Source organism: Lissotriton vulgaris, chromosome 7 (assembly GCF_964263255.1).
Source record: "Lissotriton vulgaris chromosome 7, aLisVul1.2, whole genome shotgun sequence".
Taxonomy (NCBI): Eukaryota; Metazoa; Chordata; class Amphibia; order Caudata; family Salamandridae; genus Lissotriton; species Lissotriton vulgaris.
This window is the reverse complement of record NC_141695.1, coordinates 1,125,206,725-1,125,350,903: the sequence shown is the minus strand read 5'-3', so window position 1 is coordinate 1,125,350,903 and position 144,179 is coordinate 1,125,206,725.

The window sequence follows — 144,179 nt, the reverse complement described above, 5'->3', positions numbered from 1 at the left end:
TATCCCGAACATTAGCAAGCCCGACGCTCAGAGTTCATTAACAACACTTTTGTACAGCTCTTGCATCAACACCAACTGGTAGTTAACACTACAGACTGCTGGGTGTGTGGCTTGATACCCCACACTATGGATAAAGGTATTCCTTATCTGGTTTTGCCTTTCAGCTACAATGGATCATTTCAGGCCCTTCAAACCATCTTTGCTTATGCCCTTGAAACCTATCCTCCACGTCCACCACGTTCCACTAAATATAACTCTGCCAACAAAGCTTTAGTCCAGGGAATTATTGACATGGTCAAGGACGTCAATAATACTCCATCATACCCTAGAGACGAATTGCGAGTGTATTTAAGTTGGAATACTTCAGAGTATCGCCTTAGTTTAGGAGAAAGCAAGCGTAAAAGCTCAACTCCAATCTGGGTTGTACCTCACCGAGGTCAGGTCTGTTTGCAAGGGAATGGGAGAAATCCGAGAGCTCAGCTAGGGAGGAGTGAGTACGTAGAGACTTATGTGTTTCCGGCTAACTCTTCCCCTGCTTTTCTTACTGCTAGGGGTACCTACTTCATCTGTCTAGATAGAGCTTATACATGGTTGCCTGCCGACTTTTCAGGATCATGCTATATTGCTCGATTGTTGCCTCCGACATACACTGCTTCATCTGATTACCACAGAACCAGAGTAGCGAGAGGTGTCTTCAGCAAGGAAGATACTGCTGGTCAGGAAGCTGGAGACTTCTTCAAAGGCTTCCTTCCGTTCTGGGGGCCTATGGTCAATAGTAGAAACATACGTCAGCTAACACGGGTAGTTGAATCTACTATTACCGAAACTGCTGGTGCCCTTAGCAATTTGACAGCTGAGCTTCAGGCGGATAGACTCATGACGTTGCAGAACCGTATGGTTCTAGACGTTATCCTTGCAGATCGAGGTGGGGTATGCAGAATGATCCAATCGAGCTGCTGTGTCTTTATTCCTAATAATGCTCCAACAGTCTATGAGGCGATCTCTAAGCTACACAAGATTTCCGACTCTATTCACGTAGACAAGGGAAACTGGTCCTTTATGGAGTGGTTTTGGACTCTGATCTCGGCGTGGGGATGGAAGGTTCTAATGGTCATTGGTGTCATCTTAGTATTCCTATTCTCATGTTGCCTGATTATCTAGTGTGGTCCTGCTCTGTGTAGTCTTTGTGCTGCAACTTGTTTTAGGAAACCACCTGCGTTTGGAGAAAAGGCACGAGAAAGGATGATGATACAACAACATGTCACTGACCTGATGAGCATAGAATTAGACTCTGACATAGACTGAGTAATTGCCTATGTAAGGGCAAAAGGAGGGTCTGAGGTTCCGTGACGATTTGAACCTGTGTTTTCAATATTGTCGGAAATACATAATATTGGTATCAGCGAACCGCAAATGATCCATTTAGTATATCCTGGTGTTTTCGCTACGCTACGAGCAAGAGCACTCCTTTTATAAACACATTTCTGATCTACCCACGGCATCCATCTTAGATCATGGCCGCCATTTTGTGTTTCTTGCCCTCACATACGCAATAACCTCTGATCACTTCATTTCGATTAAGGACACGTAGCCTTAGCCGGAGATTCACCCCTTACATGACACGTGCACCTTAAACCAGATCACGCTGTAGCTGCATGACTCGGCAAAGACTGCCTCCTCTGCCCGAGGCCAGTCCTGCCAAACTGGTCTTCGTGTCCATTGTCCTGATCACGATTAGGCGGCCGAAGCCGGTAGCCTTGCCCATTTACAACCCACAAACATCCCTTATCCTGCTTTTCTATCTTCTGCACCTGGCTCTGCTCCTTTCCTTCTGGGCCTTTATTAGGGGGAGGTAACGAAATTTACGATGAGGCGGTCCGGGTCTTGAATGAAAAGTTGACATGGGATTATGATGGAAAAGTGGGAACTCCTCGTTCGTAATGTTTTGACATCAGATATTGTCAACGATTCCTGTGTACGCCAAATATTTATTGTTTATGACACAAAGGTTTTGGGAATGTACCAACATGTAAAGAATTCGCCTGAAGGCCAAAATTTAGTATATAAGGAGCAACCCTCTTTGTACAATTCGAACAGGCTCCTAGTTACTGCCCATGCGTAGTTTCTGTGACTTCTGTGTCCCTGCAGTAATAAACCTTTGGTCTTTGACGCCACCATCGAGAAGCCCGTGTTTCTGTTCATTTGTGCACCAAGGCAGGTGGAACTCCGGGGTCTTTGGGTGTTGTTCCCTGACACCTCTGGACGGAACCAAAAAGTCCAGAACTCTAACACTTATACACTTCGGCTGAACTGCGTTTTTCCACTGTGGAGAAAGTTTTAACGGCGGTACAGATGGCAATTCTTAAGGAACGTGCCCTGTCACAGGGAAAACACATGTTGGTGGTTACCCCGTGTCCTGCCTTGGAGGCGGTCACGAAAGCCAGTGTACCGAATTCTAAAGCTTTGCACCCTCGGTGGATTCAGTGGGCTACTTCCTTGACATCCCAGGATGTCACGTTTATTTTTGACGCCGCTTTACGGTCGCAGGAGTATTTACAGTATGAATTTGTTCATCCTGCTCCTTTAGCGATGCGGCCGTTGGAGGATTTCCATTGTATCATATACACTGATGGTTCGGCGCAGGTTGCGCATGGCTCTAAACATGCCTACGTTTCCGCTTGCGCCATTGTGGTCGGTGCCATGGTGAACGATGAGTTCAAGTCCAGTGTCGTGCACACGCAAACACTAGGGGACTGCACCGCACAATTAGCAGAGCTTCGTGCTCTTATGCTCGCATTGGAGTACGCTGATCCTTGTGTGACGACTTTAATCGTAAGTGATTCTTATTACTGTGTCCAGTCTTACAATGAGAACTTGTTCTTTTGGATTCAGAATGATTTTCGTGATTCCAAAGGTAGCACAATAAAACATAAAATGATCTGGGTCCGAGTGGCGGAACTTAAAGAGAAGCTGCCGCTCGTGTTTGTGATTCATACTCTCAGCCATCAGCGCGTGGGGATCCACGCTGTTGGAAATTCGCTTGCTGATGAGGCAGCCAAGTCTGCGGTATCAAAATACTTAGTTGCAGCAGTCACAAGGTCCAAAAGCAAAATAGATGATGACATCTTGGCGGCTGTTGCTGCCACGGAGAAGGGAGGTAAATATCCTGCGGGGTTCCCTTCGAAGTACACATACCACTTAAGTCCCGATAAGGTTCCTTATGTGAAAATTCCTGAAGTTGGCGAATGTCTAGTTCCCAACTCGGATCGCAGGGCTTCTCTGATTACAGCGGCTCATGAAGGTGTGGCGTCTGCGCATGCGGGCGTCTCAGCCACTGTAACTCAGCTACAACAAAGGTTCTGGTGGCGGGGATTGTACAAACAGACGCCCGATTATGTCCTTATGTGTGACATCTGCCAGCAGATTAAGCCTTCTACTGCTGCGCGTCCGCCTCAGACACAGTTGTACATCTCTAATAAACCGCTTGGTTGCGTTTATTTGGATCACTGCGGTCCTTTTTCTTCCGATACTGCGTATAAATACATCTTAGTAGCAGTTGACTCATGCACACGCTTTGTGTGGGTATGGCCGCATCGAAGCGCTGATTCGCGGACTGTCATTAAGGATTTGTGTGTCTTTGTGGGAATCTTTGCCTGTGGTACTTTCCATTCGGACCAGGGTCCGGCTTTCGCCTCTAAGGCGTATAAGGATGCTATGGTTTCGTTGGGAGTCCAAGTCAAGTTTTCAAGTCCCTACAGGCCTGAGGGCAATAGTGTAGTAGAACGAATGGACCGCGACTTAAAGCAATCTTTGACAGCCCGAGTTATAGGCACTGGTAGAAACTGGCTGACCCACCTCTATGGCGTGCAGCGAGCGCTTAATAATCTCCCTAGAAGGTCTCCAGGTGGGCGGACCCCATACGAAATGCTCTTTGGTATCAAGATGTACGTCGCTGACCTCGATGGTGCAGACTGCCAGGCCCAGGCCGCGGCCTTTGACGTAGATGAACATTGCAATGTTTTACAGGATCTACAAAAGACCAGAGACAGTCTTGCTAAGGAACACTTGCCCTCCACGTCGGATGATGCGTTGCAGATCCCGGTAGTTGGCTGGCTACCCCAAGTTGGAGAACTGGTTCGAGAGAAGATCGATAACAAGAAAGAATTTGGTCCCTCATATCGAGCACCGGTTCGAGTTCTTGAAGTGAAGGGCACAAGAACAGTCATTTTACCACCACTTCCAGGTCGTAAAGAAAACAGATTTATTTCTATTGACAATGTCAAGACACACAGGGTGGCCGATTCTTCATAGCATGACACCGGCTGTATCCTGTCCTTCCATGGTGAGGCACTCTGTGCTGGCTATTACATCTGGTGCAGATCAGGAGGTGTCCCTCGAGATGCCTGCTATATCCGGACCTTTATTAAATACTATTCCTGTTACTAACATTGATGAATTGACCTATGCAGATCCTGCTGATTTATCTATGTCCGATTTACAAGCTCGTTTGGCTAACCAGTCCAGATTCTCTTTTGACTCTGATTCGGAACTTTCAAAGAAACCATCGACTATTGCAAAATATGCCACGTTGTTTAAAAAACATTTTCTAATTCCACCTTGGACATACGTTTGGCTGATACTATTTTCATTTTATCTTTTTATGTCAATTGGTTTTGTGTTTTATTTTTTCCGCCTGATCGATGGCCATTATGTGAAAGAAAGAACAGGAATTCGGTACCTTAATGGAACATTGGCCCCTCTTTCCTCCTCACATTCAGCACACAGACTAAAAAGAGACTTAAATACAGTAGAGATTACTGCTTGGCCTGTCCTTGATGGGATTGTGTGGGATGCGGTTAGGTTTCAGATACATGGCCCCACAGAAGTTATTAATGTTCCTAATGTGCTTAGAGTAAACATGGGAGATGTGATTAAGCAAGATATTCGTTCTGATGATTGGGATCTTCAGGCCGTAGAAGCATTGTTCTCTGATTTGAAATATTATGCGGCCTTTGATGCTGAGGATTTGTACTTAGATTCTGTCAATTATGGTGATTTGTTTTGTTATCAACATTATGGAAATCATTTCTTACACAAAACAAGTTCCAGGAGGGTTCCTGTGAACTACACACAGTGGGAACATTGTCCTGCTCCTTTACAGGGGAGCTCAAGTACATTTCTGGGAAAATTCTCTTATTTTACAGATTTTAATCAATCAAATCCTGAGTCGTTTTATTTTAAAGTGAAACAGAAATTCATGTCCAAAGTTAGACTTACCGATACAAAATTGCTGTACTCGATGTCCTTTCTAGACAGGTTAGCTATAGATGGCTATGAGTTATGGAAGGAGGCTATTGACCTTAAATCGGTTTGGGGTACCAAAGATTGGCAGGTACAAGGCGCTAAGGCTTTGCATCGTGCATGTCTCATCCCGAATCAAATGTTGTTTTTAAATTCTACTATTTCCCAAACAACATGCTTTGGATTGGCTACATCTAAAAAATTAAATACACCTACTATCCCTGATTTGGAAGAATATTCAGGTTGGAGTAATTTCACTAAATTGTCCATCAGTGGGATACAAGCACTTTTGCACAATTCCTCCTTTAATATTTCCAGTTTTGATCCGGAGGGGTGGCTTTTGTGGCAAAGAAGCTCTGATTCTTGCCAACGTCGTTTTTTGGGTTTGTCTGAAGGTTTTACACACATCAGGCCAGATCCCAGGTTTGAAACAGATCACACTGTTACTACTTATTCAGTAGGCAAATTGTGTCAGAACTGGCTACAACATTCCACTTTGGCTGCAATTAAACTGCACCTGTCCCAGTTGAATGAGAATATAGAGCTAAATGATTTTATAAAAGGCCCGGCTAGGGGTAGATCTAAACGCTGGCTTTATGCTGTGTACAATGAAATTTGGAAATTTTCACAGATTGAGGCAGCTAAACGCCTGAGAGCTATTGATCAAGCAAATCTGGAAAAAGTGCTTGCAGTGGTCGATAACAGTATTAACATGCTTTCTTCCAGGATTTACACGTTGGATAATATTGTTTCTTCTGTTGTTGATATTGTACATGATGAAGTGTCCACGTTATACCATGGTCAAAATCGATTACGTTCTGTAATGCAGTTTGCATGGACCCTACAGACACTTAAGGCTGGTCGAGTTCCCTGGAACTCAATGAACGTTTCGTCCCTTTTCGCCCCTTTTAATCTGACTGAAAAGCAACGCATGCTTTCAATGCGTGATGCGTCATTTTCAATGTTACATATTGAAAAACTAGAATCCTTACCTTTCTCTGTTGCTGAAACCACTACTGCCACGTGGCTTATTCATGGATTAATTACATTACCATTTCCCTTATACAAATTTACAAATTGTATGCGGTATATTGCTATAGGACGATATGAAATATGAACCACTAGGCAATGCATTCCTCCATGAGGCATGGTCATTACCATACACATACAGATGTCTAAAGGATGGAAAAGAAGTGAATCTTAATGGTGAGGAATGCACACAGTCACCTGACCATTCATTAATATGCAGACATGTTCAGTTACACGGTTCTTGTAATCAGGACCGGCCGAATTTAGCATGTGTTTTAAAAGGCACGCCAGTTCCAGCAGTAGTTCCCACATTTACATTATTGACTAATGGTAGTTATTTGCTTTTAAACAACGAAGTATGTTGTGGGTTATTAATTGGTGTGGCTTATGTGGTAACTGTATCAGAGCGTGTGGTGTGTTGCAAAAATGTTCTATACCCACCCACGCATGGGTCTTCAGATGTCTCCATCTGGCCACGGATTCCAACCTTGGAAGCGAAGTTCAATGGTTTAAGCAGAATAAGGGCCCTTTTGTCTCAAAAACAAGTGACCCTGAGTTCGGCCCGGGAAAATTATGTCCTTCACATAGCTAACACACGCACAGAGGTGCAGGCACTTTTAAATACTGACTTGCCGTTTCATTTCTGTGAGCTGGTGCACCAGATCTTTAATGCATCTTCCACGACTGGGCTCGCACATTTTTTTAAATTGGTTAGCAGTGGCCTCGTGACTACATTTGAAAAAGTTTTTGGTATCATTCCCACGTTTTTCCATTCTATTTTTTCGAGTTTGTTTGGTGGACTACCTGTTTTACTGGCTGTGGCTGCGGGCATTTTGTTGTTGTTTTTCTTTATAAAACATGGATGCCCATCCTGCGCAAGAAGCCGTTCAACGCCTCCTGACACTGTGCCGTAATCGGATGCTCAATTACTATGGAACATTGCCGCTTGCAGCATTAAGCACAGCTTATAGATTGTAATTTCGGTTCACCGACTTCGCGTGTGTCCAACCTGTGTTTCACTGCCTGAGCTGCGAGTTCGATTGGGCCATTGATTTGTGTCTATGCTTGAGGACTGCTCCTGACGTCGATTTTGATCAGCTAATGCGTCCCGTAGTGGCTCACGAGCTGATTTGTTCTGGCGAAAGGATACTTCGTTACATATATTGCATTAAGTTAGCATGAGTGTATTACATGTTTAAACAGCCATTTTTCCTTCGGCTTCAGTTTTGCACACGACACCTACTTGTTGTTGTCGCTTTCAACCTAGAAGCGGTGATGTGATTTATTTGAGAATAATATGTTATTACTATGCTATCAGCTTTGACTGGTACACTTGGTACAACTGTCTGCACACTGAGAGCTGCACACTCTAGGAATAACCTAACACAAGGTGCTGGGAGGCCTGATCCTCGCACCACATTAGACATAACACAAATAATGTTGATGCCAACATTTTGGGCTCTACGCGGGTTTAAGATAGAGTTACAGGGAATGAACGTAGACACTTGGTGCTGCGCATGAAGAGAGCTGGTAGCTGTTGATGTGATCTACTCCTACTGACATTTAGAGGTATGGGTCCGCCCTGCTAAAGCCCGAATGAGACCTTCTTAGATATAAAATAATATGCTAAATAGGGTGCGCGAAATATAGGTGATATAGATTTCTATAGATTTTGCATTGTAACATGCTATCACCTTTTGCTTACTATGGATTAGTGACTATGCTGCTGACTCTGATTTTTATAATCTGCATTTTGGTATTATACAAGATACTGCGTTTGAGAACCTTGCATTGAATAATAAATATTTCAAACTTGCACGTGTGTTCTTTGACTCTCAGTTTTGGTTTGAAATTATTATATAACGAAAGAGTGTTCATGTGTTCCACGATTCCTGAGGTATTCTAAAGATCATGTTCTGGTTTGTCTAAGACATGGATCATTTCATAATGATCCATGAGACACTGTAGCTAGCTAGGTAAGGGGATTTCTGACACTGAGATGAGTTTTGGATCATCCTAACTCACTGAGGTTCTAGATCTCTATGCACAGTTCTGTGGGAGAACGGAAACCCTGCTACATTACTGTAAGATGTTGGGTAATTGGTTGAAGGGGTTGGAAGCTGCACTCATTCAACAACCACAATCCTTGTAAGCAGTGGCGGCTGATGGATTTTGAAAGTGGTGAGGCGAAAAATGTTGCACCCTAATGTAATAAGCGAGTGCAGCGAGCGAGCCCGAACTGCAAAAGGGTGCTGGTGTGAGATTTGTGAGGGGTGTGTATGTATGACGCTTTATTGTGCGGTCTGTCTCTGAGGTAGGTTAGGTTGTGGCTGGAACATGTGTGAGTTATGCATAGATTTCTGGTGTCTGTGAGTGTGTGTGTTGCAGGTGGTGTGCATGGTATTTCTATGGGGCTGTGGCAGCCCGGGGCTTCGTTTGAAGTGTGTATGTTGATTGAGTGCATTTGTCGAGTACAGGTGATGCGTGTGGTATGTGAGGTGCATGAGGTGTGTACAGAGGTTGTCTGTGGGGTAGTGAAAGTGGTGTGTGTTGTCTTTGTAATTGCATTGGGTGATGCATGTGGTGAGGTTGTCAGAGGCATTTCATTTCCTTGATTGATGAACATATACAAGTGTCTAGTATTTAATGCGCTACCACAATTGCACTATAGCATGACTGGCAGGGATGTGCCTTCAGTAACTCCCACCCCAAGAAACGTAGCATGTGAAGCCCAGGTAGAAACCAAAACAGCTTCAGCAGCGGAATTATGCAAGTGTGAGGGACCCTGTCAGTTTTTTTTTTGCTTGTGGCTATGGTGTTATGGAGGTGGGGGAGAAACAGGAGGAGTATTCCTGAGCAGAAAGAATGACAGCAAGGCGCATGCAGAGAGCTGATGTCGCTTTTGGGAAATTCTCTGATGGAATTCACGGTCCCCAAAGCAAGCAGAGGGCGGAGTTATTCTGTGTAAAGCGGCGCACAAGGGCAGCAGGCATGGACTTACTGCAGAAGGCGATGACCAGGCTCGCCAGAATCATAATTGCCCAGAAAGTTGAAGACATGCCCGGCAAGGCGAATGCATTTTTGTGTTAACTGAAATATTACAGTTTCTATCAGGCCGCCTCCTCCCCAAAACTTCCCAATCAAATCAGATTACACTGCTTATCTTAATATTTCAAACAATCATTTGGGGTTTATCTTGGTAGTGGTTCAAATGTTAATAGATGAACTCTGCACAGAAAGTAGAAAGCTTTACATTAACAGCATCGACGTGGCTTTCACGATTGAACCGTAAGTAAAATGTCTTGGAGTCCTGCCATTGCAACAGCTTAAAAGAGAATAAAAAGACAATTCAGACAGAGACCGACTACCCAGCTGCAAAGTTCTATTGGTATTTTGAACAAACTCGGCACAGTCACATTCACAAACACAAAGGGAACAATAGTCTCGCCCAAGATGGGCAGTGTGGCTAGCACTCATAATGCATTCCTATTTTTAAAATAAATACCGATTGAGTACCGATTGGTCGGCCAACAGATGAAGAAGGAAGCGGCGGCATGCAATGGGCTAGTGACGAATTCGGAGCAGAGGAAAGGGAGGGAGATGGGTGGTGACAATAGGGCAGCAACTTTCCAGGAAGTAGGCATTGTATGAAAACATGGATGTATAGCAGAATATTAATTAAGGAACTGCCTGCTTAGACCAGTTCAAAAGATGTGCCTCAGCTCTTAAACAGAAATAAATGCGGCTTTGTGTTTATGAGGAAGTTTGAGTGGAATTGTTTTAAGTAAAGGCAGATGCAATATCGCGCGGATTTAGAGGAATAATTTAGATTATTTTGAAGAAGGAATGATGGGAGTTATATGGCTGACCAGGTAGCGGTAATTAGGGTTTAGGTGAATCAGGAAACAATAACATGCATATAATGAACTACTGTGATTCGGATGAGTTGTGTGCATTAAAATCACTAGGCCGGCATGATGGGCAGGTGGGGGGAGAGGGAGTGGAAATGGGGTCGCCCCCGGGGCGGATGGGGGGAGGCGGGAGGGGTTTGTTTAATTAACAAAATATAATTTAAAAAAACGTAACTTTCCATCCTGCGCTGCTGCCCTCAACTTCTGGAATGGGTCAGACTCCCGACTCCCGCCGTCCACCGTCCTGCCTTTTCCAATTCCTGCAGACAACTCTCATCGCGACATCATCAGCCAGGAAAGGCAGCCTCCCTCCCCTCCGCCAATCACAACACTGCAATGGCAGTGTTGTGATTGGTGAGGCGCATAGGAGCGCCCCCCCCCACCTGGGACATTTTCTGTATGCATAAAGAAAAAGAGAGAGTGGGCAGTCTTGCTCGAGGGCAGGGGGGAGTGGCTTGCCCACTGTTGTGCATACTGACTGTTTGGTCCGCCCAGCCGACCAAACAGTCAGTATGCACAACAGTGGGCAAGCCACTCCCCCCCTGCCCTAGAGCAGGACCGCCCACGCCTAACCAGGCACTTCTGCTTTCTTGCTGTGCGAGAAGGTAGAAACATAAAATGGTAGTTATTACCATTTATGTTTCTGCCTTCTCGCACTGGGAGAAAGCAGTGGGGCAACACCCCCACGCCCCAGTTGGGGAGCCACCACTGCTTGTAAGCATGAAACCCAAAGTCACTACATTACCCTCTTCTTAAGCCACTGGTAGCATGGCACAAAGCAGCCAGACTTCACTTAGAGGCAGAGGGCCTTATTTATGAGGCCTTGCGATAGTTTTGCGCTTCCGTTGCATCACTTTTTGTGATGCATTGGCTGCGTAAAACATGCCTCCTGTTGCGCCGTATTTACAAAATGACGCATCTAAGCAGATGCGTCACTTTGTAAACTCCTGCGCTACATTATACCTGCCTCAGGTATAATGTATGCAAGGTGGGTTTTCCCACGTGAGTAAGCCTCGTAGAAGTGACACTGTGAAATCTACGAGATTTCACTGCGCCACTTCTAGGGCGCAAATACGGCAATATCTTAAGCCTGCCTCACAGCAGGCGTAAAACTGATGTAGGCCCTTTCACATGGGGCTTGCCCCATGTGAAAGGACACATTGCTGGAGTTGCGTCACTTTTGTGACACACTCCAGCAATGCGTCACTTTTGCGCCTACAAATACATCAGAAATACTGACGTATCTGTAACTCCTTGCGACATGATGCGCCATACAATAAATATGACTCATCCATCACGTCGCAAGGAGGCCACACTTAGAAATGACACATTGCTGCTTTCACGCAGCGATGCGTCACTTCTCATAAATGAGGCCCAAATTATTTATGCAGCACACAAACAGTAATAAAGTGAAAACATGACACAAGAAAAATCCACACTAATTTAGCACCATAGACTACATTTTAATAAATAACATGAGACCAGAATGACAAAAATCCAATCATTAGAACTGGAGATTTGAAAGTTCAATATTTATAGCACCTAAAACAAAGAACTACTCACGGTCATCTGGTCATGCTCGACCAGGAGAAAGTCATTAGTTCAGGCTGGTTGCAATGTATCATTGGCTAGGTTAGTCAAACTGAAAAAGATACCTTCTCAAAGTCCGACGCGAAGAGTTCCATTTGAAGTGGATGAGGCCGGGAAGAGGAGGTATGGTCGCTACTGCAGCATACAGAGCAGGCCAGGTGGTGCAGGCTGTCTTCGCAGTAGCGTGAAGAGTCAGTCGGGCATCGCAAACAGTCATTGGTGGAGATTCGCATTGGCAATAACTGCGAGCTGACGTTGCTGTAGCACGAAATTCAGATGTAATGTTCCTGATTGTGGTTGGCAGTCACTGTAGCGCAAGGAGTTGAGTTCACCAGAACTTTCCATTAGCGATCATCCTGGGTGGCAGAGTCTCGCAACAAACAGGGCTGTTCATGGTCGTGAAGAACCCAAATCTTCAGGATTTCGCCGTTCCTCAGAGGAGGATCTCAACTGATGACAGCTGGGGGTCCAAAACCTGAAGAGGCACCTCCTGGGGATCAGGAACACACTTCAGCAGAGGCCAACATATTTCAGGCAGAACCAGTTGCAGTTCTAGGAAAGTCAAGTGCAGCGGGTCAGTTGGACAGTTGCAGGGAGGCCTCTGGAGCTTTTTGTGTTCCTGTAGCTCAGACAGGAGGTCGGCCAACTGACCCTAGCAGCCATTCAGGTTTTCCAGAGATGAAGAGAGCAGGTCTAGTCTCCCCTTTCAAAGAGCTAATTATCCCTCAAGCAGCAGTTAAGTCCTCTGGTAGTAGCAGGTCGTCCTCGGGGTGGTTCAAGGCTGTCCTTATTCTGTAATATTTATCAGATAAAAAGGAGGACCCCACAACAGCTGATTGGGGACTGGGGGGAATAATAACTCTTGAAAAGACTAGGGCGTCCCCTCAACAAAGAACCCACACAGGTTGAGTATTTTACCCAAAAACTAGCATGCCGTTCATTTCGGCGGGAAAGGTAAAGTTACAAAGTTCAAAATAATAATCTAAGAAAGCAACCTTCAATTGGTGAGACAAGGTCTATGTATCAACTAAATTCTATTGTTGCAGTGACCAGGTTTTCAGCGAATTATGTATATAGGGGAGTATTTTTTAACACATTTTGACCATAAATCTTTTCATTTCGTATCTCAGCATTAGTTTTTACCAAAAATAAATTTACATTTACATAGCTAACACAGTTAATAATGGTTCAAAAGAGATATTGAAAAGATATTTGCCACACAAAAGATTTCATTAAAACTCTGTTATGCATTTATTTTATATTCACAATACAATATACAAAATTTTTAAAAAAACATTATACATTTCATAAAAAGATTTTTTAAAAACCAAGAATCACAAGTCGACGCGGCGTTTCGGTATCCTGTATTTGAACCTTCTTCAGGACTGATTCTAGACAAATTTAAAAAGATTTAAAAAAAACAGAGTTACATTTTTTTGCAATGGTCTGGGCATCTCTTCAACCAATACCCTGTATAAACACAATTCATGGTCACTGTACTATGTTCTTCCCTCATAAAAAAGTTTTTTTACATCTCAACAAATCATGTTCTTTTCTGGCCCTTATCCATAAAACACATTTCTCTCTGTTAATATACATTTCTGTACTTTGACAAAACTAATAGTCTTTACCTTTCCCATTGGACCTGACGGTACAATACTTATGAACCCAGGACAAGATATCATAATCTATTATTTGTATATTTTTTGTATAGGTTAGGCATACCTTTAAATTTAGATAGGGCAAGGCGCCCACTGGACACAGTTTAATTGAATTCTGTACCATGTAGTCATTGGATTTTGATAATCTCCGGAAAAATTCTCAATTTTTGATCCCACTAGTTGCGGTGAATAAAGAAAAATGAGGATGGTATTACATTTGGAACCCCACTTTTGTTATGACCTTATTTTAACTTGAAGATCAACAAAAAGGTGTGTTTATTCAGTACCTGATATTTGGGTTGTATAAGCTTTGTCTTAGACTTCCAGGGGGAGCCACCGTCTTTCTACAAATGGGTTTCTTCAATGGCCCTGGGGAATTTTTTAACACACATTAGCCTCAATCTATTTCAGGAAAATCGATTTCCAATATTTTTTGAAGGATTTTACTGAGTCACTCACCATTCAAAATTTGATAACTGGCGCAATATTCAGGATGAGTTGCTACCAAGTTCCTTTTTGATCAACTCCAATTTCTTTCTGTTATTCAACAATAAAAGAGATACACTTTGTAGATTTATGTACACTCTCCATTTAGACTATTTTTATGGTCTTTTACTTTTAATAGTCCATAGGTTATATTAATAAATCCTCTATTGTAATTTGATAAAAGGATGAAGGGGTTGTCTCTTTACACTATGTTTGTATTAATGGCCCCTTTTACAAATTTTAGGAAATCATAAGGAGTTATATAGTTTCAGGTAAGAAAAGCTATCTAAATATTCCCCTCTGTTTTGTAGGATCCTGGTTTTCCATTACCTTAATTAACAGGTTCGGCCTCCCTGCTCCTGGTCTCTGGCAGTCAATCCACACGTCCCTCCACTGATCTGGTATGGGCCGTCTCGAGTTCTGAGGGTTTACTCATTCCTCGGCGTTTTTATAAGCAAGCCTCTGCATTGGCTTTCGTTCTCTCTATGTTAATTGGTTCACTATTGGCGAATGGATATACAGTTGCCATAGGAACGAAACGCTCCTTCAGCTCTCGTTATGGGAACTATCCCATTGGCGAATGTCTATTTCTGACTCCTTATGTGATTTGTTGAAAACGTGCCAAACAGCGAGCGGTTGTCATAGTAACCGAACGCGTTACAGCGCGTTACATTCTCTCCCATTCCTGTCCGCTCATATATTCCCCAACTTTCTTTTAGTTGATACATAGACCTTGTCTCACCAATTGAAGGTTGCTTTCTTAGATTATTATTTTGAACTTTGTAACTTTACCTTTCCCGCCGGAATGAACGGCATGCTAGTTTTTGGGTAAAATACTCAACCTGTGTGGGTTCTTTGTTGAGGGGACGCCCTAGTCTTTTCAAGACTTATTCTGTAATAACCACAGGTTCAGAAGTATAGTTATGAGTTGCTCTAGAGGTCCAATATGTATACCTGGTGTCAGCCTTTGAAGTAGGATTCCCTATACCACCCCCACATCTGGTTTTGGAAAGTTCTGCTCTTCCTCTGTCAAGGATCCAAGATGTCTTGGGTGTCAAAATAATAGTGTCAGGTTCTTTTGTGAGTGCTGAAGGCAAACCCGTTGAAGTGTAATTAAGGCCAGGTACAGTCTCATCCCTAGCAATCCTGGTAGGATAGCCAATCCTGTCCACCTTGAGTCCCCTTTGTGTGACTGCCTGGAAGAAATATACAACCCCAACAGCAGAGCCATTCACAGTCACGTGACCCAGGATGGTAAATACAAGAAAATTGCAACTTTCTAAAAGTGGCACTTTCAGAAATCTGACTGTGGCATTAAACAGGATTTTAAATTCCAATTCATTTAAGTATAAAAGCCATATCCCTATCTGCTCTCAATAAAAAGTTATCACTTAAGAAATGTAATAATGTAACACCATGTTCGTCAACGGGAAAGATAGGCCTCGCATTAATTAAAAAACATCCTTATGAGATTTTCACTACCAGGACAATTGAAACTTAAGGACACATGTCCTGCTTTTTAAATACAATGTACCCTGCCCTATGAGCCTTCAGGGCCTACCTTCGGGAAGACTTATTTGTATTAAAGGGGAAGATTTGTTTTTTGTCTGGTAAGAAAGGTTTATTTTGCCTGGTTGATATAGCAGTTCAAAATTGAACAACAGTCTGCAGTGGCGGGCCTGAGATATGTTTTAAAAAGCTACTTTAGTGGGTGGCACAATGAGTGCTGCAGGCCCACTAGCAGAACCATTTGCTAATGACTTACAACTCCAATTTGGTATATGCCAACCGTGCCATGTTTAAGGAAGGGAGAACAAACAAGTTACCACTGCTTTGTAGGCGAAAAGTGTGCAAGGTTTAAATGACAACAAAGGGGGTTCAGCTACAAAGGGCAAACATCTGGTGGAGACCCTGCAAAAAGGGCCAGTTTTCTTCTCTCATGCGTGAATACATAGGCCCATAACTGAATTCTGTATGAAAGCATGGGGAATTTCGTTATCTAGTCTTCCATTACTAGGTCTCTTATAAAAAACTTTACATAGGCAGAATAGGACTGATCAAGGCATCTGCCTACAATAGGGAGTCAAAACCACTACTGCTACAATTTGAAAAATAAGATCACATGCATCTAACAAAGGTATTTGCACTTTGTCCAGAAATATGGAAAATACCAGAGAGGCCAAGGCACAAACTGCCTGAGTACATTCAGGATAAAATATCTCATGTTTAGGGAACACTCATTAGTGTTCCTTACTTGAGCCCAGGAATTGTTATGTAGGGTTAAAATCATTTGTAGCAGCCTATGATCGGTCTCACATTTTTCTATCTTTTGCCAATGAAATATTATCGCCATATAATCTACCACTGTCTTTGCCCCCAAATAACAGAAACAAAACAGAAGGATTGTGTGAACATCAAATTTCACAAAATATTAAAATGTCGACCTTTACAGTGCTTCCATATTAAATTTGTTGTCACCTTTATAACACCTCGCCTACGGGTGAAACTTCTTCATCCCGTAATATTGCGGCTGAGATTCTTGCAAACAATAATTCCAGCTGTGGAATACTGGACCACTTAAAATCACCCGGGAGGTAAACCCTAGTGATGCACCTTCAGCTTACTCTTAATAACTGATAAAGCGTTTTCTTTTAAATGTCATGAGGTTTGTGGACGGAAATATCTGCAAATTCTCACACCTCTTTGTTGTTATAGACTTCTATGTTCCTTTAAGGTCTTTTGGGATCGGACGTTTTTCGTCTGTCCACTTAAAAATAAATAGAAAAAAGATCGGTCTGATTACCGCGTGTGGGGTCAATTCTGACTGAAGTTTGCGCACAGATCATTATTTTTAATTGTACAAATACCGCTGCATCCCACTCTTTCTCCAGACATATTTTGGCATGTTCAACCTACCAAAATGTATAGCTGAATAAGGCCTGAAAACGTCCAAATATGGGGAATTCAGTGGAAATATATAGACTTGTGACTAAAGGTGTCAATATGCCAATGTAGTAAAGAATATAGGTAGCAAAATAGCAATAACTTCAGAAATATGTTGTCAATAGTGTTCATAACGAAAGTGTACAAAAGAAAGACACCGAACATGTTATTAGTAATCTTATGTTTTCTACATAACCAAGCTATAACTAATAGTACCTAATACACTGTCATTAGGAGAGGTGAGATGCGGATGCCGAATGCCTATTACCAAGACTGGAGTCTGTCAGTGGGGACTTATTTGTCACAGTCACAGCAAATCATTTAACAAGCTTTAGAAAGATAATTTTCTTCCCATAAAAAGAATATTGTAAATTTGTTGTATGAGATCAAACATGGGATCTAGGCTCTTGCTTGAAACATTACCGGACAAATGTTTCTGTTATTGAGTTCAGAGCTAAGCTCCCAACAACTGATCCACATTCCTGATTTATAATAGCTGCTCCTACTACTCTGTTCATCAGCTCCTCCATCAAACTTCCTTTACCAGCTCTAAATTATAACTGTGTGGTTTGGCTCCTTGCAGGTATTTGTGGCTTGCTGACATTTTTCTGCAGTTCATGATAGTGATGGCGTGGATATGGGCCAAACTTAAATAATATGGTTCAACCTTTCAATTACCATTACTTACATGGTCAAGGCCCATTCCTGCGCTGGTTTCTTTATGCCTTAGGTGAGGGATCTTTGTCACCATATTTTGATTCAAAGAGCTATTTCATCATCATAAGCAAAATGTAAAACACAATTCAAAGTTTAGTCAATGATGAGAGTTTGGCTAATTTTAAAAGCTTTCTTGGCATTAAGAGATTAGTAAGTTTCTTTTTATTTAAAAGTAGTCATTAAATCTTCAGAAGGTTTACAGAAATCTTAGTAAATGTTTTGGCTAGAACAGATACTCAAATAATGCATTTAGCCCATTCCGTAAATGACTGAACACCCTAATCTAACGATCAGGATCAGAATTCAAAGTTAGTGGAACTCATGAAGAGTTCAAGTTCAAAAGGAAAAGAGTGAGATAAAGCTCAAAACCAAATTAAGGCAGTAGTACCGCCCATAAAGAGTAGCTCGTGAAACTCAGCTGAGGCTCTGTAATACGAGCAAGTAGCAATCTAAAAAAATAAAGCATCAAAATAAAATAAAGATGAACAGAAGCAGCAGTAGCAATGACTGTAAGCAAGGAAAAAGGGAATGGGTCTGTGAAAGAATTATGAGAAGCATTAAAACCTACTGGGAACATGCACACATATAAAAGACAAGAAAACATGTTACAGACAGTGCAGCAGGCTCATTCCTTTCTGGACCAGTCGAATGACAGCACTCGTCTGTAAGCAGGTTCAGCTCTTCCTTCCCACGAAATAAAGTGGTTTAGCTACAGACATTATTGTGCAGTTAAGCTCTGGAAAACATAAACCACAGTTTCTATAAGCATCGAACCCAGGTTGGCAGTCTAAATATTAAATATTTCACTGTGCGAAAAATGAACTATACTAAAGATGAAAAACATCAACTTGCAAAGTCACTGTCAGGTAATGTATTCCATTTAACACAAACACAAATTAATGTTTAAAATATACAACTATTCAATTCAAGCATTTTGTGAGGCATGAGAACCTAGTAATCGTTCTAAGCATTTGACTTTAAGATCAAGTTTCTAAATTATGTTGTGCACATTTCAGCAATTTTAGATTCACAAATAGTTAAAAGAAACTTGCGCCTTAACATTTCTATGGCCTATACAAATAGCTATGGCTGCCTATTGCAATTTGTACATTTTAAATGCATGTTTTTTCATCTTTGAATGTTACATTAATCATTGCCCATTTAGCTGCTAATCCAAATAATTAGCATTTTAATTAGTGGACCTTATCAATAGAGTAACCCAACTCCAATCAATTTCCTTCAACAGGCAGACATATTGGCTTCTTAATATTTCATTATATCATTGATGCCTTTATCAACTCAGGAACTACAGTCAGCTGCGGCTGTCTCAAGATCATTGTTCTAGGACAATTTAGTTCTCCAGGGAACAATGCAGTATCATTGAGTGTACATATCCATTTCTTGACCTTCTAGTGTTAAGCTTCTTCAAACATAGATGAGTCTGGAGGCAAAAACTGTCCTCCCAAAAGTTACCCTGTTAGTTTCATCAAAGGCTTGTGAATTAAATGCAGAGGCTAGTTGTATAAGGATAGAGTTATAGCAACTAGAAGATGTAGTACCTCTAAAATTATCTAAAATGTGACACTAATTGCTTGTGGAAAACACAAATGCATATATATTTTGTATAAAACTATGCCATATACTCGTACTATCAATCAGGAAGTTCATGTACATTCTTAGAGTCTTTCAAGCCTTCCATACATGTTGGATCTACTCAGTCTGTTCTTCATAAATATGTGTCATCATGTTGCCTCTGGCACTTTCCGGTATCGCTATTAGAACATATCGGAAAGGCACGCTGCTGAATGCTTTTGATTATGCCATGTTATATTATGGTATATCATGTTATGTTATGTTATTGTGAGACATTGGGTTGTTGGTTGAGGGGGTGTGAGCCATACTCAAAAAACAGCCAAAATCTTTGTCAGGGTGAACCACAATTGTCACTAAATTAACCTGTGGTTAACCCTTTTGGTAGCTTGGCACAAAAGCAGTCAGACGTAACGTAGAGATAATTTGTGGAAGAAAAATCCCACGCCAATTTATCAAATTATTTGACACCAAAATGACAATACTCCAATCAATAGAACCAGAGTCAGTATTTTTTTTCTTCAAGTTTATAATGCCTAACAGACCACTTTGCCAATCTTGGACATCTAGTTATGCAAGACTGGGTGGGGCAAAGTCGAAAGTTAAGGCTGACTGCGATATAACGCTCTATGAATACACAAAGTGGATTGGGCCCAGTCTCCTCTTATCTTGGGAAGTATAAATAATTTTAAGAGAAAAGTGTCTAAGAAGGTAAAGGCAGCTGGCGGTGTCTAAGGAGGAGGCACTGTCATCGGGGAGCAGCTGGGTGAAGTTGTGGGGAACATTCCTTTGTTTGGACTCATTTTTGGAAGTCGAAAATTTCTAACAGGATGAAGTTGTAGGCTGTAGTGGATGAGGGATCAACTAGGCCGAATACTCCTTCTGAAAAGGATTTGCTGCTGAGGAGAAGAAAGTAGTGGGAGGTGCTGCGAAGTCTAGCCAAAAGGAGATGCACCTTGTGCGGATTGACGAGCAGGGAGGTCCCATTCTACTCTTGATTTTTAGAGTGCATTTTGGGTAAAATGTTAACACATTTTGATTTGGGCTATATGGGCAACTGTAGCACCACTTTTAAGGGTCCAGGGTTGGAGAGGCACCATTTGGAGGGCCGGGACTCACTCAGGCAGGGTCCAGGTGCGGGTTTAGGATGGTTGGAGCCTTTTCTGTCCCTGAGGCTCTGATCAGGAGTCCAGCCAACTAGTCATTGGAGTCATTTCTGGAAGTCCTAGGTTCAATGAGAAGAGCAAAGCTCAAGTTGCAGGGCAGACCTCAGGTGCTCAGAACAGGCTTCAGGTAGTAAAGCAGTCCTTCTTGGTGCAGCAAAGCCATCCTTCTGAAGTACACATCAGGCCACCACAGCAGCCAGTCCTCTGGTAGCCCTTCCAGGAGGTCTAGGACTGAACTGAAGGATGGGACTGAGGGTTTCCTTTTTATGCATGGTACCTCCTTTGAAGTAGAAGAAATGCCTGGAGTCTTCTGACCACAGACGTGACTGGAATTTCCTACTACCTACCCTGGCTGCAGCCTGACTACAGGCATGAGAGGCTAGTGTGAAGTGTTTTGTCTGTGAGTAGTGCCCTGCCTATGTATGTATAAGTGGGGCTGTGCACAGCTCTGCCCACACAAGCTGCCATAGAGTGCCCATTCAGCCACACCTAGTCTATCTATTGTGTAGCCCGGGAGGATTATACACCACTCATACCTAGTCATGTGACCCAGGAACTGGCTGCAAGCACCAAAAGTTTAGGACAAGAAAATGTAAACTTTCAAAAAGTGTCATTTTCAGAAATGTGACTTAAAATCCAACTTTACCATTAAAGAGAATTTAAAATTACAATTCCTCTGAAACATGACTTTCCTACTTGCTTCCAATCAAACATTAGCACTTATTAAATGTAATAAGGTAACCCAATGTTAACCTCTGGCAGAGGTAGATCTCAAAGTAGTAAAAAAACAAATATGTGTGTTTTTCATTAACATGACATGTCCAACATTTTTTGGAACATTGCACCCTGCCCTGTTGGTTGTGTAGGGTCTTCTTTAGGGGGGAATGATATGTACTAAAACAAGAGTTTTCAGGCTTGGGAAGGTATTACTTTGCCAAGTCAAATTTATAGTTTAGAACTGTTGGCTGGATGCAGTGGCAGGCCTGAGCATGTTTTTAAGGGCTACTGAAGTGGGTGGCATACTAATTGATGTAGGCCTACTGCATTTACATTTATTTTACACACCCTAGGTACATGATATACCACTTTACAAGGGGTTTCTGAGTAAGTTAAATATGCCAATCAAGTGTATGTCAATTCTACCATGTTTAAAAAAGTGAGAGCAAGCTATTTCTCACTAGTCAGCAGTAGTAAAGTGCACACAGACTAAAGGGCATTACAAATTAAGTTAAATAAAATAGGAGGGTGAAGGTGAAGTCAAAATGTTTGGGGGAAGACCACCCTAAGGCTGAGAGGTCTAACAGTTATGTTATGTAGATTTGTAGAGTGCACTATCATAAGGAAGCGTATCCTGGCGCTGAGCAGGTGTGTGCCTTGCCAAACTTAGGGCCTAGTGGGACTAGTCAAACAGCCAGGTCTTCATCTTTTGCAGACTTCAAGAAGTGAAGAGGAGGCTCTTATTTGTAGTGGCAGCTTGAACAATGCTTTAGGAGTGATGTAGGAGAAGACTCAACTCCTGGACCTGGTTTGCACATATCCCACCTATGTGTGGGATATGTGCAAGTAAGACTCCAGCTGAGGGGAGGTGTCTGGAATGTTTGTGAAAAAAGATGTGATTGTTGATGTATGCAGGGCTAGGGTTATATAGTGTAGGAAAAGTGTGGTTGAGGAGTGTGAATTGTGCTTATTGGTGTAGGGAGAGCCAAGAAGCTTCTTCTAGTATAGTATGATGTGAGCAAGGCGTTCAAGGTTGAGAGTGGTTTTGGCTGCAGAGAGCTAAATGGTCATCAATCTTCTGGTGAGTTTTTTGGTTGCTCCCGGCATAGAGGGTGTTTTTAAAGTCCAGATTGCTTGCGAACAGATTTCCGGGTGTTGGTTGAGTGCCATTTGAAAAGCTCCCTCAGCATATTCAGTGTATGGAACCATGAGACAGTGACAGTGTTGACTTGGGTAGTCATGTTGAGTTTACAGTCTATGACGATCTAGAGGTTCTTGATGAGCATGGTAGGGGTGGGTGTCAGTGCAAGCTTTGTTGTTGACTAGGTGACGTCCTACGGTGAAGTGCCCTTCCTGAAATTCACATTGTTAATGAATCATCTTATAATGGCAACAATTCTGTCACAAAATTCTGACATTCATTAATGAAACATTTCAAATACTGCTCAAGTCTTTATTCTGTTTGTCTGGACAACCAATTTTGGATGGCATGCAGATGAATGATATATGTTTATCGTCAACAGTGGCCCAATGCATTATAGAATGTCCATGTGAATTAGGTTATTCTACTACTGAGATGGATCTTCTGTAAGAACATTTAGAGCAGTTTCAAAGAAGTCAGTATCTTTATTTGGTGAAAATATGACCATAAAATCACGTAAAAAAACATTATTATCACATCAACATAATAAAAAAGACAAAAAAAATTACAGTTTAAAAACATAGGAACATGCTCTAGTAATGAAAGAAAAATAAACATAGTAGAAAACCATCCTGTTAGTGCCCATGAGGAAAGAGCATTACATTTGGGTACATAAAATGTGGATAATTGAATACAAAAACAATTCATCTCAGGTAAGCAGTTATTAACCAAGTCATTTCATTTAAAAGTAAGATTATTCAATATAAGCATTACAGACATATAAGGATCAACTAGTAATCATAACCACAAAGCGTATTTCCTTCTCAATTTTAAGGCAGAGGAGATTAAATTCATGAGCGAAAAACATATTGAGTGGCAATCTAGGCATGGTAAAAAATGCAACCCTTCTTGATGTGTATTAAAATTCATGTCACATTGACTTGGGCATAAAAATCGAGATCCTAAAGTGCAATACAGTGTGTAAAAAAGCTTAAAGTGCTTCGTAGATTGGGAAGAGACTCCGTTACATGGTCAACATGGAAGTGAGGGGAACCAAGTGCCAGTCTGGGGAAGGCCACTAAAAGTGAATCACACTTATTCTTAAACGAGTGAGATAAAATCTTAGCTCAGAGTTCTCTATCCAAAATCGGTGCGATTTTGTAACTGAGGTAGTTGAAATTGGCTTGTATTGGAGGATAGAGACCTTGTCAAGAGATTTTAATATTATAGCATCCTCCATTTATGCAAGTAACATTTGTTTTACCAACTCCTTAGCATGGGGGCAAATACTACCTGGGGTGTCAAAAAGATGGTTCAAACCCAGATCTCGAAGGGAGTTCTTAACATATGCTAGCCAGGGAATAGCTGACATATTGCTTAAGTTAAGAAACTACTCAACTACCTTACGGGAGAAACACGCCTCAGGAGTGGCCCATACTTTCAGCTATAATAAAATAGGAGTTAGACTTACATCATCCTCCAGGTAGCCTAGGTCCAGTTCCTGGTGGGAAATACAACTGGGCTTGGTTTTGGGGATTGCCTGCAAAATAATTCCTTTTGGCTGCCTGCAAAGTCCCCAAAGCTGCGTAACCTCATACCCCTACCCCACATATGCCAGCTGAGAGGCATTTGCTCCTATATAACATGGACATCTCTTTGATTGGCTTATGGCCTAGCTTTTTCGCAAAGCTAAAGATCTATTCACAAGATGCCACCTTCTTCTGGGGTGTCTGAGTTACTAACCTATCCAAGGTCAGGTTGATATTGAACATAATGCCCAATTCGTTTCAATTCGATATCTTAGTGATATCTAACGATTTTTTGGACTGCAAGTCACAACGAAGAGCTTCTTATGGTTGAGCTTTAGATTAAAATCTCTCAGAAAATCATTAAAATCATCCAAGTGGGCCTGTAGTCGATTTGCTGTGCATGAAATAAAGACTGCATCATCTGCTTATCAAAGTATGGGGACTAGACGTGAACCCGAATTTGGGAAATTAAAACTGAATCAAAAGCATTAATGTAAAATGGAAATAAAAAGGTGTCAATATACAACCTTGTATTGCCCCTCGTGTTACCCGTATAGAATGAGTGCAATCACCAGTTTGGGTATAACTTACTTTCATAACTGTGTCTCAATGGAAGAACCTTAAGAGATCCAATAAAGGAAAATTGATACGTGCTTCTTCCATCAACTCTCACAATTTGCCTCTATCTACTAGGCCAAAGGCACAGGAGAGGCCCATAAAGGCCATGTAAATGGCCCCTCTCCTGGCCTTGATGTATTGTCCTAAAATCAGAGACTGCTTGTTCAACAATGCTGAGGCCGGGAGAAATCCACATTGGACTTCTGAAAGAAAAGAGTTAGCCTCAGCTCAAGCATTCAATTTTAGCCAAAAAAGACCCGTCCTAGTATTTTAGCAGAGGAGTCTAATAACTAAATATGGCGCTAGCTTGCAAGGAGGTTCCTATCGCCTTTCTTGTAGATTGGCACAGTTATTCATACCCTCCATGAGTCAAGAGGGCCCTGCCCTACTGACACATTTGTTATTACGGGAGGCCAAAAGGCGGGGTAATGCTTAAGCAAAACAACAGTGACCCCATCAGGGCCTGGTGCCATTTACAGCTTTCAGAAGTAAAAAAGGCTTTCACATCTGCCACGGAAATGGAATCACTTAATTATAGTTTGGCAAAGAGCAGCGTGGAAAGGCCTAACGGGTACTAAACTGCCGCGATCAAACATTTGAGAGAAGTGCTCAATCCAGTTGTGCTCTAGGATATGACATTCAATGACTGCATTTTGCCTTCAGTAAAAAAGAATTGATTTTCTATCTCCCAATAAGCCCTATTATCTCTGGATTGGGCAGCCCCTTCCAGATCTTCCCAGGCTTTAAGTCGGACTTCTTCTTTCTGCTTCTATGGCCTATTTATAATCTTTCCTAGCTGAATTAATGGCGTCTGGATAACATGGAATCATATTGTTAGCCCTTTTAAGGGCGTTATCAGCTATAATACAGTCTGATTTAAACCATAATGTTACAAAAGTTATAAAAAACATTCTGAGACTTTTGTACCAATAAGTCATGTTCACAAATTAACTATATTTTAACTTCTTACTAAAAAGTTAGAAGGAAATCATTTTTCGGTGGTAAATAGCCCTTGTCACAGAAACGTGAATTTTAAATGTGGGACCTGCCTTTGCAGTGTAAAGCTGTCACATGCCATGTAGTAACAACACTACGGTGTCTTTGTTGTCACTTAAACATTCATGCTAGCATAAGATATATATTGAAAAATTACTCCTTTAATGTCAGATATAGGCCTAAAAATGATAAAAATGAATTGATTTGACAACTTATTTTTGCACTTTGATCTCGCGCGAAATTGGCGTAAGGGCAAAATAGTGCTTTATGTGAGCAACCACATTACATAAGGTCAGATTATTTTCGTCTTTAGGCGTTAGAAGATTAAGGGATTTTCCCAGAATAACTGGATGTTGAGCCAACGCCAGGACTCAAACCAGGTTTTCCAGTGCCAAAGTCATAAACTTTGTCCGTTAAGCCACATCTCCTCCCTACTTTTGTCTGTACTGTAAGAGGTCTGTCTGGCAGCAGTCAATTTCACATTTTGTAACCTGCATGTGAGTAGCGTAAAGCGTGCTTCCTCCTACATTGAGTTTGCCAATCTGATGTAACATTCACAGCCATCAGACACGCTTACTATGAATTACCTAATAGCCAAAAATGCAGTTCAGTATTTTCCATTTAGTCACCATATTTTAAGAACAAAAGCACACGGAATAAGAAGCGTTCAATAAGCAACTACCGCACAGACGTTAAATAATGTCTTGCAATCTAGGACGGATGGGCGTAGTTCGCGTAGCCGCACTCCGCGAGCTACGCGAAGATGCACTTGCACTCCGCGAACTACGCATAGCTCCGCGAGCATGCGTAGTAGCTTGCTTGACCCGTTCGCAAGCCATTTTTCGTCTTCGGGAGCGCCGTGGAACTCTGGAACCTGCTCGACACCACATCTCCAGACGTCGCCTTCCTCACGGAAACATGGATGAACGCCTCCTCAGCGCCCGACATCGCCGTCGCCATCCCGGACGGATACAAGATCACCCGGCGAGACAGCGTCAACGAGACAGGAGGAGGCATCGCCATCGTCCACAAGAACACCATCCGCATCACGACCAACTCAGACGACACCCTCACAGCCGCTTAACATCTTCACTTCCAGATACACACCGACCCCGAAACCACACTCAGAGGCACCCTCATCTACAGACCCCCAGGACCTCGCACACAATTCAGCGAAGACATCGCAGACTTCATCAGCCCGCACACCCTCGCCTCCGCTGACTACATCCTCCTAGGGGACCTCAACTTCCACCTGGAGAACAACAACGACAACACCACCACCACCCTGCTGGACAACCTCGCCAACCTCGGACTTATGCAACTGGTGAACACCCCCACCCACTACGCCGGACACACGCTTGACCCAGTCTTCTCCTCCAGCAAGTACATCTCCTTCAGCCACTCCACCGGGCTCCACTGGACAGACCACAGCTGCGTCCACTTCAGCTTCAGAAAGACCACGACTCACCACCACCCGCAACAGGTTCCCCGCAGGAACTGGAACAAGATCACCACCGACCAGCTCACCACTTCACTGAGCCAGAACCCGCCCGCCAGCTCAACGAACCCCAACCAAGCAGCCAACAACCTCACACAGTGGATCACCAATTGCGCTCGCCCAACCAGCCTCGACCACTCGCAGTCCGGCTTCCGCATCAACCACAGCACCGAGACCGCCCTCATCGCAGCCACTGACGGCATCCGAGCCCTGCTCGACAACTGGGAAACAGCGGCCCTTATCCTCCTGGACCTCTCTGCAGCATTCGATACGGTCTGCCACCGCACCCTAGTGCAGCGCCTCAGCAACATCGGAATCCAAGAGAAGGCACTGGAGTGGATCATCTCGTTCCTCACCGGAAGAACCCAGAGTGTCCGCCTCCCCCCGTACAGATCCAAGGCCAACAAAGTCATATGTGGCGTACCACAAGGATCATCACTCAGCCCCACCCTCTTCAACGTCTACATGAGCCCCCTCGCAGCCATCGTATGCCAACACAACCTCAACATCATCTCCTACGCCGACGACACCCAGCTGATCCTCTCCCTCACCAACGACCCAGGAACCGCCAGAACCAACCTACACGAAGGGATGAAAGACGTAGTCGAGTGGATGAGGAACAGCCGCCTGAAACTGAACTCAGACAAGACGGAAGTCCTCATCCTTGGTTCATCACCCTCTGCCTGGGACGACTCCTGGTGGCCCCCTGCCCTGGGCAGCGCACCCAAACCAACGGACCACGCACGCAACCTGGGATTCATCCTGGACTCCTCCCTCACGATGACCAAACAAGTCAACGCCGTCTCATCATCATGCTTCAACATCCTATGCATGCTCCGAAAGATCTTCCCATGGCTCGCCACCGAAACCAGGAAGACGGTCACACAGGCACTCTTCACCAGCCGACTGGACTACGGAAACACCCTCTATACCAGAACCACAGCCAAACTCCAGAAAAGACTCTAACACATCCAGAACGCCTCCGCACGACTCATCTTGGACATCCCCGACACAGCCACATCTCCGGACACCTGAGAGACCTTCACTGGCTCCCCGTCAGCAAGAGAATCACGTTCCAACTCCTCACCCACGCACACAAGGCCCTCCACGACCTGGGCCCCAGGTACCTCAACAACCGCCTGACCTTCGACACTCCCACCCGCCAGCTACGATCGACCAGCCATGCCCTCGCCGCCGTGCCACGCATCTGAAGATCCACCATGGGAGGAAGATCCTTCTCCTACCTGGCAGCCAAGACTTGGAACTCCCTCCCCATCCACCTCCGCCTGACCCAAGACCACCTCTGCTTCAGGAAGCAACTCAAGCCATGGCTGTTCGAGCAGTAGCGGACCCCCCTCCCCCAAGTGCCTGGAGACCCTCTGGGTGAGTAGCGCGCTATACAAATATCCTGATTGATTGATTGATTGATTACCTGCATGCTTGGGATGTGAAGCGCGCAAAGTTACCCATGAGGTTTGTCCCGCCCGCTCGCGTCCCCTTATTTCCGGTCACTACTAACGTGTTCGCGAGTTATTCTGTGCCAGATTGCAGTTTCTGCATGTTCGGCAACTCGATCTTACCGACAAGCATCTTCGCGCACGCGAAAATGCTATTGAGCGCGCGAGAACTACGCTACGCAGCAGTTTGCGGAGTATTCAACAACTTCGCGTTCTCCGCGGAGCGCGGAGTTGCCGAAACTCCGCAAACTCCGCGAACGGAGCGTAGTTCTTCGCCCAGGGTTAACGGATATACACAAGAACTTGTGTTAAACATCACCAGAGTTTGCTAACGCAACTTTTCACATCGCAGCCTATTGCGGGAATATCACGCTGTGTCAACGTGGAATTCACAACACTGTGTTACCATGCGATAGTCCGCCGATAACGCAGCCAATTTCCGTAAGATTCACGATGGAGATAAAAAAATGAACCACAACACAGAAAAGCCTGCGATGCGCTCATTCACGTAAGTAAATGGTCTTCTGAAGACCTGTGAAGTACTCAGGTCGGCTGCGTATGTGCCCGGGAATCTGTCTCAGCCTGGGCTGACACACAGAACGTGGGGGGGCTCGGGTGTTTGCTGAGGACATTCGTTGCAGCAATGGTAAATGAAGACGGGGGAAGGTGAGTGGAGGATAAAAACCCTCCGTATGGTGTAACTTCAGAGTGATATTGGCCAGTCCTCCTTTGTCCACCGGAAATCCACATGGCCCCCACGTGAGGGCTGGAAGTCTTGCACTGCAGTCAGTTCCACCCCCAGGTTCAACTACAGAACGCGCACTTCAGCCATACACGTGGGGATGTGAAGTAGGCTGGCACCCCCGCCTCCATGCAGCTGTCCCCGGGCAAGGAACCCACCGGGGTCCTGCTCAGAAGCTGACCCCGGGGGTGGGGGGTGATAAGGAAGAAGAGGGGGCCGCTGAGGCCAAACAAAGCATGACTTTCCAAGTCATGGGGGGTTGTTTGGGCAGTAAAATGGGGCAGCCCCCTGCTCTAATGCCTGGAGTGATGCCAGCGTCCCCAGCTCCCGTGACCCCTAGGGCCAGGCCCCTCATCACCACTACTGGGATCTGCTGCTTATGGCAAGGCATGCTCCGCCTGGCTGATGGTGTCAACCACAAATCCGATGCTGCAGCTCATACATCTCCCAGGATCGCGCCTCCAGGTATCCCTGTGCCCCTGTTTACTTGCCCTGGTCTGCAGCCGATGTTAGCCAGCACTGCATGATACATCTCCCCTGGGACCCAGCCTCTGGCGCCCTCTTCAGGGGCCGCCATACCATGCAGGGCACACTCCGCTCGCCTACTGCAGCCAAGCCCTCAGCCCCCACTGCATATGGCACCTCAACCAGACATTGGTCTTGTGTCTCCATGAGCAGCCGTGGAAGAACGGGGGCACAAACCAGACACCTGTGGATCTTCTGGTGTGGTTCTTGGCTGTGTTCCCTTACATGCAGCGGGTAGTTGTCCTGCTTAACACCAACAAAAATCTGGTGTAAAATCCCTTGTGCTAGCGCTGCTTATCACCGGTTTTTGTTTCGCTTCACAGATCTGGCAGTTTGTAGTGAAAGTTGTGATGTGTTTTTTTGTGTGTTTTTGTACCGAAATGCCTACTCTGCATCTCAGAGTTATTTGGTGCTCTCTACCATGGAGATAAATTTGGGGGCAGTTATCACTGGAATACTGGTGTTGTCTGCAGTTTGCACCAGCTTCTGAATGGGGTGTTAATCCCATCACCACTTTTGAGGCGTTAATTCAGAGTTAATTCCTTGTGATTTTGCCACTTGGTCTATAAAAAGCAAAAAAATATGTTTAAGAACATTCACAGCGGAGATTTTCCAAATTTGTGACCTAACATTTTCTCAGTAAGCATTTTCTGCGATGTTCTCAGAGGGATAACTGTTGATCTTAATTCCGTGCTAATTTTAAAACTATTTCAACGTTGTCTGGCACAGAAGTAACCCTACTATAGTAGTTTCACTTCTTCCGTATAATGTACTTTTAAAAAAAGCCATTTAAAATTAGCCTCAGAGTCAATCACAAATCTGTCCACTGGATTGACTTTTAACCATTATGGTCTCTCAGTTGGGAGACATTGAAAATCCTTTAGTAACTGCTGAAAAGCTTTTTGAATGCTGTGGAATGTGTACTGCCGAAAATTTATATTTACCCACCCAGGTTAGCTTTACTGAAAGTGCCCCCTGAATGTTCTATTGAGAGCAATTTTGTTTGGATAAAAAAATGTGATGCTTTTGAGAAATCAAACATTTCCTTGATTATACACGGGGGTGTTTAGGAAGTAAACTGGAGCATTCAAGTTGTTTGCCATCTTCACAGAAAACTTGATTATCTTTAGGGACCATTTTTTTTGCTGGCTTCTGTACTAACCTGTTCTCAAAAAAGTATTTACTTCTTTCCTTTCTAACTTAAAGCCAGAATTCAAATCTTCATTGTCATTTCAACATCTGCCTGATTGAATGCAATGAGATGTCTCCATATGGGACAATATTGACAGTCTCTTTATCTTGGGCACTAACTATGTGGCCTTTGACCCAACTGATGCTGATGGTAATTCAACACTTGCTACTGTTTTGTGCAGAAATGGAGAGTTTGGGAATTAAAGATCAATATCCATGACAGGCTTGCATTAGATAGTGAATTACATAAATACATTGTTAGATTTTTGCGTAACAAACTATCTCAAATAATGAAATATAGCTAAGAAATAATGACTTTGACATGGATGGGAAGCCAGCCTGTCTTCCTACAGAAAGGAGCGGGCAAGTGAAGGTGTGATTGCCATTTGATTCACTTTGGCTATAACCTCTTCGAAACTGGTCATCTGCAGCCACTGCCTGGTAGGCTTCTAGTTAGAGGATGTCACACCTGCTCCCTCCAGAAATTCTCTTAGCTGCCTGTTTCTGGGAGAGCTTCACACTTTGATGGGCGTAGGGGGGGTTGTTACCATGTTGTTTTGTGTGCAACTAGAGGCTACAGGAGGTTTGGACACCCAACTGGTGAGTTTTTAAAGTCGTCTTTCTATTAAAAGTTACCTTAAATCTAATCTTAACAATGAGTCTGATTTAATGTAAAAATGATGAGCACACAGATTCAGCAGCTGTGGGGCAGAGAATAACCCAGCACACCCCAGATCGGATCACTGAAACAATATCAATGTCAACAATATCGAATTACAAAAATATCGAGGAAAAAATATAGAATACTAAAATATCGACCTCTTATCTCCAAACAGGTAAGTACAAAAATGTTGAATAAAAAATATCGATGTAAAAAATATAGGGGCCGATTATGATAGCGGACAATCCGCATCCTCCGGGCCGGAAAATCCACCGCCGGCCCGGAGGATGCGGATTATCCGCTGCGGACTGAGAAAAGACCCCCTGCCAGATTAGGATGGCTGGGGCATCTTTTTTCAGTCCGCCACTTTTCCGCCGCGGTCGGCTTCGGACCGCGTCGGAAAAGCTCTAACATGGCTGGCGGTGTCTATCAGACACTGCCAGCCATATTAGGATGGCGGCGCTCCTATGCCTTTCCACTGCGGCATTTCCGCCGTGGAAAGGCATACGGTGTTTTCTGCGGGGGCCCGTTGCGGGCCCCCAAGGGTGAAGGGGGGGTGAACATGAGGGGTACCTATGGTACCCCCCTACCTTTGCGTGCACAAAGCGGCAGGCACCACACGGTGCCTGCAGCTTCGTGCATGCAAAGGCAAACATGCATTTTTTTAACATTACGGTGTGTGCTGCTTCAAGCAGCACCCGCCGCAATGTTAAAAATACAGGATGTGACCGCCAGGGTGGCAGTCACATCCTAATTAGCACGGAGGGACCGCCGCTGCCCCTGCGGACGGTCCCTCCTCCTCTGGGGTGGCGGACGGACGCAGGTCCGTCCGCCATCCTAATAGGCCCCATAGTTAGTCAAAATATCAAATTTTTTTAAATGCAATAAATTAATTAAAAACTAATTAAATAATAAATATACTTAACTTAAACACACTTAAAAAACTTAAATAACCTTAAAAATAATAAAAAATTAATGTAAGTTAAAAAAAATACACATTTATTTGTTAATACATATATATATATATATATATATATATATATATATATATATATATATATATAAATATATATATATATATATATATATATAAACATAATATTAATAAAAAAATTACAATATTTTACCATAGGATAGCGGAAAGGGTAACATTTCCTAATACCACTCCAGTGAGTGCAACAGTAGGGAAAGCGTTGGATAGCGTAGGGGTAAAAAATACTATTCCCACTCCAGAGAGTGCAACAGTAGGGAGAGCGTTGGATAGCGTAGGGGTAAAAATTACTATTCCCACTCCAGAGAGTGCAACAGTAGGGAAAACATTGGATAGCGGCAGGGTAAAATTTGTAGGGTAAAATGTACTATTCCCACTCGAGAGAGTGCAACAGTAGGGAAAGCTTTGGATAGCGTAGGGGTAAAAATTACTATTCCCGCTCCAGAGAGTGCAACAGTAGGGAAAGCGTTGGATAGCGAAGGGCTGAAAATTACTATTCCCACTGTAGAGAGTGCAACAGTAGGGAAAGCGTTGGATAGCGTAGGTGTAAAAATTACTATTCCCACTCCAGTGAGTGCAACAGTAGGGAAAGCGTTGGATAGCGTAGGGGTAAAAATTACTATTCCAACTCCAGGGAGTGCAACAGTAGGGAACGCGTTGAATAGAGTAGAAGTAAAAATTACTCTTCCAACTCCAGAGAGTGCAACAGTAGGGAAAGTAAATACTTCTTATATAAATAAAAATAAATTACATTTTAATACCAATTACAAATTAATTAAAAGTATTTAACAATTGTATACACTATAGTAATTAAGCAATTAAAAATAGAAATACAAATTAATTATTAAAAAGTATTACCTATTAATACAAATTATTTACCAATTAACAAATAATTAATTAACATTTAAAAAATAATGAAAAATTTAAACAAAAAAACAATAAATAAATTAAAATATTTAATTAATTACAAATAAACTACTTCCCACCCTATTCCCCTACAAACCCACACCCCGCAACATAAAATAAATTAATAAAATTAACATAATTATCAATTAATCAATTAATTAAAACAAATTACCAATTATATTTTATTTAATTACCAAGTAAATATTTTAATAGCAATTAATTCAAAATAAATACTAATAAATATTTTTTTTAAATTAATTATAATTAAATGACTTCCCACCCTATTCCCCTACAAGCCCACAACCCGCAACAGAAAATAACATAATACAATTAACATAATTATCAATTAATCAATTAATTAAAATAAATTACAAATTCTATTTTATTTTAAATACCAATTAAATATTTAAATATCAATTAATTCAAAATAAATACCAATAAATAAATAAAAAAATTGAATTAATTATAATTAAATTATCACAAATTCAACCCTGGAATAAAATCCGGATTGAATGCTACTTGCCGGTGCGTGTTGGATATTTGTTCCGAGGGGGCTGAATTCAGTGATCGCGGTTTGTCTGACAGCGTTTGAAGCGCCGGTGATCTCGAGCGGCTGGATCCAAGCAAGGGGGCGGTGCGCTCTGAATCAGCTGAACAGCCAGGAAGAAAGACTTCGCCGGAGCGCCAGAGAGGTCGGCAGTCTTTGCATAGTCTACGTAGTCTGCCGAAAAAACGAAATCCGCGAAAGTGGCGGAAACGAGGAAAAATTACACAAAAAATGCCCCCAAAAGCAGGCGCAAAAACCGGATTGGCAGCCCGTAAGAAAACAGATACCGAGGGAGTGATTCCCGATGAAATGGGGAAGCCCCAAGGTCCGCAGATTTTGGTCGAGGAGCCTGAAAAAAGAACGAAGCTGAACACCACTAGAACCCGTCAAAAAAACACCTCCATTGCAGAGCTGTTCGCGAAAAGCGGTAAGGAGAGGGGAGCGAAATCCGTCCCCCACTTAGTGGTGGCGATGGAAGGGCTAGAGGTGACACAAGGGTGCTTTGTGGAGAAACAGGGGGATCAGACCGATGCAGGCGATGGTAACACCCCCCCTAGCTAAGAAGTCAGCCAAAGTGGATCTTGAAGCATGTCCTGTGCTGGGAACCTCCAAGAGAAATCGGAAACTGATTAAGGGCTCTCATGGTACTCCAGCAGTTAGCTGTGCAAGCGGGGCAGAGGGTGCAGCAGAGCAAGATGAGCATGACAAGGGTACCCCTCTCCAGACTCTCCAAGAACTTCCAAATGATCTACAGATTCAGCAGTCCAAGGGAGGGTCCTCAGTAATCTTCAGTAATGGTAACATGGCAGGCGGCAGCGGCAGTAGGGAATTAGATCTTCCAGAATCCAACAATGTAAAGAACCAGCAACATTATCAAGATATTCAATAGCCAGAGAAAGAAAAAGTTCCTAGCGAATGTTTCTTTTCTGTGTCTGAAAATGCAGAATGGTCAGAAGAGGATGACTATGATCACAGCTCTTTTTTGGAGGATAGCAACTTGGAGACAGAGAGCGATCCAGAACAAGAGTTGGCAGTTACAGCAGTAAAAGCAAACATATTGCCAAGAACACAGAAGATGCCGTGTAATTAATTGAGCTGGGACCATTCCTCCGCAATGCCGCTTCAGGGCAGTCCAATCCTGGAAATATCTCACCCTCCAATCTTGGAGGTAATTCATCAGGAAATCCTGGCGCACATAGAAGAAGATCGTCGGGATAATCGTAAAGCTCAGTCAGCCATGAGAAAAATGCAGAATGTGGTCAGGAAACTCTCCAAGGCATGTGTTAATGTGGGGAACAGAGTGTCCAACCTGGAGGAGAGGGTCGTTTCCACGGAGGCTGATGTAGCCGCGGCCACGAGTAAAGTTGAGTCCCAAGGTGCTCAAGTCACGGACATACAATGGAAGCTTGAAGATATGGCGAATCGTTTGAGACGCAATAATTTGAGGGTCCTGGGAATCCCTGAGGGGGTGGAAGGGGCCGATGTGAGAATCTATATCATAAAGGTATTTCAGTCTGGATTTCCTGAATTGAATAGCTGGAACTGGTCTGGGGAGATACAGAGGGCCCATAGAACACCTTTTAAAATAAGACAGAATGCGAAGGAGGGGGATAAACCAAGAGCAATTTTGATTTTTATTGGTAACTTTCTCTTGAGGCAAGCAATTGCTGAAAAAGCAAGACCGGATGCCAAACGGACCAGTGAAGGGATTTCATTTTTTGTGCGCCCAGACTTTTGTCATGTTACGGGGGAGCGGCGATGGAGATTGAGGATGTTGATTACACCTTTTCAAGACAAAAAGATGCAAGCATATTTGGTAAACCCAGCGCAACTAAAAATAATCAATGAGGGCCGAGTACAATATTTTCCTCCGAAATAAAAGCACAAGAATTTCTGGACTCGTGGGGCAAAAAATGAACGGTTAAGGATGTACTTACATTATTGTATGGCTTTGTTTGTGTTTTTACTAAAACTCAATAAAAATTTCTTAAACAAAAAAAAAAAGGTTGTACTATTCTGTATATTTTTTCCATAGTTGGTCTTTTTTTCTCTAAAATGTATTTCAGGAGCCTGGTTGTTAGCATATGGTATTAGGCCACATAATTAGAGAAGTGAGATCAAATTGTTTCATAAAAAAATATAATTTTTTTTTTGGGTGATTATGATGTTTCACAAGGTAGCCATCGGCATCATTGCAAATCCATCACATGCTCAGACCTATGCTGAGCGCTTTGATATGGGGGTGAAGGGGGTCTAGGGGGTGGAGGGGGGGTGGGCGGGCACAGAAGCTAGGGAGGGGATGGGGGTGGGGGAGGTGTAAGGGAGAAAACTTTAAAAAAGAGAGAGACTGGTACTTTGTAGCTAGGGTTTAGTTTGTGTCTAATTCTGGAAGCGGCATGGAAAAGATGTTACTGTCAATTTTGTCAATGTTGCTAATAGGGATAATGGAAGACATAGATATATGCCAAGATGTTGAACATTAAAATTTGTACGATTAATATTGGAGGATTGAATGATTTGAGGAAGCGTCAGAAGCTTACTCATTTCACTATGCACAATGGAATTCATGTGCTATGTCTCCAAGAGATGCATCTACCATGGGCTAAAAGAAATTTGATGGGAATAAAGGGGTATGAATTGTTGGCGTGCTCTTCGCAAACTTCTGCAATAAGGGGAGTAGCAATCTTGGCCAGATCTTTCCAGGGGGGGCTAAAAGATGTAAGGCAGACAGTCAAGGGAGGTGGGTTATAGCTGAACTTAACCTGGGTTGTACATTATGTGTGGTATATGGGTCTAACCAAGATGGCCCCGAAATTTTTGATGCTTTGGAACTGGACTTAGTAGGATGGGTAACCCCAATTATAGTTTGCGGGGATCTTACCATTGATGCAGATTGGTCTAATCTGAAGGGGTATACTGGACCTAAATCCAGAGTATTCCGAGCACTATTCTCACTTATATGTTCACAAGGGCTAAAAGATATATGGGGGTTAAAGAACCAGCTATCCCGGGTTTCACATATTTTTCAAATCCCTTTCAAAAGCATACAAAATTGGATTACATTTTGATATCAGAGTCAGAAATAGGGAAAGTTAATATTAGGAAACTACCGAAAGTTATCTCGGATCATAATCCGCTGGTGCTATCCTATGATGTGGAAACTATTGAAAGGGTTAAATCTAGCTGGACGTTTTTAAAGAAAGCTATTAGCTGATATTAGGTTTGTTGAGCATTTGAGAAAGTGGACTGTTGAGTTTTTTGATGCTAATCGTTATAGCACTTCAAGAAATGGAGTGTGGGATGCTTTTAAAGCTGCTTTGAGAGGGGTGTCTATAAGTTGCTCGGCAAGATTACGAAGAGAAGATAGAAGTGAGGGTGAGAGACTAATGGCTTTATTAACGGAAACAGAAGAACTACATATTAGAGATATTGTATCTGGAGGGGATGGGGTTGAGAGCCAACAGAGATTGATGGTTATAAAAGCAGACATGCAGAAATTAATGAGTCAATAAGCAATTGCTGAGTATCAAGCCTCCAGAGCCAAACTTTATGAAACCGGGAAACAAGATAGTAGGGCATTGGCTCTAAAAATTAGACAGGATAGGACGAAGAATAACATCTCTAGTATAAAGGAAGGAGGTACGGAGTATACTGAGCCGAAAGATATTCTACAAGTATTGATGAATTTCTATCAATCTCTTTATAATCAAGAAAGGGATGGTAGTAGTAGCTGGGAGGAGCCTTGGGACAGAGGTCCAAGTTTGGCGGAACGGAAAGTGCTGAACTGGAAAAGTAGTTAACGATAAGTGAGATTAAAGAGGCGCTACAAGATTTAGCAATAGGTAAGGCTGTTGGCCCCGACGGTATTCCATTAGAAGTATATAAGTGCATCGAAACTGAGATTGCCCCTTTGATTCTGGATCTCTTTAGTGGGATTGTATACACAGGTATAACACCTGAATCCTGGACTGAAAGAAATATAATTGTATTTCATAAAAAGGGGAAACCAATGGAAGACCCAGGGGCATAGAGGCCAATTTCGCTCATAAATACAGATGCAAAACTGTATTCGATGGAGTGGGCTAGAAGGCTGGGGAGGGTCATTGGGGGTCTCGTCTCTCCATGGCAGCATGGGTTCGTTCCAGGGCGAAGCACTACCGATCCCACTAGTCGGGCCATAACGCTATTCGATGCCCTTGCTGCTTTGGGGGGGGGGGCGGATGTCCATGATCCTCCTCGATGCTGAGAAAGCCTTCGATCGTGTGGTATGGGAGCATCTGTGGGGGATTTTGGTTAGTAGAGGTTTTGGCCCTAACATTATGAAGAAAGTAAAAGCAATGTACAAAGACCCAACGGCTAGAGTACAAGTAATGGGGGAGCGCTCAGACAAAATTATAATTAAGAGAGGGACGTGTCAAGGGTGCCCTTGCTCTCCATTCTTATTTTCCTTATGTATTGACCCCCTGATTCAGAGGATATTAGGATGTGCACAGATTACCCCGGTAATATTTAACGAATATGAAAATAAACTTTTGGCATGTGCCGATGATTTGGCAGTTCTAACCTCTGATCCTGACCAGGCGCTGCCAGTTCTAGTTCAACTAGCTAAAGAATTCAGAATTCTGAAGCCATGTCTTACTACTACAAAAACATCAGACTAGCTAGGAAAAACTGTCTGGCGTCACAGCTAGCAGAAGCAGGCAATTCCTCTAGAGAGCTATACAGGATCTTGCAGACCTTCGTGAAACCCTCGGCCTGTGAGAGTCCTGATGAATTCTCCCAAACCTTATGTAATGACATCTCCCTATTTTTTGAAAACAAAATAGAGGCTATCTATGAAAAAATTATTAATGCCAACAATTCTAAAGATACTGCTATCTGTACTCAGGCACATTCTAGCACACATAAGGGTACTCTGATGGCCTTTCCAGAAGCCACCCAAAATGACATTTTGTCCTTGATAAGCAATATAAAAACAGGCTCCCCTCTAGATTTCCTTCCAGCCAAAATAACTGCCTCATTGAGTAATCTACTCTGCCCAATGATCCAAACCATCATGAATCTCTCTCTTAAAGAGGGAAAAATACCACAAGACTGGAAAAAAGCAGTAGTAAATCCGATTCGGAAGAACTCGGCAATGCCATGAACAGATCTTTCCAACCTCCGCCCCATCTCCCTACTGCCATTCTTGAGCAAATTGACCGATAAACATGTGAACACTCATGTGTCCAATTTCATCGAGGGGGTCTGGACTATTCTCAATCTGGGTTCAGACCCAACTACAGCTTTGAATCCGCGCTCCTCTCCTTGGCCGATAACATCAAGATGGCACAGGATAGAGGAGGCTCTATGATTCAGGTGCTGTTAGACATGTCTGCAGCTTTCGACACTCTGTCACATGAGATCCTTCTCGATCGTCTGCAGAGAGTGGGGATTGGAGGTGTGGCACTGTCCTGGCTAGAGAGTTTTCTCTCTGGCCGCTCACAAAGCGTCAGCTTGGGCTCCTATCATTCCACTTCTAGGGAGCTCACTAAGGGGGTTCCACAGGGCTCATGCCTAAGCCCCACATTATTTAATGTGTATGTTGCCCCCCTTGCTGACATTGTGAGAATGCACAGATTTACCCCAGTGTCGTACGCTGATGACACCCAGCTCTTGTTCCCCTTCCAGACTCTCACCCCTGCCATTAGGAATGCTTTTGCCGAGGGCATGAGAGCAGTGTCCAACTGGATGGCCTCCAACTGCCTTCAGTGTAACTTTGGCAAGACCGAGGTGATGCTTTTTGGGAAAGCTAATCTCCTTTGGTCACCAGACTGGTGGCCTTTGGATTTAGGACTAAGCATGGGGGAATTTTGCAAATTTGCGATCCGCGAATTTGCGGATTTGCGAATTCGCGATCCGCAAAATTTGCAAATTTGTGCGAATTTGCGGATTTTTGTTTTTTTGCGTGTTCGCTGGTTTTTTTGCGTGTTTGCGGGGATTTTTGCGTCTTCGCAAGCCGCTTGTATAGCGAAGTTACCCATGCAGTCGTTTATGGGAGAGGGAGAGATAGATAGATAGATAGATAGATAGATAGATAGATAGATAGATAGATAGATAGATAGATAGATAGAGAGAAAGAGAGGGAAAGAGAGAGGGAGAGAAAGAATGAGAGAAAGAAAGAGAGGCCGGATCTCTGAAAGGCCAGATTCCTGAGTTGCCCCTACAGAACATACAGCTTTTTATTTTTAGCAAAATGCATATGAAAATTGTGCTATAAAGGTCTCTTTAGTTTAACCCCTCCTGACAATTCAAAATGGGTGTATTTGCCATCCTCTCCCTTCTTCCTGTTTTTTATATCTGTAAGTGCTTCCTGATGAGGTTTAATTCCTTGGACAGGTGCCTCGTTGCCTACTTGTAACTATTCTCTGAGCCTGCTTCAAGGGTCAGAGCAGGGTCAGAGAATAGTTGCAAGTAGGCAACGAGGCGCCAGGAAGCAATTAGCAGCAGGTGTCCAAGATGAAGTTAATTTGTTTGTAACCCTTTTGTAAAAGGTTACAAAGAAATTAGGTTCAACTTTTGCTCCTGCTGCTGTAACCCTTGCGTGGCTGAAAATTCGTCCCCGCTGATTCGCGGATTTTACCGCGATTTCGCGAGATTCGCGGATCGCGAAATCGCGGAAAATCCGCAAATTCGCCCGCGAAACGGATTTTACGCCCACCCTTACTTAGGACCTGTACCATGCCCAAAGCAATCTGTGAAGAATCTGGGAGTGCGTTTAGATCAGGGACTAGATCTAAAAGAACTTGTGAACTTGGTGACTGGATCATGTTTTCGGACAATTGGCCTTCTAAGACGAGTATTCCCTTTCATATCAGAAGTCTATAGAAAGACCCTTGTCCAGGCCCTTGTGATAAGTCGGTTAGATTACTGCAACGGTCTTCTCATCTCCGCCAATGAAAACGTCTTAACAGACTGCAAGTGGCCCAAAATACAGCGGCCAGGCTAGTCCTTAATGTCACATCGAGAACTTCATCTAGACCCCTTTTGGAAGAGCTTCACTGGTTGCCCATACGCCAGCGTATTAAGTTCAAGATCTGTTGCATCATACATAAAAGCCTCTTTGGCACAGGTCCGCAATATCTGGCCCAAAAATTTCAGCTTCATAAACCGGAACGCCTTTTGCCTTCCAGCAGCCAACTTCTACTAAAAGTTCCCTCTATTAGGAAGGCTAGGCAGGGTGGCCGAGCCCTCTCATACATAGGGCCCACCTTCTGGAATAAACTCCCTATCAGTATGAGGCAAAATTCCAATCTTCTCTCCTTCAGGAAAATACTAAAGACACACTTGTTTCTAGAAGCATAGTTCTATTGGCACCTCTGAAAGGCTTGGATTCTGACATTAGTGGCGAACCAAGCACGGAGATACCCCTTCGGGGGTCGAGTCCTGCGCCATATAAGCGAATAAATAAAATAAATAAAAATAAATTCGGTACATGCTCCGGGTATCTGTTAAATGAAGGCAAGACGCAAATAATTTGTACAAGAGGTATGAATAAAACCGATGACAGATTTGTAGATTCGGCTACATACCTAGGGGTCAAACTAAATGCGTATGTAGATAAAATTGGATGTGAAAATTATGTACCTCTGTTGAAGAGCATAAAAGATAACCTGAAGAGAATTGACGTATTACATCTATCCCTGATTGGTCGGGTTAACGTGCTAAAAATGACAATTTTTCCTAAGCTGCTATATCTGTTCAGGGCCATTCCCTTATTTGTAGAACAGAAGGTGATGGAAAGGATGGAGTTAGCATTCATAAAATTTATATGGCAGTATGGGAAGATCAGGAGGTCTTCGAAATTAATGTCACTACCCTGGGAGAGAGGAGGGTTGGCTATGCCCAACCTTAGACTATATCATTGGGCGTGCTTGCTAACAGAAATGACGACACTTTTTCAACCAAGGGAGAATTCGAACATGGGTAACATAGGTATTCTTTCCCCACCATCCATCTACGAGCTGTTACTCGGGAGAAAGGCTCTGGGGCTATTGCTGGTGAGGTGGACCGTCGCTTCTATAAAAGATCACGATACAAGGTAATTGACAGGGTTTGTAGTGTGGTTCGAAAGTTGTTACATATCCCGAAAATAAATCTGCACCTTCATCTCTGGAATTCTAGTCTTCTTCCCAACTGGGCATGGGAATAAATGCCCTTGTCTGGAGAGAGGGGGGAGTAAACACTCTGGCCGATATTATGGTAGGGGACACAATTTTGGCGTTTGAAGGTCTACAGCAGAAATTTGATATCCCTTCTAATCAGTGGTTTCTGTACGCCCAGTTGGGTAGAGCCTTAGTCGCGGCTAGGCCCCAGATTTTCTTGGGAAATAGTAATGAATTGATCAAGTATCTAATAAAAGGTGGTAGAAAGATTAGAACAGTATATAGTCTATTGTCATCAGGAATACAGGATGGTATGGAAAAGACAGAGGCATCTTTGGCAGAGAAATTGGGGGACCCCGACGTCGATTTGGATAAGGCCATACTACTAAATAAGAAGGTATTCCGCTCATCAAATCTGAGGGCGCAGCATTATAAGACCCTATTTAAACTTTTTTATACCCCAGCAAAGCTTCATTTGTGGGGGGTAAGAGAAGATGGAAATTGCCCAAGATGTAACCAGGCCCCTGCAGACCTGGCTCATATGTTTTATCTATGTGATAATCTGATCCCAATCCGTAGGGAAATTATGAAATTTTGGGAGGAGGTGTTTACTAAGAAATTTAATCTAACTCTTTCTCTGATGCTACTGGGTATGGATAATAATTTGTTTTTGACAAAGGACGAAGAAGCCTTGGTATTCATGTCAGTGGCGGTCCTTAGGATTCCTCTTTCGGCAGGGTGGAAAGATACCGTAGCTCCTTCATTCCAAATGTGGCTAGCAAGATTGCTTGGGAGACATAATATAGAATCTAGTCTGTATGATTCAAAAGGAAAGAAAACCCAAGACTGGGGAAGGAGGCTATGGGAACCGATTAAAAGGTGGCGAAATCTAAAAAGTTAATATTGATTAGTCACGATGCATGATGATGTAATGAAATATCCTATTTGAATTGATGAAATACTGTGAAATTGGTCTTATCATTTATTTTTTGCTTGTATAACATATAGTGGAATGTTTTGCAATCTGTTTGAATATTTGGAAGCAGGACAAAAATGTATGGAATATTTTGTACCAGAATCTCTCAATAAAAAAACAAAAAAATAAATTAGAAAATAAATATACACTTTTCACACATATACTAACATAAAAAATACTTAAAAAAATTAGATATTATTAAAAAATTAATATTAACTTACCTACCTCAAATTCGATATTTTTGTTGTCTATATTCTGTCCATTCTATATTTGTGTTGTCTATATTCTGTCCATTCTATATTTTTGTTTCTATATTCTGTCCATTCGATATTTTTGTAGTCTATATTCTGTCCATTCGATATTTTGTCCATTCTATATTTTGAATTCGATATTAATGCTATTCTATTTGATATTTTTGTAGTCTATATTCTGTCCATTCGATATTTTTAATTCAATATTAATGTAAATCGATATTAAAAACTCAATATTTTGACTGTATATCCCCAGATCTAGTCCATTACGTAGATGCCGTTTTCAGGTGCTTCTTCGCCCAGCATTCAGCTGCTTGCAATACAACTGCAATCTAATGCTGACAAACAACATTTATCCAACCGGGGAAAGGCACACTTGCATCAGTAGTTTTGTAGGAAGCTGGCTCTCTATATAGTGCAATAAGATGGAGTACACTGGGCAGAGTGCAGTTAGCCACAGATTGGTATACAGAAGCAAAAGTAGATAATAATAATGCTCTATTTGTGGTAAAGTGGGAGAGCAGTTAGGCTTACCAGAGGGTAGTGCTAAGCATTTGTTGCACTCACAGAGGCAATGCAAGAGATACACACACTCAAGAATAAATCAGAGACCAATTTGCAAAAATAACACTTATTTTATATAATTTTTCAGAAGAACAACTTCATTCACAGGTAAGTCCTTCGTTTGTTATGATTTATCAAAGTTTGCAAAGTAGTTCACTATTGTGTGCAATTACGCATAATGGGAGAAGATTAAAAAATGCATATCAAATCGTACATTCGGGTCTAGGTGTTCACCTTTGAGGTTTAGGGTAGCTGCAAGCCAGCAGATCATTGGGAGAGTCCCAGATTCAGCCGGGTTGCAGGGTGCTGGTGGCATTGGCAGATGGAGGGCACAAAAGGGAGCCACCTAAAATCAGGCTGCAAAGGGGAAACTGTAGGCAAGTGTGAGGAATCCCAAATGAGGGATAAGGTCAAAAAGGGCTTCAGGGGTATGGGAGCAAGCTGGATCATCACGACACAGGCTGGGTGAGCTGGGTACAGAGCAGGTTGGTCAGCCGGGTTCTGTGCGTCAAGCTGGTCTTTGCAGTCAGGGGTAAGCAGGTTGCAGAAACAATTCTGGACAGGTGGGCCACTCATGGGTCTCAGGGGTCTCGACGTCCCTCAATGGGTGCTTGATTCCTGGGCAATTGGAGTCCGGTTAGGATTCTTTGTTTCGGTGTAGGTTACAGGTTTCCGGTACCACAGGTATTACTTTGGCATGGCTCTGGCAGGTCCCGGTGTCTTCACACTCGGTGGGGAGACAGTTCTGACACTCAGGAGGGGATGTTCATCCAGACCAGCAGGAGAGGATGGAAAGACCTTTTCCACCACCAACAAGAGACGCAGAACCAAATTTCCTCCAATGCGTCACAAGCATTCTCTCTGTGGACTATTTTCTGGACACATTTACATTTTTGATGCCAGTTGTATTTTGTACATTGGATTTCAATCAATTTTGGCTTTTTAATGTTAGTTTCATTCACCATGATTGACTTTGTTTGCTTTTTTATCCTATTTTTTTTATTTTGTTTAGTTAAATTAATGTCATATTTTATCATGTGTTTAAAAAAATTTAATTACAAAGGTTGTTTATTCATAAATAAATTACATGTAGCTAATGCTTTTCAATTCTTTTTTAAATGACAACAAATAACAAGAATGACAAATCAAAAGGTATTTTGTTAAATTGAAATAAAGAATAGTTTTTCATATTTTTCGAGTACATTGGAACCCAAATACATCATGCTATATTTTCATTTATGATTCAAGACCTTGTCATCATGTAAGAAAGGGATATAATCAAAAAATTCTGACTGATTAAATAGATAAACTAATAATGATTTATCTCCTTCTCTATAGCAATCCCTCATCAATGACACCAATAGCGAAAATAATGGTGTGCTCCATTTTGTTGCCACAGGATCTTTTGGAATGTCACAACCAACTTTCACGGGTGTGCTTCAAGAAGATCTCTCTTCAATGATGAGGCTCATCAACAGATGAATAAAGTTACCACAAACTGAGGATTTTACCTATGAGAAGGGAGATTTTTATGCTATTAATTAAACACAGGCAGGACTGTCCCTTTTACGTTCCTAAGTGAAGTGTACTGATTGAAGTAAAGTTTCAGTTTATTTTTATCTACATAGAAAACTTTTATTGCGTATTTTTTAAACACATTTAAATTATACAACACCACAACATTAGTATGTTATGTGTTGGATGCCCTTTTTTATGGTGTGTATTTTGATATATATGTATATATATTCTCCTACCAACTGCCACAATTTGGTGCTGAACGCTTTTCTGATCAGGTGCCTCGTTAACTGTGTGTGTGGCTCCACAGATTAATATTCTCACCAACGATGCTCAACAGAACATCAGGAGCACTCAGTGAGGTTCAGATAAATCAGTTTCTTCTCTCAGGCAGATGTATTTCGGCGAGGATTCAGCAACAGTCACTTGGCGAGTTAATATGCCGGTTACACCCATGAATAAGGTCAGGTGACCGAAAAGCGTTGGGTAGGCACTCTTTGTGTTATGTCCTGATGAAAATAAACTGATTGTATGCTTGCAGTTGTGTGCCTCTCTTCTCCTCAGTGGGTACTGGAGAACTAAACTACATTTGATGACGTAGCCCGACGCCGGTAAGGGACGACACCACCTTGCTAATGTCAGAACTGTGTCGCCAGGAGGATTGGACTTGTGCTGCCACAGATTCTACTGCGTAGAGGGCCCATGTTTGCCTTTGGAGTAGGGCTATGCATAGGACAGTAAGCAAAGTGATTGTTTTATGGACCAAAGGGAATTGACTGAAATATTTTCAAGAACTGTGATATTTATTTCAAACGATATATATTCCAGTCGGATTACTAAAACATGATTGTTTCTGATTTTCAATTGTAGACTATAATAACCACAATGCATCACTGCAACTCTGATTGGCTGGCATATCAGAAGTGCAATTGGCATAAAGGACAACAGTCACATGACAAGTTGATTTGTCGGTTACACCCATGAATAAGGTCAGGTGACTGTAACACGTCGGGTAGGCACTTTTTGTGTAATGTCCTGGTGAAAATAAAGGGATTGGATGCTTGCCTCTCTTCTTCTCTGTGGGTACTGGAGAACGAAACTACATTTGACGGCATGGCCAGTACGGGACGGCACCACCTCATTAATGTCAGCACAGTGTCGCCTATAGGATTGGAGGTGACTTGTCCTGCCGCAGATTCTTCTGTGTAGAGGGCCCGAGTTGCCTTTGGAGTAAGGCTATACATAGAACAGCAGGCAAAGTGATTGTTTTATGAACATAACCAAAGAGAAATGACTGAAATTAATTATAAGATCTGTGTTATTTATACGAAAAGATATATTCCCGTCGGATTGCTAAACCATGATTGTTTCTGATTTTCTATTTTATCGTTTAACTCTTTTTATTGAAATCGGTACAGGGAAAGAAAAATTTCACAACATACACATTCTGAACATATGCTAATAGTAGGTGGCATAAAAGCAAATGGAGCCCGAGATAGGCGTGTTGCAACATACAAAATACAGCCTGATGAGGACATCCTTGATAATGCAGAGATAAGGTGAAACAACAATAAGAACCTCCCGTCCCTCCCCCCTCATCCAACCCCCCACCCACGCTCCCGTCCAGTGCTCGTCCCTGCCCCATCCTTCCCCGCCGCTCTCATCCACTATGTCCCCCCAGCTGTATCTGCTTTAGGGGTTAGTCTCCTTTGGCTCCGTGAGCCTCAACAGTCGAAGGTACCGAGGACAAGTGATTTCTCTGAATTCCGTGATCAGAAGTGATTGAAATGGTTGCCAGAGCTCCTCATATTTATCTCCTTCCCCAGTCATGATGAGCGATAACTTCTCCATGCCTGGTACATGTCACAACCTGTGCAGCCAGCCAGTGATGGAGGGAGTAGTAGAGGTGCGCCAATGTGCGAGGATGTTTTGCACCGCGGAACCCAGTGCAATGGCTATTTGACGTCCTCTGCGGGAGCGTAAGGGGTATGTTAGTGGGTTAGGAAGCTCTAATAAGACAAACGCTGAAAAGTGTGGGAGCTCTGATTGAAAGTGTTTGTCCACATCGTCAAGCACCTGTGTCCAGTAAGATCGGAGTTGGTCACAGTCCCACAACAAGTGCACAGGTTGCCAACTTGGCCACAACCCCGCCGGCAGAACTTCTCCTTACTACGGTCCATCTCGTGCAACCGTTCTGGGGTGTAATACCAGTATGTTGTTATTTTCGTTAGTGTCTCCTTGAGCCCCATGTGGTATGTGGAGTGACGTGCTCTATAGGAAATCTTCTCCCATTCTTTATGACTAAGGACCCTGCCTAGTTCCCTTTCCCACCGCTCCCTACCTGTGTTATAAATATGCATTTGTGTTGTCCGCAACATCTTGTAAAGGTCAGATATGAGTTTAGTGTCTGAGGTGCGGGATAGAAGCCATTGTTCATACGGCAGGAACCGTCTGTCTGCGCTCGTCCTCACCTGTGGTTGCAGTGCCCAGTGTCTGACTTGAAGATAACGCATCCGTTCCGTCTGTGGGAAGCCATACTCTTGTCTAAAATGTGGGAAGGGGATCACTCCTTCTGGGCAATAGATATTATATTAGAATTGGCAACCTGCCGATCTCCAAAGTGTGAAAGTTGATCTCCCTGCACCCGGAGTAAAGTCTGGGTTATCCACCAGCGGGGTAGGTGTGAAAAGGAAAGTTGTAAGGTCATGGGTAAGACAAGTGACATCCCACGTTTCTAAGGGAACCCGTGTGATATACGAGGCGTAGAGGATAGCAGGCCTGTGGATCTTCCGGTGAAAGGGGATTTCCTGCAATGGGCGGCCGGCCACAGCCTGGTCCTGGAAGAGCCAGTGTTTCTCCGACTCCCATTTACTCCATTCGACCAGGTTGCGCAATTGCCCAGCCTGGTAGTATTTATGCAAGTCAGGTATCCCCAGGCCTCCCGATTCCGGGGCTAACGTGACCAATGCCCTCCGCATTCTGGGTTTCCTGCCCTGCCAGATAAATTGGACAAGTTCAGCTTGTGTTTGTGGATTCATCCGGCGGGTGGTCTCAACGGCAGGGCTCGGAAAAGATAGAGAATTTGGGGTAAGATGGTAATTTCGACCTCCGCGATCCTGCCCAACCAGGAGAGCGGGTAATGCTTCCACCGGCCTATCTCCTCCTGCATCTTGCCATGGAGTTTCGGGTAGTTAGCCACAGCCATGTTGTTAAGGGAAGGGGCCAGTTGGATCCCTAAATACGGGACCGTGTCTGATGCCCACTGAATGGGAAAAAGACCTTGTAAATAAACTCTTGTGGGGGGGACAACAATATGTCTAAGGCAATCGACTTATTTGTATTCATTTGGAACCCGACCACTTTGGCGAAGGCGTCCAACTCTGCTATACATGCTGGTAGGGCGGTTCGTGGGTTTTCTACAGAGATCAGTATGTCATCTGCGTAGAGACTGATGGTATGTGTGAATCTGCCAAACCTTATCCCTGTAGCTGTCTGATCTTGACGTATTCTCCAGGCGAGTGGCTCCATATACAGGGCGAATAAGAGGGGTGAGAGTGGACATCCTTGCCTCGTGTCTCTCTCGATATTAAAACTGGCCGAACTGTAGCCATTCACCCGGACTACTGCAGTGGGGGACCTGTAACACTTAAAAATAAGGTTGCAAAATTTCTCTCCAATCCCCAACTTTGCCATAACCAGTTCTAAATAGGGCCAATGGACTCGGTCAAATGCCTTTTTGGCGTCTACTGCCAACATCATTCTTTCTCCCTGCACTCAGGTAGCTTTTTCTATCATGTGGACGATGCGTTTGGTATTATCTATCTTCTGGCGTTCGGGAATAAAGCCTGTGTGGTCCGGGTCTATGAGGCCGGGTAAATGGGGTGCAAGACGGGCTACTAGGATCCCCGTATACAGTTTGAGATCTACGTTTAACAACGAGATCGGCCAGTAGGCCTCGCACCTAGTCCTGTCATTCCCGGGCTTGGGGATGAACGGTATTGAAGCTTGTAGGAGGTCATGATTTTCTATTTTAGACTATAATAACAACAATGCATCATTGCAACTCAGATTGACTGGCATATCGGAAGTGTTCAAATATAAAACCAGGTTGGGTAAAAGGCATAAGCGGCACCACCGGTTCCTTCCCCAAATATTCAATGTGGCTCAGGCCCCCTGCTACTTCTCCTCCTGTGGTGCCGAGTGCAGAAACCCCTGCTTGTGCTGCAAATCCTTTAAGGGCAACCTTGTGGACAGAATACTAGCGGCCAGCCAGGTCGGGGATTTGCCCCACCGCAGTTCAGCGGATCTGGAGTGCTCGTAACCCTATGGGCAACATTGAAGAAGGCAGGGGACCTGAGCCACATTGGATATTTGAGGAAGCAACCAGTGGTGATACTGATGTCTTGTACCCAACCGTGTGTTACATTTGAACAGTGTGTGCGTAAACAGTGCACAGGCATAGAGGAACTTAATCAAAGTTATCAGGCATACCTTAGGACTACAACATCCAATATGCCTACGTAACGCCCATTTGGGTGAGACTTAAGATTGAATAAAATGAGTTCCAAACTTATCTGTTTTCGACATTCATTGAGCCAGTGATCAAGAGCTTTCCATTAGCTTGAAACGCGTATGGCAGTGTTTTAAGGCTGGGAGGCATGCTGCTACTTCTCCTCCTGTGGCGCGGAGTGGGGTAACCCCTGCTTGTGTGGCAAATTCTTCAAGGGCAAACTATATATATATAAATAGATGGCCAACTGGTGAACAGCTGAATAAAGAAGATTTGCTTGCACTGAATTGGGTCTGTGCTCCATGTTCTTTGTGTACGAGGACCGCTAGCAGTCTGCTCGTGGTAGTGGAGTTGCCTGGATATATACATACATACATATATATATATATATATATATATATATATATATATATATATATATATATATATATATATATATATATATATATATATATATATATATACATATTTATATATTTATTTTTTTATTTTTTATTTTTTTGGGTAGTTCTCAAGTTTAGGTGGAAAGCTGCTTCAGTATAGAGCACCCTCAACACCAGCAACACTCTAAATTTTCTCACCTCAAATATCTGCTTTTCTATCAAAGTCTTTAAGCATAGGATTAGACAGTGCCATCCATGCCGAGATAGAAAGGGACAAAGTCTTTTGCAATTTCTACAGAAAAGTTTTTAAACATGGGAGTAGCACAGTGCTATCCAAGCCGAGCCGTAAAATGACAAAAGCCTTTTACCACTTCAGGTACAGTATTACTGCTTTGAATTTGGTAAAAGACCAACCAAGCCAACCTGAAATGAATAAAAGCAACCCCTAAGTCAAAGGTGTAATACTGTGCCTGGAGTGGTAAAAGGCTTTTGCATATACATATTACCTTCTAGTGGTTCCAGTAGGTAATTATAGTTAGGACCATGTTCCCATAGGAAAATCATTTTTTGACTTGCTTACAACTTTGACCGTGTTTGAGCAATCTTTATGAACTTTTCCCCAAAAATTTCCAAGGTAGGTTCTGCTTCTAGGTGTTGGTTGTCATGAAAAGTTTGGGGGTGATCCGTTCAGTGGGGACAGAGAATTAGGGGCACAAAATAAAGGTGCTTTTGTAATATTAATTCCCATAGGAACCTTTAGTCACACCTGCAGCCTGAAACGCTGAACGGACTTACACCAAATTTTGCAGGGAGGTAGATGTTGGTTCAAGGAAGCGTCTTTTGTCTATTTGGTGTAAATCTGTTTAGCAGTTTTTGCAAAATTTAAGCTGAAAATTATAGTGATATCTCTGGCCGCGGATATTTCGTGAATGTTTCTAGATGAATCGTGAATGCACGAGCCAAAGGATAATGTTCTGATTGGTTGGACCCAACCTGAACAGAAAGTTGCGGCCATCATTTTATCTATCGGGAATGGTTCCTGGGACTGAAAATTTGTGTGAAAGCCCACATAAGGGGTCAGAGTAGAGGTACTCTGACACCTTGTTTGAGAAATGGGGGTGTTAATGCCACAAGTAATGTGTCTAAGTTGGATTTTTTAATTATGCAGAATATTCGCAACTGTGCTGTGGACACCAGCGCATCCACCACCGTGTACCATAGTGGGGACATCGCGACTATCGATGACGTTGCGAATATTGGTGAAAATATTAAAAATGTATATCAATGAATCATTAATACGCATTGTTATAGAGATATTGAGATTTTGATAAATGTTTTTATAGAATTATTTATATAGTGGGTATATACTGTGATGGTTAGAATTTATTATATACCTATAATTTTTTCATGTGGTGGTGGCTATTGAATTCCTGCTTTTGCTTCCTGCCTTCACAACGTAAACACGGGCGTTGTTCTAGAAATACACTACAAAAACATGAGTTTGAAGTGTACAGTAATAAACCCCTTGTCTGTAAAATACTGTAATATGTGTGCCTATATGTGTTTTCACTTTATGAAAACGGAGTGATCGTAGCGGTTAACGATGTCATCGCAATGTCCCAAATAACTACCAAAATGGAAAGTAGGCCTGAAAGATGGTTTTTAAAGAAATGTAGCAGAAAATATGAGTTTAAACATGCTTTGAAAGAAGTATGTATATAGTAATATGCATAGTGCAATGTTCAGGATGGATTTTTGTACAAATTATTTTTGGATATGTTGGTGGCCATTGAATGCCTGCTTTCGCGATGTGTCCATGGGCATCGCGTTTATCAAAGGCATCGCAATCTCCGGTGTTAAAAGCGAAAAGATAATAAAGGTTTTAGAGATTGTTTTTATAGAAACTCTCTAGAAAAACATGACTTTAGAGATTAGTGTAAGTAACCCTTAGTGTGTAAAATACTGCAAGATATGTGGATATATGTGTTTTACTTTATTGGAAAGGAATGATCGTTGTGGTTAACGACGTCATCTCAATACCCAGAATAGCCGCGAAAACTGAAAATAGGTCTGAAAGATGGTTTTTAAAGAAACTTAGTACAAAATATGAGTTTAACCATGCTTTAAAAAAATATGTATATAGTAATATGTGTAGTGCACTGTTCAGAATGGATTTTTTTACATATTATTTTTGGATCTGCTGGTGGTCATTGAATGTCTATTTTTGTTTTTCGTTTTCACGAATTATTTGCAGGGATCATGACATCATCGCAAGATCCCAAAAACTAAAGGAAAAAAAACCTTTGGAAATAAACTGCACAATATTTCGGGTACTAGGGAGGCTCTGACAAGAGCCATTGTGTTGGTTTTGTGTACAAGACAGCAGCACATAAGACCGAATGCAGAGTTTCAGGTTATTTAGAAACACCCTGTTGCCTTTGTCTGTAAAGTGCAGTCCATCATTTCTATAAATTCCACGCATGTCAAAATGTAGATTGTTGTTACAGATACATCCCATGCAATGGCTTCCAAGGAATTCTGAAACAGTTTTATTGACATGTTTCCTGGTTTTGTCAATCTCGGGACAGAATTGATTTGATCACTTCCATTTCTGTCTTTGGCATATATTAGAGCACACCAAAACAGTGTGGGGGAAAGCGACATCAGGTCTGCAAAGAGTTTTTTCATTAGGATTTCCAGACCTACCCCAGTCTATGTGCCTAGGTCATTGCAACACAGTGCACAATCATGAGGTGAGGAGCTTGGGAATACACAATGGATTCAACCAAAGCCAGCAACTGAATAAACTTTTACCTTCTCTGGCAAAACCAAGTAATCTGCACATTTGGCAAAGCCAAGTCCCCACCAACATCTTCTTTTTTTACAGCCCCTTTAGCCCGATGGATACAGCTGTGGCTCATTTTCCATACTTTAAGCATTTTTAGGTAAAGGAGCAATAGTAATCAGTAGAAGGCTAGAGCTGAATGAGGTAGCTTTCCAAAGGAAAAGCAGTTGAAATGGAGTTGTTTAAGAAAATATATATTTCATTGGATGCTGTCAGCATGAAAGTGAATAAAATTAGGTAGCCTGTTTGATGCCATAGCAAGAATTCTTATTAATGCCTGTTTAAAAAAAATGAATACTGACATTGATATGCTTTTGGATCTGTGGAGTTACCACACCTGCTGTATCTCATTTAGAAGTAGCATGTTCCTACTAGAATGTGCTGTGCACTTGTGACCTACTAATTCCACTGGGTTGATAGGTTCACTGAGCTAACAGTGTATCTGGGAAGGGTGTTATAGAGACAAAACATGTTTTTAAAAGTTGAGGAGTGATGACACAATTTATGTAATGGCAAGCTTTCATTTCCAAGTCAAGACTATGTATTTACATTTTTTTTTTAATGAAGCTAGATATAGGCTTGAACTCCCATTTATTTGTGTGATTTCCCCACGATCATTGCAAATACATAAAGAACACAGATAGATAGGACTCTCTTTTTGAAAGGTAGGGCAAGGGGTAACAGAGAACAACCGTTCCAAGTTGAGATAGTGCAGTCTAAAATGAAAGACATAATTTCATTTACTGCCTTTCTCATGATCACAGAGTACAAAGTTGAAGATGTTGCCATTTCATGGTTGCTTTGTATGAGACTGGTGTACCATTCTAGTGCTTAATTTTTACAAATCCTAACAGTGTCAAAACTACCTATAAAGTGCTAAAACAACAATTTAACCTACAAACTAAATTCACTGGAATGTACATAACTTTTTAATCCTTAGGTCGAGGACCGAGAAGGCTGCGCTTGCGCAGTCTCCAGGAGGAGAATTAATGCTTCTTAGTAGGGCTGTAGAACCCGCCTCCCTGCCCAGTCTCTCCTCCATTGGCTGGCTTCCTAAACGGAGGCCAGCCATTGGAGGAGAGAGCCGTCACTCCGATTTAGCTCCGTCTTTTTCGAATTTGGGGGCGTAAGTTTTGCTGTTCTTTAGACAGTGACGCCGTCCGTCACTCAGGACAGCAAAACCACGCCCCCAATCCGAAAATTTTCAGAAGCTTTTGGCCGCCATTGTTGCCTGTCCACCGCCGAGTCTTGAAGTGCAGAGAGGAGGGGGGAGTATCTACCATTTGCACCGCCAAACTTGCTATATTCTGGCTATCAGCCCTGGAGTAGAACCCTTGCGCTCACCCCCTTTTGCTGCCGTGAAGCTGTTCGTGATTAAAGGTTGCAAGGCATCAGTTTCTTTCACTCCTCGAGTAATGTTTTTTTTCACAGTGACCGGATTTATAATGTCTTTCTCCTGTGCGCTTTTATTCAGGAAATCAGTTTTCTCTCCACCACTTCTACCCTTAGCATTCAAGGCACCCATTATTTTTGGCGGGTGACTGTCAGCGCAACATTCGGCTGAGGCGCAATAGGCGCCGACTTTCCCTTGCAAGCCTTCACTCCCTTGCTGGTCATCCTTACTTGTGTGTAAAGCCTGTTGAAGTGCTTACAGCTGGATTTGCTGATACAATGTATCCGCCCTGGAATCCTGCTCCATACTCTTTCACCGGGACGAACACAGCGCTGCTGAGATGAACAAAGCTTTTTTGCTCGGAGAGGTAAACGTGCTGGTGCTGGCTCCCGCTTGATCTCATGCTTGTTGAGCTTCTGAATAGGTATTCTGTCCTATCAAAGCCTCATTGTTCAGCAGATCTTATACTTAAACAATGTGCTACTGTGAAGGCAGCAAGGACTAGGGCATAAAATACCCGTTTTTCGGGCTCTCCACCACTCACTCTCCTGGGTCGACGGTGCTGCTCGCGCTCTGTGCTGTTCCTACGTCAGTTCCTCCCGTGGATCCACCTGTCTCGGACCTGCTACCGGCGGTGGCGAGGGCTTGGGAGTGCTCCGGTGACAGGCGGCGGGGTGAGGCCGGCTTGGGAGCGGAGTGCCGCAGTGATAGGAGGCAGGGGTAAAGCATACCAGTGGATGAGTTTCACCGGTGCACGGATTTTTTCAAACCACCTGTTCCAAAGAAGACGGTTTCACAATGGCGGACCCTGGTCATGGCGTCACCTGCCAAGCAAAATTTACAAAGGAAAAGGCACGATGGACTCTCGAGCGCAGGCAGCTAGACCCCTTTAATGTTGCCGGCCCTGCCAGCTCAGGTGGGATTTTTGGCACTGTCTTTGGAGTTTGACGGGTGTGTGACCCCACGTGGGTGTGGCGTGTGACCCACAGAGCTCGTGCAGAGCCCCTCGAGCTGTGAGAGTGCAGGCGATGGATGTCAGGCCCTAAGCAGACCTGTCAGGAGAGACCCATTTCTTTCCCTGTGTGTACTCACCGAAATCTAAAAGTACATCTTTTTTTCAATAGCTTGTAAAAAAAAAGTGATGTACGTCCTGTCCCACTCCACTGATGGCTTCTCATTTCAATGGTCTCCTGTGAGAGGCTGAGTGAGCGGACATACTGGAACATTGCCTATGACCTTGGGATTACACTCTGAGAGCTTGCAGCCAGTGCACGAGCCACTGGGTTATCGTGGAATTTGTCCGGGCCGTGGCTTAATATTAAAAGAATAGGGCCGTGTGAGGTATATTAGCCGCTGCTTGTTTTCAGTGAAGGCTAAAAATGCACTTGAATCTATCTCTGAATTGTGTTTTTAATAACGCTCACTGTGACGAGGGCGTCTTTGTATTGAACAACTGTTTCCCCAACTACTTTCAACTGCTGTGCTGGGGGAGAGAACAAGAGGGGAATGACGTCATTGTAAACCTTGTGCTGTGTGGGGCTGGAAGTGTGCTTTATCGCTTACAGCCACGGCCCATGCAGGTAACATGGGGGGGGGTTAATTATTTATTTTATTTCCCTTTGTTGTCGTCTGTCAAAATACCCCCCACCCGGCCCACCGCTCGTACCTGCACGGGCCGCGCTGTTCGCTTGGGGAATGAGCTTCCTGGCAATACCTTCCTCATCTCAAAGTTCGCACCTTTACGTCAGGTTTTCACTCAAGAAGCATCTATTCTCGTTCATTTAGTACAGGTGTTTAAACTTCGAGACTCCACTTCCGGAGTGGAAATTCCAGACTGTTCTTCCTCTTCTTAGGTTCATGTTACTTTTTAGGTCGAGGACCGAGAAGGCAGCACTTGCGCAGTCTACGCAAGGTGAATTAATGCTTCTTAATAGGGCTGTAGAACCCGCCTCCCTGCCCAGTCTCTCCTCCATTGGCTGGCTTCCTAAACGGAACACAGCCATTGGAGGAGAGAGCCGTCACTCCGATTTAGCTCCGTCTTTTTCGGATTTGGGGGCATAAGTTTTGCTGTTCTTTAGACAGTGACGTCGTCCGTCACTCAGAACAGCAAAACCACGCCCCCAATCGGAAAATTTTCAGAAGCTTTTGGCCGCCATTGTTGCCTGTCCACCGCCAAGTCTTGAAGTGCAGAGAGCCTCCTCCTCGAGTCGCCCGCGAGCCTGAAGGCAGCAGGGCAGTGAAGGTGAGCCGTTTTCCTGCCTACCCCGGCCGTTGCAAACAGCGCTTGAGTCCGCGACGCGCAGAGCGCTCCTCGTGCTCCACCCCCCCCATTGTCAGCGCCGCACTCCAGCCGCCTCGCGCTGCTTTCCTCCCTCCTAATCCTCTGGCTGGTCTCTGATCGGCAGTTGTGAGTGTGGGGGGTGCCCCCCAAGAGCTGCTACGAGACTAAAATTGCGCAGGTGAGCGCCGGTCAGGTCCGCGTCGTGCGAAGCTACGCAAGCTCCGAGGCCTGCACGGCACAGCGTCTGGGGAGTCGCTGCTTCTAAGGTGAGCGGGCTTAGAGCTTTCAAAGTGTCTAAATACGTTTGTTTACTGTCGCAGGTCAGGTAACTGCTTTGCGTACTTTCCGCCCCCTGCTTGTGATGTTATAAGGAGGGCAGACTTTAGTGTAACATGATCCGGCGTTGCTCTTGATATCGGCGGGAAAAATAACTCAATTAAAGCACCCTCCGTGACGTAACAAAGCTGCATTCTGGCTCCGATGTCACACAAAAGTCAACCGCTAGGTAAGCGTCTGAAGCGGGACTTGAGTCATTTGAAAATGCTCTCTGACCCTTCGGTTAGATTTGGCATATATTTTGAAGATGTCTGTGGGTGGACGAGGTCTTTGAAGGGCAGAGCCATGAAAACCCTTCCATAGTCAGTTTAATTACATGAACTTCGCAGGACGAAGACATATGGCCAGTCTGTATGCCCCTATACTGTGAGGATTTCGGTTTATGAAGTATGCTTTTGACTGATGTGAATAATGTTTTTTTTTTAGACAAGATTGTTATTGTGAAAAGGCGTGTCGCGTTATTGAACTGTTATGACTGCCCTTTTATCTGTACATTTTGGGGAATACTGAAGTTGGGATGCCTTGGGGAGCTAGGTGGCTGGGCCAGCAATGCAAGTGTTTCTTTTTTGATCTCTGTATATGTTGCACCTTCTACAAATATAGCGAGTTTGCCTCTCTGCTGAGCTTACTGAGGAAGCTTTCATTGAAAAAATAGTAAAGTGGCCATTTTGTGTATTCACAACCGGGCTATCCCTCATCACTCAAGGTATAATGTAAGCTGCATATATGTTGCTAACTCATATGCTGCGTAGATTGTTACATTCGCTCCTTGCTTTTACCAATTAAGAGCCAGGCACCCGTTTTGACTACATGTTGCAGGTGACTCCTTTCTTGAGTGAAAAAAACTGCAGCCATTTTGAGTAGCTGCAGTCCAAGCCAACCCTTGATCCTTCTCTTGCCTTGTTTTAGATTACATTAGAAATGACGATTATAAGGGAGTTTGATCAAAATGAGTATCACAGTGATATGAAAAAATATATCAGAAGAACTGTATCTATTAGAGGGTATGTGTTTAAGAGGTTAGTGGTGAACATTTTGGGAAGAAAGAGAAAAATGAATTAGTGCCTCTTCATTATATTGTGTAACTTATTGAAAAATAATAGTATAGTATTGTGGAAAGTTGCAATGAGGAGCTAAGAATGTTTGAAATGTCTAAACATGATGTGCAGAAGAGATACATCTCTTATTTGTCTTCTGGAAGTTTTAGTGCTTTTAGTAACATTATTAAACAGGAGTAGCGTAGTCACAAATAACCCTGGGGGTAGTGTGCGTAGTGGCGCTATGCATAGTGCCACTGAGTTCAAAACAAACTCTGCACACTCTGCGTAGCTCCTCTACACACCAACCGCCTCCCACCCGCCCTATTACCAATTATGTACATTAAAAATGACATGATTTAAAGAGTAATAAAATGCCTTACCTTATCTGCGGCGTCCCCGGGCTGCCCTTTTCCTCCATCGTGAATTCTTCCTCAAAATTGCGCATGCGCCGGCGCTAGCGCATGCGCAGTTTTGAGAAAGAAGTCGCGATGGAGGAAGCGGGCAACACGGGGACACCGCAGATAAGGCATTTTAGTACTCTTTAAATCATTTTTTTAAAATGTACGTAATTGGTAATAGTACGGGTGGGAGGCCAACTCTGCTCGGCCGCGGCGTGTGTGGAGTTTTGCTTACTCCACCTACTTCGCGGAGCGCGGAGTAGGCAAAACTCTGCACACTCCGCGGGTGGAAAGGAGATCTCCTCCCACCCTTAGTCACAAATAAAAGATGAGAACATGTTGTCTGCCTGTATATGAATTAGAATGACGTAATAATTTTTAGGTATATATTTTCAAGTGTTTGTCAATGTGGTTTTTAACTTATATGACCGCTTTGCATATGCTTAAATGGTGAGATATTTTTCTTGTGGTTACGGATAGCTTTATATAAGGGTGGGACTTTTGAGTTCAAAAGAAAGCCTGAAGGTGTATATCTATTAAAAGATCATGTATTTGTTTACATGGTGATCTATGTTCAGTAAGGCTGATGAAAATGTAATATATATGGTGAGGGTGGTGTTTTTTCTTTAAAATTCAAGGAGATACGTGGGTGGGGGTGGGAAAAAAGAGTGACGGGGTGACTTCCTTCTGGGAAAAGATGGCATTTATACTTAAATTAAGTCCTAGTTGAACACATACCTGAAAATAGCATTTCTAGAAATCATAGAGAATGCACTTCAAAACAAATTGAGTATGAAAATGCATTACACATATTATTGATGAGGCACAAGAATATAAATGCATACAAATCACTGACATTGACCGGGAATTCATTTGTGACAATATTGTTACTTTAGCTTACTACTGTAGTTTTAAAAAGAAATATAAGATTTTTTTCTTTTATTTTTAAATAAATATCCCATAAGATGAACAATTCAGCCAATGTGGTGTGCATATTCTCACTAACACTAGTGGTTCATCCATCCATATCCTTGTTACATTAACTACTCCTATAGATTTTATGTAGACCTTTGCAATGATTGCATAAAAGTGTCTGCAAATATATAAACAACATCCATTCTACCTAACCCTGTGTTTTTTCCAAACATCTCAGTGGTATAACCAAGCACCAACATACATACCATAGATTCACTACATTTCATACAGTTTTATTTAATTGATATTTTACAATGCACTATGGGCTAGATGTATGAAAGTGATAAACAGTGATTTCCTAATTACAATTTCCTATTAATCGCAAATAGGAAATCGAGTTTAATTAGCGATTATTAGTGGGTCGCAAATTGATATTGTTGGAAATTGTCCTTTCCAGGGTTCTTACCCCAACTGTTTGCTTATCTTCTTATCTTCATCCTAGTCTTTTGCTGATCTAGATGCTAGCCTTAGGACTTTATGCACGTTTGACATTGCCATTCAGTGCCAAAGAGCAGTGCGTGTCATTTACATACTGATATTTAGTGTATACATAATTGGCTGATTTGCGTTACCTGTCAGTCCATTGTCTAGGGGTGAGAAACATACCCAGGGCATGTACTACGAATGCTCCTGCGAGGTCCTGCAGCACTGGTTGTGCCATCCATGGAGGTAGCTCAGTGATCATGCCACAGGTCGCCCTGGTGGTACCTGTGTGCAATGATTACTGTTACTCAAATTGGCAGTTAAAATGCTATGTGCCAAGGCTCTGCATGTCTCGTGCAATATGGGAGTTATCTAAGGTGACAGTGTGCTGGATCAGGAAGAGGTAGGGCATGCACATTACATGCAAGGGTCTTAATTGGCACTGGGCTGTGATTCTGGTATGATGGGGCCTGCTTCTGGCATTGGATTAGCTTGTGGGAATGTAGGGAAAGGTCATTCCACAGGATTCCCAACATACAGAAGAGTAACTGTATAGTGTTTGGTATTGTTGACTTCATAATGGTGAATCCTCTCCAGCAGTGAGAGTGGATTTATGTGTGTGGAAATGTCACTTTAGGAAAGTGGGCATTTCAATGCTCAGGGTCTGTGTGCCTGTAGGCTTGCCTATAATTCACATCTAGGTGCTTGGGGGGCAGCTAAATATGTTAATTCCTGATAGAAGGCCATAAACAAGGTGCTCATGTAAAACTGCAGACCTCTGACTCTGAGGGACGGTTAGGTGAGGGTGAAATTGCACCTGCATTCCAAGTGGCAGGGTCTTGAGCCCACTGAAGATAGTGATCAAACCTCCCAGGGTAGGATGGCACACAGGACAGATTTTAGAGACGACCTGTGCATTTGAAAGGTGGCATTTTGAACTGATTGAATCTGCAAAGGTCATAGTGGGTATAACTACTGGGGCTCTGGGCTCAGAAGCTAGAGATGCTTTTGGATTTGGAACCATAGTTCACTGATCCAATGCTGTGACATTGTCACAAGGAATCATTAGGACAGGAGGGACTGCAAGTGGGTTATCTGCAAACTTGTGGTGGCCTGGAGCTTGTCGTGCTCCAGGAACGGGATTATCACTTGGTGGATTTTGCCTCGGCTTTGCTGGCCTGCCGCTAATGCCAACTGTCCTGGCTTGGGCCCCTAAGTACTCTGCAAGGGCTGGTTATCTGGCCTCCTGTTCAAGAGATTCCAGGGACAAAAAGGATCTCCCTGTTTCCACGAGATCATAAGGACCATGCAGAGGTGCAGCGAAATGGGTGGAAGTGATCGTCGTTTGGGACAAGGACCATCCTGATGTACACCGCAATCACTCTGTGCAGAGTGGTGTGTTTATAAAGATCAGCAGGCCGCCTGAGGTGCTGGGACATGAGGAGTTTGATGAGTGTCAGGGAAGCTTGCAGAGTCTGAGGGACCCGTGCTTACAACCAGGAGACCAGTGCTAGCTTGGACTCCAGAGCATGCGGCGTTTGATGGCTGTTGGGGGACCAGAGCTTGGAGCTGAGACCGTCTCCGATCTCCAGATCAGGAGGATGATAGTGCCTGACATTGCAGCCTCGGTCCAAGGACGCTAGCTCCCTCTCCTTGTACCCACACCACAAGGTACTTTGTTGTGGAGAAGATTGTGACGGGGCCCAAGGGGTTTCGTTGTGCCTTGTGGGCACCCACGGCTGGCTGTCAGGACCTATGACAGCTCACATCTCTGCCTGAAAGGAAGAATTACTCCAGACTTGTAAGCACCAGCTTCCTAGGTCACAACCTTTTGGTTACGGGGATAGCGATCCCACACTAGTGCAGATGCCGACAGTAGTCTGGAGCGCCTGGAGGTCTAATTTGGATGAATGAAACTAAGTACCTGTTTCTGTCCATTTTAGTTGGTTACGTCAATCTAATCATTGTGGTGCCAGCAGGGGCAATGTGTGTTGACTGGAAGAAAAGAATCTGCAGGGCCTGCCAGGTTGGCAGTTAAGTTGCAAAAATGCAGTTTCACAATTGAATGCTTAGCAGGCTGGATAAATATACAAGCTGAGTGCCTTCTCATCTGCCTTTGGATTGGGAACATGAGGATAGGGAGGCAGTGGTTCCGAATGAGATGGAAGTAGCCTTGGCAAGGCTGAGTGATGTAGATAAGTTGAGTCAAGGTGCTATGAGTGACGTGGAGTGTGTGTGTGGAATGGGTAACAATAAGGTATTGAAAAGCAGAATTCAGGTGTTTGTGAAAGGTGGGAGAAGGGAGATTACTTTGCTCATTTTTCTGAGAACCTATGGTAAGATATTGGAGAAGCTTTCTGTGGTGGGGTAAAGCTGAGATGAAGAAAAATAAGATTCTATCAACTAATGATGTGCATAAAGTGAAGTTGCCCTTCGCTTTAGGGACATATAGGTAAGAAAGTCAATAGGAAACTGTTCATAAGGGTGTTTTGGTGGCAAAGAATGAATGACGTAGTATCTTGGTTGTAGTGGTGTGACCAGTGCAAGAGTGTGAAAAGAGGTATTTTGTCAAGTTGTTTTGAGCACATTATATGATCCTGGTCAGGTGTGGTATACTGTGTGTGTTGATTCTTTTACCCCATGCTAGGTGTTGAGCGTGAAAGGAGGTTTGCATTAGTAACGGTGGATGTGCATTCCAGATGGTTGGTGGTGAGGTTTACGTTAGCAATTTGTATCAGAACCACAATAGATGTTTTGCAAGAAGTTTTTAGTTTTGAGGTTTTTCCAGTTGTTCTTATCACTGATAATGGTACTCAACTGATATCTCTAGATATGAAAGAATTGTTGTCTTCTTCTGGGATTAAACATTCATGCACAGCTCTGCACAACATGCAGACCAACAGAATAGTGGAAAGGGTGAATTGTACCATCAAATGAGCAATACAATTGGCTTTTGCCAACAGATTGAATGCTGAGAAACTTGTTTTCGATTTGGTGTGGAATTTTTCTACGACTGAGAATTCTATCATGTCTTCCACACCTTTCAGTTTGATGAGAGGAAGAAAGCCTGGTATCAGGCTCATTTATTGAATGAAGAATTTGATTGAGGAGTTGAATCTTTCCAGTAGAGATGGCCAATTGGGTGATTTTTCATATGAAGATTACAAATGTGTCTTGTGTTTGGTTTAAAGTAAGGTCTGGAAGTGTGAGGAAAGGTTTGAGTAAGTTTGGTGGTCCATTTGAAGTGAAAGAAGTATATTGTTGGAATGTAGTTTTGGCCAGTGGTGAACAATGGAATCTTAGAACTGTTATGAAGTATGCATCACAAGTTTGTCTGAATAAAAGTAATGATAGAATTGAAGGGTGCATTGGGTGTATGGTGATGGAGGATGATGGAGCAGTAAGTGGTTTGAGAACCAATATCAGGTCAAGTGTGTCACACTCTGGCAATTCCGGGTCTGGTGATAATAATTCTGGTGTGGATGACAAGTCACTGTCACATGAAAATGGGAGCAGTCTTAACAGAATTAAAAGATTTCAGACAGTAAGAAGAACTCCTTAATATTTTCAAGAGTTCCTGAGGTAAGGGTACAGTCTTGGTTGTACTTGCAGGTCTATTATGTTTTAAATATTTTTGTTTTAGTTTTCATTTTATTTATTATATTTGGAACGTTATTTCTCTTGTTTGCTTCAATTTAAGATGTTCTGTAAGTATATATACAAAAATAGCTATATTTTTGCTTTGTGTTTGTTACGTGTCCGCTGCATATAAAAGTGTTTGTTTATAGCTTATGTTGAACTCACTGATTACAGCACCTTGCATTTCAAGTTTATGCAGAGCAAGAAACATTTCTCTACAGTTGTGTCTTCAGTGCAGCAGACATGGAAGGAGAAACAGCGTTTACAACTCTGTAAACACAACGCAGTAGTTTACAACGCAGTTGTTACAACGACCCCGTTGTTACTACGCATGCCATTACATCGCAAGTTGTTTCAACAACTTGCTGTAGGGGGCGTGCAACACCAGGGAATGTGTCGGATTTTTAATCCAACACCTTCCATGCTGTTGCACAAACTGGAGTAGGAATAGTAATTAATACTATTCCTAAGTCCAGCGCGCCCCCTACAGCAAGTTGTTGATATGACTTGCGATGTAATGGCATGCGTGGTAACAATGTGGTTGTTGCAACGACCGCGTTGTAAACTACTGCGATGTGAATGCACGCATTGTAACATGCTATATTCACATGGAAGCCTTCTTTCCTCTACAGGTCTAAGAAAGTTCTTGCTTTGGAGCGGGGATTGGAAATGATTTTTGAAAGTGTAAAACAGCAATCCATAGAAAAAGAGATTCTAAGATGCAGCCAATCCTAATATGTTTCCCATGTTTCCCATTTTTAGTTTTCAGAAAAGCCATGCAGTTAGTGCCTTGCCTACATTACTTTTGGTATCAAAACCATTCCACTGTTCAATCCACCAAAAAGTCCTCAACAGTGGATACTTGTCTAAGCTATGCCAATCCCTCCTCTGACTCTGAGAACCACCCTTAGCCAATAGATGACTGTGGACCGTGCATGGAGTGCGTCCACTGAACCTCTCTTATAAATGTGGGAGTCTGTTACAGTATCTTTTCAGTCAGAAATGTGCATTTGAAAACACCTACACTTTGATCAGAACTCATGTGGCTGAGTCTGCTCATTATTGTTGAATGTAGCCCCTGCAAAGTACAAAATACCAAATATTCACAGCATGGTATCATGAAGGAGGGTTCCTTCCAGAATCCATCATTTTGAGGCCAGCAGTAAATTTACTGTAATACCATATTCATCAATTGCCTCTCCACACACACATTATTTGGGGGTTTCTACAAATGTATCTGTAAATAGATTGTAAGTCAGATACATCTTTTTCTGTGTTTTTCTTCATTCCTAGGCCTGTTGAAAAAGTCAGATGTTCCTGAGGCTGATGGACATGTAGTGAAGGGGTACTACTGAGTAAAGAATTGCAGGAGAGTAGTACAATTAGCACAACTCCAGGGCCTAGGTATGTGAGCCCTCCGCTGCACCCCAAATATGGCTGTCCTTCAATATAAAACAAGTATGCAGGATATCTATGAGGTTTATAATATAAGAAATGATCTATAACGTTCACAGAAAATGTTCTCTTTCCCTCAATTGAGCAATACTTCTATTGCCTGTGGAACATAATTTCTATTTCGGGAAAACAAAACAAAAGGCAAGATGGTTCTGCAATCTAAAAATAACACATCAAAAAGAGCACATTCATATACATGAACACTGTCATTTCAAGCTGTGGACAGGCTCATCAATGGCCTGCAAGATATTTGCTTTATTGCAACAAGATTGAAAGTGCTCTCCGTGTAGGCAGAAGAACCTGCTCCTGAACATAAAATATGTTTTTTGAATGAAATGTAGTTAAGGTGAATACCCGAGCGTATGGTGCATGCAAGAGAGGAAGGAAAGAGCTACACAGGAAAATAAATGAACCAAAAAAAATAGACCCTTAAAAATAAGATCAAGGGTCCCAATAGCATCACGGGCGGATCGCCACCACCCGCCACCCATTTCCCCCGCCATATTACTTTGGGCGGACGGAAAGACCATCCGCCGCTTTTCCGCCCCTTCAACGAGTTGACTGGGCAGAAAAGGGTTTAATATGGTGGTGGTGTCTATTAGACACCGCCAGCCATATTAACATGGGTGCGGTAACATGCATTTCCATAGCGGTATTGCCGTCATGGAAATGCATGCAGGAATTGACTGCTGGGGCCCGTTGCGGGCCCCCAGCTACTCTGGGGGGTGCGAGGTGTACATGGGGGGTACCGTGCGGTGCCTGCGATGTTGTGCATGGAAGTGCACAACATGCCTTCCTGGCATTGTGGCGGGCGGTGCTGAATGCACTGCCCGCCACAATGCTAGGAATGCAGGATGTGCCCACCACCGTGGCAGGCGCATCCTAATTGCCCCCATGGGAACCCTGCCCTTATGGTGGGTGGTTCCTTCTACCATGAGGATGGCGGGCGGACAAAGTCCGCCCGCCATTCTAATGATGCCCCAAGTTTGTATATTGTTTTGGAATTATCTGTGGCAATCCGAATAAATGGATGTAGATTAGTATGTCATAGGCAGTGCTCAATCTGTTAAACAAAAAATAGGAATTTCAATTTGAGTATGATGGCCGGTCCATCCATATGCCAGAACAAAGGATGGAAGTACTCAGCTGTTGTGGCAGAGGATCGACCACCATACTTAAAGATCTTTGTCAGGCAAGTGGAGAACTCTGAGACTCCACTGAAGGCATACACCTTTCTCAGTGAGCATAATTTAACATTCATCCCCTCAAAGCTGAGGGCTTGATTACGATCTTGATGGAAGGCATACTCTGTCACAAACGTGTCAGATATCCTGTCCGCCCTATTACAAGCTCCATTATATCCTATGAATCTTGTAATCAGTGTTGTAACAAAAGCCCCCGCAGCCCCTGCGGAGTGGAGGGCCTGGGCTCCAGGGGAGGAGGGGCCTCAGGCAGTGGCAGGTTCCTGGCCTGAGGTCTCCAAACTGGAACCGTAGCATTGGGAGCCCCCTGCATGTAATTTGCAGGGGAGCCCTCTCAAGTTCTGTTACGCCACTGCTTGTAATACAGCACATGGGATCTCTGTCACATTTGTGTCAGAGTACCCCATCTTCCAAGATCGTTATCAGGCCATACATTTTTTGATTTTTTAAAAACAAACTCCCAAAGCAGGAGATTGAAACTGAAAAAACAGAATAGATATGTCACTCACAAGCCTGTAGTATTCTCTAGATATATATGAAGGTAATTTATTTGGTTTGCTGTTATAACTGCTAGGTTTTATCTAGCCGTACCATACAGGAAAAACATGCCCAAACATCTGTCCTAACTATGGAAGACTGTCTGTGGTACTCTGACCGATGGCCCTAGGCCTGCCAAAAGATTCCACCAACTGAGCCAGTGCTGGCTCCGTCGCTGGAAAAATTGTACTTTCCCAGACTTCATATAGAGTGGGTAAATCTCACTTTAGTAGGCAGAACAATAGCCCTGTTTTTGAATGAATACTCTGCCCACCAAACTTCGACTAAGGCCCATGTTCAGAGCCTAAAATGTTCTTGCGAGGCCAACACTGCCCACTGCCACTTCTGCTGTACACCTATCACTCTGGTACATTCCTCTTTTACAGTTCCTTTGTTAGCCCTATTTATATGCATGGCTCTCCATTGAGTCTAGATTTGCATAACACAGTTGAAAACAAAAACAGCAAATACATTACATTCTGTCATTTGTTTGCAAAATGCACTGATCAATATCTATTCCCCGATGGCTTGAACCTGAGTCTGGTGTGAGTAGTGTGGATTTTTCACAAGTAAAGTCATGCAATCATAAAAACACATTGCAGTGTTCTAAAATAATCATTAGTGCTGAACTGTGGCAAACACCTGCTCAAATTAGGCACAAGGCCTAGGTTTCATTCATAACCAGAGAGCTTATATGTAATGATTGCGGAGACATTAGGAACTAATGCAGATTAATGTGTGTGCCTTGGGAAATGAATTGGAATATTCTTGCTGAGAAATTTCTCTGCTTCTGCAAAAGGCCTAATGTGAGGATCCATTGCTGAAAAATGTGTTCATTTTTTGGAAATATGATTAATTTGCTGATTGAAAATGCAGACATTGACCACAGGAGTCACCTCTACTTTGTCTACTTTTTGTCCATTTAATCATCAATTCTGAAATGGAATTCTCTTTCAGTTTCCGTTCAAATTTTCCAATAACCTCCATGCACTCAATAAATTCCCGCCCAGCTTCTCTTCTGTGGTGGTTTTTTGCAGCCAACGAACTGGCTTGAATGAGTAAGGTCTGGTAAAGTAGTTCACCACCATTCAATACGTTTACTTAAGCCAAGGGCATGATTTACAATTGGGTGATAAAGAAACATTCTCAGACTTATGGACTAAAAACTATAATCCCCAACAGAAAGTCCTTCTGTCCATTATCCCTCTGTTTGAGGGATTCTTTTAGAGGTTTAATATTTCCCACAAAAATGTACATGTGGTCTTTTATCAACAAATCATAAATGTGACTTTTTGATCTCTGTGTATCAAATTCAATAGTATCTATTGCTGGAGCCTTTGATTGATGTTCCTTAATAGATTATTGTTCTTATGTTCTTTAAGTTGCATTATATGCAATTTCTCCTATGCAAAGAATTTCAGATAAATGTGTTCAATTAAATGAATAAACACAAAGGGTACACACCGCAGTTTAGCTGGCACAGTGATTGCAAAACGTACAGAGATGGGCTCAAAACCAGTGAAAACAATCCTGTGATGTATTCCAGCACATGTGTGTCTATTACTTCATATGGGGCAGGTATCAGAGGCAGGATTGACGCAAAGATGATCCGACAGGTAGAAAACATGTGTTGGCAGGTCCTCGAAGCTGTGCAAATGCTATCTGTCACGCTGAACTGGGATTCCCTTATATTGAGGACAGAATCCAAATTATTCCCTCTCTTTCTGTGACACACTATTTGAGAAAGGGAGGAGACCGCCTTCAAAAAGCCGATACTCAAGGTTCGTCTCCAGCTTCACTCTGCCTTGGGTAAACCATGACATGCATACGTGAAGTTGGCATCCAAGAGGATTGGTCTCTACCGGGTTATTTGCAACTCCCAAGTCCTGCAACCTACATGAAAAGTTTTTTTTTTTAAAGCAACGTTTTTATGATCTGGTTTAGTTGAAGAGAGTTTTTATTACCAATTTTTAAAGATTTTAAATTCGGACAATGTTGACCTGCTCTGTTTTTTCTACAACAGTTCCTTAGTAGAGGCGTGGCTTGGATGCCGAGGAAGTAGGCAGCGTGAGCTCGGAGCTCCGCGCCCGATCCCGGAAAATATCCTGAAAATCTGATCGGACCCCGGCGTAATTGGTATCATCCGACACTGGAAGATACCACGGAGGGTCCGGTGCCCACGGAGGACGACGCCGGGCCATTCCAAGCCCGTTATCCGACTTCGAAAGCTGGACTCAGGCGCAAAGTCTTCGACCTAAAATGGCGGCGGTGGCATGAGACACGGAGACGACGGAGTCGCCGGACCGGAGCCCCACCACGAGCTGCTACCTCTACAGTTAGGAGGTGTTAGCAGTTGCATCGCACCCCTCCCTGGGTGGTGGAGTGGACCTCGGGTGCACCTCGGGCGGTGGCTGGGATCCGCCCCTTGGTAGTGGCGGCGACAGCATGGCTATGGCCCTGTGATGATGGCCCCGGGCCTCTGAGCACGACTGGCGCCATCCGGACTAGCGGCCGATCGGAGACTCTGCTCCCTAGAGCCAGCCTTGGATCCGGAGGATCCGGAGTCCCGAGCGGCGCCCCAGGCGCGGAAGGGACAGGTTTTCCCGCTGCGGCTGCAGGGGACCTCCCTGAGGACGAAATCCGGCGACGTGCGGAGAGAGAGCAAGGACAGAGTTGGAGGCCATCGCTCGTGCCGACCCAGATGGGGAAGCCAAAGGGAAGGGAGATGGTGCGACCGATACAGAGGCTGCGGACGGAGCGGATCGAGACCAATCGGCATTACAGCGGATGCAAGACCGCATCCTGGAGGCCATCGCCACCACAAAGGACGCTTTGCAACAAGATATAGCTCAGGTGGCGACGGGCTTAGGCCTCCTGAAGGCCGACCATGATACACTTAAGGACAGAGTGAAGTCCGTGGAGATCACGGTTAAGGAATTAGCCCCGGGCCATGCAGCGGTGAAGGCGCAGATGACGGAGGTGATGGACCGCTTGAAGGTGCTGGAACGGAGGGCCGAAGATGCGGAAAACCGGAATAGGCGCAACAACGTACGCCTCGTGGGCCTGCCGGAAAAAATTGAAGGTGACGATATGGTGGGCTACCTCGATAACTGGTTGCGAACGGAGGTGGCACCGGAGGGACTGTCCCCCTTCTTCTCCCTGGAGCGAGCGCATAGGGTTCCGGCGCGCCCGCCGGCCTCAGGTCTCCCTCTTCGCCCAGTGGTGTTCAAGTTGCTCCATTATCGGGACAGGGACTGGCTTTTGCAGAGGGCGAGAGAGGCAGGGCCCTTTCAAGTGGACAACAGCAGGGTCACTATGTTCCCGGATTATACGTTTGAAACGCAGCGGCTCAGGGCGAACTTTCTGTCCCTTAAGCGGGAGCTCCGTGATGAAGGCATCAAGTACTCCCTGTTGTTCCCAGCGAAGCTGAGAGTGGTGGTGGATGAACAATCACTTTTCTTCACGTCCTCTGCGGACGCTTGGGCCTGGTGGGACACTTAGAAAGCGGGAACGGACGGTGCTAAGGCCAGGGAGGAGGAGGCTAAGGTGGCACAACCGGTCAGGAAATCCCAACGAATCAGGAGGAACCGCAGGAGGACCGGCAAACCTTCGGTGTCGCAGACGGAGGCGGAGAGACAGGCGGCTCTACAGGCGGTAGCGGACTTATCCAGGACCACCAGAAGTCAGTCTGGGAAGGGCACGGACTCAGGGGACCCGGGCACGGACTCGGAGACGGGACAATCGGAATTTGGTGGAGCCCGGGGCCCTATTGTGACGCCGCAGACCTCGGAGGAAATACTGGAGGCGTGCTGACCTGGACTAATGGAGTGGACTCGCTGGTTGGACACCGGGGCACTGGGCCCGTGGCAGTGGAATGCTGTTAATTGAGGTTTTGGGGCGCTATGATGTGGGGATTGTGGGGTGGAGTGCGCGGGGTTGATTTGCTTTGAGGATCTATCGCATCGAGCCACGCCTTACTGGCCCCTAAGGTCACCGCAGTGGAGACTGCGACCATTACTGCCTTTCTTTGAGGGGTGGTTGGGAGTGTTGGTTTGGATGGGGGTACTTCCAGTTGCGGGGGGCCTGTCCTGGGGGGGTGGGCGCTGCGAGCAGTTGGGGTTGCTCGGGGGGTAGGTGTTGTTGGAGGGGTTTGGCTTCCTGTTTGGAGTGGGTGCGTGGGTTGGCCCGTGGTCGCGGGACACGTGAGGACATTGTTCTTTATTGTCTGGTCCGGTTGTGTGGGAGGGGATGGCTAGTACCGGGGCATTGAAATGTGTGTCCTGGAATGTGCGGGGTATGCAGTCCATGACACGCAGGCATAAAGTTCAGGCATACCTCAAGCGTAGAGGGGTCCATATAGCGTTCCTGCAAGAAACACATCTAAATAAGCAAGAGGGGGCTGCTCTGCAGAGACGCTGGAGGGGACAGCTGTTTCACACGACGTTTTCGGCCTTTGCAAGGGGGACACTGATTTGGGTACGGGCGGGGGTCCCCTTCCAGGTAACAAAAACGTTGGTAGACCCGGAGGGCAGGTATGTGGCGGTGGAGGGGAGGCTGAGAGGCAGGGTGATATCGCTCTGCAATGTGTACGCTCCTAATGTAGATCTGCCCGCATTTTTGTCTACAATCTCGGGCAAATTGGCGGGTTATTTGGCAGGGCCGGTCCTTTTGGGGGGGATTTCAACTCGGTCGAGGATGTGTTATTGGATAGATCCCATCCCCCACTGCGCGCGTCCCCAGTGCATAGAGTCGCCAAGCGCAGGTTGGAATGGCAGGAGAGCTGGGCCCTCACAGACGCATGGAGGGCGTTACACCCCACTACTAGGGACTACTCCTTTCACTCACACTTGCATGATCTGCACGTGAGGCTAGATGCGTTTCTTTGTTCGCCATGCGTGCTCCCTGCGGTGGGAGGGGCGGAATACTTGGCTAAGACGATATCGGACCACAACCCATTGTTTATATCTCTGAACTGGATGGTGACTGCTAACTGCGTGCCAACATGGCGCCTACAACCCGACACCCTGGATGATCTGTTGTTCAGGGAGGCCCTGGGGGAACGCATTGAGAGTTACTTTGAGGAGAACAGTGGCACGGCCTCCACGAGGGCGGTAGAGTGGGATGCGTTTAAGGTGGTGGTGCGGGGACACTGTATTGGGCACACAGCTGGGGCCCGCAAGACTTTGCTGGACGACTTGGAAAAGGCTGAAACGCGGCTGAGGGAACTGGAGAAGAGGCGCCCGAATCGCCCTGAGTTGCAGGAGGGGCTTAGTGGGGCACGGGAGGGGCTGGCTGTAGAGCTGGAACGGCTGCGCAGCTTTGACCATAAGGCGTACATGACGAGGGCGCATGCGGAGGGCGATAAGGCGGGGTCTATGCTGGCGTGGCTCGCTAACCCAGTCAGGAGGGGCATGCCGATCATGATGATCCAAGAGATAGGGGAGGAGCCCTGCCATACTCAACACGGGATCCTGAATAAGTTTCGTACTTATTACGAGGGGCTCTATGAGCGTGGTGAAACAGGAGGGGCGGATGAACTAGGGGAGTTCTTGGACGGCCTCCAACTGCCAAGAGTGGAGGAATCGGAGGCAGAAGAGCTGGGTAGGCCCATCACTCTTGGAGAGATAGGGTGTGCAGTAAAGCAAATGGCCAGAAACAAGACCCCGGGACTTGACGGACTCCCGATCGAATTCTACAGTAAATATCTAGAGTACCTTGCGCCGCGGCTGCGCGAGGTGTACAATGAAGCGCAAACGAAGGGTCGGCTCCCGGGCTCCATGAGTGAGGCCCTCATGATCCCGCTCTTAAAACCGGGCAGAGAGGGTGCGGCTTTGTCCTCGTACCGTCCGTTGTCCATGTTGACGACGGACTACAAGATCCTGAGTAAAATTCTTGCCAACAGACTGCTGGTGCACATGACGGGCCTTGTTCACAAGGACCAGTGCGGTTTCATTCCGACACGCAACACTACCCATAATATTCGTAGGCTTACGAGACTGATGGGTGCGGACTGGCCGAGCGCCGTTTCCCCATTTGTCCTTTCCATTGATATAGAGAAGGCCTTTGACAGCCTTGAGTGGGGATACCTGTATGAGGTGATGCGACGCTTCGGATTGGGGGACGGATACATTAACTGGACCAAGGTCCTTTACACTGATGCGGTAGCGAGAGTCCGAGTGGGTACTCTGATCTCGAGGCAATACCCGGTCGGGCGTGGTACCAGACAGGGATGTTCCCTTTCTCCGCTCCTGTTCGCTTTGGCTATGGAACCCTTCGCTGTGGAGGCCAGGCTGGGCCGCCACTATGCCGGTCTATCGTTTAGGGGCAGGCCGCACTTCATTTCCTTGTACGCAGATGACCTGCTGATGTTTCTGGCCGACGCGGGCCCCGAGCTAGAGGGGGCACGGCGGCTACTGGGGCGGTTCGGCCGGTTGTCGGGCCTGAGGGTCAACTGGCCTAAATCCTGCCTGTTCCCCCTGAGAGCAGGAGAACCGTGTCCACTCACCGCGCAAGAACTTCGGTGGGAACCGCGCTGCCTGCATTATTTGGGGGTCTATATTTATCACACCCCGGCTGATTTGCTGGAAGGCAACATCACCCGCTGTATCAATGCCCTACGGGGGTCCATGGACTTCTGGTCGACCCTGCCGTTATCCCTGGCTGGTAGGGTCTCCCTGCTCAAAATGGTGGCCCTGCCCAGGCTTCTGTATTATTTTAGGACACTCCCGGTGTGGGTCCCGAGCTCTGTTTTTAAACGCCTGCGATCTCTGGTCATAGCGTTCTTATGGGGCACGGGAAGGAGGCGCATAGCGCTCGACACTCTGCTGCGCCCCAAGGATGAAGGAGGAATGGCGGTGCCAGATTTTGAGGGGTATTACCTGGCTGCGCAGCTGCAGATTTTTACTCAGGAGGTTGCGAGAGTGTATAGAGGCCCTGAGGACGCGAGAGTAGAAGGCACCCCGCGGCATGTTCTAGCGTACATCACGCTGCACCAGAAGCTCCGGGTGGGAGATTTGACGGTCGAGGAGCAGACGTTCCGACTCTGCTGGGACCGGGCCCGTAAGCGGGCGGGAGTCTGCCTTATGTATGCCCCTGAAATTCCGCTGGGTATGGTCACGGCCCTCCCGCATGGAGGTGACTGGTCGCGCTTGCTAGGTTGGGAGGAGGCGGGGATACAAATGTTGGGTGATCTATACGAGGATGAAGTATTGCTGCCGTTTCAGGATTTGCAAGAGCGTTTCGGCCTGCCGAGGGGCGACTACTTGTTGCATGCAGCGGTCACGGGTGCTATGCAAGCCCACTGGGGGGAAGGATTGCAGGAGCCGGGCACCTCCATGACCTGTCAATACACGATGATGGCTGCGGAGACCTTTAGGGCTGTCACTTGCTTGTACTCTAGGATGCAGCGGGAGGCCTTGCAACCATTGACGGCCCTAAAGGCCAAGTGGGAACTGGACCTTCAAGTGGAATTACCTGACACGACCTGGGGCCAGTTATTGAGGCGAGCACGGAAGAGCTCGAGAAACGCCAGGTTTCAACTAATCCACTTCTATGTCATCCACAGGGCATACCTCACACCGGGGAAAATACAACAGTATTTTGGGGTAGACAACGCTGCTTGCCCCAGATGTAATACGGTCGGGGCGGATCTGGGTCACATGCTATGGGATTGCCCCGCTCTGGGAGACTATTGGCAGGAAGTTGGGCGGGCCCTTAACAGCGCGACGGACAGAGACATCCAGTACACGAAAGCGGTTGGCATCCTCCACTGGTTCCCACACACGCCCAGAAACAAGACCACTAGCAAATTTATAGACTTGGGACTTATTCTGGCCAAGCGGGAGATAACGAGGAACTGGAAGTCGAGAGTGGGGCCCGCATATAAAAGATGGTATGGGGAATGCCTGAGGTGGGCTGCGTGTGAAAGTACCCTGAGGTAACAGGTGGCCTGGAGGATGAATGACGAGAAGGCCCTGGAGAGGGCAACTGCATGGGAAATGATGGTGAAGGCGCTTCGCGATATGGATGCTGAGGAGCTGGAGGGCGAGGGTGAGGTAGATGGGGCAGACCCTGTCACTATGCAGGAGAGCACACCTTAGCGAATGTATGTTCCTCCTACAACGCGCCAGACACTCTTACACTGCTGATTCATTGCAGAGCGACCACGGGGGGGTGGGAAGGAAGTCGGAATTGGCGGGCTGTTGGGGTTCCGAAATAAGGGGAGGGGGAGGGGTGAAAATCACAAAAGCAACCCAGCAATATTTAACTACTACTACTGTCAGACATTGTAAGATGATACGAGAGGCAATTATGGACAAGGCCAACCGCACCAGAGGAAAGGTGGGCCTCCCGGATGAAGTCGGACTGGATAACACTAACCTTGTACACAGTGAACTTATATTGTTGACTATCTTGTCTGTACATTTATATTGGTGATGCAATAAAAATGATGTTAAAAAAAAAAACAGTTCCTTAGTAGTCTGAGATGCTGTTCAGTTGCCTCTTTTATATGGCAGATATGAAAACTTAGGGGTTGTGAAATATTGTGATTCTTTTATTTTGACTCATGTATAGCATTATTATTTTCTTGGATTGCTCGATATTTATCTTGCTTGTTTGCACTGTGTTTTTCTTAAGATGCTTTTAGGTACAGAAATGTGGCAAATAAAAATATAGTTGACTTTTTTGAAAAAATACAGACTTAAGCTGTTATGAAGTTCAGGAATATTACGATTTTAGTTTTAGTCTCATGTCTCTCCCTCTGACACACTGCCAAGAAAGTTAAATGGTAGCTCTGTGTCTTTTTTCACCTTTAATGGGAAGTTTTGCATTTCTAGAAACATGCTGTATAACCTCCCCACCCTTAGAGCGACAAATTGGTAGCATACAATAGCTATTCACTTCAGAGATGTTTGAGAGCATTATCTTGGTTTACAGAGACCTACGCTGAAAGTAATTCACTCACTGGGCATAATCATAGTGTTGGTGCCAGAGCAATTTACTAGCAGCTTGCATCATGAAATCTTTCAAATACAGGAGAGTGCCATACACAATTACCATTAGTAAAAAAATAAAAAAGGTTTGGGGCATATTTTCAAGCCCCTTTCACCACAGGAACGTCATTTTTATGATATGATGTTCCTGTGGCGATAGGGGCTTTGCCTTAATTACAAGACGGCGCTAAGCCACTTAACATGGCATTATGTTGCCTTGTAAATAAGGTACCCTTTCACGATGCACTTAGCATGAAAGGCGTGGGCAATGGGTGTTGCAGTGGGTGTTCCGCCACAACACCAATTGATTTTGACGCTGCCCCCTATTTACATTGTTGGTGTAAATAAGAGGCAGTGCCAAAATTAAGACCAGGGAAAACCGGGTCTTAACATGGCGAAATGAGGAGAAATGCTTTATTTCCCCTCTTTTTTTTGCTGTTTGTATGTGTGCTGCATTGTGTAGCACACATAGAATATGCAAATTGCCATGAATTATTGTGTATTTACAGGAAGGTGTCCCTTCCATACAAACAGCAAATTGCCATGAATGATTGTTTATGTGCAGGAAGGTGTCGTTTCCTGCACATAATCATTTGAAAAATGACGATTTGCAACTTCAATGTGTTCTGCACAATGCAGCAAAAATAGGAGTTACAAATTGCCATTATAGATTGTTTATGTGCAGTAAAGTACACCTTCCTGCACATAAACAATTATTTCCTTAATGCAGGCACCCTTGCACTGTTGTGCAAAGGTGCCTGTTTTGGCGTTATGCAGCTGAATTTAGTGCCAGCACAGGGAGAAATGCAGGGGTGTGCCGTATTAGTGTAAATACGGTGCATGCATGCATTTCTAAAGTGACAGAGTTTGGTGTTAGCAATTTTGGAGCTAACCCACACACCATCGCTTTCTTGTAAATATGTCCCTTTGTGTTTAAGTGAGGGTAGTCCTGATGACAGTGACATCATTAGTTATTTAAAGATATCAATCAATCAATCAGTGACACTTATAAAGCGCGCTACATACCCGTAGGGTCTCAAGGCGCTGGGGGGGGGGGGTGCCGCTACTGCTCGAACAGCCAGGTCTTCAGCTTCTTCCTGAAGGAGAGGTGGTCTTGGGTCAGGCGCAGTTCGGTCGGGAGGGAGTTCCAGGTCTTGGCGGCCAGGTAGGAGAAGGACCTTCCTCCGGTAGTCGCTCTTCGGATGCGGGGGACGGCGGCGAGGGCGTGGTTGGCTGATCGAAGGTGGCGTTTGGGAGCGTAGAAGTTGATCCGGCTGTTGAGGTAGCTCGGGCCTTGGTCGTGTAGGGCTTTGTGTGCGTGGGTGAGGAGGCGGAAGGTGATTCTTTTGTTGACGGGGAGCCAGTGAAGGTCTCTCAGATGTCCGGTGATGTGGCTGGTTCGTGGGATGTCGAGGATGAGTCTGGCTGAGGCGTTCTGGATCCGCTGGAGTCTCTTCTGGATCTTGGCGGTGGTACCGGCGTAGAGGGCGTTGCCGTAGTCCAGTCGGCTGGTGACGAGGGCCTGGGTGACGGTCTTCCTGGTCTCGGTGGGGATCCACCAGAAGATCTTCCGTAGCATGCGTAGGATGTTGAAGCATGCCGAGGAGACGTTGTTGACTTGCTTGGTCATGGAGAGGGAGGAGTCCAGGATGAAGCCCAGGTTGCGTGCATGGTCTGTCGGTTTGGGTGCGGTGCCCAGGGCGGGAGGCCACCAGGAGTCGTCCCAGGCGGAGGGTGAAGAGCCCAGGATGAGGACCTCCATCTTGTCAGAGTTCAGTTTCAGGCGGCTGGTCGTCATCCACTCGGCTACCTCTTTCATCCCTTCATGCAGGTTGGCTCTGGCGGAGGCGGGGTCGTTGGTCAGGGAGAGGATCAGCTGGGTGTCGTCGGCGTAGGAGATTATGCTGAGGTTGTGTTTGCGTACGATGGCCGCGAGGGGGCTCATGTAGACGTTGAAGAGGGTGGGGCTCAGAGATGATCCTTGAGGGACGCCGCAGATGGCTTCGGAGGCCTCTGACTTGTACGGTGGTAGGCGGACTCTCTGTGTTCTTCCGTCGAGGAAGGAGATGATCCATTCCAGCGCCTTGTCCTGGATTCCGATGTTGCTGAGGCGCTGTACTAGGGTGCGGTGGCAGACCGTGTCGAATGCCGCGGAGAGGTCTAGGAGGATGAGGGCCGCTGTTTCTCCATTGTCCATCAGGGCTCGGATGTCATCGGTGGCGGCGATGAGGGCGGTCTCGGTGCTGTGATTGGCTCGGAAGCCGGACTGTGAGGGGTCGAGGGATCCGTTCGTCTCGAGGAAGGCGGCCATCTGCTTGTTGACGGTCTTCTCGATGACTTTGGCTGGAAACGGGAGGAGCGAGATGGGGCGGTAGTTCTTGAGGTCGGTGGGGTCCGCTGTTGGTTTCTTGAGTAGAGCGCTGAGTTCGGCGTGTTTCCAGCTCTCAGGGAAGATGGCGGTGACGAAGGATGTGTTGATGATGTCTCACAGGTGGGGTGCGATGACAGCGTCGGCCTTGTTGAAGACGTGGTGAGGGCAGGGGTCGGTCGGTGATCCGGAGTGGATGGAGTTCATCGTGCGGATGGTGTCTTCGGTGCTGATCGGGGTCCAGGCGTGGAGGGTGGTGGTGGGGGGTGGTTGTTCGGTCATGGTGTGCGTTGGTTGGTTGTTGAAACTGTTGTGTATGTCCGCGATCTTGTTGTGGAAGTATGAAGCGAGGGAGTTGCAGAGGTCTTGCGATGGGGTGATGTTGTTGTTTCCTGCTCTGGGGTTGGAAAGCTCTTTCACGATGTTGAAGAGTTCCTTGCAGTTGTGTGCGTTGTTGTCCAATCGGTCCTTGAATGCTGTTTTCTTGGCGGCGCGGACCAGCTGGTGGTGCTTCCGGGTGGCAAGCTTGAAGGAGGTCCTGTTGTCCGGTGTCGGTTCCCTTCTCCAGACTTTCTCGAGGGCTCCGCAGTTCCTCTTGGAGCTCTTGAGTTCGTCGGTGAACCACGGGGCTTTCTTGCTGCCGGGTCTGCTGGGCGGGGTCCTCAGCGGGGCGAGCTCGTCTGCGCAGATGCTGATCCACTTCGTGAGGTTGTCGGCGGCCTGGCTGGGGTTCGCTGAGCTGGCAGGGGGGTGTTGGCTCAGGGAGGTGGCGAGCTGGTCTGCTGTGATCTTGTTCCAGCTTCTGCGGGCGGCCTGTTGCTGGTGGTGGTGGGTCGTCGTTTTCTTAAAGGTGAAGTGGACGCAGCTGTGGTCCGTCCATTGAAGCTCTGTGGCGTGGCTGAAGTCGATGTCTGTGCTGGAAGAGAAGACTGCGTCAAGTGTGTGTCCGGCGAGGTGGGTGGGGGTGGACACCAGTTGCTTGAGTCCAAGATTGGCGAGGTTGTCGAGCAGGGTGCTGGTGTTGCGGTCGTTGTTGTTCTCCAGATGGAAGTTGAGGTCTCCCAGGAGGATGTAGTCAGCGGAGGGGAGGGCATGCGGGCTGACGAAGTCGGCGATGTCCTCGCTGAATTGTGTGCGTGGTCCAGGGGGTCGGTAGATCAGGGTGCCTCTGAGGGTGGTGTTCGGGTTGGTGTGGATCTGGAAATGCAGGTGTTCGGCGCTGGTCAGGGTGTTGTCGGTGCTGGTCGTGAGACGGATGGTGTTCTTGTGGATGATGGCGATGCCTCCTCCCATCTGGTTGGCGTTGCGGTCCCTCCGGACGATCTTGTAGCCCTCTGGGATAGCGATGGCGATGTCGGGAGCTGAAGAGGCGTTCATCCAGGTCTCCGTGAGGAAGGCAACGTCAGGGGCAGTGGCGTCTAGAAGGTTCCAGAGTTCGATGGCGTGTCTGTGGACGGAGCGGGTGTTGAGCAGGATGCACTTGAGGTGGGTGCTGCTGGTGTTCAACTTGGCGGGTGCTGGTGCGAGGCTGGTCCGGATGCAGGTGAACTTGCAGGCGTGGCAGCTGAAAGGTCCGTGGGTGCGTCGTGGAGTGGCTTGATGGCATTCTGGGAGTCGGCCGGTGTTGAGTGCGATGAGGGTGGCGGCGGAGTTCGTCAGGCGGGTCGGTCGGGGTCTTCGTGGGCCAGGGGTCCTGGCGCTGGTCGCGATCCGGTCGCGGACGGGCGCAGACGGGCTTACCTTTGGCGCGCCTTCGGCGCACAATCGGCGCGCCCGCTGCGCGTTCGCACGGTCGCCATTTAAGGCGAAGTGCGCGGGTGGGCGGAGCAGCTGGGAGGCGGGAGCGGGGAGGGTACAGAATAGAAAAAGGGGCGGGGAAAAGCGGTGGTGGCGGGAAGATATCTGCAGTGCACGCACTTTCCTACGTGTATAATCAATGGCAATCTAATGGATGCAGTTTCTGAGTTGTGAGAAGCTAGGGCCTCACAGTGCAGAGCCTACACTTTCTACAGAAATGTTCGCATAGGAACCATTCCATTAATACACCCTGCACAGAAGTTTTGACGGAGAGCCCATTCTCTAAAGACACCCTAGACTCGTTAGGTGACCAAGCCCTTACAATGTACAGTTAGGGAAGCACTGATAATTCCTCCTCTCTCCTTCCATTTCTCACAATGTCACTTGAGCCTTGGAAAGAGGAAGGTTGGAATCTGCTCAACCCCCATCTCTGCCAAATGATGACAGTTTGGCAGTGACCTAGGAGAATGAGGTGGACTGTTGCCCACGTCGATAGGTCTTTGCTAGGATGTTCAATAATCGTAAGAGACATGCACACACAGAAAAAGTAGTGAAAGACTTCAAAGTCTGGAAGGTGTGAGTGGTTGTAAACTTCTTGTGTGTCCCAGAATGCTGTTTCTTTTATTAGACCATTTTGCCCTCATGGGTGCAATGCTCTAATAAGCTTGTACCCTGATGCAGGGGGCTATACCAGCCATTAAAGGCCCGTCCCTTATGTTATACCCTCATCTCCAGGTTGGACATACAACGCAGGAGCTGACCTTTAATGGTCAGTATAGACTCATACTTTGTTCTCACTGGGTGGAGTGGAGTATAACGCACAGACAATGAATTGTGAAGTATTGTGTGAATCTTCCTCCTGCTGGCCTTGCTCATCAGCCAACTGATCTTCCTGCTCCTCCCCTGAAATTGCCATTGTTTTTGGATGAATCCCTAAATATTCCTTAAATGATAAAGAGGCAGAAGGTGCTGGTCAGGGTGTAAATTGTTGGAGAGTCCATTTTATAATAATAGTAAGAGGGTGAGAACTTCCTGTCGCCACATCAAACGAATGCCAATAACCAATAAGATGGTGTTTCTCTGTCTGTCATAGGTACAACTGTACCTTTTTTCAAGAACAGCAGTACTGTGAAACCTGAAAATGCAGAAATTACACAAAAACATCCAAGACACTTTTCTTGTTTGTGTCAATGAAGAAACCTCAAGACACAACGTTTAAATAAAACAATTTGTTCATGTTGAACACAATTTATTCTAGAAGGTGTTGTCCTGCGGTACTCCTGTGGGACCTGGAACAGGAAAGAAAACCAACATGGGGTTTCCACTGGATCTGCACATTCATTCTACTGGTTCTGTGAGAGTATCGCCGTATCTTATGGGAGGTAAAAAAAAATATTAACCCAGCTGTTTGATTGGCCACTCAGGAGACACTACTAAAAAAAGCCTACACTCTATAGATACAACTTCAAAATATTTTGCTAAACACCATTACTAGATTTGCATTTAATAGAGACAGTATGCAGTGAATGCAATCTGAGGCCGTCATGGCCTCATACAAATCAGGAGACCAGCAAACACCAAGGGCATAATTCACCAAGCCTATGCAAGGTACATGACTTAAAGATGACATCAATCATCTTCTATGCACTTCCACAGCACCACAAGAAGCAATGCCATGGAAGTACTCATTGATATGACATTTTTATGAGTTTCAAGCTAGTGAAAACAAAGAGAGGTGTACAGGAGGTCACGTTCACTTTATGCTAGGAGGTGCTGCATAGAGGGAAGTTTGGACACTAGTCAATGGGAACCACTGGGATGTGGAAGCACCTGACAGCTGTGCACCCAAAGAGCCGAGCACATGCAGACATGGAGGAAGAAGCAAGCAGTAGATAGAGAATCAACTTCCCCTCAGGAAGTACTGGAACAAGAACAGCAAGAAAATTATGACAACATGTGACATTTTGGCATATATACAGACACTTCCTAATGGCATGGCCTGTGATGAAGTCAATAACATAATATATACAAGAGCCATGGAACAACATCTACCAACAGAACACAAAAACATGTTTAAAACATAAAAGATTTAATAAAATAGGTTACACATTTTCAAACAATATAACTGTTTTACAATGCCAGTAGTTAAAAGCTGTAAGAAATGGAAAAAGCAAAACATGTTTTTGATGGTATAGAAAACATGACATATGTAGAAGTTTAAAGCTGAAATGAAATTTTTAAAACAAAAAAGTGCCATTATAGTTAGGCTAATATGTCACTGCCCACATAACATGTTGAACTAAAACAAAAACAGAAATTCACACAGTATAGTTAGAAGAGCTAATTATGATCTGTGCTACGGCCATACATTACTTATGACCTCGCATATTACATCCCTATGCCATGTTATTGACATCATTGATAACATCACTGATTACATCATCAAACAGATATAACAGTTTGGTATATGCTTTTCACAGGGGAAGTATTCCACAAGCTTCACATAGATCTAATTTTGTGATACCTCTCTAACAATGTGGGCACCTTTTGCAACTTCCATGATATAAAGCATATCTGTGAAATCGTCCACATTTAGTAGATACTAGCAGCCCGACCCGACGTTGTCCAGGAGCAATCATGGCTCAGGGCCCCTGCCTGCCCTGACGTTGTGTAACCTGCCCACGTCACTGCTCACGTCACTTTTTCCTGCTGTAATGCCCCGTTTGGTACCTGCCCACGTCACTGGCCACGTCACTTTTTCGTCCTGTAATGCCCCGTTTGCTACCCGCTCCACTTTGTACGCTTTTGTCACCTGCACACGTTTCTTTTTCCTCCTGTTAACCTGCCCACGTCACTGCCCACGTCACTTTTTCCTCCCTGTAATGCCCTGTTTCAATTTTTCATCCTGTAATGGCCCGTTTGCTCCCCGCTCCACTTTGTACGCTTTTGTCACCTGCACACGTTTCTTTTTCCTCCTGTTAACCTGCCCACGTTACTTTTTCCTGCACACGTTTGTTTTTCCTCCGGTACTTGTGGCTCGCTCACCGCTCCTCCCCGCCGCCGCTCCTCCCTCACGTTTGCTTTGCTGACTGGTAAGTTGGCTCCCTACCTCATCCGCCGCTGACCGCTCCTCCCCACCGCCGCTCCTCACTGTCTGCCCGCCGATCCTCACCGCCTGTCCGCCGTTCATGTCCGCTGCTCCCCTGCTCCTCGTCACTGCTACACCCCACGCTGATCTCCGCCGCTCCTCCCCACGCTGTTCTCCGCCGCTCCTGTACGCCGATCCTCGCGTGTACGCCGCTCCTGATGTCAGCACGCACATCGCGGCCGGCGCTACTTTGAAGGGACTACTTTTTTTAAAACTTATATTTTTTAATAACATATTTATTTTTAATTTATATAGCCTATGTCCATCTGCACACCCTGAGGATTACAGCGATGTATCCGGTGTGTGGATTGGCGCTGTGGTTCCCGAGTTTACCCGCCTCAAAGCCTCAAAGTTCTTCCTTTATAATAGTAGTATAGATTATACTTTTTAACCGATATCCAAGTGCATAAGAAATACTAATCTCTGTAAACAGTAATGTCTTGAGGTATTTCTTAAACCTGGAATACTGTTCAGAAAGTTTGTCTTTTTTTACCTTTGTATGGTGTACCTGTTAATATCTCACCTGACATAGAATGTTTAAGTCAACAGTTTCATATCTATGCTTTAGCCCCTGATAAAACATGACAATGAGGCACAATGGACAACCCTTCATTGTTTGTTAAAAAAAAAAAAACTACATATATTCTTGAAATGAGTAGAATGGTGCACACTACTACAGCAAATTTTAAAATGATAATACAAGTTGAACTATTTGTGAGTCAACCACACGTTATACAACGCATAATGGCTCAAAATGTAATTGACATTTTAGCCATAAATATCTGCATGTTATAAATCTCCACTTTATAAAGAGATTGTCAATATCACACCATAACAATTCTTTAACAACAGCATCTGCATATCAATCCACAGATGAATAATGCATTTGAAGCAGAACCTTTACGGTATCTTACATATTTTTCTAACAGCCTTTAAATTGAAGCTACTACTTATTTGAAACATACATGTTCAAATCACAATAGTTGTGGTCAGTTTCTACCATATTTAAATAAAGGACTACTTATATTTTTAACTTTACTGACCACAAAACTGTCCACCATGTACATTTTTCCATACTGAATCAGACTGTTTCTAGGACTAGAATGTTTTCTACATGCAGATATGTAAAAAACAAATCCTAGAAATTCACTGAAAAAAACAAAGCTCATAATGAAATTATACTCAGGTGTTGTCATCGGATAAAAATGACATTACAAACAAAAAACTGAAATTCACTAGTTATACGTTACTAGATTATATATTATGTGAACACTGTGAACCCACTACAGAATTTTGTGAGAAATGATACACTGACATCTTTGTCATGCTCCACAAAGCAGAACAAACCTTTTGGGTCCCTGAAAAACACATTCTCTTCTGCTCTGACTTGTATTTGCCTAATTTTATAGATCCTTTACACCCTGCACTACTGGAAGGGCGAGATTTTGATCGATACCTTATCACTATTGATCTAAAACCCTGATCTGGTCGACTGAACCTTTATTGCCTGTCATTGAGGGAAGAAAGTGCATCTCTTACCAAGTTAGTTCACCCAATAAAGGACTCTGCTCCAAAAGATCACAAACAACTTCTAGCTTTCAAAGGTTTATTATAAGGTTAAGATAAGTTGTAGGTACAGGCATCTCAAGATGAGATTCACAAAATACACAGGCCCAACTACATACATGTGCTCTCTGAAAGCCCTCAGACGAGCAACGGAAACTACAAGCACGAGTTCTAAGAATAATAAAGCTATCAGCATTGACACATACTGCGATCTCTCCGTCATTTAAGTTGGAGGGAAAAACACAAGTTAGGCTGTCCCTACCCTGCTCTAGATGGTATCCCTACTTAACCAGGTCTCAACCTAACCTAAGGTGTCAGCAGTGAATGACCCCCAAGGGAAGTCACCCACTCTCAGTCTCTTGGTGAAAACCTATAGTTCTCCAGCCATGACCCCTCTCTGCCTACCCATCCGCTCTCTAAAGGGTCCTCAGGCTTCTGCTCTAACTCCACCCAGGGGTGCTGTCCCTAATACAAAAATACAACAACATTTGGGACGCCCCTCGTGAGACGCCCCTCACGTGGTGTAGCTTCTGGCTTTTTCCATGATGAGGCCTTGTGGTTAGAGTCGACCTTGCTTCTCAGACTCTTCTCCGGCCCGCTGATACCCCTTAAACATTCCGGAACCCTCCTCCATGTCTGGGCCGTCTCCCGAACAAACCTCTATTCATATTACTTATAATTGGATACCCCCTTTTCTCTTGCAGACAGACATCTGCAGCCAAGATCCCAATTCTCATAGACTTCCAACAACGGCTTGCAACATTCCCCGGCCCAGACTAGTATGTGTAAATCAACGTTAAAACATTCCAGCCCTACAACATTTCTCATAATGATTATAGCATTCAACTTCTTCTTTAATTATTAGCATGTTAGTACTCTTATTCTATTTATTCGGTAAACACATCTACAAATCATGGCCTATTCGTTATTACTAAAACATTAGTGCAATCCATGTTGTGAAATTGAACCACCTTCCCCCTCCCTTCTAGCTCTGGCCCTGAGGCCTACCTCGTTCTACGTTTAACCGTATGCCATCTTACATTTTAGCAGCTACACAACATGGATTCAGGAATAATCACGTCTATTAAAGTCATATAGTTCACACAGTTTTTCATTAGTTCCATTTCTACTTAAATCTCTATATTAACTACACATTTCAGAATATAGATGTAGATACTATCAGCACTCATGGCATTTCTCTTCATGACTTGTGCTTACTACGTGTAAATGTGGTGCATTTATACATTTAGGTCAGTTTGCGCTCTCTCAGTTCCCCCCTTTGATGACCTCTCGGGGTCATCATTAATTTTTAAACTGCAGTGATTGCTAGCATAACTCGTTTCTGCGTTTCCAGAGCCCTCAGACTCCTGTACTGACTATCTTGTATGGCAGCCAATCTCTGCAGCTGTTTTCTCTGGGCCCTCTCTGACCTTCTTGCTCTGTACCTTTTGAATACCCTCACCAATCCCCACAACATGATCCCACAGATCAATATTATGATGATAGGTTTTAGGATAGACCACACAAAGCTTTTGCCTAAGGTGGTGAGCCAACTTCCAGCTTCACTCATTCCATGGCCCACCTTTTCCCAGACATTTTCTCTACTTAGGTCTTCGATCTCCTTGTGAATATTAGTTATGTTCCTAATAACTTTCTCAAGGGGCTTTGAATTGTCTGGAATGTAAGTGCAACATTCTTGGACCTTCAAAGCCTTACAGACTCCGCCCTCTTTTGCTAATAGGACGTCTAATGCAAGACGGTTCTGGAGAACCATAGCCCTTATCGATTGCATCTCTCCTTCTACCAGCATTAATGACTGAGCAGTGCTGGCAGACAACCTGTCTACGACTGTTGCCAGTCGTCTAATTTTAACATCATTAAGGATTAGTCCCAAAAGCGGGAACACAGCTCCAAAGACATCTCCGACCATTTCTGCATCTCCTACATCTCTCCTTCCCCTCGATGATGTCTTGCCCTCGATGATCTCTAAGTCTTGGGCATGATATATTTTAGGGAAGATAATGGCCAAGTAACATGATCCATACCAGTTGTCAGGTAGTCTCACGTAGGCATTTCTTCCACATACAAAATACACATTTGGAATCACTTGCATTCCCCTCAGGAAGTCCTTGGTATAGTACTCTAGATTGAAAGCATGTTCACAACTAACTTCTCCCACGTATACATTTTCATAATACGTTTTGGCTCTATGAAGACATAACTTTCCTCTCTGCGTTCTATCTAAAGCTATTGGACCACTACTACCCTTTCTCTTGTGTGCCTTCTCTTCCTCGGTCCAATCTGTTTTCCATTGTCCTGACTTTTTCAAAATCTTTTGTCTCCTATTTCGATCATCCACCTGCCCTATGAACTTCTTCTCGACTTCTGACACCTTGCATGTCAGGTTATTTCTACGGGCATGTGAAGTATCTAAGGTAATCCAAGGAATGAAAAACTTTGCCAACCTGTCTTCACTCTTCCAGTAGTCCCATTTGTTCATTTGTTTATAATTTGGGACTTCTGGTAATACTGCATCGTAATTGGAGAAATAGTATTCAAAACTATCTCTCCCATAAAATATACTAAGCAACAAGCTACATGTAATGCCATATGTCAGCGGGAGGTGATGATATCGAATGCCTTCATCTACAGACGCCGGCAACTGCATGCAAACATAGCAGTCCTTAACCTCCATGGCATCCACGTATTCATATAAAAGTTTAGCATAAGCATTTGACCTAAAGTCACCTTGGGACTCATCTACATGTAACCTGCGGGCTTCTGCAGCTAATAACGCTTTTTCTTGTGTGTTTTCCCCTTTCTCACCAGCAACGGTGGGTGTAAGCGCCTCTACAGATTTCACATCAGTTACCTTTGCCTCCTCCTCACGTCCCTCTACATAAGAGACAGTTACCACTAAAGCTATTAATATTATCACTCCTACTATTAGTGTACCTATTATACATTTCGCTCTGCGGTTCTGGGTGCCGGCCTCCATTTCGTCAGACAGTGTGGCTCTCTCGTAACTCAGCACAAAGTTCTTTTCTTTTCGTTCTTTTACAGTCTCTTTTACTCCTTTTGTCTTTAGAACCACACAACTGGAAGCTGACAACCTTCTTCGCAAAAGTTCTTTATAGTTCAATACAGACAACCCTAGCCCTTCTCCATCAACTCAAGGGTATGTCCCTACGATTCTCTGCTTCCTGGGCGCTAGGTAATCTTCTTTCCTTCTCGCTTATTTACAAAGTCTTTTAAGCATCTACTATCAGGCGATTGCCTGCAGCTTCGACAGCAAAGTTCAATATTTCCATACGAAGATTGTGCTCTTCTTGGGCTGTTATCTTTGTACCAAAATCGGGGAATTGCAATTCTGTGAGAAACATGTGCTTTAACTTGCTGAGACGGGGAGGTCTGGGGAGCATAAAAGTTAGTGACCCTTCTTGTTCGACACCGGGTACTAACAGTCGTATTTCCACTGTGACGATGGGCTCAGAACTGGACACCACCACCGCTCGGATCCTCCCTGTCTCCGGTTTCGAAGACATTTGTCGCCAGATATGTCCACTCAGGGGTGGAATATCTTCTGCTAGGCACACGCACTCTTCTTGACCTCCTCAAGTCCGGTTCTTCAGCGCCCTGAGCACCTTCTTCCGGGTCTGAGTCCTCTGATATCGGAGGAAGGGTTCTCTCTGGAGTTGACCTCAGACTAGAGCTTCTTCTCTGTGGCCAATCAGCTTCTCCACGTACCCTTCGACTCCTTCTCCTTCTTGCCGGTTCACGCTCTCTGTCAGACCTGTCAGTGTCTGACTCGTACTCCCAGCTACTTTCTCCTTCCGTAGCGTCGTCTGTTTCGCTGTTGTACTGACCGTCCTCAGCTTGGTCAGACTCGTTCCCTGCTTCCGCTGGCACCTCTACAGCTTGGCTGGCCCTCTCTATGGCTTCTCGGTCCGCAGCTGGACGTCTATCCGAGAGAGGAGCTGTTTCTTCCAGAGGTGCTGGAACCCTCCGCGTATGCGACGCGTGGATCCAGTTGGGCAGGCCTCCCACTTTCACCGCCGTGTTCGTGATCAGGATGATCTGGAAGGGCCCACGCCAACGAACATCCAGGCAGCTTCTTCTCACGTGTTTTTTCACCAGGACCCAGTCTCCAGGAAACAGGTCATGACACGGGCCCTGGCACGATGGAACCTCGGCAGCCTGCACCTGAAGGGACACAGAATGAAAGGCGTCAGACAGCCCCTTACAATAGTCCAGGATCATATCATCTGTGATGTTAATCAGCGCAGCAGTTGGGACAGATGGCAACCTCATTGCTCTCCCCATCAACACCTCATGGGGAGACAACCCCGTTCTCCTATCTGGGGTACTACGGAGGCTCATAAGAACCAATGGCAAAGCGTCAGGCCAACTCAAGGATGTTGATGAACACACTTTCGCAATTCTGGCCTTAATGGTGCCATTTATTTGTTCCACAATTCCTGAGGCCTCTGGTCGATAACTGCAATGCAATTTCTGATCTATGTTCAAAGCCGCACAAATCATTTTCACAAGTGAGCTGTTGAAATGCGTTCCCCTATCTGATTCCAAAGAGGCCGGCACCCCGAAGCGCGGAATAAGCTCCCTAAGCAGTAACTTGGCTACTGTGAGGGTGTCGCACCTACGTGTAGGGTATGCCTCAACCCACCTGGAGAATACGCAAACAACCACCAAGACATAGCGGAGGCGGTGGCACCTTGGCATTTCAATAAAATCTATCTGCATTCGATTGAATGGACCTCCTGATCTCCCAATGTGGCTCAGTGCAACTGGTGTCTTTTTCCCTACATTCAACTGCTGACAAGTCACACAACGCTGGCACACTGCTTCGGCTGCTACTCTGAACTTAGGGTTGTACCAGGTCTGTCTAAACACTCTCAGCATAGCGTCTCTTCCTAAGTGGACGGGACCATGTATTTGTCTGGCCATTGGGCTCACCATCTCATTGGGCAACACTGCTCTGCCATCTGGTGAGACCCAGAAATGGGCCTCACCCACCACACATCCTGCCTTTTGCCATGTTTCTTTTTCACAATCAGGAGCATTTTCTTGCATGTTTTTCAGTTCGTCCCAAGTATCAACAGTTTCTAATATCATGGCTAATTCAGTTCTTACATTTATTCCACCCACTTCCACCTCTGTGAAAGAGTACCCCTGTTCCGCACAATACCGCGCGACTTCGTCGGCATATCTATTGCCTTGTGACACGAAGTCCATATTTCTGGTATGTGCGGTGCACTTCACAACTGCGATACCTGCTGGACATTGCAACGCCTCTAACAACAGGCGCACAAACTCTCCATTGTGAATGGGAGAGCCTGAAGAGGTCATGAACCCTCTTTGAGACCACAACTGCCCGTAATCGTGAACTACCCCGTAACCATATTGACTGTCAGTGTATATGGTGACTCGGATTTGATTGCTTGCCAGGCAGGCACGCGTCAGGGCAATGATCTCGGCTACCTGTGCGGAGTGTACTCCTTCCAGGCATCCAGCTTCCACAACTCCAGTAATTGTACAAACAGCGTAAGCTGCTCTCAACTGCCCAACTTCGTCTCTTACACATGAGCCATCAACAAAGAAAATTTCGTCTGGGTCAGTCAGTGGCTCATCTACGATGTCGGGTCTCGGTTTGGTGCATAGTTCAGTCACATCGAGGCAGTCATGGTCTGTACATTCATCATCATCCTCAATATCGTTTGGAAGTGGCATCAAGGTAGCAGGATTTAAAACAGAGCATCTCCTGAGGGTCACGTTCTCTGCAGCAAGAATGACTTGCTCATAGCGCGTGAGCCTGCTGTTGGTCAGATGCTGTGTTTTGGTCCTGGTCATCAATAATTCAACGGAATGGGGCACATGCACCTCTAACGGGTGCCCCATGACAATGTTCTCACATCTTTCAATGCTGACACCTGTTGCGGCAACGGATTTGAGACATCCGGGCAACGCTGCGGCTACTGGATCTAAAGTAGCCGAGAAGTAAGCGGCTGGTCTACGGGCATTCCCATGAATTTGGACCAACACAGACAGCGCGCAACCCTCTCTCTCACAACAATAAAGCAAGAATGGTTTATCGTAATCTGGCATTCCCAGAGCCGGAGCACGACACAAGTCCTCTCTCAGCTGCAGGAACGCCATCAAACAGTCTTTGTCCCATGGTACCGGATCACTCACCTCCTTGTGCGTCAGTTTTTGCAAGGGCTTTGCTTTCAGCGAAAAGTTTGCAATCCACTGTCGGCAATATCCCACCATCCCTAGGAACATCCTGACTTCTCTCTGTGTTTTAGGCGCATTCATTTTCATGATGGCCTCTATCCTGTCTGGTGACACTTTTCGTTTACCTTTCTCAATTCTGTGTCCCAAGTACTGCACCTCTGTCAGGCAGTACTGCAATTTTCCCGGGGACACCTTGTGCCCATTCTCAGCTAGGTGATTTAACAAAGCAATAGAGTCTTCCCTGCAAGCTTCCTCTGTTTCTGACGCCACAAGGAGGTCGTCTATGTACTGGACCAGAACTGACCTCTGGGGCAGCACTAGACTTTCAAGATTTTTCTTTAGAAGCTGGTTGAAGATCGATGGGCTCTCTGTATACCCCTGAGGAATACGACACCATGTTAGGACGCGACCTTCCAGCTTAAATGCGAAAAGAAAATGGCTCTCTTCGTCCAAAGGGATCGAAAAGAAAGCCTGGCAAAGATCAATTACAGTGAACCATTCTGCTTGGAACGGTATCTGAAACAGTATCACTGATGGATTCGGTACCACTGGACAACACGAAACGACTATGTTATTAATCTTTCTGAGGTCCTGCACTATCCGGAATTTCCCATTTGGTTTCTGCAAACCCATAATCGGGGAGTTACATGGACTACCCACGATTTCCTTCAGTATTCCCTGCTTAATCATGGACTCGATCACGGGTTTTATGCCTGCAATCGTTTCTGGAGTCAATTTATATTGAGGTGTTCTTGGAAACTCAGCATGCGGTTTCACTACAATTTTCACTGGGTCCACCCCTTTCACCAACCCAATCTCTTCCCCAGTGAAATCCCACACTTCTGGAGCTACTGTCTCTCTCAGATCCCAGGGGAGCTCATCTACTGTCAGAGTGGGATACAATTCCACACACATCCTGGAATTTGCGACCTTAAAGTCAGCATCATCGTCATTAGTCAATACCTCCACTCCTTGTGGTGTGCAGTATATGGTACAATTTAACTTGCACAAAAGGTCTCTTCCTAGCAGACATACAGGACTAGAATCGCAAACCACAAACTGGTGCTCATCACTGTACTTCCCTATTTTCACCTGCACTGGTTCAGTCAGAGGACTGGTCATTCTCCTGTTAGCGACCCCCACCACTTGTATGGTCTCTCCAGACATGGGCAGGCCTGGAACCGCGGCTGATCTGATCGTGGATCGAGTGGCTCCTGTGTCCACTAGAAATGTCGTGGGGAACCCTGCCACTTCGGCCTCAACATAGGGTCCCCTTTGGTCTACTTCTAAAACTGCCCCGAGGGTGCAGTCTTCCCTTTCCACTCTCTGTCCAGTTAGTGGGTCCACATAATAGCATTCCTCTCCCCCGACAAACAGTGGCATCTGTCTATAGGTCTTACCCATAGTCCCTACTCTGGGTGGCTGCGGGAACTGAGCTCGGGGAGGTGGGCCCCCCCCTTTGAGCACCTTTCCCTGGTATTGCGTTACCCCTCTTGTAGGCGCACTCTGGGTCTCTTCCTCTTCTACCTCTTGGTCTCCTATCTCAACATTATAGGGACACTCGCGTTTCCAATGCCCCACCTCGTTACACTGGTGGCACCTAGTTGTTTTCTTTAAGGCAGCTATATCTATCCTGGGTCTAAAGGTGGAGTTCTCCTCATTGCCCTTGTTCTGACTGTACTGTTTCTTTCCTCCAGTACCTGCTCCTGGTTGCTGTTGCTGCTGTCCCCCCTTCCCAGCTGCCTGCATCTGTACCACCATCAGTTTCTCCTTTAGTTTCTTTGCCTTGGAGTCTATCTCATCACAGCAGTACCTGGCATACCTCAGTATTTCGTCTAGGGGTTTATTTTGCCAACAAATCAAGTGTTGCTGTATCATTAAACTAATATCCGGTCTCAGGCCCAAGACGAACTTGGACACAAATTGCCCTATGTCCTTTGGATCCATTACATCCAGACCGCTATACTGTTTAAACGCCTTCAGCAACCTCTCATAGTATTCGTGAACCGTTTCTTTGGGTTCCTGTCTTGTTCGGTCAATTTTGACCCAATCTATGTCTTGCATTGGCACTTTATCTTTCAGCCAGGTCATTACTCTCTCGAATTTTGCCATCACACTCTCGGACGGCCCATTGGTCTTAGCATCTCTCTCGGGCTCTGTGGTGGGCCACTCAGCGCTAACCTTGCATGCGGTCCACAAATCTCCTGGCACTACAATGTCAAACAGCGTGTTCAAATCTATCCATAGGACCTTTGAGATTTTTAAGAATCTCTCAACTTGCTTGTACCACTCCACTGGGTTTTCCCGCAGTTTGGGGAAGGAGGTGGTAAAAGCAGCTAAATCTCCCCTACTCCAAGGGACGTGGACATAGGTCCCATTTGCGACTTCCCTCAAAGGGTATGTCTCTACTCCCTGCTGTCCTCCTGGTGTCATACCAAGTGTGCTTCTCCTGACGGTCCCTTTCTTGGACCACCTCTCTTCCCACTTATCCAGTGCCCTCCATGTCCTTATTCCAGTGATCAGCTCCCTTATATGTGTTTTCAATCCGATGGTTCTCCTCTCATCTAGGTCTCGGTCTGAGTAATGTAGCCTGTGGTTGCCCTGTAATGCTTTGGTTCTTGACAGGTCCACCATATATTTGCCTGCTAGTTCTACCAATTTCTCATGGATTGCCCTCGCCTTTCGAGTTACGTCTTTTGCCATGAACAGAATTTCATCCTGCTCATACATGTCCATTCTTTCTAAGGGCAGGGTACCGTCTACCATGTCATCCAGATCTGACCTTAAGCTGGAGACATCGAGTCTTTTGGCTTTTATCTCTGCTCGCAATAACTCCTTCGAGGGAGGTTCACAGGTTTCTCTCCCATCCCAACTCCGGGCCCTACGTTTGGGTTCGGGAGAGTTGGGGAGTGTTCTCTCTTGCTCCCATCTCTCCAGGTCCCATGCTCGGCCATCCGATCTTGGAAGGTGATGGAACACGGGCCTGTTACCCCCTATCTTACTTTGTCCATTCTCTCCTCTCTTTTCACAGTAGGACTCCCTGCTATTCTCCCTTCGGTCTCCATTCTCTCTTGGCCTAGTATCACTCAGTATCTGATACGATCCTTCCTGGTTTCCCATATTCCCTGGACTGCGCTCATGCCCGTCATCACAGGGACTATGGTGCGACCTCTCACAACTCTCATTCTGTTCTCTGTTGCCGGGCACACAGTGGATACACTTAAAGCTGTCTCTGTACTCCCGAGCCCTCCTGTCTTCATCACTACGTATTGGGCGAGACACCCCCCCGCTTCCTGGGCCCCTGTTTTCCAGGTCTGATCTACCTCCACTCCGGGCCCAATGGGTGACTCCCCTCCTATCCTTTTCCCTTCCGTCCCACTCCGGGCTACTCTCTTCAGCCCCGCAGTGAGTCCGGGCTCTGCTGTCCTGACTTTCCCTTTCAGCTTCCGCAGCTATGATGCTCTTGTGAGCCTCAACTGCCTCATCCCACTTCTTCATGTACTCGTTTAACTCCTGAAAGGATTTCCGTCCTGATCCCCTCATATCCTCTGGCCATCTATGGCCCCCCGGATCTCCTGCTGTGTGTACTGGGGTGCTCCACTCTCTTGGTATCGGCAACTGACTTGGGGAGTTGATCGTATCATTCCTCCTTGCCATCTCTGCTCTTTCTCTGTCCCTCCGTACCCGTTCCTCCCCTCTAGCCCTCTCTGGGTCATATATCGATACTATAGGACCTATGGTAACAGGTACCTGTAGTGCATCGGGTAATGCGTAGGATGTGGCACACTCCGTCTCTGGCGCCCTTTGCACCACAAACCTCCCGACTACCTGCTGCACCTGGCTAGGCTGGGACAGTTCTTTCTTTGCAGTGGGATCCCAATCGGGACTGGGAAGCGGCCCATGCTCTCCTGCATTGCCCCCCCCTTTCTCTCTATTCTCGACATCTCCCCCTGCTCTGTTATACGGGGGTGGCCTGTCTGTCAATAATCTGTTTATCAGGCTGTCCTCTGTCTCGCTCTCGTCATCTTCTTCTAGGGGGCTTTTGTTCCCGGGCATCTCTAACACTGGATATAATTTATTTACTTCCATGTTATGCACCCTCCATCTTTTAGCATCCGCATCCCACTTGGCATCCTGTACTGCCCTTACCGAACGTTTCACCCTTTCTTGTCGTCTGTTCATGTTCTTTTCGTGCGCTGCCCTAATCCATGCATTAAGGGCTTCAAACTGGGTCGGTCTAGGCAAGGGTCTCGTTGCGGTCATAATTGCTTTTAATCTGTGTAACACCTCTAGTCTGAACGTCCCATACTTCGGGAACGTCAGTTCCTCATTTCCGTCTGTAATCTTACTCCACTCTGAGATCCACAGAATCGTATGCAGCCCAACATGTGTCCCCATATAACGAGCTGGTGTACCCTCCGGCGGGGCTTCTTCCCCTTCATACGATCCCCGCCTCTCTCTTTTAAACAGCGCTCTTAACCATTTAAAGCACTTCATAATTATGCGCACAATTTCCAGCTTGAATACTCTGTTTACTTCCTGATGACAATCCACCAATCCTAGCGCGGCTGTGCTAGCTGGCCTATCGCAGCGCGGTCTTTCACCGGCCGGCCAATCCCAGCGCGGCACTTTCTGACGTCACTAGTCTCCGCTTCGCAGCAGCACCCCTCCTTTCTCAGCTCTCCTCGCGGTCATGCATGCGTCCCATTCATACTCTGAAAAATGACTACTTCCGACCAAGCGGTCACTTCCCTCGACTGTACGTCCACAGTCTATCTGTAATTGTCAACACAACTGACGAGATGTCTATCGTCTCTCTGATAGGTTCTTTACACACACAGTAACTTCCGTCCAGCGTCCGTTACTCACGCACTCACTCTTACGTTCCCCCTATCTCGGTCCTTCGGGTGATCAATGGTACCTCATGACCCCCCTTCACACTAGTTGACAATTACTCTGGGTGTCCGGCACACCCGAACCACTTAAGCTCTCCTTGAACTTAAGATTTCCACCGGTTGTGCGCGCTCACAACCTGTTCCACAGTCTCTCTACAGTCATTCAACTCCGCCAGACATTACAACATAGATACAACACAAAAACACCGCAATCTAGCACGCATGACCCTTTATACTCACTCTCGACCGATACTGCTGCCTTTTCTGTCTCACGTCATCCGGTCCTTCTTCGGCGGGCGGTTCTTCCGATCATCGATCTCTAGGGGCCTTGGGGTAATCTAACCTGGCCTAGATCACCTTCCTCAAGAAGGCAACCATCCTCTGCTACCAACTGGAAGGGCGAGATTTTGATCGATACCTTATCACTATTGATCTAAAACCCCGATCTGGTCGACTGAACCTTTATTGCCTGTCATTGAGGGGAGAAAGTGCATCTCTTACCAAGTTAGTTCACCCAATAAAGGACTCTGCTCCGAAAGATCACAAACAACTTCTAGCTTTCAAAGGTTTATTATAAGGTTAAGATAAGTTGTAGGTACAGGCATCTCAAGATGAGATTCACAAAATACACAGGCCCAACTACATACATGTGCTCTCTGAAAGCCCTCAGACGAGCAACGGAAACTACAAGCACGAGTTCTAAGAATAATAAAGCTATCAGCATTGACACATACTGCGATCTCTCCGTCATTTAAGTTGGAGGGAAAAACACAAGTTAGGCTGTCCCTACCCTGCTCTAGATGGTATCCCTACTTAACCAGGTTTCAACCTAACCTAAGGTGTCAGCAGTGAATGACCCCCAAGGGAAGTCACCCACTCTCAGTCTCTTGGTGAAAACCTATAGTTCTCCAGCCATGACCCCTCTCTGCCTACCCATCCGCTCTCTAAAGGGTCCTCAGGCTTCTGCTCTAACTCCACCCAGGGGTGCTGTCCCTAATACAAAAATACAACAACATTTGGGACGCCCCTCGTGAGACGCCCCTCACGTGGTGTAGCTTCTGGCTTTTTCCATGATGAGGCCTTGTGGTTAGAGTCGACCTTGCTTCTCAGACTCTTCTCCGGCCCGCTGATACCCCTTAAACATTCCGGAACCCTCCTCCATGTCTGGGCCGTCTCCCGAACAAACCTCTATTCATATTACTTATAATTGGATACCCCCTTTTCTCTTGCAGACAGACATCTGCAGCCAAGATCCCAATTCTCATAGACTTCCAACAACGGCTTGCAACATTCCCCGGCCCAGACTAGTATGTGTAAATCAACGTTAAAACATTCCAGCCCTACAACATTTCTCATAATGATTATAGCATTCAACTTCTTCTTTAATTATTAGCATGTTAGTACTCTTATTCTATTTATTTGGTAAACACATCTACAAATCATGGCCTATTCGTTATTACTAAAACATTAGTGCAATCCATGTTGTGAAATTGAACCACCTTCCCCCTCCCTTCTAGCTCTGGCCCTGAGGCCTACCTCGTTCTACGTTTAACCGTATGCCATCTTACATTTTAGCAGCTACACAACATGGATTCAGGAATAATCACGTCTATTAAAGTCATATAGTTCACACAGTTTTTCATTAGTTCCATTTCTACTTAAATCTCTATAATAACTACACATTTCAGAATATAGATGTAGATACTATCAGCACTCATGGCATTTCTCTTCATGACTTGTGCTTACTACGTGTAAATGTGGTGCATTTATACATTTAGGTCAGTTTGCGCTCTCTCACTACCATGAGAAGGAGTCTTTCACCACTGGACTCTTAACACTATACAATGGTGACAAGAAGAAACCAACTGCTTATTACTTTTCTGTACTTAATGCGTTGGTGGCATGGTTTCCTCCACGTCTGCACACGTTTGCAGTGGCTGTCCATCTTGTTAAAATGTCTGAAACTATTGTCCTTGATACTGTACCCCATGATGCGGGTGACCTGTTACTGACCACTAAAACACACACCCTTTCAATGTCTAGGTGGCCAAGATACAAATCATTGTTGCTTTCTGTCTTTCATATTACTTTAGTTATATGCCTAGTACTAAACCCAGCCGCACACAAATTAACCAATTTTCTCAACAAACACTTTCCAGACTCAACCCAAAATGTAAAAGCGCTGCTGTGTCAAACATGCCACACCCATATGTCCTCCTACTTATTTATTTCACTCAACTGTTCACTCCTTTACTCACTATCTCTTCAAAGCACTCTATCAATTTTCACTTTCTTTACTTTCACTCCATCTTTCCCACTCCACCACTCATTCAGCCAATTGAACTCCCTTATTTATCTTCTCACTCTGACACTTTCTCTCTTGCTCTGTGTTTTTGTTTATTTTACTAATTTTTATAACCGGTTATAAAAATTAGTAAAATAAACAAAAACACAGAGCAAGAGAGAAAGTGTCAGAGTGAGAAGATAAATAAGGGAGTTCAATTGGCTGAATGAGTGGTGGAGTGGGAAAGATGGAGTGAAAGTAAAGAAAGTTGAAAATTGATAGAGTGCTTTGAAGAGATAGTGAGTAAAGGAGTGAACAGTTGAGTGAAATTATATGTATATATATATATATATATATATATATATATATATATATATATATATATATATATATATATATATATATATATATATATATCTGTCTATTTATCTTTCTCTCAATCTATAAATCTTCGCTTTCTTCCTTGCTTCTCCTCCCTAGTCCTACCCTTCTTGTTGCTTTACCCCTTCACCCAAGCCCTCTCTTACTCCCCTTATCGAAAATGCTGTGCAGCATGGCTGAAAATAATAGAGAGACTTATTCGTTTCATCAATGCTTGTTAGGGCAAGTGCCCTTCAGGAGATTTCCCTGGCAGAGACGGTCCCAAGCATGGAAATCACACAATGACCACAACTATCAGAGACAAAAATCCCTCTTTCAGGTTTTTTTGTTGTTTTTGTTTTGCAGAAATAAACTCTAAATTTGGGACTTTCTTGAAAGAAAAAAACACTTTCTCAGATCAACACTCTTTACTCTAGTTGTCACCCTCCTCTCTTACATACCCACTCTCCTTACTCATTTACACCACCATTCACTCATTCTCTCACATTCATTCACTTGTACACTCACTCACACACTCATTCTTTCGCAAACCCTCATGTTTTTTTCTGTCCAAATGAGACTTTATTCTCACACATTTCTTTGTCTCTCTCAAACTCGCATCTTACTTTTCTTCCACTCCTCTCTAACACTCCTCTCTCCCTGTGCCACTGCAGGGCACTCATGCACCTACGTCACTCACTCGCATTAGGCTATGAACTGTGACATTAAGTTCCGCACATTACAATTCAGAGCGGCAAAAGACCCCTTTTAGTGACATTTTTCGAATTTTATATTCCGAAGATTTTTTATGCAAAGTCTATATTTTCACGGGACCTTTCGTACTCGCCACACGTGCACAGAAGGATGCTGCTGTGTTTTTTGTTCTCTGTTGCTGTTTTTTTTCTCTGTTTGCTGTGTAAGGTGATAAACCCTCCTGGGGCTCGAGCGTTACTAGAGCTATTTATAGTCGTCCATAATGTCTTATGATTTCTTCAAAAGCAGCGCAGCTACAAGCACGACGGGAGGTTGTTCCCGCTCTCCCTGGAGCTTTCTCTTCTATTTATATCGGAAAACAAGCAACATTGATTTCTACAAAGCGACTAACTGGTAATGGCCCTTCGCTACAGGAATACTAATTGATGGATTTTGCTAATAATGTGCCATTCATTGGATTTTGGATGTCAATAGAAGATTACGCTCTTATCATGAGCTATGAGTGTTCTTGTTTAGTGTCGACTTCCGGTAAGTCGGTGAGTACCAGTATGTGTTGTTGCCAGGATTTGTACAGACTTTAATAAAGGCGGGTTTGTTTACCTGTTTCTACGCAGGTAAAGGGGCATCTTTGCAAAAATGCCACGTTAGGCAGCACAGCGACCAAACTTGCTGTACTGCATTGCCCGAGAGGAAGAGAGCGGGACAGTGCCATATCTAGAACAAGCATTGGCAAAGCCAATGGGTCTCGCCTATGCAAGAGCTATTGGCTTTGCCAATATGTTTTAGCCATGTTATACACCAGCGTGGCTGCTGTTCAGCATGGCTAAAAGTGGGTCGTGGAGTGGTGTAGAGCAGAGGGGAATGGCATAGAGCGTGAATGTCTAGAGTGAAGTAGAGTGTTGCAGAGTAGAGTGGCATACAGTGGAGTAGATTGTCATAAAGTGGAGTAGTGTGGAGGAGAGTGTTGAAGAGTCAAGTGGCATACACTAGAGTGGAGTCTCATAGAGATTCAAAGAGTGGAACGGCATGGATTGGAGTATAGTGGAGTAGTGTGTTGTAGACTAGAGTGGAGTCAAGTGACATAGAGTGGCATAGAGGGAGTTGCGTAGAGCGTCTCAGAGTGGAGTAGTGTTGTAGAGTGGCATACAGTGGAGTAGATTGTCATAGAGTGGAGTAGTATAGGAACGTAGAATGGCATAGAGTGGAGGAGAGTGTTGAAGAGTCAAGTGGCATACAGTAGAGTGGAGTCTCATAGAGTGTCAAAGAGTGGAATGGCATGGATTGGAGTATAGTGGAGTAGTGTGTTGTAGACTAGAGTGGAGTCAAGTGACATAGAGTGGCATAGAGGGAGTTGCGTAGAGCGTCTCAGAGTGGAGTAGTGTTGTAGAGTGGCATAGAGTGTATTAGAGTGTTGTGTATAGAGTGACGTGGCATAGAGTGGAGTAGAGCTTATTGGAGTATAATCTTGTAGATTGTAGTATGGCTGAGTCAAGTAGACTTGCCTAGAGCGAAGTGGCGTAAAGTACAGTGATGCAGAGTAGATTGGCATATAGTGCAGTGATGTAGAGTTAAATGGTTTTGAGAAAAGTGGTGAAGAGTGCATTGCCACAGAGTGCAGTGACATAGAGTAGAATGCCGTAGAGTTGAGTGGCATAAGGTAGAGTGGTGGAGAGTAGATTGCAGTGGCATACAGTGCAGCAGCATAGAGTAAATTGTTTGAGAGTACAGTGAAGTAGCGTAAAGTGGAGTGGTTCAGGGTAGAGTGGAGTGGTGCTGGGTAGAGTGGAGTGGTGCTGGGTAGAGTGCAGAGGTGTAAAGTAGAGTAGAATAGAGTGTTGTCGCATAGAGTGGAGTGGAGTAGAGTGAAGTGGTATGGAGTGCAGTGTTACAGAAAAGATTAGAGTGGCATGAAGTGATGCAGAGTGTAGTGGCATAGAGTGCTTTGGCATAGATTGTAGTAGAGTTGAGGGGTGCAGAGTAAAGGGCAGTGGTGCCGAGTCCCCTTGCATATAGTGCACTGCCATGGAGTAGAGTGGCGCAGAGTAGAATGGCACAGAGTAAAGTGGTGCAGAGTAGAGTGGAGCGGAGTAGAGTGGTGCAGAGAGCAGAGATGCAGAGTAAAATATAGTGGTGTATAGTGGCTTGACGTAGAGCGCAATGGTGTAGAGTGGCATAGTGTGCAGTGGGGTAGAGTGCAGTGGTGCAGAGTAGAGTGGAATTGAATTAATTGACCAAGAATGCAGTCTTGCAGAGTAGAGTGTCGTAGAGTGCAGTGGATAGAGTACAGTGACATAGAGTGGTGTAGAGTAGAGAGGCACAGAGTACAGTGGTGCAGAGGTGAGTGGTGCAGAGAGCAGTGGCATAAAGTACAGTGGGCATTGTAGAACAGAGTGGCGTAGAGTGCAATTATTTATAGTGGCATAGCATGCAGTGGTGTGGCTTTCAGTGGCCTGGCATGCACTGGTGCAGAGTAGAGTGGCATTGGGGGGATGATGGTAACTGGAATGATTTGATCATGGCATCTAAAAAGGAAGATACAACAACGTTCTGGAGGATTATTGCCCATGGTAATAAGGACTTGTTTCCTCAACCTGATTGTTTTTTAGATCCTGAAACCTGGGTGCGACACTCCACTAACTGTTTTAGGCTCCATTGCTGAACAACTCTTCCAGTCGGTTCCACAGACCTTATTGAATAGTCAACTAAATAGTGTTGTATCATATTAGTCATATTTTCCTTTGAAAAGACAGCAATATCCAGTATTGTGCTGAAACTAGGTAAAGCTCTGTGTCCAGAAAGGATCCCAGGAGATCTTTTGAGCAACAATCAATCTGTTTGGGTTCTGTTTGTTAATCTACTACGCAATTCTGTTGCTTCTGGAGCTCCGGTTCTAGAAACTTGGAAATGTGCAGAAATATTACCCATGTTAAAAAAAGGGAACAGGCAAGACCCGGCCAATCATTGACCAACTAGTCTGTTATACACTCTGCAAAAATGATATGCACTGCAGGTTTTAAACAAACTCAGTGGTTGGATGGAAGATAATAAGATCGTATCCCCTTTTCAAGATGTATTTAGATTGCTGGTCAGTACAGAAGACCAAGCTAAAAGGGGATCCTCTGTATGTCACATTTGTAGATCCTTGGGCAGCCTTTAATCTGGTCCCAAGGAGCTCCTTGTTGTGGCCATAGGCAATCAAGGAGTCCCAGAGTATCTTTTATTGCAGCTAATGAGACGACATCAAGATAACCATGCAAAGGATTGCTGGGGCCCTCAGGGCGAGCTCACTGATACCATACTCATTAACAGGGAAGTGAGTCGGGGTTGTGTGCTCCCACTCACCCTTTTGTCTCTCTTTGTTAATGATGTTATTGGCTATCTAAAAGAGCGTAGACACGATTCACCGAAGATCAATTGGGTCTTTGTCCTTGCACTACTTTTTACAGATGACATGCTTTTGGTGTCACAGACCCCGATGTGTTTGAAGTCCTTGCTCAATAAATGTAAAACATATTGTGAAAGCAAAGGCCTTGAAATAAATACCATCAAAACAAAATATATGGCAATCAATCCACATGTGACCCTTAAAGGGAACATTGGCCTTCACCAACAAAAGCTTAAACGTGTACCCAGATTTGGTTACTTGGACATGACACTTGATTTTAAACTCTCTTGTGCCCACATAGAAGCAAACATGTAGCTTTCCTAGCACCATAGCTCCATGTCAGTATTGAAAAGCACAAAGCCACTACATCAAGGTAAATTTCTCTGGCACCTGACGTTTATAGGAGAAAGGCCAAAGCAGCTGCTCTATATGAAGCTGAGTTATGGGGATTCAACAAGATGGATAAGCTTATTCAAGGTGAAAACGAGTTTATAAGATCACTAATGTGTCTCCCTACTAGCACTCCTCTCATCCCCTTATACAAAGACACTAATCTCAAGAGATTTGAGCACTTAGCGGCCCTGAGACCCTTATTATTCTGGGTATGATTGTGGACTACACAGGAATGTAGCTTTTATAGGGAAGAGGTAATGGACTTTCTGGAGATAGATGAATCTTGAAGCTTTCCATGGACATGACAGGTTGAGTCAAGGCTTGCCAGATTGTGTTTGGGCTTCTTTTGAAGTCATCAGCCAGCCTTAACAGTGTACTCAAAAAAGCAGTTAAAGTGGATTTATTGGGATTTTGTGACCAACTTACTCCTCTAGAACTCTAGACCAGCTAGGATGACTGATCCATTTCTATTGTTTAAGCCCATTCCGCACTCTGAATCATTTTTGGATGAAGTTCAACCCCAATTGGGCAAATCACTGCATTTGAAATTCCACTATGACACTCTCTAAACCAGAGAGCATACATTGCGGTGGATAATAGACAATAGAGACTCAGTGGACATAAACTGTATTTTACACACTAAAGAAGATATGGCACACATATTATTCTTTTGCTCATCCTAGGCAATACCTACAAGGAAATGGATTCATCCCACATGCCATAACTTTGGATTTAGGAAAGACCAAGAGGCACTAAGGATCATCAATATTGACACTTTCCCGTGTATAGTTTTCATTGTAAGCCGTTATTTGCTTGCAGTTGGGTTCACTCTGATAAAAAAAGGCATGAACTTTTGAGGCATACCACATTTGCAAAAAAGTCACTTTTTCTTGGAATAGTTCAGCAGATTGCTTAGGCTACTGTAGAACTTGCTCTAGAAGAAACACCACAAATCTCAAAGATATCAAATGTATCCTAAAATCTATATGAGAAGCCACTGACCTGACCAACTTAGTTCACAGGGAAAAAGTCTTGGCCCAAGTCGACTGCACTGTTGCACTTTACATAAATAAAAGGAAAACTCCCAGTATATAAAGTTCACAGGTTTTGATGAATATTTATGTTAGTAGTTTAACATTACTACAAGTAGTGGGACAAGGTAATTGGAAACCATCTTCTGGTTCCAGCTATGATGTATAAGGAATGTACCTTTTGTACATATTGATAATGAGTTGGCTTGTGGTGTACTTTGCGAATGTGAGAATGGGAGGGAACAAATATCAGACATCAAATGTAGGGAAATGGCATGCATTCTATGAATCAGCGATATAGGTTTCTTTTAGCCTCATGTCTTTTGAATATTTCAAGAAAAAACAACTCCCCATTCAATTGTTTGACACATATTTTATGCTATTGCTGAAATCATTAATGATTTGCCTTTCAGTCTGCCATTTCATAACTGCCATTCATTAATTATTGAATATACTTATCATTTATGTGTATTAACAGTGTGAAAATGTTATTAAACATGAAATGTTAGTATGTATTTTATTTAAATTAAAATGTACAAGTTAGTGACCCACATGATCATGGATGTGGTTTACTCATTTTTAGGTTGAGCTTTAGCGGAATCGCTTATGCGCTGCTGGCTCTGCGAGGCACGCAGTAGACCAGTATGGGGAGACAAGCTGCCCTCACTCTCGGCCCATATTTTTCATTGTCTTCTGTGTTTATCCTTCGTAAATTCTGTCTTTTGATTGATAATGAGGCTTGTTAGTCTCGCCTTATTATGCCATGTTGTCATTTGTATCCTTCAGTAGCTACTGGCCCCTTTACTTTGAGTGTTGCACTGTACGGATGTGGTATTTAGAGCAAATGTGAGTTCTATTGCATTGCAAATGCTTTTTTTTCCGTAGGAACCAAGGCAGTTAGTCATGTTACACACGGGGATCAGCGTTACTGAGTAAACAAAAATGAAGGGCTCGAGCTTTCACCGAGCCTGCACAGGTAGGCAGTGTCTCAATAAGCTTTCCCAGATGTTCCGGTCTCCCAAAACGCATGTGCAGATTGTCTGTTTCAGCGTCTTGCCTATCTTAGTTTTCGCGGATGCTGTTGAATTTCTGAGCTTTATACAGAGGCACTTACTGTCAATGCCCCAGTTTCTCCAGTGCTCGTTTTACTCCTTTTCCCTTTACTTTGTTGCAGCCACGGTCCATGGAGGGAGTTACGATGGGGCAGGAAGGCGGGGAGGGGGAGGGGCAGGGTGGGGGGTGCTAAAAACCGGCACATGGATAATTGCACTCCAACCGACCCCTGCCCTCACCACGTCTTCAACAAGGCCGACTCCATCATCGCACCCCATCTACAGGACACCATCAACGCCTCCTTCGACACCGCAACCTTCCCGGAGAGATGGAAGCACGCCAAACTCAGTGCCCTCCTGAAGAAACCAGCAGCAGACCCCACTGATCTCAAAGACTACCGCCCCATCTCTCTCCTCCGTTTCCGGCCAAAGTCATCGAGAAGACCGTCAACAGACAGCTGACCACCTTCCTCGAGACGAACGGATCCCTCGACCACTCGCAGTCCGGATTCCGAGCCAACCACAGCACCGAGACCTCCCTCATCGCAGCCACTGACGACATCCAAGCCCTGCTCGACAATGGGGAAACAGCGGCCCTCATCCTCCTGGACCTCTCTGCAGCGTTCGACACTGTCTGCCACTGCACCCTTGTACAGGGCCTGAGCAACTTCGGAATCCAAGAGAAGGCACTGGAATGGATCATCTCCTTCCTCGCCGGAAGGACACAGAGAGTCCGCCTCCCCCGTTCAGATCAGAAGCCACCGAAGTCAGCTGCGGCGTACCACAAGGATCATCACTCAGCCCCACGCTGTTCAACATCTACATGAGCCCCCTCGTGGCCATCGCACGCCAACACAACCTCAACATCCTCTCCTACGCAGACGACACCCAGCTGATCCTCTCCCTCACCAACGACCCCGTGACCGCCAGAACCAACCTGCATGAAGGGATGAAAGACGTAGCCGAGTGGATGATGAACAGCCGCCTGAAACTGAACTCAGATAAGACGGAAGTCCTCATCCTGGGATCTTCGCCCTTCGCCTGGGATGACTCCTGGTGGCCCCCTGCCCTGAGCAGCGCACCCAAACCAACGGACCACGCACGCAACCAGGGCTTCATCCTGGACTCCTTCTTCTCGATAACCAGACAAGTCAACGCCGTCTCCTCGTCATGCTTCAACATCCTACGCATGCTACAGAAGATCTTCCGGTGGATCCCCACCGAAACCAGGAAGACGGTCACCCAGGCCCTCGTCACCAGCCGACTGGACTACGGCAACTCCCTCTACGCCGGTACCACCGCAAAACTCCAGAAAAGACTCCAGCGTATTCAGAACGCCTCAGCATGGCTCATCCTGGACATCGCCCGACACAGCCACATCTCCGCACACCTAAGAAACCTGCACTGGCTCCCCGTCAACAAGAGAATCACGTTCCGACTCCTCACCCACGCACACAAAGCTCTCCACAACCAAGGCCCAAGATACCTCAACGACCACCTGAACTTCTACACTCCCACTCGCCATCTTCGATCGACCAGCCACGCCCTCGCCGCCGTCCCCTGCATCTGAAGAGCCACAACGGGAGGAAGATCCTTCTCCTACCTGGCCGCCAAGACGTGGAACTCCCTCCCCACCCACCTCCGCCTGACCCAAGACCACCTCGCCTTCAGGAAGCAACTCAAGACCTGGCTGTTCGAGCAGTAGAGGATCTCCCCAAGCGCCTTGAGACCCTCCGGGTGAGTAGCGCGCTATACAAATGCTTTGATTGATTGATTGATTGATTGCAGGTAAGTAAACAATTTAATTAATAAAACGAATTTCGTAGCACGCAGTGCATCGCATTTTGCGATGCAAGGCGCGCTACGAAATTCGTTTTATTAATTAAATTATTTACTTACCTGCAATTATCAATGTGCCGGTTTTTAGCACCCCCCACCCTGCCCCTCCCCCTCCTCGCCTTCCTACCCCACCGTAACTCCCTCCACGGACCGCGGAAGCCTCGTTGGGTATTTTTTTTTTCTTGTTTATTTATTCATGCACAGAATCTCTTTATGTGCACAAGGCTTCTTGAGGGAATCAAACCCCCTCCTTCACGCCTGTGTGAATCTGCCTGAGTCTGCCAGAGTGGAGGAGGATGCGCTACCGGTAATACGTTGCAGTTCACCACAGGCTTTACAATGTTAAGATGGCTGCAGCTTTGATCTATAGCTGCCTGTCGGAGAACACCCTGGGAGGCTCAAGCAGATCCGGGTGAATATCACAAGGTAACACTAGATAAGTGTTTTAGGTGATTGTGCAAAGAGCACTGAAGAGAAACTGAATGAGATGAAATTATGTCTCACACTGGAGAGTTGTGCTCCACCCATTCTGTACTCTACACCACTCTGGCTGCTGCTTCTCTCCAGGGGCAAATGGAACAGCTTTGCAGTAGCGGAGAAGGGCTGGGGATGAGCCGGTCCCGGGGACAAATACAAAAGCTTCCCATCCAGCGCCTCCATAGGCACATACATGACAGCTGTACCCTGTAGACTCTGTGAAGGTGAGCACGGGGTCAGGACGCTAATGAAGAGATCTTATCCTAACAATAATTTCCCCACCTCTGCAAGCAATACCTCTCATCCCTTTGTGTTGTTTTTGTTACTCCTAAATGTTGTAAAGTCTCCAAGAAACCATAGTTTCTACCATGGTATTCTGCAGTACAGTAGATCTTATAATGATCCATCTGAGTATTTCATAATGCCAAGGGGGGGCACTTGCTTTGCAAGCAAACTACACTGTGTACTTACAAGAGATTTACTATTCCCAATGCTGCTGCCCTCTGCTTCTGTTTGTGTGCACTTAATTGCTTTGGCATGCACAGATTGTGTTTTATTTCGTTAAAATACACTTTGCAGTTGCAAATGCACAGGATATTAGTTTGAAAAATAGCACCAGTTATAGAGCCTGGAACACATATATCAGTGTCTTAATGGCTATTAATAAGATCCAATGTTATGTTTGCAGTAAGGGTCTTTCTTTATTTTGTAAATAATTGAATCGTTCCCTATAGACAGCAGCTATATAAATTGATAAATAAGGGGGGAGGGTGCATTCATGAAGCATAGGCCAACCAAAACCCCGCCCGATCTATTGCAGCGAAGCAAAACCTTTGCTTGCACATTACATGGTATTGCGGAAGCACTCACACAAGCAGGAATCTTTCCAATTAGATGGCCTAATATTTCTGTCCTTTTGTGGCCCTGGTGCATTCTGGTTCAAAGTCCATCTTTTTACAGCATTGTTAAGCTTTATGTCGACGATTAAAGGCCTGGAAACAATATCTACTGGGCTGCGTAGGCTGCAGTCCCCTTGCAACTTTTTCACTTGATTTTATTTTTATTTTTCCTTGCTCCTTTTGTTAACCCATTACCAGGGCTGGCATACTGGAAAATCCATCTACCAATATGGCCTACAAACGCACTTGTCAGCACTCTACCTTTCGCAGAGCTCCAGTGACTAGTCCTTTCTTTATCTCCTGCGCCTACTCCTTTCTTTATCTCAATGAACCATCGCCCACCGCATTAACATGCCAGTGTGAATTCGAACCCTCTTGTTATTCAAGGCGCACAAATTCACGGCTTATCCTTCAGGCCCCTGCTGTTCTCTTGGCATCCAGTCCCACCCCACATAGTTGGATCTCTTAATTCAGATACGGCTTTAACAACGCCACTCCTTAATTTTAGGGGATTATTACCTTATTAATTCAACCAATCCTTCCATATCTGCCATTTTTTCAGACAGCTGGTTCTCTATTGGAGACACACTGTTCCTCTTCCCCACATCCTGGTGGAACTTCTACTGACCTCTAGCTGCAGACAATCTGCTGCATGGCTAAATACTTCTATGGCCCCAAAGGCGAGACCGATTGCATTGCAAATGCTTGCTCTGAAAAAGGTGACTGTGGCTCACTCCCGAAAATGTGCACAGACGTTCCTGCTAACTACAGTTTGTTAGACCCGAATTCATTTACCTTCGTGTCCCACTATCCCATCATATAGTTTCTAACATCAATGCAATTTCCAAAATATGTTCCATGTCCGCTTGTTTTATTAGTCCTAGAGTGGAATCAGATTCTCATCAAACATTTTGAAAATCCTTCAAAAGAAAACGTTTTAGGCAACAGGGAGTCAGTAAATCAGGACTCTTGAATAACACTCCTTCTCAACATTAGAATTTTCAGATAGTTTTCCCTCTGTCTGGCAAACATTTACATTGCAAGAACCACATAGTACTCCCAAAAAGAAGAATTTCCTATTGACACCCGGGGCCTCATTTACCAAGGGCAGTGCTGCAAGCCTTCTTGCTGCGCTGCCCTAAATCAAAAGAAGAGGGCAAGAATGTGCTTATCTGTGAGATATTGGGCATTCATGTCCTCTTCCCCAGTGGTGGCACACAATTGGCTGCTGTGTGCCAATGCAGGCACCCTTGCATCTGCGTTGTGAGAACGATTCCCTTTGTGCAGGAACGGACATCTTCCTGCACAAAAACAATCCATGGAGGTGAATTCCTCCTTCTAAGTTAGCTGCTGCATGTAGCACACATAAAAAGAGGAAAAATGAGGAGAAATAAAGTTATTTATCCTTGTTGTGTCTCCCCTACACCTACCCTGTGGAGGCTCATTATTTTGACGCATTCCCAGGTTTACAGAATGTTGTAAATCTGGGAATGTGTCAAATACCATAGGTGTTATTTGGGAACACCCACCGTAACACCCAAGGATCTATCTTGGTCTCTGAAATTGGAGTTGTGAGCTTCGGATTTCCCAACAATCATGCTGGCACATAGGAGTCCATTCACCAAATTCTGGTGCAACGCAGCAGCCAACAATGCTGCACTGTGTGAGAAGGAGAGAGCAGGAGGCCACCATATTTACAGAAATATGGCACTATCCTCCCTCTTCCTAGGACCAGGGCACAAACAGGTAGCCGCACACCATGCATACATCTTTGCAACATAGTGCAAGGGTGGCTGACTGAGTCTAGCATAGGTTTTGTACTGGAAGGGTATCCATCCAGTTCAAAATAAAATGCTTAGACTGACTTTAAAAGTGTTCTTACTTTGTATGTGCGCTGTACAGTGCACCACACATGCAAAGTCAGAAAACAAAAGAGAAATAAAAGTATTACTCCTTGATAGTGGCTATTTGAAATGGATTTCATTTTTTATGCAAAACTCTGTCTACTTTTTTTTATAAATGGGATTTTGCATTAAAAACCATAGGTGTTTGCATGGCAACGCCAAGGCACCACCTATGGAATGCCCGCTTGCCGCTAAGTGATGCAAAGGAGCCATAGGTACTTTTTTGCACTACTTTCAAGTGAATTCCAGCACAAAACAAGGTTTGCACTGGAAAGTTGATTGGGGAAAAAAAGATATCATAGATTTCACTGTGTCACTTCTGTGAGGCTTACCTGCGTCAGAATGCCCACCCTGCATACATTATACCTGGCGCAGGTATAATGCGGCGCAGAGGTTTACAAAGTGACGCATCTATCTAGATGTGTCACTTTGTAAATATGACGCAACATGCCGCATTTTTTACCCTGCTGGTGCGTCACAAAAAGTGACACACCGGCAGCGCAAAAGTGACACAAGGGCTCATAAATAAGCCACTTTGTGTCTATGTGCATCACGTTGTGACTCAAACACAGCAACAAATCTTAGGAAATATACCACATAATGTTCAAATACATAATATAACAAGCAGTGGGCAAGAGAGGGGCTGAAGGGGCAGTGGAAAGGGCGAATAATGCAGATTGGTAGGAGTACTAAGTGAGAGAATATACATTATTTTGTGAAATGACCAACATTTTTTAAATTCTCTTTCTAAACAGTGAGAGGGAGAGTGTGTGTGGTTTTTTTTTGTCTGTCTAACATTTTGTTTTGAAATCCGACAGACGCCTCACCATACCAGACTGAAAGCACCTGTATCCAACTATTATACAAAATACATTTATTGTGGGGGGGGGGGGGGGTAACACCACAAACAACCCGCCTGAAGCTACACCCCTGGTAACACCCATGGCATACCTCCCATCGCAGTGTGAGGCAAAGCAGTGACTTGCACTTCGTTGCCTCATGCCATATCTACAAGGCCATTAAAAGCCACACAGGATGGCTTTACGTGGCCTTGTAGATATGGCACTGCACTGTGCGCTGCAGGAATGCTATTCAATGTAGCCACTGGATGCTTTTGCTTTGATGGAAATCATGCGCCTCAATCCTTTTTGATGATTTGGAGTAACATTTTCAATCACTAAAACCTAACTCCAAGGGGGTGATTTGACAGATAACAGTAGATACAGAATAGTACATTTCACAGAGTAACAATAAAGAGTGTCTGTCCAACTAGAGTGATAATTTTGAGAAAATGAACAACACTGTAATATTTGTGTACAAATATATAAAGAAGTATAGTTAAAAATAGACCCAGATAAGAGAAATCACAAAATTCAACCAATTAACAATCGCTGATTAGATACAATTGTCAGCTCTGAGCACCCATGTTACACTTGATATATACTGTTTGCAATGATTAATTGACAATGAATGCTGTGCTGTGCATATCTTATGAGGAGAATGAAGGTTGCGATCCTTCCAACAAATTTTGGACCTCCAAGAAATTACAAAAAGATCCCACTAGGATGGACGAAACCTGTAGAGAAAATAACAAGTTTATAACAAAATGAAGCCCAATGTTTTACTTTTAACTTAAAAAAATGTAATCCAGAAAACATGTTTCTCTGCTACAGCGGGACTCCAGAAATAAACTCTAAATTGCCATGGCCATTTCTTTAGAACCTCAAACACACATAACATTCACAGTGGGGCCCATTGCACTGCATACTTACTCTGTTCATTTAATTCAGCTCGGAAATTTGGCCATAAACTTAGGAGTCTCACTATAACATTTGGCGGAGTGTCTAAACCTTTAAAACCATTTTATTTACACCTGCAATGTAAAGCATTTTACCATGGTTTCATTTTAAACACCATTTTATTCAGACACACCACCATAATGGCAATGGATCTGCTAGAACGAAAATTAGGCGTAGGAAGAATCAAAGACCAGATTTTACTTCTTCATTAACTAATTTGTATTCAAGGCAAACTTTAGTATGTCCGACATTTAGCATTTATTTATTTCTTTATTCAAGAAGAATTCTTTAACTTTATTTTCAAAATGATCATTTAGTTTAAAACTCAGAAATAGACATTTATTTAGTAGTTTAGCATAAGTTTAGCAAAGAACAGATAGTTCCAAGTTCATTCTCTCCCAACATCCCTAGCTAACACCCTCATCTTATCCTAACAGACCTGCAAAGGTAAAACAAACAGTCAGAAATTAAAGTTCTTACGTTCCAAGCAATTGATATTCAGTTCGGCAGCATCTCCAGAGGAAATCGAAAGAGCGACCCCTTCTAACCAAAACCAGGGTGTTTTATACACTATGGGCCTGATGTAGGTAAGTAACATTTACCGATTCTTCATTACCGAAAATTACCGATTTTTACCGATTCGGTAATGAAGAATCAGTAAATGTGAGGGGTGGGTATGTAGGGAATCCAGACATTCCCTTTTACCGAATCGGCAAAAGTCGGTATTTACCTATTCGGTAGATACCAAATCGGTAAAGCCTATTGATTCCTATGGGCTTCAAAGCCCATAGGAATCAATAGGCTTTACCGAATCGGTATTTACCGAATAGGTAAATATCGAATTTCACAAGGGTGCAGGGGGTGTCACTTTGACACCCCCTGGGACCCCTTAAACAGGATTGGGTGCCATGTGGCTGGCATACAAGCCCTAGGGGCAGGCCTGCCTGCCACATGGCATAGGTGTGCATGCACACATGTGCATGCACACCGGAATCGGTATATTACCATGAAGTTGGATTTCATGGTAAAATACCGATTCGTTAAGGCCTTTGGGACTCAGAAGAGTCCCACCTACATATGGAATTTAGAGAATCGGTAAAATTACCGATTCGGTATTTTACCGAATCGGTAATTTTACCGATTCTGTAAATGTAGATTTACCTACATGTGGCCTTGGATTTAGGCCCCTACATACCGATTGACCATTTACCGGTCCGTAACGGCCGAAATCGGCCGTTGCCGCTCGGTAAATGGCCTGAAACGGCCACCTACATCGGGCCCTAAATCCCTAACTTAATCTATCTAAAAAGTAACTAACATCTCCAATTCGAACTCTGATTGGACAAATTTGGGGTAGATGAGCGCTTCCTCACCATTACAGCATTTGTTTTTCAAATGATTCAGCAAAATATAAAATTTCTTTGTTCTGTTGTGTCTTAAAAACGTGCATTCTGAATTTATTATTTTAACTGCATTGTGAAACCGCTTTTTCAGCGCTTTTTACTTGTTTTTATATCTGTGTGGAATTATTCTCTGGGGGCTTCAAAATTAAGGGGAATCGATATTTAGGCACTCTGACACCCTAAACACCTTTCTTCCTCTTTGAAATCCGCCCTACCGCTCCTTAGCCGATACTCGGCGGCGGTGGGCGCCATCTTGAGTGAGGCAGTCGGGGAGAGCGCTCTAGTCGCGCCCTACTCCCGCCCTCCTTGTGTATTTTAATCGCATTGTTGCAGAGCTCTGTGCCCTTCAGACGCTCTCCCTAGCGAGGGAACTGGGGCTGCGAGCGACTGTTGTGTCTTAAAAACGTGCATTCTGAATTTATTATTTTAACTGCATTGTGAAACCGCTTTTTCAGCGCTTTTTACTTGTTTTTATATCTGTGTGGAATTATTCTCTGGGGGCTTCAAAATTAAGGGGAATCGATATTTAGGCACTCTGACACCCTAAACACCTTTCTTCCTCTTTGAAATCCGCCCTACCGCTCCTTAGCCGATACTCGGCGGCGGTGGGCGCCATCTTGAGTGAGGCAGTCGGGGAGAGCGCTCTAGTCGCGCCCTACTCCCACCCTCCTACCTTCCTACATAATGTGCATAGCAACCAGACGGCGCAGCGGGCTAGCGCAGCGGGCGCGCCGGATACGCGCCGAAGCCACGCCTAAGCCAAGCCCGTCTGCGCCCGTCCGCGCCAAGACCGCGCCAGGCGCAGGACACGCTGCTTGCATTACCCCTGTTTTCAGGTACGACTCTTCTGAGTTGCTGTCTTTGCGCCCCGCCTTACCCAGTCCTTCCTGCTGTGTGCACATCTTTTCTGACCACCTGTGTGGCCCTTATACCTGTCGACCGTGTGGCTGGTCATCTTCCAGTCCCGTCAGCCCCATTACCCCCCCTCCCCCTCGTCCTCGGCATAAGACATCCTCCTTTAATGGCGGCCTTATCAATGCCAGATCCTTAGCTCGACATGGACAAGACATCCATGATCTTATCATAACAGCCAATCTTGATGCCTTGTTCATTACCGAATCTTGGTTGCATGATGCCTCTAATCCCGACCTTGCCACCGCTCTCCCCCCTGATTACACCATCCTCAGGCGAGACAGACCCATCGGTCGGGGAGGCAGATTGGCCATCATTATAAAAAAAGCACTTAAGTGCCACACATTTGACCTGGCTTCCTTCAAGGACTGTGAATCCTTGGGATTTGTAATCCAAACTAGTTCTTCCTCCGCCTTTTCTGGAGCACTCGTCTACCGCCCCCCCCGGAAATGCCACTACTTTCCTGGACTCCCTCGATGAAACTCTGGCAGCTTTCCTTACCCATTACCCTACCTTCACCCTTTTTGGAGACTTTAATCTTCATTTAGAATCCGATACTGATCCCCACACTCTCAATTTCCGCCACTCTCTTGAGATTTTTGGTCTTTCCCAATTAGTTTCCCTCCCTACCCATCGTGCCGGACACACCCTGGACGGCATTTGCACAAACTTGACCTCCCTAAATGCTTCCACCCCCGTGCCACAAATTTGGACAGACCACTGTCTTATTCCCTTTTCCATCAATAATATAACCTCGTCCCCCCTCCTATTAAACTCTCTCACTCCCCCTTCCCTATTAATTGGAAAAAGGTAGCTGAGTACATTAAACTCAACCCTCAACCGGTGGTACCCCCCCCTTCCATCACGGGTGACGTGTCACTGGACTCCACAAATTTCCACCTGTGGATTGAGAGAGTAATTCCTGCCAATGCAAAACCTGTCATCCAAAAACCTGTTCGAGGAAAAAAGAAACCCAATGCCCCCTGGTATACTCCGGCCCTCGCTGACTGCCACCTTAAGTGTAGGCTTTTGGAGAGAGAATGGAGAAAAACTTATGATCCAACGTCTAGATCCATCTACATTCTCCAGAGAAAGCAGTATTTCTCAAATATAAAAAAAGCAAAAAAGGCATTTTTCACTCAGGCAATAGACTCTGCTAAACAGAAACAACAAACGATCTTCAATATCGTAAAATCTTTTACCCATCCCAAAGCTCTGGCTCTTGAAATCCCTCCCTCGCAAGCCCTCTGTGATCAAATTGCTGATTTCTTTGAGGAGAAAATTTATAATATCCACAAGGACTTCCCCCCTGTACCTTTTCCTACCCAAGAGCCAGTCACAATTTCTCCCTCATTAAACCAATTCAAAGCAGTTTCTCTATTGCAAACGCATAAAGCCATACTAGCCTGCAAATCAGGTGCACCCACGGATTCCTGCCCCCCAGTCATCTTGCACCATCTTGTTGAGGCCGTCAACCCTCTAATCAATGCAATTGTGAACGAATCCCTCGACTCCGGCATTGTTCCTTCTGAGTGGAAGAAGGCCACAGTCAAGCCCCTCATGAAAAAGCAAAATAAATCCCCTACTGATTTGTCTAATATGCGCCCAATCTCACTCCTCCCTGCGCTAGGCAAAATCACTGAGCAACTAGTTCATGAGGAATTAAAGAACTTTGTGGAAAATCATGGTATCCTGCACCCACAGCAATCTGGCTTCCGCTCCGGCCACTCCACAGAGACCGCGCTGATCGAGTTGTCAGATACCATCAAGTTCTTGCAGGATGAGGGCAGGCAGGCCGTCCTCATCCTGCTCGACCTAACTGCGGCTTTCGACACCATCTCACATGCTGTTCTAATCAATAGGATGCGTGAGATTGGTGTCTCGGGCTCCGCTCTTGCCTGGATAACTTCATTCCTGTCCAATCGTTCCCAAACGGTCTCCTTGGGCCCCTTTCTTTCCGATGAACGATCTATCATCTCAGGGGTACCTCAGGGTTCCATCCTGAGCCCCCTCTTTTTCAATGTATATATGGCCCCCCTTCTTACGTTGATTGAGTCACATGGGATTCTCGTGACATCCTACGCTGACGACACCCAGCTTGTCGTCACTATCGATAAAAGACTTCCGGATGCTGCCATCAGATTCCAAAACTGTCTGTCAGAAGTCTTTCCTTGGCTTAATCTCCATCATTTAAAATGCAACAGCGCCAAAACAGAAATAATTCCCCTAGGTAAAGGCACATTCTTTTCCCCCAAAGATTGGTGGCCTCACAACTCCGAAGCACCACCAAGCACGGTTGCTTCAGCCCGCAACTTGGGCGTCCAATTTGACGTTTCCCTCAGCTTCGATGAACATGTGCGTATTACCGCTGGGCGCTGTTTCAGTCTGATTAGGCAATTAAAGAAATTTTTTAATTTTCTGCCTATCACAGCCAGGAAATCAGTCGCGGTGGCGATTATCCTCTCCCGGCTGGATTATTGTAACGGCCTCCTAGCAGGCATCAAGAAGTCCTCTCTGAAAAAGCTGCAGAGTGTCCAACATGCAGCAGCCAGGCTTGTTTTAAAACTTCCCCGTAGGTCCTCAGCCTCTGCAGCCCTTAACACCCTTCATTGGCTGCCCCTCCATAAGAGAATCTTATTCAAGCTCTTAGTCACTGTATTTAAAGCAAACAGGGGCTTGGGTCCATCCTACTTGACCAAGCGCTTCCAGCATTACACTCCTACTCGCTGCTTGAGGTCATCTAGCGCCAATTTCATTTCTGAACCCCGTATAAAACTAAAATCCAAGGGTGGAAAGACCTTTTCTTTTCTGGCGGCTAAGGCATGGAACCGTCTCCCCCCCAACCTTAGGCACGCTCCCTCAGAAAGCCTATTTAGGAAATCTCTGAAAACCTGGATCTATTCTCAGTCCGACTCCTCAGTCCTCGCAGCTATCTGATCCATGCCCCCCTAGACGACCTTCTGTGTGCTCAGCGCCAAGATGCTCCCTCCGGAGCGAAAGTTAGCGCTTTACAAATGCCAATAAATATCAAATATCAAATATCAAGACAGTTCGTGGCCTAGGCGCATCCTGCTTTAGCAACATCACTCTACTTTCCCAGGGTTTGGGCATTAGATCGTTCATGCTTGGCACCCATCCTAGGTTCCGGGTAAGGTGGCCCTGAACTCTTCATCATGCATAGTCAGCTCACTCGCTCTGGCAGAAATCTTTGACGCACCTGCGCAGACCAGTACCCACTGGCAGTGGCTCAGAACGGTCATTTTCTCACTAGGCCTCACAGGCCACATTTGGAACTATCATAGAAACAAACAAAAATTCATGTTAATTATGATAATGAAACCCATTCTGTTTACCTCCCACCATTCTAATATTTCCCATTAGTTGTTACCTAGCAAATAATAAAAAACAGAAAGGGAGGTCTCCTCACAGAATCCAATCCAGGGACGAGGAGTGAAGGGAAAACAAGAAATCAGAACGGTCCCTCTTAGTCACTTAAAGAAAGAGGATAGTGCTGTTCACATTATGCCACCATAACTCAAGAGATCTTTACAATTAGGACTACTCCTAACAATTATAAACAAAATATGAAAAATAATTCTGGTAAAATTTTGAACAATTTATTAGGACAGGGTTTTTAAAAACGGACTCATATTGTCTTCGAGCCGTATTTCCCTCTATTCAGGTTGCAACCTGAAGATAACAGAGTGAAAAAGGAGCAGGGAGGCCGAATCTCGGACGTAAGGGTGGTGAATGGCAAAAAAAAAACCCATACAGTGATAACGAGCAAACAACATGACCTCACTATAACGAAAGAGCCTGACGGCATCCAGTCACGTGCTACATTTCTTGCTGGTCCCTTATATTTAGGGTAACCTCGAAAAACAGTCCCTCATACCGGTGGCTCCTTTTCCTCCTTAGAAAGAAAACTCCATTATATTACTAAGACATTAGGAGATTTCTCTTTCATTTCATAAATCCACTTGATGTCCTGTGATGAATTAAGGACTTTTTTCCTCAAATTGAATAGAGGGAAATACGGCTCGAAGACAATACGAGTCCGTTTTTAAAAATCCTGTCCTGATGAAGGTGTCAACTTAGAAACCGAAACGCTGCGTCGACAACTTGTTTTTAACAACCATTTGCTGTTTTTAATTTCTTATTGTGTGTGTTGAAGAGATGTGCATTATTTTTGTATGATGCTGACACTCTTTTTTTTTAACATTGTGTATTGTGGCACAGTTATCGAGACTTTATACTGTATATTTTTATAATAAATTGTTCAAAATTTTACCAGAATTGTTTTTCATATTTTGTTTATAATTGTTAGGAGTGGTCCTAATTGTAAAGATCTCTTGAGTTATGGTGGCATAATGTGAACAGCACTATCCTCTTTCTTTAAGTGACTAAGAGGGACCGTTCTGATTTCTTGTTTTACCTAGCAAATAAGCCACTCAAATGCGTTTTATACTTACATAATCGACCCTTTTAGCACAAGACGTTTACAATAAGCACATTTAAATTGCGTTTTGTTTAAAATTAAGCTGTGCATTAATTCACATCACAATTACAACATATATTAATTAATTATTTCACTCCATGCAAGCAAGATTAATACTTCCCATATGTTTGTGAATGCATATTACTCTAAAGTTGATTATTCAAACACATCACACTATTAGTAAATGTTTTGTTATGGAACATTAACCCTTTGGACGCTGATGACGGAACCGCTGCGTCATCAGCTGCGGGTGCGCTGTGCTGATGACGGAGCGGTTCCATCATGGCCCGCTCCGCGCGCCTGGCGGTGCGAATTCCGCGCCTGCGCTGAGCGTTCCATTGAGCGGGGTGGGCCATGACGGAACCGCTCCGTCATAAGCACAGCGCAACCGACGCTGGTGACGGAGCGGTTCCGCCACCAGCATGCGGCCGCCGTGCAGTCGCCCCGCCCCCTTAGCACTGCGGCGGAATAGGGGTTAATTTCACGAGGGGTACACAACATTTTGTGTTTTCCACCTCGCTCCATCATCTCCACTCCATAGCTGGTTGTGAAAGTGCGCATTTTGCCATTTCCATTAATCCCCACCTTACCATCTCTGGACTACTCATCTATAGACCCCCTGGCCCTGACGCCGCTTTCCGGCTCGCCCTGCCTGAGGTTGTTTCCTCGCTGGCCCTTAAATCGGCTAATTTTAGCATCGTAGGTGATCTTAACCTTCACTTAGATACTCCACTCTCTACTACCGCTAGTAGCTTCCTTGCAGATCTTGAGGCCTTACAGCTGCATCAGCTTATTAACCATCAGACTCATGTGGGCGGGCATATCCTCGACCCCTTTCTGACTAACCTCCACAATGTTATCACTCTCCCACCCAGACCATGGCTTGGACAGATCATCACCTGATCGAAGTTCGGCTTATATCCAACATCTCTCCGTTTAAGAACTCCACTCCGCCGGTTTTTAAGCGGCCTTGGAGGAAACTGAGATCAGCTTCTGTCATTACATCCTCTTGACCCTCCTAAAGATGCCTCGCTGGGATACGACCACTTTTGTGAGTGGCTGACCCTAGCCTTGGACTCCCTAATCCCTGCAAGATGGAGCAAAGCTCGACCTGGTCCCTCTAGCCCGTGGTATGATGACTCCCTCAAGCTTCTTAAGACTGCTTGTAAACGAGTGGAAAGAGCCTGGCGTAAGTCTTACGATCTCGACCTCAAGCAGACTTACTTGACTAGTATTAAAGTATACCATCAAGCCATCTGTAAAGCCCGAGCTACATTCTACTCCAAGGAGTTTAAGAACAGCCCTAATCCGATAAAACTCATCTTTAAGGTCTGTAAAGACCTTTCTAGCAAGAAAACTACGGCAATGGAAAAACGTTCCTCGAATCACTGCGAAACACTAGCGGCCTTCTTTGTAGAGAAAGTCGAGGCGATCTACCGATCATTCCCTCCGCAAACTGCATCAGTTAACAACTTAGGAAGCAACTCTATGATCACCAGATCTCTTTCATCTATACCCAAGCCATCTCAGGAAGAGTTCAAAGCCCTTATTAGAAAAGTTAAATCAGGCTCACCCGCCGACCCATTAAGACCTGCACAATTCAAAGAATCCGCTGAGATCTGCTTGTCTCCTGTGTATGATCTGATTGGGCTATCCTTTGAGTCCGGGACTGTTCCCAGTAAATGGAAACAGGCTACGGTTATCCCTATTTTAAAGAAGCCCACCTTGGACTCTTCAAAGCCTGAACACTATAGACCCATCTCTCTCCTCCCATGGGTATCCAAACTTGCGGAGGCACATGCCAACAAAAACCTGTCTAACCATCTCCAAAACTCAGGCATTCTAGATCCATCTCAGAATGGTTTCCATGCAGGCCATAGCACGGAAACTGCCTTGTTGGCCATGGTGGAGCACCTGCGGAAGATGATAGACGCAGGACAGACGGCGGCACTGATCCTTTTGGATCTCAGTGCCGCTTTCGACACTGTCTCCCATCCCATCCTTCTTCAACGGCTGCGAGAGGCCGGTGTGGAGAATACCGCATTTGAATGGTTTAGTTCCTTTTTATCTGGACGCACCTTCAAAGTCTCCATCCCCCCATTTGAATCTACTCCACGCAATATTTCCCAAGGGGTCCCGCAAGGTTCGGCACTCAGTCCGACTCTTTTTAATTTGTATGTGCAGCCGCTAGCCACTATTGCAAAAAGATGTGGTTTAACCATGGTGTCGTACGCCGATGACACCCAGCTAGCGGTTGCACTAAATGAGGACCCTGCGGTTGAAGCCCCGAAATTTCAGAAGGCCCTAAAGGAGGTGGCCAGTTGGATGACGGAGAACTGCCTCCAACTTAACGCATCAAAAACAGAGGTCTTAGTACTGGGCAAACAGGCTCATCTTTGGGGTAACCACTGGTGGCCATCGGAGCTAGGCCAAGCCCCCATTCCTGTGACAGAGGCTAAGAACCTCGGGGTCTGGCTCGATTCCAACCTGACTTTCATCCCCTATGCCAAAAGAGTTGCCGGCACCTGTTTTGGGGTTCTGCAGAGCCTTAGACCCATTTTTAAATTTTTCGATGCTCCTACAAGACAACTCATTGTCCAAGCTACAGTACTCTCTAAGTTGGATTACGCCAGCTCGCTTCTTTTGGGCGTTAACCAAGCTGAACTAACACGCCTCCAGCGTGTGCAAAATGCGGCCGCCAGAATGCTGGTAGGCCTGCCCAAATTCTCTTCTGTCAGACGCACCATATATGATCTTCATTGGTTGCCTGTCGCACAGAGGATTAAGTTCAAAGCTCTGTGCCTGGCCTTTAAGATTCTAAAGGCCTCATCACCTCCCATTCTTGCACAGGCAATTTCCTACTACACCCCTGCTAGAGAACTACGTTCGACGGGTCAATTTCTGGCCTGTGTTCCTCGCTTCAGTAAGGCCAGAGTGAGTGGCCGCTCCTTTGGCGTTCTGGCAGCGAACCTGTGGAACACATTACCCGTTGACATCCGTGCCATACCGGACCTACTGTCCTTCCGAAGAGCTATCAAAACTTTTCTGTTTCCATTATTCTAATTTTTGATCTGTATGTTTTCTTCCTTTGGTTGTGTTATATTGTCCAGTATAGCGCCGGGACGGCACTTTGCTGCGGCAGCTGAGCGCTCTATAAGTTTTATAACATATAACATATAACATAACTCCGTTTACCCTTATACATGGATAGAATCTTGAATATCCAAGATTGGGACTGACCCAAGCGGAATAAGGTGTTTAACACACTCAGAAAAAATCTTCAATAGATTCTTACAAAAGTACAATTTCACTTCTGCAGAGTTACTCACTAAAAGTCAGCATCCAAACCTTCTATAAAAATCATTCATATAACGATCACACAACAATTGACTACATTTTTCTTTGCTGTAATCTTATCCCAAACATGAAACATTTTGCAATGGTGGTGCATGAAACAAGTGAGCTTGCAATCCTCCAAGCGGATCTAAGGATACATAGCAAACAACGTGAACAAATTCTCTTCCTTTCCCACACAAGGGGTACTGAGGAATACTCATTAATCAGAAGCATCAGATGAAACAAACAAACTGCAGTAAATCTAACATGGGAAGAGCACAGCCCCCGAATACACCATCAAAAACTGGGGAACTTGGATATTGGGCGTGCAAACAGCCCTCCAGGGAGAAATAAGGAAAATCTCTTTGGAAAATAATCCAGTAAAAATGCAAATCTGGCAAAACAACGAGACACTAAGGGAGTCCACTAGTGACCTAAGACGGGCACATAGGTATCATCAGAATACAGGCACACAAATCTCCAAGCAAATGTGGAGAGAACTACACTTGGAATGAAAACCCCTCACATGGAAAAGAAACAGAGGCAACTTGAGAAGGAATGGATCAAAGCGAGCTCTCTAAGCGCCACAAACACAGGCAGTTTTGGGAATATATAGCCTGGCAAGAAAATGGCAAAGAAGACCAACGTAACTCCATCCCGGCTGAAGCAGGGCTAATCCATATATATGCACGATCTACATAGAAAATCAAGTGTGGTCTCAGCAGGCCAACATGGAAGATCCCCCAGTTGATGGAGAAGATGGCGATGGCACTTTCAGGGCAGAAGACGGAGACATAGACCAAGAAATTCCGGCTATCACGGAGATAAGAAAAAAGATAAGAAATGACGGGGTTCCAGCCCGAAACGGGCTCCCGTGAGGAATGTTTAAGGACAACCCAGCATATTGGGGAGATGTCTTATCCACCTTGTTCACTGAATGCAGATTGCAAGCTGACATCCCTGAATCATGGCATGGCTCCTTGTTACAGTCAATTTTCAGAAAGGGGGATAATATAGATCCAAAAAACTACAGACTAATCGCCCTTCTAGACATTGAAGGGAAAACATACATCAGCACTCTTTTAGAACTCAGCAGATGATTTGAGGATAAAGAGTTCGACCCCATATCAAACTGGGTTCGGCAAAGGTGGGTCGAAAGTAGACAACATAGTGGCCCTATCTTATCTGAGCCAGCAAGCCAACATCAAAAATCAAAAAAAGGTCTTTATTTGCTTAGTCGACTACTGTGCAGCGTTCAATGGGGTCTCCCGGCGTAAGTTTTGGAACAAGCAAAAGAAATGGGACATCCCAGAAGGCCTCTTGAAAGCAGTAATTTCCCTATACAAAAAAACCTGGATAAGAATCAAATTAGCAGGAAACACTATTTAATTTTTTGTTTATACAGACTGTGGCCTAAAACAGGGCTGTGTCCTTGCCCCAACTCTCTTCAAATTATACACAGCAGATTTGGGGAAGATGCTTCAAAACGCAAACCTTGCAGTCCCTAAAATCAGCACCAACAGAATCCAAATACTACAATATGCAGATGACCTGGTAATAATGGATCACAACAAAATTGGTTTATAAAGGGGACTGAACACTCTTAAAAACTACAGTGAAATGAATGAACTGGTTGTAAACCAAACAAGACCAAAGTGAGGGTTCTTCTGCGTTGTGCAAACAAATCCTTACTTAAATGGAGAGTGGGTGATGAGATAATCTCCACCACAAGATCATACAACTAACTTTTGTCATGGCTCAGCGACACCACGAAGGCGACTTCACACCAACAAAGAATAAGGTCAAAGGTTCATTCAACAATTTACGCCTTATGCAAACTCCACGAGAAACTGAACAGTTCAATGACGGTACCAATCAGAAGGGCCATATGGTGCAAAATAAGGGCAATAGCAGGCCACTCACAGCAGGCGTCCCATGCCAAATGGATTGCCTGCTTGAAAGATCTCAATGCCAGGCATACAAACACATTTTCAATATACTCAAATACGCCTGCAACAGCCTGATTCACCTGGAGTTCCACCTGGTCCAGCAAATCTATGAATGCTTAAGAACACAGGCGAAATACTATTATCAAGCCCTTAAAGGACCTGCGGGATGCTGAAAAAACATGCTCAAACCAATTTATAGAGCGAAGGCCAACCCATGGAACACGTACAGGCAAAAAGCTCTGGCAGTACTTTGCTTGGCAACGCAAAATTGGTGCCGGGAAGGGACAAATTATGCAGCCATTAAAAAAGCATTAAACAATCAAATCCAGCAACTATCACGGGAAGCATTTATACTACATTATTTAACCAGGGGCGGCTTGCCCATGTTAACTACATCATATGAGAAAAACAAGTTACAGTTGTATCTGAATCACGCAATGGGAAGGTAGTGCTTAAAAGACATTCAATTGACCAGACTTTTGCCCCTGCCAACAAAACAGCTAAATCCCATGTGGAAATCTTTGGCACTTACAACCAAATGTGCAAGTACAACAAAGGAGTCCCTGCTGTACCTGGTGTGTTGTTGCCCAGGTCTGCTACTGCAACGTCGAAAGCTGTTAAAACCGATGTGTCCCTCCCAAGATGTTCGGACATGCAAAGAGTCAGTATCTTCCTAGTTCTCTTGCAGTCAATGTCATGTGCGTGTCCGACTATCTAAACTAGAAGGGCTTGACAATACGATTGCGGCTCGCATTTTCCACAAGTAAGCATGTAGTGAGGAGGCCTGTCAGGCAGTCATAATACAATCTTTATTATGCTATAAAAGCCACACCAACACTTTAAGACTCAAAGATGTTAGACAGTTTAGCGTTTTGAATGAATGTTACAAGCCTATTTCCTTCATTCTTTTCTGAGGGCATCCAGACTGGGAACTGACACTAACTTTTATATTTAAATGTGTTTTTAGCATTTTCGATATTGGAAAACAATACAAAGACGTAGGTAGTAAATTGCAAAATTGTATACAATTCACATATGTTCTTGTACGAAATAAAACGTATGGCCTTTGTAGTAAGTTGTGCAAAATGAACAGTTTCGAAGCAATAAGTGAATTGTGTTGTTGAAAACTCAACCATTTGCAGGGAACCAATAACTTTAACTACCCCATCTCCCCGTCCGATAGTCTGTAAAGTAGACACACAGTGCTTTTGAAAGTGTCACTTTATTTCAAGTAAATACGACACACCGGTAGGTAAGAGCGCTCCGGTCACCGGCTTACAATCAATCCTCTCAACTGTCAACACAACTGTCAGATAGCTCTCTGACGTAACGCATGCAAATGCCAAGAGTCGCGCGCAGGGACGGGAGCAAAAGAGGGACAAAAGGCAAACGGAGAAAGTGCCAACGTAACACATCTCCTTCCGAAGGGAGGAAAGGAAAGGAAAAGAAAAGAACATATAACTGAAAGTCAAACAAAACATCTTAGTACTCTATGGGTCAGTTAAAAAGGTAGCAAGTCGCCTCTGGTAACTGGTTTCATCCCCGTTGGCATCATCTGGGGAGAGTCCAACTGCGGACTTTTGGTTGTTCTTAGTTCTAGACCAACTGGTGGTGTTGCTGTCAACAATGTCTGTATTCCATACTGGCCCACACTAAGTCCTGTCCATCCTCCAAGTGGATGAATGAATTTCACAAGAGGACAAGACAGAGTCCTATGATCCGCTGAACTCATGCACACTGAAAACTCTATGTGCAACCAGTTAGCTCCCGAGTACACTTCTGAGTGTGAACGTTGTAGGTGTTTGAGTGTGACCTTTTCCTCATTCTCTGACTCTTCATAGTATAACACTCCTTTGTTTCATGTAGGCCCACACTGGGTTCTGTTCATTTCCCAAAGTGGATGAATGAACTTCACATAAAAACTCGCAGAGTCTTCTGATCCACTGCACTCGTGCCGACCCACAAGTCCAGTATGCATCTAGTCAATTTCCACCTGATGTGGGCATGGTACGGGTTTGTGTGCCATCTTATTCTCTTCCTCCGATTCCTCATAGTTCAACCCGCCTTGGCAATCCATTTTGGTATTGTGCTCCTGTCTGTTATCCCTCGTACCAACTTCTCCATCTCGGTGAGAGACAACAGCCTTAGGATCCTTCTTCTTGGGATATTTCCTGGACCATATTACGCTGCGTCTACGCCTACTCATACAACTGGTTTCCCTCGCATTTTCACTATCCGTGTTAGGTCTCGCGTCAGTTCTCTTGTTGTACTCTGTACCAATGTCACTTGTACTCTCCTCTCCAATAAATCCTTCTCCTTCAGTACATGCCTCATCAAAGACCAGTCTTTCTTCCAATTTCATCGAATGAGTTCTGCATGAGAATGTGGTTGAGTCATCTGTGTCTCTTAACTCAAATACTCTCCGGCATTCCATAAGCACCCTGTTCTTCCCTAATCGAACTTTGGGGTGTGGACATTGCACGTGTTTGAGTGCCTCCTTACTTTCCTTCTCTGACCCTTCTCTATATAACCAGTCGTAGTACTCTCCTTGCATGTTATTTTTTAACTCAACCAGACACTGGCCATCTTCCTCTTCCTGGTCTATGTCATCAGCATATTTCTTTCTTGTCATTGTTTTTGATTCAATTAGTGCAGCAAAGCGCCCTGCTTCCCCATCCTTTAGGCAGTTCGCATTGCAAGAGTCCACCTCTTCCGTCATAGATTGTGATACCCTACATGTTCCTTTATAGGTAAGTTCGCTTTTTTCTACCACATCTTCTTCACTGATCTTTTCCTTGTAATCTCTGCTAATATTATCTACCACATCTTTTCTCAATATTGTATTCTGTTTTAGTACGGATCCGTCATTTGCTGCTTCATTTTTCCATTCATTACTCCATGCAGCCCTTGTCCATCCAACTTTTGCCTTCGATGGTGGTGTTCTCTCACTTGACATCTTCAACCTTGTAATTTGTCTTCTGTTGTTTATTGCCAGCTTACTAACAGGTTCTGTACCGTTGGGATTCATCGTTATTTTTAATTTCTTTTGCTCTTCCCACCCCAGTACAGAGGTCCCTTCTTCTAAAATATATACTTTACTCCATGTACTTCTCTTCAAATAACTCAATTTCACCGCTCTACATCCAATTAAGTCTATTTTTTCTCCTGTGTATGTCGTCAGGGTCGTGTCAGCTTCTTCTAATTCATTTCCAAGTGTTGCTTCTAATTTACTCTTCCATATACTCTTGCTTATCACTGTACAATGTGACCCTGAACCAATGATAAAGTCAATTTCTACTCCACCTATGTCAATGGTACACTTAGGTTTGGTCTCACTTTTGTTCTCTTTCATATTGCAATCACCATCTTCCCCGTAAATGTTGTTCCTTTTTGCATTGACATTCATTTTTTGTTTGTAATGATCACCTATTTCATCCATAAAATCCTCAATTACCTTCCTGTTTGCTCCCTTATTGACTTCCACTTCAATGTTGCAGTACACTCTTTGTTCATCGGCTCCTAAACTGTGTAAGCATATTTCTACCTTCTGCTCTGTTTTAAATGGTTCTTCCTCTTCCTCAAATTTTTTCACTTCCATTTTCTGATCTTCATCCTCCCTGTATACTATGTTCCTTTTTTCATTGACCTTCATCACTTGCTTATAATGTTCATCTAAAACATCCATTACATTTTCAAATGCATTCCTGTTTGCACCCTCACTGACTTCCTTTTCTTTGTTATAGTACACTTTTTGTCCACTGGCTCCTAAACTGTGTAACAATATTTCTACCTTCTCCTCTGGTTTTAATGGTTCTTCCTCCTCGTCAAATATGGATATATAATTGTTAAAATATTCCTTCCACACCTCCCATTCTGCAATATTATTACCATCTCCTTCCATAAATGGCTCCAGTGGCGGTAATTTACACATTTTGTCTTTTTTCATGATAATTTTTTAATAAATTCCTACCTATATATTAGTTATAAAATCGTACAGTTACTACTTACTGTTATATGTGTTCAATATATTTTCACTGGTTGTATTACTCTTTACACCTTATATAACTACGCTTCCTTAATTTTTAATTCACTTGCTGGGTTACTGCAGAATGTTATAATCTTCTTTTTTTTTTCCCTGCTATCGTGCAAAGCTTCAATTCGAATCACTAGTTATTCTTCTTATTATCTTCGTTCAATTACTGTTTGCCTCTGCTCATTATTCCTTCAACGCTAGGTGGCGCCATTCACATCAACTCGTTGCGCTGCTGTTCGCGCCTCACGCTGAGGAGATTTTCACGCTCAAAAGTTCCTATCGTTATATTCACCTTGTTGCCGCAGTTCAATTTATACTCATATATTATCTCATTTCATTTTTATACACACTACTGGTGCATTGAGGGTATTAACTTCCCTTCAAAATTAACACGCACGTTTAATTTACTTCTCTACGCGGTGTCTTCCTCACTCCAAATAGCCCCTTGACGCAATAGCGTTATGACGTCTATGCTTGGCTGCACGCTGGAGATCTGAGGAGAATCTCAATTAGAACGCTGTTTGCGCGCTTTTTCACATCAAATTCAAAATGCGGTTACAGGGACTTTGCCCCCTGCCTCGCTCACTTCACCTTAAATTAGTCACCAAGGCTCTTCACATAAGTTTTACGCAGATTCCAGTATTAAGCATTTACCAGTCACGCTTCTTATGCTACGCATCCAAGGCTCCCTTTATCATCTTAATTAACGCGGTGTCAGAATTTCGTTCTCTGCTCCGCTCACATCTCCTCACTCATCTCAAATGGCTCACCTCATGAACTTTGCAGATTCCAGTGTTCTTCAACTTGGGTCTTACTTTTCTTCAATATTTCAGTTTAACGAGAACGCCCAAGGTTTATTCAGAATTCACTGGTCACTTTAATTCTCTGTAAGTCCAAGGGAATTCATTTCAATTCACTCAAATGTCAGAATTTGCCGGAGATCGCGGAGGCTGCTCTTTTTTCCTCAACTCATGAATTCTTCGTGTGTGGAAATACACGCTTCACGATGTCATCATTTAAAATAATCTTCAGTGGTGGGTTCTCCGGTGTGCCGTCCTCGTCGCCAAGTTTGTAAAGTAGACACACAGTGCTTTTGAAAGTGTCACTTTATTTCAAGTAAATACGACACACCGGTAGGTAAGAGCGCTCCGGTCACCGGCTTACAATCAATCCTCTCAATTGTCAACACAACTGTCAGATAGCTCTCTGACGTAACGCATGCAAATGCCAAGAGTCGCGCGCAGGGACGGGAGCAAAAGAGGGACAAAAGGCAAACGGAGAAAGTGCCAACGTAACATAGTCCCTAAGTCTTGTCTGTCGAGTCCCTGTCTCATGTCATTGGCGTCGCCTACTAAGCAGTTGAGGGTGGTTGTTGTTCTGTCCCTTTTTCCTAGAGCTGCGACACTCTCAGATGTTTGGGCTGGGTAATTTCATTGAACTCTGTTGAGAGCAGTTTTAGAAATACTGTCTGAAAAGAGACATCAGAATTGTTCAGTGTGGCTGAAATGTGGCCGAAATGCATTTCATCCCTAAGATGTGGCATATCCTGTGGAGCCATCTTACATATGTAGGGGAGGTGGATGACTCCCAGTGTGTCAATATATTCTGTAAAGCTACCCCCAATACCAGCCCCATTGATGTCCTCTCATGCTTTTAAGAGGAAATGTGATTGGTTTGGGGAGGCCCAAGATTATATATACCGGGAGCCTCGGAATCTGTGTATCAAATAGCCCATCTACTTCATCTAGGATTTTAGTCCAATAGTTAGTCAGCAATCGGCATTCCCACAGTATGTGTGGCAGTGTTCCCTCATTGTTGCAGCTTCTCCAACAGGTAGGGCTCCTGTTCGGGTTGCTTCTGTGGAGGTGCGCCGGCATAAGGTACCAGTAAGTATCTATTTTTACAGCTGCTTCAATACTGGCCACGGTACGGGCTGTGTGTTGTGCTCTATATTAAATCCCTTCCCAGTCATTTTGTGTGAGGTCACCTCCCAGTTCTCTCTCCCACCTCTTTTGACTCGGTGTAGCTTGTGGATGTGGGACGATTCTGATCATGTCCTACATTTCAGAGATCAATCCTTTATCAGTGTGTTTGGTGATTAACCATTTTTCATATTTGGTCAATCGGCGGCTCCCCTGCTCTCTCGTCCCCTTTTGAAGTACCAAGAGTCTCAATTGCAAGTATTGCACTCTCTCGGACTCGGGGATCCCATATTCTAGCTTCAGTTGAGGGAATGAGATTATTCCTGATAGGTCAAATAGATGAGCCACCGAACGACAGGGGGTACCCCGCTACACCCCAAATGCTTTATCTGATATACCCAGAGAGAACTCACTGTTTCCGAACCGGGGGGTTAAAGGAGACAGAAATGTCATACGTTTCTTGGTTGTTGCCACCCCATCCAAAGCTTTCATCACTGACTTAGTGATTGACGAGCCTATCAGACTGCGAGGGCGCTGCAACTCTTTCAGGAAGGGGCCTTCCACAATGGAATACCTGCCAGTGCTCTGTCCTGAAAAAGCCATTGTTTTTCAGATTCTGGCCTTGCCCATTCCACTATATATTTCAGTTGGGCCGCTTTATAATAGCTGAGGAGGTCTGGTATCCCCAGGCCTCCGTTTTCGAGCCACATATACCCTATAGCCTTGTTCAGCCGTGGTCATGCCCCTGCCCACACAAATTGATGGATGTTGCGCTGTAGTGAGACAATCATTCCCTCTTTAGGCAGTGCCAGTATGGTTTGAAACAAGTAACAGGGACATTTTGACCGCAGCTACTCTCCCTAATAGGGAAAGGTGATGTTCACTCCAAGTGCCCACATCCTTTTCCGCCTGCCGTGCTAACCTAGCAAAATTCAGCCGAGCTGTTTGGTGGACTGTGGCTGCTAATTCAAACGCTTTTTTAGTGTCGAACGTCAACAAAAGGGCATTCATTTGTGTTTGGTGGGCCTTGTCTAGAAGGTGGAGTATCCAGTTTTTATTATCTCTGCATTGTCTGGATTGAATAAATCCTGCTTTAGCGGGTTCTATCAGAATTGGCATATGGGGGCTTAAATGTGTTGCGAGTATTCCCGTAAAGATTTTAAAGTCTACATTAAGTAGAAATATTGGGCGGTATGAGCCACATGGCTGCGTATCTTTTCCCGGCTTGGGCAGGACCACTATCGTGGCTGGGATCGGGTTAGTGCTCCTAAAAGAATTAAACAGCCTTGTTAAGATCGGGGCCAAGATTGGACAGAATTGTTTGTAAAAAAAGGCGGGGATCCCATCCGGAACCGGGGACTTGAGCACCTTGAGTCGGATTGAAAGTAGGCTATGGTATTGTGTTCCGATGAAGTGTCCGCTGCGTATAAATTCTCATAAAGCTCCCTGAAAGTGTGAGCTATTTCTTAATCCCATATGGCTTCCCCTTGTCCGCTCCTCTGTAACGAGGAAACCTTTGTCCGCTGTATTAAGGCCCGTAACCTATTTGCCAATTAATGGCCCATGAGGTATCCCCCAATGCAATAGGAATGTTTTTATTGGACTGCCGCATATTCACCCCTATCTACGTCTATTCCGGCTAACTGCGCCCTGGCCACCTTCAGTTGTCTCCAAACTCTAAGCGCCCCGTCCTACTATGCACCCACTCGAGTTCTTGCACCTGAGCTGATCTGAGCTCTCTATTGTACAACAAACCAAACAGTAGTTACCCCCAAGTTGTTTCCAGGAGCCGCAGTACATCACCTCGTCCCCTTGGTAGAACAGTTTGTAGGGAGCATCTCGTGGCCATTGGTACACCCCCATCCTCTCCTGCTGGCCGCCGGCCACCCCCCAGCCGCCCCCTGGCCGCCCTCTGGAATAGCCCTGAACCACTTATCTGACCCCTGAGTCAGTTCAATCGCCAGCTCTGTATCTGGATTCAGTGGTCAGAATGGAAAACACTGCCCGACGTTCCTGCGCTATAGTCTCTGAATTTTTCTTTGATGAGGCCTCAAGCCACTTCCATCCTACAACTCATTGCCACCTCTCTAGTTGTCTTTTCCCATCTCCACTATCGGGCTCGGCTGACTGAGGGTTTTTGATGCCCAGGACCTGGGATGCTTCCTGCAGTGATCTGAGTTGCCACATTTTGCCGTCCCATTTGAGACCAATGCGAAAGAGGTGTTCCAAGAATAGGAGGCACCTTGGTTAGGAAGGTGTGTTGTGACTGTTCGGACATCTCAGCGCTTCTGCAACATGATCGCTGCCAGATCCTGATATAAGGCAATGGCATGCCCCTGGGACGTCAGTGGTTGCACGTCCCTTGCTCGTCGAAGGATAAGTTCCTTGAGTTAAAAGTCTGTTAGGTATGCCAAGATGTCAGAGGGAGGTGCCAGCACCTTCCTCTGCAAACCTACTCTATGTGCCCTGGTGATTATGATTAGAAAGTCTTGATATTCCTGCAATATGTGGCGGAAGAGGCCTCGATCTTGTTTCTACAAGAGCGATTTTCTAAATCTTCTGCATGGGCTTGAATGTCTATTTGTTGTGCTGGAAGTCGGATCACTTCTTGGTGTAGCTGCTCCACTTCTTCATCTCGAGACTGTTCATGATCCTCCATTTTAGCCACTCTTTCTCACACTGCGTCCAAGTCATGTCGCACCTACTTTATCTAACTGGAAAAATCTTTTTATGAGCGTTTGTAAGTTTTCCCTCAGGGTCGAGAATAATTGTGCTAGGAATGCCCTTGTAACCAGTTCCTCCATGTTCTCCGACTCTTGCCCTCCTGATGCAGTCGGGGAGGTGCGGCTATCCCCCGCGCTCGCTCGCGTCATCTTGGTGAACATGTCTTTCACATTTCTTTCCTTCTTCCCCCGTGTTGTAGACATGTCCAGGCTGTGGCTAGGAATGTGGAGCAACAAAGCAAAAATGTAGCCCCTCTCTCGAGATGATCGAAAGTAACCGGGCCCTTGTGCTCTTCGCCTGGTGGGTAGGTCCGAGCGGCAGCACGTCTGTCGTCTTCCCTTTGCAGGCCCCGTCTCTTTCTCCGGATGCGCTGCGGGGCCCGCCGCGTGAGGCGGTCTGAGCCAAAACCTTGCATGGTAGGAGTTGCAAAGTATCACGTGCCCAGCTAATCATGCTGTAGACATGCCCGTTCTGTATTAGCAAAAACAGCAGGGTGGTTCCTCCAAAACCTACGGTGGCGTGGGTCCTCCAACGTCAATGGCTTTCACCGATATGGCCTCCTTTGCCACCGGTTGGGACGCACCTGCACCAGTCCGTGCCCCGCTGTGGCCAAATCCATTGAAATAATGGGCCTCGTTGCTGGTTCTATGGCAGTAGAGACGACGCTCTAGACAGCTCTCGCCGGTCCCACACTGCCTGTCTGCTCTGGGTTGCATATGCTTTGAGGCCAAACACTGTGTGGACTCTGCCGTGCTAAGTCGGGCCTGTGGAGCTCGTCCCCACCAACGCAGTGCTGGAGAGTTGTGATGTGTCCAACCAGTGCCCTGCTGACCTCTCCCTCCTGTACTCCTGTCCCGGAATCTCTTTGGCCTGCTTTAGCTTGGTGCACAGGCAGAGCGGCTCATGTCTCCGGTCACTCAACGAGACGTCAGGCTGGCATGCCTCTGATCTATCCGCCGCGCACTGGGTCCCAAACCGTTAAGCACTGGTTCTAGTTTGGGCCTTCCAAATTCTTTGTCGTCCCAGGAAGTACCCGGGCTCCCCCCTCCTCCTATGTGGATTTGTGTAGGGAAGTGTTCTGGCCCCTCGCGGCCAGCCCCCGTTCCGGATCTCCAAGGGCACCCTTGATGTTGTCAGGATTTACCACCCCGCCGCTGCTATGCGGTATGCAATGGCCAGTGCAGGGGCCTGATCAGTCGAGCGGATGCTTGAAGGGCCACCGGGCCTCTCACCTCTGTCCTCGCGGGTCCTGGGCCTCCCACGCTCAGTAGTACTGGGCGTACTATTGAGAGCTCTCACACTCAGCAGGGCGAGGGCCGCACTCAGAATTTTGCACCTGGCTGCTCCGTTGCCACAGTTCCCGCCTCTGCCCACCACCCCCCCGGAGGAGCCAGCTGCCAAATTAAGTGGATCTGCTGTTGGAGGTGGTATCGGGTCCCTCCGATCCTCGGTGCTAGTCACTGCCTGGGGACAAGCCCCATCTACAGGTCGGCTATGCAGTCCAGGCCGCCATCTTGGATCAGGGGGGGGCGGACTGCTGAATGCATCAATTTGGGCAGCTTCCACGTCTGGACCTTGTTGGAAAACACGTACTCGAGCTCTCGCACCCATCCTGATCTCTGCCAGGGGCCTGCAGCTCTGAAACAGCGCCGGGAAGCACCCCAGCTGGTGGACGGGAACGGGGAGATGAACGAGCCACGTCTTACCCGCTTACCATCTTGTCCACGCCCCAATAATAACTTTTAAGCCAACGGCTGCAAAGAGATATTTTTAGGGGAGTCACAGATGCAAATGCCCTTTTGGAAGAACAGGCACTCTTCATAATTTTAAAGTGCGAACTCTGATGAATTTTAACGATTGTTTTATTATTTTTTTAGGAAATATTTAAAATGATTTTTAAGTAATTGTACAAAACAATGTTCATTCATTCAAAATCTTGCGATCCAACTGTGCTAGACACCTCATTATTAAGCCTTACATGTCCAGTTGGATCATAAGGAGGAGAGAAAGGGAATAACATAAATATAGAAATAGGCAGCCTTCCTCTATGTCACATCGATCAGGGAAACTTCCTAATGCAATCAGTCAGTTCTCTAAGGTAGCAATAAGACAATGCTTAATGCCTATACAAAGTCAAGTTATGCAACTAGCACTAAGTGGGATTTCATTTGTGCAAAAAACGGTGTGCAGTTGTCAGAATATTATTCTGAATGGGGACCTGATGCACACAAACTATGGGGTATTGTTCAATGTTATTAATGTCCCTAGGTTCTTAAAATTGGTGCTTGAGTGCATAAGTTATAGTGTACTGTTCTACATCCAAATGCAACAGCTATCTTATAATGTCCCTCAAAATATTTAGTGATGAACAGTAGTTGGCATTGTGCACTACCATGAACAGAGACACTGAGAAATTTGTATGTGAAGTAAACATTTTGGTTTAGTATCTCTGGGTGAAGGATTCCTGCTGATTTTGTAAGAGTTTTAGCAGTCTGTCAGGGGTACAGACCTAACAAGAAGGCATTGCTGAATCTCCAGTTCGAACATTCCAAGAAGCAAAGATGCTTTTCACATAACATACGTTTTCTTTCATATCCAAGAAACTTCCATAGACATATTATTAAATACAGTTAGGGTTAGCTAGTTTTACCTTTGAAGCAAACTTGCAATATTATTTATTGATCAAAACAATGATATGTCAGACTGAGTCATTTATTATGTAGGTATATATTGTGATATATGTGGGAAAGAATTTTCCAGAGGAAGTAGGTTACTTAAGTGAATGTTTATTTATGGTATTGTCTTATCAAGATAGCCACATTTATGCTGATTCTATAATTAAATGTTATGAACTTATGCTGTGTACTGGTTTTATACAGGCATTATTCAATGATGTTTTCATTTTCATTGTAGAATTACTTATTACGAGTGCTTTGAAATGATTTTCTAAGTGAAAATAATTCTGTTTGTCGAGCTGTGGTCCTGATTATGATGGCAGCCAAACATGCTTCTGACTGCCATCCTGTGGGGAATGGGACTGAGGGATATATATATGTTGTTGATAATCACAAAGAATGTAGCAGCGGACCCTACGGTGCCGCATCTAAAATCTATATATTGTGTGTATATATATATATATATATATATATATATATATATATATATATATATATATATATAAAAAGATATATATATATATATATATGTTGTGTTAGCATGATGTATCTGTGTACTCTTTCATGTGAGTATGCATTAAGTCTGTTTTAGCTAGTAGCTAGGGGTATATGCCGTTCGGGTGTTCTGTTTACTTCGAGTAGGCCGAGAACCATACAAACGCCATCTTCCTCTGTTTATGTTAGGCACGAGCTGTAATCACGTGTTACCTTCCAGTGGTTGTCAGGCCTCTCAGTTGAGTTACTGAACGAAAGGGAGCCACCCCTCCTGACCTCCCCAATAATAACTAAGCAGAGCTTTGAACTAATCATGTGTGCCATATATGGTCCTTCTTTGAGGACTAAGAGCCAAGTAGTGTTTTTCCATTCACGGTGACTTCATGTACCTTGCTGAATGTATATATGTGCTGTTTTGAATGTAAGCCAGCAGTCTTCTCCGCGCACCTTGATGGGTGAGGGTGGGAGAGGCTCCTCTATAGAGTATTTTGCATAATAAACAATTGGACTTTCTTCACTGCCAACTGACTGGTTATTTGGTAATTTGTAATGGGGCTATTGGTAAGTATAGCTCCTTATGTTATTTTTTATGATACGTCAGGACCCCCGGACTAGCTGTTGGAGGTCCCGCCATAGGGATTATGATGTGACTGCCTTCAAGGTGGTCGCAATGTGTATGTTTTATATTGCGGCGTGTGCAGTGGGCTGCAAGCACATACCGCAGTACAAAAAGTACACAATTTCCAAATGCCTGCATTATGTGGCAGGCACCATGTGGTGCCTGCCACGTGCAGATGGGATATGTAAGGGGCACCAGATGTGCCCCTAGAACCTAAGGCTGAGAGCAAGGGGTAGGGGGAGGTCTGCTAGGGTTCCCCCAAAGTCCCTTTACGCCTGCCTTTTCATGGCGAGTTAAACAACATGAAATGGCCAGTGGAAAGGGACATTGTAATTCCTACGGCAGGGCGTGAGCAGCCACCCCCAATGTTAGAGGGATTCAAGTCCCTCTCATCGGATGCACAGTGATCGATCTCCCTGACCGTCAACCATCTGCCTGCCCATTGTAATGTGGCGGGCAAACCTCCTCGGTCCGGATGGTCTGACGCTGGCGGTCCCACCTCCATTATAATCAGGCCCAAAGATATGATAAGTATTTGTGTGGAGCGGAGACACTATTTTGGATCTAAATATATATGTTACTGCATGACTATGTTTCTCACTGCATAGATGAACCTTCTCTCACGAACTGCAAGAACTCAGATAGACTTATTTTCACTCAAAACGCTACACCATTCCTCATTGGAAGTAGAACAGAGAAGGGTGTGCTTCTCGCTGGATGGTGTATTTCTGGTGCACTGAGAAGGTTAGTGTTACAATTGCTGAGCTGCCAATGAAAACCTGTCCTAAGGTTTGCTCATACCCCACCTTTTGAACCAATTTCATCCACAATTGGTACAATGGTGGGCAGAAGTTTGAACAAAATGCATTGTATTTCACCTAAATAATGCCTGCATTTTAAAAACATTAAGTTGGAATCTTCTAACAGGGTCGGGTGAATGAGCAATGTGGCAAACCAAGTTCACTGATGAAGGTGTGGGGCTTGCAAAGTTTCAAAGTCCTGTTCATCTATGTACTTCAATTGGAAAAAAAATGCAAAACTTAAAATACTGTGGGGCAGATTTACAAGCCCCTTGGGCCTCCTTTACTCCTCCGTTGCGTCACGTTTGTGACGCAGCCACGGCACAAAAGATGCGCCATGGTGCGGGGTATTTACAACGTGACGCATCTGAGAGATGTGTCACGTTGTAAAGCCCTGCGCCATAAGGAGGCGTTCTGGCGCAGGGGGGGGGGACGTTCCTGTGCAGGAATGCCTCCTAAAAGTGGCTGAGTGACATCTACAAGATTTCACTCAGTCACTTTTAGGCCAATGCTGCGTCAAAACCCTGCGCCTGCTTAAAGCAGGCGTAAGGCTTGATGCAGCATTGGACAGATAGGGCCCCCCAGAGCATTGCTGGAGCATCTGTGCTGTTTTTGCCCCATGGTGTGCCGCATTGTAAATGTGGCGCACCATGGGTGGCGGAGCTGCGGCGCACAATAACTGGTGCATCCCTGGGGATGCGCCAGTTAATGTAAATCCCCCTGTACATTTTAACACTCATCATATATACGTATAAATATTCAAACAAAGTGATTTCAGAAAACATCCTTTATAGTAATACTTGATCTTTCCAATTAAATATGTATGCAAATCAATATTTACAAATGAAAACTACAGAATAATACGAGTCAGTTATTTTTCCTTGAGGTTTAAGTGCAAGGCTCTAGTGCCTAGGCTCTAGTGACTGCAATCAGTCGCTCGCAACCGACGGACACTCCTTAGCCAGACCCAACAGCACCGTCAACCAGATGGCAAGCAACTGAACCGCTCAGTAGTAAGCTCTCACCCAGGGTGGGCACCCCACCCCACTCAGCTGCCAATGCTCATCCCCGGAGCTCCACACTTCCCCAGCAGTCAATTCCTGCCATTCACAGGGCCATGCCTAAAGTCGGTATGCAGACAAAATATCGATATACAATATTATCGAAGTTTAAATATCGAAGGGACATTATATAGAAGGTAAGTAATATCGATAGATTTAATATCGATATTAGTAATATCGAAGTTTTAAATATCGATGTTAGTAATAGCGATGTTAATAATTTCGATGTTACTAATATCGATTTTTAAATTATATGTGTGTATATTATTATGTATTTATTATGTTTTTATTGTATTTTTATGTAATTTTGTATTTTAGTACTGTAGCGGATTGTGGGTTTATAGGGGAATAGGGTGGGAAGTAATTTAATTATGTTAAATTAATTATTAAATAGTAGGAATTATAAATTTTTGTAATTAATTGGTAAATATTGTTAAATATTTGTAATTAATTGGTAATGAATTTAAATTATTTGATAATTATGTTCTTTAGCGGGTTGTGGGTTTATGTGGGAATAGGGTGCGAAGTCATTTAATTATGTTAAATTAATGATTATTAGTAGGAATTATAAATTAATTTCAAATTAATTGGCAATTATTTTTAATTATTGGTCATTAATTTAATTATTGAATAATTGATAATTATGTTCTGTAGAGGGTTGTGGGTTTATAGGGGAATAGAGTGGGAAGCAATTTAATTATGTTAAATTAATTATTAATTAGTAGGACTTATACTTTAATTTTAATTAATTGATGATTATTTTTAATTAATTGGTAATTTATTTTAATTAATTGATTGATTGATAATTATGTTCTGTAGCGGGTTGTGGGTTTATAGGGGAATAGGGTGGGAAGTAATGTAAATGTAATTAAGTAAAAATGTTTCTTAATTAATTGCTTTGTTAATTTTATAATTGTTAATCAATTATTAATTGGTAATTAAATATTATTAAATGGTATTTTTCATTAATGTTTTTGTTAAATATATTTTGCTAGTCATGTTTTTAATAATTATGTAATGGTATTTGTAAACGGTTTATATTTATTTAATAGTTAAGTTTTTATTATTTAAAAAAATACATTTATTTATAAGTATGTTATGTTTACCCCTACGCTATCCAACACTTTCCCTACTGTTGCACTCTCTGGAGTTGGAATAGTAATTGTGACCCCTAAGCTATCCAACACTTTCCCTACTGTTGCACTCTCTGGAGTTGGAATAGTAATTTTTACCCCTACGCTATCCAACACTTTCCCTACTGTTGCACTCTCTGAAATGGGAATAGTAATTGTTACCCCTACGCTATCCAACACTTTCCCTACTGTTGCACTCTCTGGAGTGGGAATAGTAATTGTTACACCTACGCTATCCAACACTTTCCCTACTGTTGCACTCTCTGGAGTTAGAATAGTAATTGTTACCCCTACGCTATCCAACACTTTCCCTACTGTTGCACTCTCTGGAGTGGGAATAGTAATTGTTACTCCTACGCTATCCAACACTTTTCTACGGTTGCACTCTCTGGAATGGGAATAGGAATTGTTACCCCTACGCTATCCAACACTTTCCCTACTGTTGCACTCTCTGGAGTTGGAATATGAATGGTTACCCCTACACTATCCAACACTTTCCCTACTGTTGCACTCTTTGGAGTGGGAATAGTAATTGTTACCCCTACGCTATCCAACACTTTCCCTACTGTTGCACTCTCTGGAGTGGGAATAGTAATTGTTACCTCTACGCTATCCAACACTTTCCCTACTGTTGCACTCTTTGGAGTGGGGATAGTAATTGTTACCCCTACGCTATCCAACACTTTCCCTACTGTTGCACTCTCTGGAGTTGGAATAGTAATTGTTACCCCTACGCTATCCAACACTTTCCGCACTGTTGCACTCTCTGGAGTTGGAATAGTAATTTCTACCCCCTACGCTATCCAACACTTTCCCTACTGTTGTTGCACTCTCTGGAGTGGGAATAGTAATTGTTACCCCTACGCTATCCAACACTTTCCCTACTGTTGCACTCTCTGGAGTGGAAATAGTAATTTTTACCCCTACGCTATCCAACACTTTCCCTACTGTTGCACTCTCTGGAGTGGGAATAGTATTTTTTAGCTATTATCATCAAAAGAGCACCTATGCGACACGAGTGAAACCCTATGACACAGTGAAAATATTTAAATCTACTTTAATTCAAGTGGTCATTAAACAAAAGGAGGCAGTGAAGATAGAAAAACTTATTATTTTCTAAAGGAACCCTCACTCACCCTAGTGGTGACATGCTTCATCATGGGGTTCAGTCACAGGTGGGGCCGACTATCCCCACCTGTGTGCTACCACGCCTGCAAGTGCAGCGGAGCTGGTATGTGTGAAAGAGTGATCAGTGAAGGGAAGTGTGTTGTAAAAGATCACAACTGTGCCTCAACAAACTTTATTAAGTGCCAGTTGTTCACAATAAAAACAGTGGAGTCACTGGAATTTTGAATTAGAATTCCAGGGGCTTAAAAGTGAATGGTCAACATGTTTCTACTGGTGGTGCTATTTTCAGCTCAGCTTTCTTCAGGACCAAATTATAAAAAACAAAGTCCTACGGGGTCCAAGCACGCTAAGGCCTGCCCACACCGTTAGGAACAAGAGAGAAGATATAGTAGATTTTACTCTCCTCAACAAACTCACGGTTTTACCCGTCCTTAGGACTCCTGCTAATCGTCAGGTAGAATGTGATGCTTCAGAATTCAACAAGCTTCATGGGCTCGTGGAGTTGGGCATACTTTCACTTCCAGTCATATTTGCTGCCGGAAGGCTCGCCGCCAATAAACCTAATCGTTTCACCCCTACGGCCCGGATCGTAGTATTTTTTACCCTTACACTATCCAACACTTTCCCTACTGTTTCACTCTCTGGAGTTAGAATAGTAATTTTGACCCCTACGTGGAGCTCAGAAGCACAAGCACCCCCACCATCTTTAGAAAACTGCTAAAAACTTGGCTATTTTAGAACTAGACGCTTCTGCTGTGCTTACCCCAATCATAGCGTCATGACACCTCTGGGTATTCGCGCGCTCAATAAATCTTCCTAACATTAACATTAACATTAACATTAACAGAAGTGTGCTGCAGCCTGTGCAGTACCCGCCTTGTGGATAAGGCCCATGTGTGGACTTTGGGCATGGCACTGAGCGGTTCAGTTGTTTGCCAGCTGGTTGATGGTGCTGTTGGGCCTGGCTAAGGAGTGTCCATCGGTTGCGAGCGACTGAGTGCAGGCACTAGAGCCTAGGCAGGTAGCACGTACTCGCCTGTGCGACACTCGCGCTGCAATCATAACGGCTGGGGCTCAGCTGGAATACAGTGCAGGCACTGTGGAAGACTGTTGCTGATGCTTCCCTGGAGTATGACCTTTAGGTGACTGCCCCAGATGGGGCTGTTGCAGATATGAGCGGCGGGCGGGGGGTCGATAGACAAAGGAAAAAGCAAAATAAAATAAAATATAAAATAAAACCATTTACCTTGGGCTCGCCGATCGCAGACAGTGCTCCACGGGCCTTGTTGTGGTGACTACCTTCTTGGGCCCTACAAGATCAGTTTGTAGTGTTTTTAATATGTACAAACCATTAAATCATTACTGTGTGTTCTGTTCTGGGAGCCGCTATCATCAGGCTCAAGGACAAAGCTTTTGAGTCAGTTGTTTGTTGGTCTCCCTCCCGGTCAGAAGTAATAAACTTACCTGCAAATTTCCTCAGTACTTTTCGATGGCGATGCAGGATGGCCTTTTGACTGGGAGTAGTCAGAGAGCACCAACGTAGAGAGTCGCTGTAAGGACTTGTATCTTAGCAACGTCACGTGTCCTTAGCAATGCATTCCCTCACATGCAGAGAGGCGCCGCCGGAAGGTCAAACAAAGGAGGTGTATAGTATTATCTCCTCATTTGTTTTCAATTAATGCCCCACGTAAAGAGATGGTGACTCCCAAGTGCCTTTGTCTTCCAAGTTGATTTTACCTGCAAACAAATCAGTGTGGGAAAGCATAAGTGGCACGCACACTATTCACCATTTTGCATGTGAATATCTGGGTGCCTAGCCAACTAAGTATTTTGCAGGAGCAGCGGTGTGCACAGCCCTAACTCAGTGATATGCACACTGGATACCCACTGTATGTTACATTGTCGAGCGCATTTATGTGACACCCACACTTAAACCTGGTGTGTCAAATTCTGCGTCCCATGTCGAATTTTGTGTTAAAAATCAAATATGGATGGTTTGGCAGCTCCTTTTTATTTCTTACTAAGACCTGGACAGTCTGCTATTCCATGCGGGATTTGAAGGAAGGCTTCACAGCTTATGTGCATACCATTGAAGATGACATTTTGGATATTCAGCAAATTGTGAAACTTAGTGTGGACAATCCACTTTGTAACATCAGCATTGATGGTGTTGTGGTGAAAATGATTGCAGACTTGGGAGCTAGGTACACTCTTATTGGTGAGGAATATTTAAAAGAATTCTCATTACATGTTCTGAAGAATCCAGATGTTGGTTGTTGGCCTATGGAAATAAACCCATTGAATTAGTGGGTTTCAGCGAGTTTGGAAGATGTGCAGCGTTCTTAATATGTGCAAACTGGTTGAACATTACTGTGTGTTCTAGAGTACCGCTATCATTAGCTCTAGGACAAAGCTATTGTGTCAGTTGGCTGTTGGACTCCCTTCCGGTCAGAACTAACACACTTACCTGGCAATTTCTTCTCTTACTTGTCTTTTGGTAACATTCATTCCAGAGTGTCCATCATGTGCCAATGAAACCATTCTTACTTTTAGTACCAAAGGTACTACCAGTAAATCACCTAATCAATACACCATTCACAATCACACAAAAAGGATGCGAGGCAAAACAATCACAATTCGCTCTATTCAGTAAAAAGTACAATTTCAAAAAGTTAGTCCAAAACTTCCTGCTTTGGTAGGTTATTCTTTAATTATTTTGGTAATTCCGATATTCTCCTTTGATCTTTTCAAACTGACAGACACATCCAACACGTTTCGCCCCTATGCAAGGTCTTCTTCAGGGCTCTATAGCTATAATGTAGCAATCAATCATCACAAAGGTGGCAAATCCTGCCACAAATCCAAGCTGCCCGTCACCTTCAGTATGCAGTCCTTCAAAACCTTTAGTTATACACTTGAGCAAAGTCGATTCCTGTTTATATACAGCAACACTATATGTTCTTTTAGGCAAAGTAATTCACATGCCGATGGACTACGACCACCTACTGCAGCGCCATCTCCAACCTTATCGTACTCCTAATCATCAGTTCCCTGCACTACGTCCTGCTCAGTGACCTCAACTTCCACATGGAGGACCGCAATTATGCCAATTCTACCGCCCTCCTGGTAAACATCAACAACATTGACCTACCCCAACTGGTGACCAAACACATGCACAAAACCTGACACACACTGGAGGCCATCTTATACTCCAGTGACAGAATCAAAGTCACCCAGATCACAGAACTCCCCTGGACTGACCATGCCATTGTTCACTTACCATCACCAACGCCTAGCACCTCACCGCCAAGCACCACAGCGCCTCCTACTGCAGTTGAGGCAAGGTAGCCAAGACACTAGGGACACAAACCCTCAATGCCACACAACCCGCAGACCTTGACTAGGCCATCCAGAGCTTCTTCTCTGCCTAGATCAACTAGTGAGTTGACAGAATCACCCCACTGAAACCAAGGAAAGTCAACAAAACCTCAAAACATGCCAGCAGATACACCCGAGAGCTCAGAACCACCAAGCACTACTGCTACTGACTTGAGA